Below are 144,179 nucleotides of genomic sequence, written 5' to 3' on the forward strand. Positions count from 1 at the left end.
GTATTCAACCCTCCAGTGTGGATTAATGCAAAAGGACCTTTGTTCTGTATTTCTTCATGCCTTAGATCGTTAACCACTACGGATTTCTTAGATGTCATAGTTCAGGTGAGTAAAGACTAGTAATGAGTTCACCTAGTACTGGGAGAATGAGGAACTGTTGAGAAACCATCAAGGATTGAGTGTCTCAAGATTTTGGAGATATGCATCCTGAAACATGGATATTCTTAAAAGCTGTTTTATTTTCCAAGAAATATTTTGTCTTTATTAGTTCATTTATTAAGGGTAGTATCTATAAGGAAGATTCTGCCTTTCATTATTTGTGTAACCAGACAGGTGTCCAGATCATTTTCATACAGAAGTAGATGAACACAACTTTATATTAAAGGAAAAAGAAAATGTATCATCAATATATGGCCCCTGCTAAGTGACACTATGCATTATATGCATTTTAAAACATATTAATAGATAAACAGCAGTATATATCTAAACTTATATCAAGAGTTTAGGATCAGTGGCAACCTTTTTCTTTTAAAGGAAAGTTTTCATAGATATACTGCCAGCAGTATCAAAATAATTTTAAGCATATCTTTATAAATACAGGTTATTAAGGGGTAAGAAAGAGTTAAGGGAAAAAAAATAGTTGCTTTCAGTAACTCATCAAAATCATTTCTTTCTGAAAGAACTAGTTTGACTTGTGTTGACCAAAGCTCTTTTCTTGTTTCTCTATGTAAAGGAGAAATTCACTAAGATTCATTTTCTTTATTTCTAGTTCTATTTGTAAAAGTATGAATTAAACCGGGAAGGCATGAAGGCAGGTAGTCAAGCTGGCAACTTTACAGAAGTCTTGCTTATATGTTACTATTTAATATGGACTGGTTGCTGGAGGCAATTAGGTGGCATTCACTGTTAATAGTTTTATCTGGCAGAGCTAGCTGAAAGTCTGCCTGTGGAAAGAAAAATAAAGAAAACAATAATCAGTAGAACAGCCCATCACCCTGCTAAAAGCCATTAAGGTTTGCAGCTTTAATAAAAGGGCATTGTGCATTTACAACATGAGATATTATTGTAATTAAGGACTGCAATAGGTCATTAGAATTATGTTAACAATCAGTTGACAGACTCACAACTCTTCCTAAGTCTACTTTTATTGATTTAATAGCACAGAGCTTTTCCCTTTCTTATAAAAAGGTTCTTGTAAAGCACCTATATTACTGCAATTTACCCTTGAATTGACTCTAGATTTTAGTATCCAATGAGGATCAGAGGGTTGGGAGCATGCTGACTTGGCCACTGTTCAGCCTTCCTTGGTTAAAAAAATCAAACCACTGTCTCTTCTTAGGCATGATTTCTTTGCCAGTCTCCCCATTATTCAGCATTTTGGGCTTTTAATGGCAAATCTGCTATAAACTTCTCAGAATGCATTCAGATATAAAGAAGTGAATACATCTTTGTGTTGAGTTAAAGACTTTATCAAACCTTTTGGAAATTCTTTATAAAGTACTAAGCTCATAAATTGTTCAGTGTTGTGAATATTTATTGCTGAATGATTCCTATCTTCCTGAATTTTGCAATGTTCTATACTTCTTGCTTTAACAGCTTATATCACATCATAGTTCTCTTATCAGAAAAAAAATGTTTTTACTTGATTTGAAGGCTTAAAAGGCTTAGCTTAATTTGGGAGTTTCAGAAACTTCGAAATGACTAGCTTGCATTAGTTAATTGAAGAGGGACTGTGGTGAAAGCTTTTCTTCGTTGGATGAAGGAATCAGATCTCTCTTCATGGGATGTTAAAGGGGAGCTAAGGACAAGGAAAGAAGACATGTGACCAGATAGTCCTGTGTGTGACCATCTCCCAGCCTCTGACAAGCAAACAGATTTAGCTATAACCAGCAATACACGAGTGCCTCCTCTGGGAATTTGCTGGTTCTGCAGAAAGATACCCCTGCAAACACTTCCCCTCATCATTCTGCAAACCTCCTCTCTGATAAAATTACCAGTGCAAATGAATATGCAGACATCTGTCCATACATTCATTTCAGATAATAGTATAGATTTTCATTCTGGTAGAATTTATTTTCTGCTATTTTGCATAGTGTTTATTGAAACATGATGCCTTTTATTGACTCACATAAATCACACCTGACACAAAGTAAATATGAGGGCAAATTAAAATTTAAAATGGATACAGCTAAGATTTCTTGAAAGAGCAAAGTATACAGAAAAAGCCCTTTAAATACAATTTTGCCATTTTGCTGTTATATGAATAATTTAGTATTGCTCTTTGTCACTTTGTTTACTTCACAATTTACATTTAATGGTAAAACAATGTTCCCTTCCTCTTTTGTTTTTTCTCTACTGTCTTCACTCATGGCAGAGGTTGCTTGTGCTTGGTTGGTATTGATCTGTGATCCAGGTAGAGAAGTTTTCTTTCCATGTTTGTAACCAGATGCACACAACAGGCTATGTGGTTCATTTCCAGGGCCCCTGCCTGCATGTTTAGGCCAGTTAACTATGGGAGGTTGTGGTCTGTGGTTGTAATGTTATCTGGCCCAGGGAGCTAATGATTTTGATCACAGTTTCTTTACATGAGAAGTCACACATCACAGAGAGTCCCAAGTCTCACTAATTAAAATGTAAAAAATTAAACATTTTAAGTACAAAGGAGAGGGCTTTTCATCAGCATTAAAATTATTAAATATTTGCCCAGCATGTGTGAGGCCTTGGGTTCTATCCTCAGTGCCACAAAAAGAACAAAAACAATAAAAACAACTGAAGTAATGAAATCTTTAAATGTTATGCAGATGCCATAGATTAAATAGTAGTATATTGCTATGCTAGAAACTGAAGGTGGCAAAATTAAATCTAGAATAATTATAATGACAATATTAGGTAGAGGCAATCATCTCAAAAGTTAGGATTTATAGTACCAACCCAAATAGCACAAATGGTATGATAGTTACTATTTGGTTGAACAAAATGGCCCTAGAAATCCACTGTATATTCTAAGATATTTTCTTTAGTTGACCTATTTCTGAAACATTCACTGGGATATTGTTTAACTTTCAGTGGAAATAGTTAACTTCTTGGGGTCATATGTAGTTGCAAGTTATTTTTCAATTGACAGTGTAAATCAGAATGGAGTAGGCAATTTTAAATTTGGATACTGCTCATTCTCCAATTTTTGTAATAAAAGGAAAAATAAGTCCCCAGATAGTAGATCTTTCCACTCTATATTTTTACTCTGAACTCCTTGTCCTCTTGAGTAGAATCATGATGAGCTCCTACTTTGAAAATTAAAACTCATGGTCTTCTAAAAATTCAAATATCACATCTACTTTTCTTGGTTTGGGGAAAAGATGATACAATCTAAACCTCACACATTGTAAAGCGATCCATTACCAGAATAAGTAACTTTTAACACTTCACTTATTGCATCCAACAATTGATCAACTGCATCAGTAACTCACTGTGTGACCTTGGACATACCATTAGAATTCTGCAGATTTCTTTTTTTTTTTTTCTTTTAAAGAAGGAAGGGGACAGATTAGGTTTTTAATAAAGTCTTTCTCCACTTAAATGTTTTATTCATCTTTTGATTCGCTTCAGAAATGTTCAAACATAGCAGCAGAAGTGAGCAGTTCTTTGTGTGTTTTCTCTAACATGAACATTTATGGGAACTAAACTATTTCATTCTTCAGAGTTCTCTTTACCTATTTCATAGACAATATCTTTAATAGCTTGGCTTGTAATGTCATAGTTGGAAATAAAGTGTGGGTACAGTTCTTAAAAGTCTCCTTGTTCTGGTCCAGTCTTCTCCAGAATTGAAATATGACATATCCTGTCATGCATAGAAGGAGATTAGAATATATCATTTTGGTGTTTCCAAAATTTTTAAGTAGTTCTAGTAGAGTATGTGAAAGCAAGATCAATTGAGGAACATCAATTCTTCAAAGCACCCTACTCTGCTTTTTCAAGAGATTATTCACAGTGAGGACCTCAATGGTCACAGTTTGCTGCTGCCCAGGGGAAACAAAGGCAAAAGAAGTTCTTTAAAGAAGACATTAGATGAACTAGGAGACAATCTCTTTGCTGAATTTAGGTAGAGGCACTGAATACCCAAGGAATATTGAAAAAGGTAAAGACTTTTCTTAGACCATACCAAAAACTAGTGAGAAGGTTACTCTCAGGTAATGACAACATTTTGCAAAGTGCCCTCTAAACTCTACTGAGGAATAGGTCACTTCCATCTTTACACAAATGTGTTGTTCACCCTTCACACAGATTCGTTAATACCATGCTGCTTGTTGAAATGTTGTTTAACCTTAATGCAGTCTTGGAAATGACAGTTTCTTCCCAATAGGCCAACAATGAGAGTTTTTTCCCCCATTTTGTGGTTATTTTTATGACCATGGTTTCTTGTACTATTGTATCTCATAACTGAGCCAACAAAATATCTCTGAGAGTATCAGTTAGGTTCTGCAAGTGTTCAGCAGTCAGCTACTATGGATTTTTCTGATTCTCATGGCTTCTTCTATTAAATACACTGACAGCCCTCAAATGTCATTCCTGTAATTGCTTTCCTAGAAAATGCAGATTGTTAAATTTGTTTTAGGACATTCCAACTAATCGTGAACTGTAAGCACTTTTAAAAGGAAGATATGACTTCTTTAAATCAATATTACCAATGGAAACTAAGCTATGTGTTAGTGTGGTATACTCTAAGTGTATCTTAAGCAGGTTTATATCTACATCTGATGCAATATTCAGGCAGCTTCTTGTCTAGAATTTAGAGAAACTTGGAGGGTATAAGATTTTCAATTGTGATAAGGTATTACATATTTAGAGTGAATTGAAATAAAAATATCCCAACTATAGTGTCACAAAATCAAAAATAGTAATATACCACCCTTTTAACATAATTAGTAGTTATATATTATAACACAGATTATGTCTAGATAGCATATACCACTGTGTGCCTTTTTAAAAAGCAGTCTAGCATATGAAAATTAATTGTCAATTAGGCATGTTTTAAAAACTACTCCTTTGGCTATGTGTTAATATGTAGTGGCTGAATGTGATACATTTATACTATTGTCATTTTTTTATCATGCTGACTTTAATTTAGATAGAACAGGTTCTGGAAGATTTGTACTTCAGCTGATTAACAGTTGATATGCTGATGCATAAAAATTTCTTTTTGTAACTAAGAAACTTTCAGTCATTCCTTTTAAATTTGAAAAAGCACTTAATTAAGAGAATGATGATGACTTGATATGATTTTTAAAAGAGGTTTCATAGACATGTTTAGGGAACTAGAAAATTCAGAAAAATTCTCTAAAACTGATTTTATTTTGATAAATAATATTACCTATTAAGGTTAAATGAATAATAAATAATCTAAAATTACTCTTTGCTACTTTGCTGAACAAAAATAATCGAAACAAAGTGGTAGTATGATAAGTGATTTTATCTCAGATAAATGATGTTGATTTAGCAAATAATGCCTAATTCTTACTACTTTCTGGTTTCCTTTTTACTTCAATTCACTTAAAATCTCCTGTTTAAGGTTCTGTTTTGTATGCTGCTAGATTAAGGTGTGTTTTGCTGTTCACAGGATTACTTGCCCCGGTTTTCATTTAATTTTAATTTGGAAAAAATCTGGAAGATATTATAAATTTAAAAAGTACAAGTCTTAGCCTTATAATGTCACAGCAAAAAAAAAAAATCATTTTAAATCTTCCTTTGATCATTTTTTATGTTAGGTTAGTCTTTAGTCCAGTAGCCCTCACCAGTACTCTTGCAAACATCTTTGGTTGACCCCTATTCAGTTCTCTGTTTAGATATAACCAATTCTTCTTCTCTGTCTTCCCAGGGTTCTAATGCTCACCATTTGTAACTGTCCAGAGGTTGACAGAGATCAGTGGGAGTTACCTCAGCTGTATACCAACACATACTTTTGCAAATTTTTTCTGAACTAGCCATGGTGAGGAGGTTAGCATCCATGTCTCCTGCAGGTCATTCCGCTAAGCCTTCCTATAGTGATGGCAAACACAACACAGCACAGCACAGGGGACTCTGCCATTTCTGATGTGTCTCCTATTATTAACTCCTCTATGTGAAGCTCAGGCACAGAAGAAAGGGAGGAGATGAGCTCCTGTTGAAGTCCAAGGCCAGGTGCAGGGCTTTGTCTTTATAATATGGATTTGTGAGGGAATATTTAACCCATTGTGCAATACTGCTGATTGTGACTGGCTCTGTGGCCACAATTCATTTACAAGTAAAACAATGTTTTTATGGTCTCTTATGTATGTTGGCATCTATAAAGGGATAGGAAACCTGTTTGGAAAGGTTATGCAACACATGAGGAAAATTCAAGTTCAAGTTTTAGCTACTTCTGGTTAACAACCACACACAAAGAATGTGAAGGTTTTAATAATTCTTCAGGGCTTTCCTTATGTGATAACCCAGCTCAGTGAAGGATGAGTTGGTTTGACCTGTTCTACTGGCCTTTACCTTGAGAATCAGAGGTTATTTAAAAGGAATCAGGGGTTTGAGGAAGAGTGAAGAAAGAGGACAGCCCTCCTGAGGCCAGACAATTGTTACCATACTGAGTGGGGTGTACATTCTAGGCAGAGTTGGTAACTACCACAAATATTGGTGAACATGTTATCAGATGCACTCACTGCGTATCACAATTGTACAGATACATTTTCTAGTTCCCCAAAGCAAAGGGTATCACAGAGGTATTTATCTGCCTCATGAGAGAAGTGGGGTTTTTTTTTTTTTTTGGTTTGTTTGTTTTTTAATCATGTACACAGAGTTATTTAAAATTTCCTGATACAATCTTGTAGAACTTGAAGCAAAATGAAGAAACTTTGGCTCATAAACCTGGCAAATACTTCCTTCAAATGCTACAGAGAAGTTCAATAGGACTATTTTCAAATTATTTGTGAGTCATAAGCGTGGTAGAGTTTCAAAGGAATTAATACATTGATTTATGATGTGGCTAATTTTCCATTTAAGTGTAGTAGATCATAATGAATACAAATATATTTCAAATATTTCCTAAATGTCAATTAAGAGCCTACCTTTTTCCTAGGTGCTATAGATACAAAGGTAGAGTTGGTGCATCTGTTCATGGAGGTTCATGTTCATCCTAGTTGAAGGATTTAAATGGCATAATACAGGATTCTCAGTTATCTCCCCTTCAAAATTATCATCTCAAAAGATGTCACCCATGGCACTTTCTGCAACTCCTTTCATTTTATACATCCTAATTAATTTGACGTATCTACAGTCCTGTTATATGGAAGAGAAATAATCTTCATGAGGCAAGAAAAGTAAATTAAACATCTCTTAATAAAAAGTCTGCTACATTTCACAGGCAGGCCAAACTCCTCTTTTACATTCCTATCGCATTCTTGAACTTCTCTACCCTTAATTATTAGCAATACGCACTTCATCACAGCTTTAAGAGAGCCAACAAAGTCGGTTTTATATAATTGTAAAAATCCCAGAAGTATGTCATGGAAAAAATCCAGAATTCATAAGATGATTTTTTACAGCTCTGTGGTTTTGTAAATGTGGAAAATGAAATCCCAGAGGGTTCCAAGGTCATGGTTAGCTAGTGATCAAGGTTATAGGATGAAGACCCCTATGGTCTTATCCCCTGCCCCAAGTTTTTCTTTGGTTTCCCATCAGTGGATGTGATAAGGGAACTCAAATAAACTTTTCCAATTCAGATACTTTGTGTACCAAAAATAAATTACACAGGACATGCCTCTAAGGAAGAGTCATACTGTTTTTAAAAATATTTTGGTGCCCCGCTGTATATCCATGTGGGTCTTTAAATTCATAAACATATAATTCTCTGGCATCAAGTAGATCTATCTTTCAAGAATGTTTTCATTTACAATAAGAATTTTCTAAAATATTTTATTGATAACATTAGCACAAAGCCCAACTTCACTTAACAAACCAACTTTAATTTTATCCTAACCAGATAGAAGTTCAGAAATATGATGAGAGTAATAATCTCAACAACTCTGTTCAACTGCCTTGGGATATGCCAAGCCCTGTGTGGTGTTCCAGGCATTCTTGTTTAATCCTGTGAGGTAGACATCATCATTTTATTTCCAAGGGGACAGGCTTGAGGTTTCATCCTGGAATTTCACTTCTTGGAACTTTTCTTATCCAAGATTGTAGCACAGTTGAGACATTACAGACTCAGAAATTGAATCTCCACCTGGTGCAAATAAAAAGTCTGCATCAATACGTGATCATACGACCTTCCCCAATTTTGAATTCCAAAAGCTTATTTGCTGTTTAGTTGTTTTATTAGATACATGTACACAATGAGAAATGGTACGAAGTCTATTGATCCATACAGTAGCCTAGGTCATATAGTTTGGCATATTGCATTTTTACAAATCTTAGGAACCAAAGCATTTATGTCATTATTTTTAACTGAAATGAAAGTGGTAAAACTGGAACTATATGTGGCTGTCATTTTTTTTGAGCTCATCCCAGTCCTCTAATCACAATTCTGAACACCCCGTCCTCATCCCCAAGAGCCTGGCTTGCCATATGGTGAAAGGAGCTACATAAACTTACCCTGCCCATGCTGACAGCCACACCACCTCATGGCATGAGAGACTCCTCAGGACTCCTGTCCCATCACTGGACTAATCCATATGCTAATGTACAGGTTCCTAGCTTAATTGCCTGCTTGTCTTCTGTAATAGGCCCAGCCTATTTCTCAGACTTCCCCATTATTAGCTTCCAACTTAATTAAGGGCCTGTGAAGCACCCTTAAGGCATGACCCCAAGTTACTTGTTCTTTATAATTCTAATTCTAGAACAGCCAGCACTTTTAGAATCATTTCTATAAAGAACAACTTCTTTTTATTCTCTCTTAAAATTTTTTACCTGATGCATAATAACTGTACATATTCATGAAGTACAGCCAGATATTTGCATGCACGTATACATTGTGTAATGATGGAATTACCATGATTAACATATTATCACCTTAAATTTTTATCATTCCTTTGTATTTAGAATACTCAAAACCTTCTCTTCCAGCTATTTTGCAGTATACAATAAATTATTAAGTAGAGTCATTCTACTGTGGTTGAGTGCCAGAATATAATCTTCCCTGACTGCATTTTGTACCTATTATTCAATCCTCTCTGTCCGCTTCTCCCCTTCACTTTACATACCTGTAAATGTATGTGTTCATTTTCATGGAGTGCAAAGCCAATGCAGTCTGTTTCTTCCACTTGTGTGGACTATTTAACATATTTAATAAATGTGTATATATATATATTTTTTTTCTTTCACATTTCTTCTATATGCAGGATTTTATTAAGCAGACTACCAGAATTATTTGTTCACTGAGTAACAGTGAAGTTACAAGGAAGTGAGGTTGAGATGTGGAAAACTTACAGTGTTAGGGTAGGCTGTTTTCTGCTGTAAGAGGAAGATACCTTTTGGCTTCATATTCATTTTTTTTTAATGGGGAAGAAGGGCTACTGGGGATTGAACCCAATGGTGGTTTACCATTGAGCTACATCTCCATCCCTTTTGATTGTTTTAAGACAGTGTCTCACTAATCTGATGAGAGCCTTGCTAAATTATTGAGGCTGGCCTCGAATTTGCAGTCCTCTTGCCTCAGCCTTCCTATTTTATGGGATTGTAGGTATGTGCCACTGCACCCTGTTGGCTTCATTTTCTTAAGACTGTATTTTCTCTCTCAAACCATGCATGCCTATGTGTGTGCACATGCACACGCACACACACACACACACACACACACACACACGATATTCCTTTGCTTTAATCACCTCACTGTGGACTTATTTTTAGAAAGTAAAATGAGTTCACAAACCAAGGTGAAACATAATGATTTAATTTGTGTAATGATGGAATTATCATGATTAACATAGTACCAACTTAAACTTTTATCATTCCTTTGTATTTAGAATATTCAAAACCCTCTCTTCCAGCTATTTTGCAGTATACAATAAATAAATAAAGTGTGTTTTATTTTGAGGGAATGTATGGAAGTTTATAAGTGATTTTGTGTCCCTTATATAATCAGAATTCTGTGACTGTAACTCATACACATCAGAATAAACAGACTTTTCCAGGCCCACTGTGGAACCTTCTGGGTGCAAGGCAGTGATGGATGGGTCTCACAGTACAGTTGGGTTTTCTAAAACATCCATTGATGAATACAATAAGATCCATAAATGATTATGGAGAAGGCCCTACTGTGCACATAGCATGCTGCCCAATGTTCAATAAATATGTGTATAATTGCAGATGACTACAGCGAGGCCGCCTCACTTCATATGCTCTGCAGCATACAGGACAATGGGTCTGAGGGTGGAAAATGGAAACTGCTGAGTTTTTCAGCTGATCACAATCAAATCAGAACACATCAAAACAGCTGGTGTTCTGTGACTCAGAATCAATCAACCAGTTTCGAATCACCTCATCTTCCTTTATTTCTCTTTACAGTTTCACTGAGAGGTTTAAACCAGCATATGTCCTTCCCATTTGGTTAGATCCCTGCTCTGAGCCTCTTTGCTTTCACATTCTAATACTGAAACTGACTGCAGTACTAGAAAAAAAAGAAGAAAAAGAAGAAAAGGCTAATATTAAAATGATTTCTAAAATGCTGCTGCTACTACATTTGTGTAAATTAAACCATATGCTCAAGTAAAATGCCCTAGAATAAACATGAAATTTTAAGGTCGTGTTTTGGAATGAAGATAATTCTGCATCAGCAATATTTATGTGACAGATATGGCAAGAGTTATAATAATTTTCTAAGCATCCAGTTAATATTTTAATATTCTACACATGATAATATCATGGGACTTCAATATTGAGTTAGTGAATGAAAGTTCAATGTTTCTTGGTTTTGACACAGACTCTTCTCTTTGTCCCGACAGGTACCTATTACACCATTCCTTGGCAAAGACTTTTCAGCAGTGGTGACCTCTTCCAATCCAACACTCTACAAATTATTATCTCTGGACTCCCAGCTGACACCCTGCCGGAGGCAAGAGCTCCTAAGCCAACTGGAACTGTGCCTCTTCTCTTGTCAAGGTTTTTTTCTTACACAGGAAAAAGAAAGAAAAAAAAAAAGATGAAGTTGGGTAAAGTGGAGTTCTGCCATTTCCTGCAGCTCATAGCTCTTTTCCTGTGTTTTTCTGGGATGAGTCAAGCAGAACTCTCAAGGTCAAGATCCAAACCCTACTTCCAATCAGGGCGCTCCAGGACCAAGCGCAGCTGGGTGTGGAATCAGTTCTTTGTGCTGGAAGAGTATATGGGTTCGGACCCTCTCTATGTAGGAAAGGTAGGGTATCTAACTTTCAAAATTTTAAAGGATTATTGTCAATGGCTATGGTTTGAGTAATAACTCCTAGTTTTTTGATTTTGGAAAGGTCAACACAAATCATTACTTTTATGAGACAGTTTATGAAGTTTTGTTATTAGCAACTATGAGGTGTAATCAGGGTTATTAAGTTCAGTGAAGCCATAATTTAAGGATTGATGCTCTGTTCCTAAATACAGATGAGGAGTGCCAGAGGCCTGGTTTACCCTGATGCTAAACTCGCTGCCAATGTCAGAACAAGAACGTTCAGTATTCAATGAAGAGCACTGTGTTCTTTTGCCAAGTGATTTTCTAGCTGCTTCTTTTGGGATACTGTGTAAATATTGCACATACTTGCATTAATGCTTCTATCGAATTCCTGGTACCTGCAGTTCAGAAACTGAAAAGTACCATTATCAAACCTAGTTACTCCAGGGCTGGGGATGTGGCTCAAGCGGTAGCGCGCTCGCCTGGCATGCGTGCGGCCCGGGTTCGAGCCTCAGCACCACATACCAACAAAGATGTTGTGTCCGCCGAGAACTAAAAAATAAACATTAAAAATTCTCTCTCTCTCCTCTCTCACTCTCTCTTTAAAAAAAAAATAAATAAAATAAAGGTTCATTGACAACTAAAAAAAATATTTAAAAAAAAAAAAAAAAAACCTAGTTACTCCAAATTATGAGCAACTCAAGGCCATTTTCATTAACAATCTTGTCTTCGTGGTTCTAGGATTTTTTCCCCCACAACTTCCTTCCATCTTAATTTTAGGTAGGAGACTTTTCTTTGGGGACCTACTGAACTGGAAAGCCCTTCAAGAGAGCATGGCCTTTCCCTAAGCATCCTCAGATCATAGTTTCCAGTCTTTTTAAGTTTGTCAAGATTTCTGAGTTTGATGTTTAGCACTGATGAAAGGCTTCTAAGTAGGGCATATCAGCAAGAAATCTATACCTCTGTGTTTCTACTCTTCACTTTGTCAGTTAAATGATTCTGTTCCTCATAAAAGGAAGCACAGATGATAGATGAACTTTTCTATAAATCAATTTCTCAACTTTAAAAGATTGAGGAGGAATCTTGGTTATTTATTTTGTGGGTTATTTTCCATTTGTGTATACCTTAAGAAAGGGTTAAAATATTTTTATTGATGGCCATCCACAAAATTAAAGGTATTCCTTATTTTATGCATGCACGCACACACACACACACACACACACACACACACACACACAATTTTTTCTTGCAGTGCCTTTGTATTACCAATACTGACTGGTACACATTGTAAGCAGAAGGATTTAAATAGATTAATGGTTTCTAGGTTTGTGGATTAGGATTATTGAGGATCAGAAGTAACGTTTTCCTATGCTATGAAAGCGTGTGTAAATGCACTTATCTTTTTTTTTTGTATCCATTCTCCTTTATCAATGGCACTGTCATCTATATTGTATATGTGCTAAGTTTCCTCACTCTATTATCTTTTAACTCGTTTTATTATTTAAAATGAGAGAGAAGTTATAATGCCATGTGACTGACAAAGAATCCAGATCTTAATCTCATTCCCTTTAATGGAATTTAACCAATTCATCAAGCTTTCGTCAATGGATAGATCTGAAATATTTAGCTCATTTATAAAGTGTCAGTAGCTATTAGGTGAATGAAGCCATGTTTTGTGACAATGTAAAAATTTTAAAACAGAAAAAGTATGTCCATTAATTTGGTTTAAATGGAGTTGTTTGGGCTAGGCCAACATTTAAAACTCAACACAATTTTTAAAATTTTAAAGTGTCTTTTTAAATTTTGCATTTATGCATAATAATTCAGAGTGTTTATGTCCAAATAATATCTAGAAGCCAATTTAATAAACATCTTGGTTTAAGTTCCAAATGTACATGAAGTTATGGAGCAATTCATTTGTTATTTTTTAAAAAGAAATTGTATGATTCTTTAGTTAGGTAATCAGAGAAGATGCCTTAACAGATTTTTTTTTTTTATAAAGAGAGAGAGAGAGAGTGAGAATTTTTTTTAATATTTATATTTATTTTTTCAGTTTTCGGTGGACACAACATCTTTATTTTATTTTATGTGGTGCTGAGGATCGAACCCAGCGCCCCTCGCATGCCAGGCGAGTGTGTTACCACTTGAGACACATCCCAGCCCAACCTTAACAGATTTTATCTGACAGAAAATTAAGATTGTGTTTATGCTTTGTATGAGGAGTTCAGTACCGCCATTCACAGTGAAATGTTTAGGATGGAAATGGGCAAAATAAAAACAACTTTCTTCATTGACTAAAATGCAGAAAAAGGGAAACAGAATAATTGGGGATGGAGAGAGGTTTTATAGACCAGTGAGACGAATACAGGGCCTTACAGTGACAGTTTCTATTTTCTTATAAAATGGTGACATAGAACTTGAGTACTTTAGAAGCATTAACGCAAGTATGAGCAATACTTACACAGTATCCCAAAAGAAGAAGCTAAGAAAATAAAGGAGTTCTTTTGAGGTTGGTGGTCTGAATCATCAGAGGGACAGCTCTGATCACTTGTTTATATAAAATGGGTATGTTTCTGTTGTTTGTTTGGCTGAGGGAGGTGATGGCTATGACCACAAGTGTTTATAGGACAGAAAACTAAGTATTGTAGATCAAGATGTGGAGCAGGAGCCAGGCAGAGCATCATGGAAACTAAAGAAAAAACCTAAGTGGTACTTTCCACTGATCTACATTTAACCTAAGCTAATTAGATGGCCGCCCACTTGGTCATCCAGACAAGATCTATCTATTTAGGTGCTTTGGATGATGTTAGTACCAACTTTAATAAGACATATGTCTTATAGTTCAATTTGATGACATTACATATATTTACAATGTAAATTGAATTGATAAAGTGTTATTGCTGGCTCTGCCACTTCCTACTATTGTATAACTTTGCTTAAGTTGCCTAATGTTACTGAATTTTAATTTCCTCAGTTCTAAAGTGAGGATGTTCATATCTACTATTCAGTTGTTACTTAATAACTGAAGTAAAATATGTGAAATATGCATCCAACTAATCTAGATATTATATTTTCTACTTTACTAAATATTGATTATAAATTAACAGTTATGTATAATTAAGTCTGTCATGTGTCAGTTGTTAAATGTGTGATCCCTTCAGTGAATGCAGGCATGATTTGAGGTATTATTCCAGCTAATTAGAAGAATGGTCTGTTTTGGTTGTGCTAAGGAATGCAGTAATCAAGTGTTTATTTATTTGTGTATTTTTAGATCTTCAAATTTGGAGACAATATTAATAGCTGTGGCAAACAAGATCAGATAAATGACTGTACAGTTAATAAAGCTGGGTCATTAAGGTATTGAGGTCAATGAGATCACAATATGTATTTTGAGTTTATTATTTTATCTAATGTCCTGGGTTGGCATGACACGTGATAACCCAAGCCCAAAGGAGAACAATCCATTGAATGGGGCCAGAAATACAAAGTGAGAACCAGCCTTGGCAGAGACTTATGGACTGAGTTAGACTCTATGATGTGATCTTTCCTTTAGCCTTCCACCCTTTCTTTCGCTATAGACTGGTAAACTGTTGACCCTAACTGTACAGACTAAAGGAAAGCGTTTTACAAGTTCCCATGATTGAGTTCTGTTTGAATGATCAGTAGAGCCCCATTTGCTCAATTCTTAATGACTGTCTTGCTTGTTCTCCTGTTTTTACCTGGGGATAGGGAACCAAGGTGCCTCTTATCTGGCTGGGAGTGTGTCCATTGTCTCTGATCTGCTATTTGCAGTCCAAGAGGCCACAGTTTCCACCCACCTCATTGCATGAATGTGCCCTTTCCCATCTCAGTCTTTCCCTCATCTTGGCATGTCTCACTTAGCGTCCCCTAACCATCTGACACAACTATCTATCTCCAAAACCACCCAGCCTCTGTCCCAGGTATGAAGTAGTTTTCGTCTTTGTTCACCGTAATGGGCTTCTAGCCATGGCTGCGCCCGAGGCCATTACTTTCACTGAGATGTGTGCTCTGTGCGTCTTCCGCAGTCTGCTTTCCTCGCCATTAATATCATTCTTGCCTTTTTTTTTTCTATTTCCCTTTCTTCCCTACTCATTCAAGGAGAATTTATATCTATTACTACAGCAGAAATCAAATACATAGAAATGCAATGTTCAGGGTTTACTTTCTTTTAAATCGAAGCTTGCCTGAAAACGTTGGTGAGCGTTTTCAATGCATTTTATTACAAACCAGCAGTATCTGTCACCAAGAGGTTCTCTATCTCCTGATATCTGAAGCTGTGTTCAGTGTTCCGGAAAAGAAATCTTCATCATGAAAATAGGCTGTGTTAAAAAATTGAATTACAGATTAGATTCCTTAGCTGGCAAATGTTATATTAGATGCACAAAAAGAAAATAATAAATCCCAAGTATTAATTACTTAGGGAAAAACAAATTTGTCACAATAAAATCTACATTTTATGCATTCTGTTGGAAAACAAAAAAACAAAATGAAACAAGTGTCCTGCAAATATGTGTATTGCCTACAGTCAGATCAGATCTGAAGAGGAGACAAAGCCAGGCTGTGTGTGCATGTGTGTTTAAGGAAAGTCTAGAAAACCCACACCCATAATATCTTTATAACTTGAGTTAATTTGCCAAGGTCCTTGTTCTTACCTTCTTGTTAGCTTGCTGATAGAAGTGTGGAACTCCTGGTGGTTTCAAAAGGAATTTGGACATGGATCAGCTCTGTGGGATGCAAATAAGTTCAGCTTTTTAGACATACTTTCTGGCAGTTATTTTTAGCTCTTAGAATAGTCCAGTGTAACTGTAAGGTATTAAATGCATTTTCTCCAGCAAATAATTCAAGATTTTTGTTTTGTTTCCTTTTTTCCCATATAGAAGATAGAATATGTCACATAGTACCTCTAAAATGAAAGAACCCATACTCATTTCAAGTTTACTATAGCTAAAAACATTCAGTGTTATCTTAAATTACAAATAAAAATTATAATTCCCAAAGACTTGATCAGAATGAGCCACATAGAGAATTTGGAGGAAGTGGGGAACTTAGAGTTACATGCCTAATTGTAGCCAAGCTAGATAGTTTAGACTAGGCTCTAAATTTCCAGTTGTATTTGTGTTGATAAAAGTCACTTAAAAACTACCCTTTTTCAGGTCGATGCTAATATATATGCTCCAAAAATAGAGAATAAATTCCAGTATGTACCAATTATATTTGTACATTATATTGATGTTAAATGTTTAGCTATAAAACCAAGACATAAACTGTACTGGTGACTTAGGATTTGCCCTAGGAAGTGAAGTAGAATTGCTTTGACAAGTTTTATGTGCAGGGCCCAATGATACAGAGCCTGAGAACCTGGTGCAGTCTCTGTGACTCCCCAAGGAAAATGACAGAATTAGATAACAGCTGGACAGTTGCCCAGTCTTTGCTGGCTTAAGCACATGTAGGCAAGAAATATATTGAGAGAGAATTTTTGTCTTCATCACTTTGCATGATTTATATTATTTATTCATCTTAGGATCATTACCAGGGAGAAATACTAGTTTGCATAAATATGCTTAACATTTCATAAAAAAAAAAATTCTTGGCATGCTGTTAAACCTGCCTTTTTCTTTCTTCTACTTTCCCTCATTCCTTTCTTCTTCAAATAATTGTGAAATAGCTACTTTATGGATATTTTGTGCTAGAGTGAAAAGTTAGAAATAAAGATACTTTTTATAGAATTTGTAGTCCAGTTGATAAGTCAAGCAGGCAACCAGAGGGCAAAGAGGAGCAGTAAATTTTGATGCTAAACTACAACTGTGAGGTGGGTAAAAACAGAGGGATCCACTCATGGGTCTCTGAGCAAATGTGAGCCTGAGGGTGTCTACCTCTGTGATTCCTTTTTATCTCTTATATACAGTCTTTGAATAAAAGCAAAGGAAAAGTGGGGAGGGAGAGGAAGAGAGGGGAAGGGAGGGAGATTATCTTCTTAGAAAAGTAGGGCAGAGTCTTCTAAAACTTCTCTCAGGAAAGCTTCATATTGCAGGGTGGTCAGTTAACAGAAACCCTTCAATTACAGTTACAGTTTTCTCATTATTTTGAGCAGAGCTCTGGGAGGGTGAGTCTTGATTTTCTTATCTGTCAAATGAAGATCAAATATGTAAAACTCTAAAACATTTCATTTTAGTGACTTCAGACTTACAAAATGGAAAGTACTATTCCTAAATTTATGTTCCTCAAATGTTGACAATCATATGTGACAATGGCAATAATTGAAACTAGAAAATTGACATTGGTATAATGCTATTTACTTCTCAGTAGGTTGTATTCAAATTTTCCAGTTGTCCCAGTATTATACTTTTCCTGCTGGGAGCCATACCAACATCACAGCTTTTCGTTGTCTTTTCTCCTTAGTCTTTTCGAAATTAGAAGAGTTCTTTTGTCTTTTCTTGTAGTTCTTGGTGAGTAATTTGTTAGAATACCTCACAGTGTGGATCTGTCTTATGTCTCCTTAATGAATTACATTTTACCTGTATTCCTGGTAAGACTATTGCAGAAGTGCTGCTCTTCCCTTCTCACCCTGGGGTTTGGAGAGATGCTGGATATTGACGCACTTGTAACAATGTTGACTTGGATCACTTGGATAAGGTGATGTCTGCCAATTTTCTCCACTGAAAAAAGCATAATCTAGAGGTTTTGAAATATTGAAAAGGGTATAAAATCACCCAAGTTGTCCTTACATATGGGAATAAACACTACCATTTAACCTGATGGAAGTACAGGATGGTTCAAAACTGTCTCTTGTCCAGGTTTAGGATGGGAAATGGGTTCATCTGAAACATGGGCCAAATTTAAATCTAAAATGTTGTTAGGAATGTCCATGAATTTCTGTATAAATTGATATCTTTTCTCTAAAGCACATCAATGTAGGATATCTCAGGGAAATTGATTTGTTTTTTGATTTTTTTCTGAACTGTACAGTAATATTCTTTACAGTACAGGATTCCAAGAACATTTTCTACTGATCTAGAGTTTAAAAGAAGAACTTTCCCCCAATTATTTATAACATATAAAAACTGCAGTGCATTGTAATGTTGGGTCCCAAATACGTAACCATTACAATTATAAATAAAGCATTATTAAATAATAGGCATTTTATTTATTTATTTTACTTTATTTATTTTATTAAATAATAGGCATTTAGGATTCTATAAGTTAGAGGAAGTAACAGAAGAAAATACAACCTAATGTCTCAAACTTAGTATATTCACAGAGTTGAATCTGAACAGCGAATACAATTACATTTCATGTTGAAAAGATTTAGTAATGACAGTTTCTTCTAGTGATTCTTTTTCAGAGTCTATGATATTTCTGTTTCATTGTCAATATTAAATAGATCTTCAGAAAGCTTTATGAGTTAAGAAAAAAGGTGTTTTTATTAGAGATGAAGTAATAGATACTTTTTAAATAAGATAAATAGGTAATAGATACATGTGGAAGTAAGATGAGTAGGAACGATCATTAAAACTATCACTGAGAAGAGCTAGTGAGCCTATCAGGATGTTTATACCAAATAATTACCTTATCTTCAAATACTATAATTTTCTAACAATTCAAATTAAAATTAACTCTAATTTGTCTAAAAACCAACCATATTTTGAAGAAAGCTGAAAGAATTTCGGTGCTACCTTGGTTTCTTCAGCCTGTTGTGAAAAAAAATGGCATAAATCACAGTGATTCATTTCTTCCATTTCTGGGCGGTGGGGAGGCCAAGGGCGGGTGCCAGAAGGGTCAGACTCTGGGGAGGGCTCTTTGCCTGGCTTCCAGGCAGCACCCTTTCTCCACGTGTCCTCACATGGCATGGGAGAGGTCTCTTCCTCTTCCAAAAAGGCTGCCAGAGCTATGAGATTAGGGCCTGGATGTCAGGACCTCCTTCAAGCTTGATCACCTCCTAGAGTCCTTGTTCACAGATTGAGTGACTTTAGCAGTTTGGCCTTCAACATGTGAATAGTGAGGAGAGTCACAAGTCTGTCCAAGTTATACAAACTTATTTCATTTCACACACACACACAAAAAAATAGAGAAATGAAGAGAAAGTCACATTTGACAATAGTTAATTTATTTGGCCCTCTGTATCTGTGGGTTGGACATCTGCAGAGCTAACCAACCACGAATCAAAGCTATTAACTACATCTATACTGAACAAATACAGACCTTTTTGACATCATTATTCCCTAAGCAATATAGTCTAACCCTGTCTTATATAACATTTCCATGTTATTAGGTATTATAAGTCATGTAGAGATGATTTAAAGTATTTGGAGGTTTGTTTATATGTAAAAACCTTGTCACTTTTGATAAGGAATTTGAGGATCCACTGATTTTGGTGTCTATAGGATTCCTACGATCAAATTTCCCTTGAATACAATTTAACCAGAATACTATTATTTTACATATTACAGGGATAACTACCTATTCCATTGTTCAGTTGTAGTAAATAGATGTTCACACCACATTTTCAAAATAGATGTTAGAAAATGTCTTCACTGGGGGTTTGAAAATTTTGTTCAAGCTTGCTTCACCCAGTTGTAGGTATCAGGCCAAGAGCCAGAGAATTATCTCCTGCCCTGTCACCACATGAAGGAAAGGGAAAGCCAAGCATATGGAAGATTAAAACACACAAGTGCTGAGGCCATTTATGTTGCCAGTTAGGTTGGAATCCTTGCCTTCTGTGAGATAAATGCACAAGGGTAATTTCTCAAGATGGGGCTGCATTATAGGAATGGTAATTATAGCACCAAAACCAAAATGATGAGAATCATTGCAGCAAGTTGTGTGTGTAAACAGTGCACAATTATCTGATAAGAATGCTTCCCTTAGAATGTTTACTTATCTCCTTAGTTAAAATGCTGACATATTTTAAGGTATTTAGCTGAAAACACACAAACAAAATTTGGCCAACACATACATAATGTTCAACAGATGTGAGTTTGAAAGATTTGTGATGATCACTAGTGAAATTAGTCAAACCATGCTTAAATTAGATTTTTTCTGATTTGTGAGTCATTTAAGGGTCCATGTTGGAGCCGAATATGTATGGAAAGGGAAAGATTACACATTCTGCACTTGGTTCTTTGGAATGAAGAAGAAATAAGATAAAAACTGGCATTTTCTTTCTCATAACATATCTAAGAAACTATGTTCTGTATCTCACATCTACTCTATTACCAACATAGTTTACATAATTTTGTCGACTGAATCATAACAGAGCTGATTTTAGATATTTAACTCCTATATCTTACTTGTTCAGGAGAAGCAGATACTGGTGAGCTCTAGTCTTTGGGATTCAATTTATGGAATTCACTTTCATATACCTAAGAAAGTGAAGCCCATAAAAATTTGCAATTTGTATCAGTTACTTAAAAATGATTATTAAAGAAATGAGAATTATCACATTGCTACAGCAGGCAGCATGAGCTTATTTGTACAGAGTGAGTCTTGCACAGAGTCTATAAAGAAATAGAGAGCCATGTCTTCAATAAAAAGTAAGACTCCATTGCAGGCCACAGGTACAATGCGGGGGAAGTAGTTTTATGAGGTTGGTATTGGAAGGATGGAATACAGTTTCAGCTTGACAATGAAATTAAAAACAAACTTTATTAGAGAGGAGAAGTGATCTCTCTCTCATCATGATAACTCCGGAAAACAGATTTTTACCTGTGGCAGACCAGCTCTGTTCAATTACTATGGTACAACAGTTGTGGGATGTAATGACCTGAAACAAGACTGTTTTCCCCATTGATTAGACCATTTGTGTGAAACCTGAGCACAATTTATGATGAAAAATTGTCACGTGTGAATCGGATTGTAGGCCAGGGTCAGAGGAAGGAGTGCATTCCATTCTGTTTCAGATCGAATGTAAATGTCCCCGTGGATAGTTATGATGAAAACAAATATTTGAATAATTACTGTGTTGTTGTTATTATTGTGTGTGTGTGTGTATGTGTGTCTACATATGTATAAATTATATATTATATATTTTCTGAGTGCTGCTTTCTTCACACTCTCTTTGGATTTTGATTGAAGTTGAACTTTGGTTTCCTTGTAAACTCTGAGCACATTAATAGCATCAGTACTTCTAAGAAGAAGGAGTAACTTTTAAGGAGTCAAGCATCTTAACTTCTTCAAAGATTTCAATCACTGTTCAGTTCCTTTTCATATTATTTTTCCAAGCAATGTGCTGTCTTAGAATTTAGCAGAAGACACGATGCCTATCATATTATTTTTTTCATAAAATGCTCATAAATAACATAATGATTTTATAAAAATTACAGAAGCACCTCTAATATTGAATCTGAATGTTATACTATTATCAAGTTTAAGATAATATAATCTCATTATTTTATTTTTATATTAGAATCTCTTTGGCTTTAAATCTCATTTGCTCTAGTTTCTTGAAATCAATAATATTTTGCACAATATTCTGGGTGGGTGATAAGGCAGCCTCAGGTCCAGGTCTTAGTGGGGCAGGAGTTCATCTCACAGTTACATGATCTGGGTTTCCATGCTGATTCCACTACTTACAAATGGTGGGATTTCAAATAAATAAGCTCACAAGGTTGGTGTAAACACAAAGGAAAGAATGAATGAGCATGAAAACCTAAAATGAAGTGTAAAGGGGCGGGAATGTATTTCTGAAAGGCAGGGGGTCCCATGTGGACAGGAATGATGTTCACTCAAGTGCCTGTGTGGACTCTGTGGTGGGGACTAAATGCACCAGGAGCTCATAGAGCTTTGAGCACCATGAATGGTCTTGTGAGGGCATATGAAGCTTTAGGACAACTCCCTCCCATTTTGAGGAATTTGAGTTATACGTATTTGTAAAAATGCTAGAAGGCAACAATTTTGCACCCCTGCAATTTTAAATGATTCCTTGTAAAGTGGAAGCAATTCATGATCTCAAGCATTTTATATAGGACATGATTTCCAGAAGTGTCCACATATGCTTGTTTCTCAATGTCCTAAGATATGACAATCAGGATTAAATTTCCAAAATTGTAATCTATAGATAAATAATAAAATAAATAAATAATCTAATATTTTTTTGTTTCTCTTGATATTTGATGTAAATTCGATATTCCTATTCACACCACAAGCCATGATTGCATAACTAAAATTGTTATCATGTCTAAAGAAAAACAACACAGCCAATGAAAAATTAGGGTGTGAGTCTAATTATACAGAATCATAAGTAAAAGGAAGCTATAGTGAAATTAAGTATTAATTATGAAAGTCAAAATCAATTTCTCCAAAAATTATTTTCTCCAGAAAAATATTAAACATAGAGTCTAGAGTGTCTTCTTTCATAGCACACTTTGAAAACTTCTCTATACTAGCTACTGTTTGCATTTGTTGAGTTTCTCCTCAGGTCTTTGAGCTTCTCCCTTTTGTTTTGCAAGTTAAAAAATGTATGAATAAAAAAAAACACTGAAAATGGTAAAAATAAAGGTCCCTATAAAAGATAAAAAAAAAAGTCTTTTTTTCATGAATGGTCTTCTCCCCCCTACAGGAGAGAGGGCCCATTGTACTGCTGACACCTTGGACCTCTGCCGGGCCAGGAAGGACATTTCCCATGTTACGGCATCTCACCTGAGCCTGATGGGTCAGGGCTGTCACTAGGGTTCCAGCAGCTGTTCCACGTCTCCAGTCATGTTGGGTCTGTAGGTCCAGGACAGTGCAGTCTAATTGAAACATGTGAGTTCAAGAGCCAGAGGGGTCTTGACTAAAGGGTGACACCACCCAGACAATGCAGGGAAACAACATTAGCTTCCCGATAATTCCTGTGATGTTTCTGGCCATGTTTTAAAGTCATCCCTATGAAAGCACAGGGAAATAAAAGGAAAAGAGATGGGGAAAAGATTAGTGGGTTCTGTTGTGCTTCATGGGAAAGTCAATGTATTAACCACCCACTTCCCTCAGAGCAAAAGATAGTGAGAAGACTTCAGCTGGCTGGTTGATAAATATCAAAAGTTACGAGGAAATAGAGGTTGGCCCTAAGGAAGTAAGAGCTTTAGAAAAGTAAAATGAAAGCTTAGTTTTATTTTCTCATAGGGACTTGGAAACAATGTAGCAATTTCCATGTCACTTGACTGACTTTGGATGGTTACCTAATTCAGAGGCTATAGATAGCAATGAGTTAATAGGTTATGCAGTGAATTAAGAAGAATTTTAGCTTCATTGTTAATTTCCAAGTCAAGTTTTTAAATCAGGGAGACCATTGTGAATCTCAGCATGATCACTTACTTCAAAATGACTTAAATTTTAGTTTAATCTCTGTAAAATGGGTTGAAAAACAAGTCTTATACAACAGAGTTCTTATTAGGATAAATATGATAGTATGTGCAAAGCCTCTCATGTTTGATTGATAGAAAGCATATATTAAAAATTTACTGTTATCATTAATAATAGTGGTCTATATTTTTGCACTGTCTTCACGGCCAGTTTCCATAACTGAACTGATTTAGGTGTTTTCTTTTTAAAGCATATTTTAAAAACAACCTAAAGTCTAAGGAGAACCCAAGCAAGATTCATCCCATTGGCACACTTCCTGAGCACAGACAAGTTCTTTACCTTACCTTTCCTTGTTCACTCCTTTATCACAAAGGGGCAAAACACCACGTCTCCCTCATCCACAAAGTTAGAGTCAAACCACAATCAGATAATATTTGCCGAAGTGCTTTGCAATGTATAAGTGTTAAATAGGTTGTTATTCATGGGAAGATCAGATAATAGTTATATTTGTAAAATATTAGGCTAGAAAGAGATTTTGCCTTATATAATTCTCTTTGTAATTATTGATGAAGAATACTGCCGCATGCTGGCTGGGCACAAAATCACGAGCCACTCACAGCCTTGTAGATTCAAACAGCAATTCTTTATTCCCGAACTCACACCTGCACTCTACACACGTTCTGGGGAAATTCACCTTCTCTGCCAGGCTCTAATCAGCAGGATACGCCCTATTCCCCCTGACAGGGTACACCTTAAACCTGGAACCGCCCTAAACCCAAGGAGCAGGATACTCCCTAAAACCTGATCCGCCCTAAACCCGGATCCGCCCTGGTCCTTGAGCAAGGTCACCTTACTCAAGCATACATGCAATGTCACTGCAAATGACCTGAGTCTAAGACAAGCCCATTTCCACAATGGAGAGTCCTTCCTCTAAGCAACATGGGGTAAGCTGACAAGAAAATTTCGATGCGTCATTCCTACTTGGCAATGGCTCTCAGCAGAATACTTGTACAATATACTTTGGTAATTATTGATGAGTAACATGTATGTATATATATCACAACTGATATATATTTGCATGTACATCAGAAACATTTCCAGGATTTACCTGCCATGTATCAGCTCATATATTCAGATTTATCAGATTTAAAATCCACCCAGGACAGTTTTTCAAACCACAACATTTGAAGAAAGGACCACACACACACATACAAATAAAACAAACAAACAAAAAAAAAAAACAACATACAAGACTGTTCCATTTTCAGATTTTCAGATACTTTTCAAATCTGAAAAGAGTGAACTATTTGAGAGCTCCCCAGGAGGCACCAGATGCCTGTGCCATTAGGAATCCACTGAATAAATGTGATGCTGAATGAAACTAGATAAATGGGCTTGCTTTATAATCTCTCAGTTTCTCAGGTAATTTTCTTTCTACTTTTTTTAAGACTATGCCTTAGGTCATAACTTATTTAGTCTGAAGTTTGACTCAAATGTATTGGTCTGCTTGGCTGATCCTGTACTTCATTAAATTCTGAACTCAGAACTGAGTGTGACCTATTCATATTTGAGTTTCACAAATGATAGGTAGCATTTAAACCTCTTCAGCATAAGTATTCAAAGTCAATACTGATAGCATTTTAGAATAATGAAATTCAGACTTTTTGAGGGGAAGAAGGTACAAAATATCTTGATAAAATTTAAGTATTTGAATAAGTAGGATTTGTTTTCTGTGTTTTCAAAAAGTTAAATAGAAACCAAATATTTTAAAATTTCAATAGCCACATCAACATATCGAAAGAGAGGCAGGGGGTCTTCAAAAGGGGAAATATTGACAGGTTTCTAAGAATTGCCATTGCAAAGGCCAGTTTGCATGAGCAGGTTTTCTACAATATAATCAGCAACAAACAGGGAGAATGAAAATCAGAAGTAATTTTTCTCATTTTCTTAAAATTTAAGTAAAATGAAAGACATGACACTAAAATTAATTATCTGGATATGGAGTGGGTGAGGACTCCTTGAAATGCAATTCTATAGGATTAAAAATGAAGGTAATGCTGAGTATTTGTTTATATATATATATATATATATATATATATATATACATACACATACATACAATAAAATATATATTATATATAAACATATATTCCCACTTTACTATATATATATATATATATCACAACATATATTATATATATATATATATATATATATATATAAACGTATATATTCCCACATTACTATATATATAATATATATATATATATATATATATATATATATATATATATATATGTTGTAGATGGATACTATACCTTTATTTTATTTTTATGTGGGGTTGAGGATCAAACCCAGTGCCTTGCACATGCAAGACAAGTATTCTACCACTGTGCTACAAGCCCAGGCTCTTTGTTTATGTAGGAAAATCATCATGTTAACAGATTGTATCCATATGGAAACCTCATGAGTTTAGGGCAAGTTCTTTTTATTTATTTATTTTATTTATTTTTCATGAAAATCTTCAAGGTTGTTTGAAGAAAGGAATGTTAGTCCCACCCAAAGTTTAGAAAACTTGTTATATGATCTCTGTAGTAGGGACATCCTACAAGAACCAAGCAGAGTTCTTTGTCTTTGCAGCCATTATTGCCATCCAAATGATGCATTTGTGTTTTAGTATCTAAATAGAAATATTGGGTTGAATGGAGAAAATGTATATTCCCACATTACAAGACATTCACCACCAACTCATGTGATTCCTTTTTCCCATACATTCTGCTAACTCTAGAGTGAGAATGCTAGTGAGTGTGTGGTTCTCTCCTACATCACTAGTATTTACCAAAGTGTAACTAAAGCATATATTACAATATAGTCATTGCAACTGTCACCTTGGCTGGCCTTTGTGACAAAGTCTACTTAGAGAAGCTAAATTCTGGCCTCACACTTGTCTCAGTCCTGATTATTCCTTACTGAGTGGCATAATGAACCACTGAGTAATGCTAATGTGCATTTTTCAAGAACTCAATGGGTTTTGCTTTGTTTTACTTTATTCTAATCTACAAAAAAATGACAATTGTACCTAAGTGTCTTTTTCATAATTTTTTATGAAGAACTAGGGCCACAATAGTTCTCAAAAGCATGTGACCCTGAATTGACAGAGAATTATATGAAATGATGGGCTAACTTGCAAAACCAAAACATGAAAAACCGCACAGATGAAACTGAATTTATTATTTCCTCAGGGATAAACACAATTGTTCTTTTTTTTTTCCATCAAAACTGGTATGAATCTGAGAATGAGACCCTAGAGTTTTATACCCTAGGAAGCTCATTCTTAAGAAGCTCTCTCTTTCAGGGAGGCACAAGCACAGGACTGACACTGAGTTATTGAGTTTCTCCTCATATTCTGCCCCCTAAACTGCCTTATTTGCCCCACTCTCACCCTGGCTTTTTGGCAGAGGAGTGGTAAGAGGATTTTCCTTCCCAGCCCCTGAATCAGATTCCCTTTAAATTTTATATTTTAAAGAGCACAAATATAGGGGCTGTAGCTCAGCGGCAGAGCGCTTACCTAGCACGTATAAGGCGATGGATTCGATCCTCAGCAACACATAAAAATAAACAGATAAAATAAAGGTATACTGGCCATCTAGAACTAAAAAAAAAATTTAAAAAGAGCACAAATATAATATGACCACATAACACAGATATATTATATACAAATATGTGAAAATGTATAAAACTCTTTTTATTCTAAACATTTTATGTACTTAAATGTGGCTTTTTAGTGCGAACTGGGGGCCATTTTACCTGAGGAAAGAAATGATGTTGTGCTTCTAAGTCAACATTTTAGACAATTTTAAAAGATGATGTTATCAGAAAGCAAGAAACAAAGCAGAATATATTCAATTCAAACTCATTTTCAATTGCCCTTCCACACTTCATTTTTCTTCCATCTATCTTTTTTTTTTTTTTTCCTGGCTGTTCTATCATCACACCAAAGTAGTTATCTAACAAATAGTGCAAATGGGTTTGCTGTCTTTTACCCTGTGGGTTGATTTTTTACTTTTAGCAGAGGGGAACAGGGGTAACCCTAGTATTAAATTTGATCTGAATTTTCTGTTGGGTGAGGGAGTGGTAATGTGGTGTTGACTGCCATTGTATATGGAATTATTCTGTGAAGACACTGTGCACCTTGAAGTGGGTCATATTAAATCTGAAATTCCAGGAAAGTACAGGGTTAGATTCCCATGAGCCTCAGTCCCAAGGTTTCAGTGAACTCACTAACCCTTAGCCTCTTCTATTCTCATTGCTGCTTAAAGACGGCTGATTTAGTACAGATTGTTCCTTCATCAATATTGAAGTCACAAAGCTGATTTAGCACTGTGTTTTCTCCCCAAGGTGTATCACAGCCTTTTTGTGCTGAAGTGTAATCGACAGAATTTTGGGGTACACCTGGGGGCCATTTAACACAGCAAAACCAAGAGCAAAAAGCAAATAAAAAGAAAAAGGTGTCACTGAGACTTCAAAAAGGATAATTGTTTATGGTGTGAGAGCTGAAACAAGAGCCTTGCTCACCTTACCTGGGAATTTGTGAAGCAGGATGCTCATTTCCAACTCCGTGGAAGTTCTCAAATGGCCATGGACACATGCATTTTATTGAACAGGTGATTCCTCAAATAGAGAATCCCAGAGTAATGAAGATTAACTGTAACTGTCTAGCAAACAGAGTAGTCATGAGTCACATTTGGACCATGAGCACTTTAACATCCAGGTATTAGGAAATCAATCCCCCAAATTAAAAATTAAAAGATAAAAACAAACAAGATAAAAGAAAACTCAAAATGATGAAAATGAATTATCAGGAAGATAATTTTGAGCCAATTATACTGATAGCTGAAAATTCTGCAGAATTCTAAAACATCACTGATAATCCAGCACGTTTGCTAAAAACAAATCAAGGTTTTCAACTTATTGCAGGTACAATATGAAACACAGTTGCGCGGTAACCATGTTTCTCGTAGAAGTTGAGTTAGACTTTGTCATTGGTCATTATGACAAAGTTAAGCTAATATTCCAAATTCAGTCAGGTACTTTCAGTAACAAATCCCCAAGTGCCACCAATCTTTTCTGTGGAAAATTCAGTGATGCAAGAATGTCTTTGGAAATTGTGAGGACCTTGATGGGACTGGAGAAGCACTTTGAGGAGCACTGATTTTGCAGTGTTCACAAGTGCCTGATGCCATATATTGACAGTCTGGCTTTACTGATGGACACCCTGACTAGGGCCAGTTAAGGATCAGCCATCATAGTTGAAACCGATGATGAATAGGGACTCTAAGGATGCAAAGAATTTGACATTTAGTGGGGGACACGGGTGAAAACAAATAAAAATCAAGGGAGTAATAAATACTTGTATATCTTGTAATTAACAGTACGCAAAAGCCTAGTGAACTCACTTCAAATGGTATTTTTAAAAAGTCTAGAGGGAGGTGCAGACCTGAAAAAATTTGGCACAGGGAAATGGGAATTCTAGGCAGAGGTAATGGAGACTCTAAGGCAGGAATTGCCTATTATGTTTGAGGAAATCAAAGATCAATGAGTCTGGTTTGAAGTGAGGAGTGGTCGAGAGTTGGGAGGCAAAGATCAATAAGCAGGTGAATTTTATGACCCATTATAATTCCCATTAATGAAGTGGCATTCAAATATGCTATAAGTGCTATCAAAATATGCTATAAGAAAATGAAGTATATAACATACATTTATGTGTGTGCTGTAGAGGTGTTACCAATAGCCTCGTCAATTCCATTCCACAGTATTATTTTATGAGTTTGTTCGTAAAAGTAATTAGGCAATCAATTTCAGGAATTATTGTTTTAAATCTTAATGGTTAGTCTTTATATCTTCAAAATTCTGTTGTTATTCTTGTTTTTAACCAGAATGCTTAGAACTTAATGTATTGTACTACATCAACAACATGTGTAAAGAAGTCCTGTGTAGCATCTTTTGACTTCTTATTACTAAATTCTGTCTGGATTTGCTTTTCTAATGTGCCCTTGCTGCACTGTCTTGTTTTGAGTAATATCCTTATAAGCCATCATTACTCCCCTCTGGAAAAAAGTACTCAGTAGATAGGGGAAAACTGTGCAACAACTGCAAGTTTGATCAGTGGTTTGGGATTATTTAATTATACAACATGCATTTAGAAATTCATAGGTGTAAGAAGGATTATTAAACTGTGATGGAAGCAGGTTATCAGTTAACTAGACCTTGGTTAATTTATTGTAACAGCCCACTTGGAAAGCAATACATTTAATTAAGATTCGGTTGAATCCAGTATGTGGCTTCCCATGTAATTTTTATGAAACTGATTGTTAGAGAACCATGCTGTATGTGAAGCAAGCATATGTAACGTGGCATGTAAAATATGCATTTTATGATTAACTGCTCACATAAATAAATATAGTCTTCTATAAAAGAAAGAATGAAACCTAGGTCATCTCCTTAGAATATACTGATAATATGATGGAGAAGATAATGTTTTGTGTAAAAGTATGTCTTTTTTAAATGGAAGCATGGAATTAATTGGGCCATAGTTGAGGCAAAATCTTTTCATTCAACAATCATATTCTCTAACTCAGCTCATTCATTGGTAGAGGTATATTAGGGATGAATTCTTAGCCAGCCATATAAAACAACTTTATGCAAGATAGCAGACAATCCAAAATTCTTGGGGAGAAAAAGAACCGAAATGACAAAGTCAATGGAAAAAAACTATCTAATGATGTTTAGGAACCAACATTAGATACTTTTTTTCCCAAACTATTATGTGTTATTTTTCTAGTGGCATTAAAATTTTATACCTCATTGAATACATTGTGTTGAAAGTACATATTAACTATATTCTGGTTTTGATGTTGTTTAAGAAAAAAGTGTGAATATTTTGTAAAATACTTTCATTTAGAAGGAGTTTCTTTCTATACAAGAGAATAAAACAAAATTACTACAAAATTAAACTTTTCAATACAGGAAATAAATTTTGTAATCATAAGTATAGTGACACAATTTTTAAGAAATATGTTATCCTAATAGACTAAATCTTAAATTATATTAAGTATATTATATTAAGTATATTATAAACGCCTGTAGTGTTCACTGCACCATTGTGTTTCTTCTATGTTGATTGGTATGTAGCGTCCCTGCCATGGCTCTGAGATGTCACTTAAGTAGGGGTCATGGTGGCAGTTCAGCAGAGTTAAAGCTGTCTATTAGTGTAGGTATAACACAAATTGGTAATGTGCAGTTTCCACTGTAACATTAACACATATTCAGCTACTGTTTCTACAGTGAATTGCCTGATTTTTTAATGGAAAATAAGGAAATACTTTAAGCCAGTCTGTTTGACATATGAAATCAGAAGCATACCTAACATAGAAAGTGATAATCAGAGACAGAGATGCGTTTGTGAGGTCTCTGACTGATGTAAAATGTGTGGTTTCTATAGCTTTGAATATATAAAAATTCTTTTGAATATCTTATAAAATCATGATTATACTGCTTAAGCCTACCACCTCCCCCTTAGTTTCTGGGTCTTAGAAATGACCCATTAAAGTATGAGGCTCTACATCATAAACTGCATTAGCTTCAGAATAAATCCATCTCTGCCTAGAAAGTCATAAATCTACCCTGAAAATGTTTAATTGAATATATTAATATAAGGTCCGTGATGGGATTGGGTTCTTGTTCAAATGATCTTGTAAAATGAGAGTTTTAAGGGTGATAACTCTCTGGGTCAGATGATTTCTTTGGTTTCATGACCATCGATGAAAACTCATTATTTCTGACAAAGATTGTCACATTTTTATGTGTTTGAACCAAAATGAATTAAGGATCATAATAATTAGCAACATTTACTGACACATTCAGGCTGAAAGTCAGGCATAAAGCACTTGCAAAATATAAAAATTGTGTATTTTAAAAATTTTAGTAGAGATTTTACATATGTATAAAGAGCTTTTTTCTGGTAAAATATTTTATCTAATGTCTTAAATTTATTTAATTATACAACATGCATTTAGAAATTCATAGGTGTAAGAAGGATTATTAAACTGTGATGGAAGCAGGTTATCAGCTGCTTTAAATTGTTGCTTCTATTGCTCCTACAGCTGCTGCTGCGGGCCATACAGGTGACTAGGGCATCAGTTCAATGGAGAAAACGGGAAGAATGAGGTTTGTGTGGAAGGAAGGGGAAAGGAGGAGAGAAGGGGAATGGAGGAAAGAAGGAAAGCTGATAATGCCAAGGTCACGGGTTTGTTCCCCGTAGGGGCCACCAATTGCCGCAGTCTGGCTGGGCACAAAATCACGAGCCACTCAAACAGGAACACACTTTATTTTTGACACTGCTGCCAATGTCCCGTATGCTCCCGGGAAATATGCCGGACCCCCAACAGGAAATCCCTCCTCCGGAATTCCCTCCTACTGCACTTCCTCAACCAGTGGGAACTCTCCAGGAGTCCTGTAGCAGGCCAGGTGGACAGCAGGGGTCTAATATCCATTTGAATGCAGATCTTAACATAATCATATCATCTCAATGGCTTGCTAGCGTCACCATTCAACCCAAAATGCCATGCATCATACTACTTGGCTATGGCTCTTAGCAGAAAGCCTAACTGTCAGGTTATGTGTAATGTTCGTGATGGTAGCTGAAGCAGGCTGGGTAGTGTGAGCAGGTATGTTTTGGGTAACATTTGCAGCTTAGAGGTTATGGGGACCATCTGCTGCTTTATTTCAACTAATAAACAAAGCTCCAGTCAGTGGTTACTCGTAGCCTTCTGAAGCCACCACGTCAAGAGCCAGATAGACCTTTTGTGCCACTGCCCAGACAACCCAGAGCATAGAATCCTGAATGCTACTTCTCTGTGTCCTCGATGGGCAGAAAGGGGAGTGGAGATGTCCCTACTTTCACAAGTTGGAAGCCCCCAGATTTTTAGCCAGTTAGTGAGAGTCCAAGTTCTCACTAATGATATGCGCTGGATAGTTCTTCCCTATTCATGTTTAGATTTGACCTGTACCTAACTCAGTTTGCCTGGTTGAATCAAACATAGGATAAAGGAAGTACAAGAAAGACAACAATTAGTATCTGTAGTGGTATGAAAGTATGGTATTATGATGCCATAATTTATGATGACATATCATGAATTCTATGCAAAGAGATGTTCTTGTTCTTCCAAAACAATGAGAAAACACAAATAATCCTCACATTGCCTGATAGTGGATTTTATAAATGTGCAGTGTGTGATTAAGAAAAGAGCATCAAGACGGGTTTGGGAACATGAGGGGATACTTTAAAGAAAAGATAATATTTCAGTGAGCCTTGAAGGATGAACCAAGTGTCCCCTCAACACATAGGACAGGAGGTAGGAGTATTCTTATCCCAGAAAGAAGCTCATGTAAAGCCATGGAGACATAGAAATATAATTTGTTTAGTGGTCTGTAAGGATTCAGGTAACAAAGAATATACAAAAGAGGATCAGGAGGAGCCATGAGGCAAGGCCCTGCCCTGTCATGAGAGTTCAGGGTGCTTGCCAGGTTTCACGTGACTTCTGGTATTGAAGGCGTATGACTAGGTGCTGAAACCCAGTTCTCCATGAAATACGGTAATGGGATGAGGATAAAAGGATAAGAAGAATTAAAGTTATTTGAAAAAATGGAGTAGTTGTGAGATGTTTAACAATTAAATGTGGATGTGAGTATGTTGGGAGAGATTGTGGAGGGGGGAAGAGATTGTCTCTTGTTCTTTGTTGTGATCACAGGGTCAGCCAAGGTAGCCTCCACACAGCTAATGATAAAGCCAATGTTTGTGGCTCTGGAGAGGAGACATTGTTTGACTGGCGATTTGATCCTGTTGAATTTGAAGTGTCCTGAGGGATATCCATACAGAGATGTACATCCATGGACTATTCAAACCTCTAAATATGGGAGGAGGTGGGAAAACAAGTAATCGAACCTGGTTGGTGGTGAGCATGTAATATTTGACGCCTCTCCATGGAGAACTGGCATCTTAGGTGTGGGAGTGAAAAATAAGAGCAAATTCCCTACCATATACTGGTTTGTATGTTCTCTCTCTTTTCTTTCTTCTCTTTTCCTGTCCACTCAAGCAGTCAGAAATGCCGTTTTAGAAACTTGCATTAAATAGTCTTATTGATATGGGCTGTTTCTGAGAGGGCATCGGTGAGTTGAACAGGCACCATGAGGTATGGAGTATGGACTGTCAGTCACTGTGCATGTAATAGTATATTATTTAGACATAAGGACATAAGAAATTCCAATTATTTGACTAAAGGACTTTCATTTATGGTCTCATGAAATGACTTTTCTATACATTTTTAATATTTTAAAAAGGATTTAATCTGAATACTATGAATGACACTTGTACATATTTGAAACATGAAACACTTAAGTGTGCATGCATGGGTGTTTGTATATGTGTCTGTATATATGTACATATGCATATTTGTATATATATTTCAATATTATGAATCTAAAGAGCTACATCTTTTCATGTGTTTCTATGTACAAATTAGTAAAATAGTTTGATCTGGAAGCACTCCTTTTTATATGATGTTCTTCATCTAATAGAACCAACATTATGAAAATCACCTCTTATTTACTATTATGTGGTTTGCAAGCCATGTTCTCTTAAAGTCTCTTAATCTTTGAAGTTGAAGGGACCTTATTATCATGAGTTTGCTCTACATATGAAAAAGTAAGCTGAGAGAAAGCTTAGCTAACTACCAGGAGCACCCCACCTTAGACCCCAAGCACCCTGGCTCCAGACCATGTTCTCCACTCCCTGGGCCACTCTCTGTTCAGTCTGGTGACAAACATCCTGTGCCTTCACTGTTTGAATCACCCCGGTAACATGGCAGTGCAGTAGGGCTATGTAAAGAACTGCTTTCTGTTCTACACAAATGTGGAAAATGTCTTAAAGAATTCTTAACAGCCATGTTACATGATAGGATGTATATAGTAGTTTGATGTTTGTTCTAGAATCTGCTCAATAAGTCACATCTCTAGTTTCCTAATGTATTTGTAATATGACTGAATGATTAGAGAATCATCGCAACTAGTTCAGCTCCCTTCCACCCTCGTAGTTATATTCTCCAATCCTCCTAGTCCTTCATCTATTTCTCTTCGAGTTTTTGTTTTAAAATGTTGCTCTGCCTTTTAATCATGACATTTGACTGAATAAGTTTATCCTTCCAAGCACGCTAATTTGTTTAAACTCCATTTAGATATTAAACTTTGAAAACTATTCCACCTGCACCACAACTCACCCCCTGGATTTCCATAAGAAAACCCGATCACATCAAGCATTTTGCAATATTTTAAAAAGCATTATTAAATATAAGGACAGCATCTGAGAATGCAATATACTGTTTCCCTTAGCAAAAGCCTATTTTGTCCTTGGCCATTCCACCTCTGATATGCTACCTTGAAGATTTAAAGGTTGCTTTTCCTTTACCCTTCCTCTAGAGCACCCGTTTCATGTCTGTCTTGCCTGTCTCTCTCTCTCTCTCTCTCTCTCTCTCTCTCACTGGTATGAGATCATTGGCTGTAATGTGCACCATATTATTACATACTATAGTAAAAGAAAGAACACAGCCCTTTACTTGTGCTAAAGGATTTTTTAACAATTTTTTAAACTTTATTTTTAATTTATTTTTATGATTTGTATGTGATGCTGAGGATCGAACTCAGGGCCTTGCGCATGTGAGGTGAACACTCTACCGCTGAACCACAACCCCAGCCTCTGCTGAAGGATTTAACAATAATCTTCTATGAGCTGAGTATTCATTTGACATGTGTGGGTGTCTCACTCTCCATTCCACAAACATTTCTTCTACAGAAATAGACCTATAAAGAATATCAAGGAATACACTTATTTACATTTCATTAAAAACAGAAATATTTCTCATTGCACAAAAAGCCTGTAAACTACAGTGTTGCAACCCAGGCTATAAGTAGCCAAGGTTTTTTGTTTTTGTTCACGGTGATAATGATAAATGGCTTACAACTCATCACATTATACTTACAACCAAAGTAGTTATGACTCAGTGTGATTGCAATGGAGATAAGATTTTGTAAAGGAAATAAGAATAACATAATCTGGAAAGATGTTCTGAAGAAAACACATGCAGTCATGGTGCTAAACAAAATGCTAGTATTTATTGAAACAATTTTCATGTTTCTTTGAGCAACGTGCAATATTTATTGCTCCATATATTCTTTACACTTTTATTTCTTCTTCATTTTTATTTTAGATAAATATGAAGCATGAATAATTACAGTAAGGAATCTGTTAGATGTGATTGTAGGAAAGCCCTGGGCATTGTGTTGTCACTTTGCCATACCTGTTGAATTCTTGGGGCAAAAGGGGGAATGTGGGAGAGTAGAGAAGTACTAGGGACAGAAATAGGAGATAAGAACTAAAAAAAAAATAGCACATTGTATCAGTTATGCATTGCGTCTTTTACCACACTTTACCCTAAGTAAGCAGGATAGCTGTTTGAATGACATTTCAAATTATAATACACAGGACTGTGTTCTTTCTTTCACTGCAGTATATAATAATATGGTGCACATTATAGCCAATGAGCTCATACCATTGGGTGCATGAAATACCAAGCTGCTCTTTAGTATGGAATATAGTAAGGAGCAGTCCATGATTTCAAGCTTTAGAGGGATAGAATTATTGTGGTTGTGTAAGAGAAGTGTATGAAAAGCTTGTGACACTGTGTGTTACAGATGTTCCTGATGAAACACCCGTTAAAGAACTCCAAGTTTCTTGTGAAGCACACATTGCTATGCTGCCAATCTATGTCTGAAATAAATAAATATTGATTCAGGTCAGTGATAGGTGAAGGGGAGACAGAGAGGCATGGAGTTGGTGGACAGTGGAACATTGAGAATTGGCAAATGATTGGGGTGGAGGTCAAAGAAGCATCAGACACAAAACCCTGAAAATTTGGTAGCTCTCAGTTCATGCTTTGCTTTACTAACTGTTGAGTATTTTCATATGGAGGAGCAAGAATGCAAGATCTTCCAGGTTATCTTTTAGGAGACATGGCGGGAGAGGGAATGGGAGCACCCAGGTTAATATGGTGAAAAATACAGCCTTGTTGGCAAGACCTAAATTGAGGTCTTAGAAGTTATTAAGAGATTGGGGAAAAACACAATTCCTCTTAAATCCTAATTTTTCCGTGTACAATATAAGGACAGTAATGCCTACCTCAGAAGTTGATTAGAAGAATAAGAAGCCTCTTCATCACAGTGCCTGACATGTATTTATAGTCAATAATTATTAGATGTTACTATTAACCAGTCACATAAAAGTAATATGAACATTAGATAAGCATTGTCAATATATAGAAAAGAACTATGAAGTTAAAGAAAGGAATAGAGGAACTTCATTTTTTAATCAGTAGGGGTCATATTTCAATTCAGACTTGATCAAGTAGGCAGGGAAATTTTCTGTGATAATTTCATACAGTATTATCCAGGGTTAAACAGCTATAATGATTATTACATTGTATATATGACATATTATAACGCATGCCCATTTAGTAACAGTTTTTTTATGATCATAAGCAATGTAAAAAATAGATGAATCAGTTGACACCTTTTTTGTCCACAGCAAATGATGTTTTATTTAATGGAAGCAACACTTATAACAGCAGTGGAAGCACCTGCCCTTACTCAAGCCCTCCAGGAAAATTTCTCTGTATTAATAGCCCTCTATGGCAGGACTCTACCAGGAAACCATTATCATCCCTACACTACTAAAAAGGAGTTTGGGGTAGTTCAAGTTGAAATAGAATAGTATATCTAAACCACCTATCCATAAAGTGATAGGATGAAGTAGAGAGAAAATGTATGTTATTGTAAATTTCAGAGAAAGAATATGGGTTTTCTTAGTGTGTACTTTTGTAAGTGGTCCTAATTAGATTTCCGTGTAAGATATGAGCTAAATTATAAGTAAGTACCTTTCATAATATGGCCTTTTCAGTAGGTGTACTTGTCCTGACTCTTGTGTGTTTAGGTAACATATTATATTGACATGCCCTTTAAAGATATTTTGTTCTTGACCTAGATTTTTAAATCAGAAGCTAATTTCTTCTGTTGAATTATGTTAACCAAATTGCAAACACAGATCCTCATTTCCAAAGGCCCAGAAATAAATGCCTTTCTTTCCCAAGTCATTATGAAGCCGACATTTTGAAATCAAGAAAGGAATCTCACAACATGCATCTTTAGGATTTCCTGAGGATAGAACATTCTGAACATTTTCTAAGTCACTCATGATTTTCAAAAGCTGTCATGACTATGCAAATCCTGTACTATAATTTTAGAAGTTATTTTATACTAAATCAATACCATAAACTGGAACTTAGCACCCCACACACGGCCTGTGTCCTATGCAGTTCCTCTAACCCACAGTATGTGTGAGGATCTGAGCATGTGTTTATCAACTGAGTGGATAATACCATTCACCTGTGTTTGTGGGTGACAGCCTCAGGCTGTCCATCACTGGATAGCACGGGGCACAAGACCCTAGTTGTTTGACTCTCATGGTGTGTCACATTATATAATATAGACATGATGCTTTCATGATTATTCTGTCTCCTAAGTGACCGTTATTATGTTTGTTTTACTCACCTTGAATCCCAGTATTGTGGATTAAAGGAAAGCAGATTAGAGCTGCTTTGGTACTCATTTGGAAAGAAGGGGTAAGGGCCTTACAGTTAAATAAATATGGCTATTAAGAAAATAATCAAAAACTCTATTACATTTTCAGAATCTGACAGAACTTCATCAGTTGAAAAGTTAAATGCAAATTTGCAAAAATCAATCTTAATCAACAACAATGTTTTTCATTCTCCCTCAACCTGTTCCTCTGTACTGTGATGCAGCCACTTCTCTAGTGGGTACTAGTGGACTTCTGTTAATATCCAGAAGTATGTATGCAAAGGCAGAAATCCCATAGCCAGTTTCTCCCAGGAAACCCAATGGTATCATCCCATGTCTATTATAACATTTTTTTTTTTTACAATATCCATGCTTGCATTGGCTTAATTGTTGACTTTGTTCCATGGTGGTTATTGCCTATCCATCCCACCCCACTATCTTTCTCCTTTTTTCTTCCTGTTGCTTTAGTACATTTATTACATTGGTTTATAGAAAATTCCTTAAGGAATGAAACACCGCTATCAAAATTGTTAATGTGCAAAAAAGCAGGAAATTGAGATCAATATAGTTGTAGAAATTGGGGGCTAAAAGGGTTCAGGAAAGACTGTTGCCATTTATTCTTATGATTTGCTTAGAGGAAAAGCACCTCTCAGGTCTTCCTAGGTCACCTTGGATGACCTAGGAAGTATGGTCTAACTACACCTGCCATCTTTTAGATGAGACCCCCACCAAGGGTCCCTGGCATGTGAACCAGGTTTACATTTCATTTAGGAAGCTTTGATGTTCATTGAAATTATGCCAGAGATTTTCTGAAATATGCTTTTAAAGATTTGCACCTTCTCAGCACATTGTTGCCAGAAGTCAGAAGACATGTACATTTTCTGTCCTTTGTACCGAGTTAATAAACCTACTTCTCTGTTTTTCAAAATGATCTTACCAGTACAGTGGAGGAACATTTCCTGAGATACCCTGTGTTTTCTTTTTCTTCTTTTAGTCCAGAAGTTCTTATCTTGAGTGTATCATGGTTTGACCCAGGGAACTTTTACATATTAAAAATATTCAGAACACATTATTTTCAAAGGCCCAGAAATAATCTGAGCATCATGCCCCGTAACATAAAATGCTCAGCCTGGGGGTACAGATCTGAGGGGGAATTCATGAAGGTGAATCCCTGGGTTCACTGAGCTAAGGCAATTTTGCTTTTTCTTTTTTCTGAATGATAAACACCACAGAGAATCTTCCCCCACTCTTGGGATGGGTTCCTTTACAGGTTGAAGTTTCTCTATAAGAAAACATTCGGGAACATGTGTAAAATTGCAATATATCAGGTGTCTACTGAAAGGAATATCAGCAGTCTGCCTGGGGTAGTGACTGTTATGAGTTTTGCCACCCTGTGGTGCCCATGTTAGCTGCTGCTGCTCTGATCCACACACCTCTAACCAAATTATATAAATGTTGCTCTCAGTCACCATCCTCTGAAAGAGAGAGTTTGGTGTGTGTGAGCACGAGTGTGCCCAGAGAGACTCTGAACTAATCAGTCACTCAGTGTGTGCACATTGCTGGGCAATTTCCACAGGAAACTGACTCTGAGGCAAGGATTTGCCTTTGGGAATTTATTGGAGTGCATTCTGGAACAAGCACTTTTGAGGGAAAAGAGGAGGAGGTAGGAATGGACAGGTGAGGAAGTCCAGCAGGCAGCAGAGGGCATGGCTGATCTTCTGTGGAGCTATAGAGTTGAGAAGGCTCTTCAGGCCCTTTGCCCACATGTTGGCATCAATTAGGTCAGATTGGACCAGTTATCCTTATGGTAGAATTGAAAGTTCCTTGAGAGAATTCTTTCTTTTGATTACCCAAGTGTTTAAGTTTTCTTCCCGAAATGCAGATTCCAAAATTATGTTTCCTTTTGCACTATTACCATTTCTATTTTCTAACGCACAAGAAAATATGATGTAAAAGACAGGAAATATACTACAAGAACATTGTTCCACTGCTCTCTGAAAGATGTGAGTGCCTGTCTTCTCCACAGGGTCAGGTAGGAGACCTCTGTGATGGTCTTACAGATGCCCTCTTGCAGACTGTCTTCTGCTTCCTGTGTCAAGCGTCTTCTAGTTTATTTCTGATGCTATGACAGGAAAAGAGTACTAGAGGATTATTGCCTAGAAGCATTCAAATTAATTTTCAGATAGGGTTTATGCAGTAGCCCAATGCTGCTCATTGATCTGTGAGAAAGGGTCAAATTTTCTGTTGTTGGTAGATTTTTATTTTTTTTTCATGTTTACACTTTTTTTTTTTTTTTAGAATACAGAGGACACTTCATTGTGACCTTCTAATAATGTAAAATGCAATGAAGATGAATTGCTAAGATAAAAAAAAAATCAATCCCTGTGATTTTCATTATTGGTTTGGGGGTTTGGCAGACCTTGAGTTCTTTGAAATTGCTGTAACAGGTGCTAAGCTACTGCCTTCAATTTCTGATCATTTCCACTTGGGCAAATGATGCTGTCCTCAGACAGCACTTTCAGTGGTGCTGCATAGCCTTTCAATGAAGGTTTTCTGTTTCACCTGCCTGTTTTCAACGATAAAATTAACAGTTATTCCCTTGGGCGGGGGTGGGGGTGGGGTGACTTAGCTGTTCTAGGGACTTGATTTGGGTGCATTACTTGGAATTTATCACTAAGGTCAGGTGCTGCCCAGAAGCTCTGAAGTAGCAAGGTAGAGTTTCCCAATCACATGGTGTGAGCAGGAGGCCTAGGCTCTATTTTATCCTTTGGGATTTGACTCCAGGCAGACTTTTGAGGCCAGGTGGACATGCTGCATATGTCTTGTAGACAGGAGGCAGAGATTGGGTGAGATCAGTGCTATCTCAGGGAGGTAAATGTTTTTCTGAATTTCTGTCTCTTGGTCTGAATGTGCCGCCTTGAGCTAGCCTGCCAAGGGCACAGATGTGCAACCTTTTCAGACAAAAGTAAGATCGTTTTCTGTAAGGAATCCAGATAAATCTATTGTACCACTATGTGTAAGCTTATAAATATGGATAGAAAGTTTCATTTCACAAAAGTACTTCCAAAGGCATTATTTCATTTTATCCTCACTTCAGTATTCAAGCTCAAGTGTACATTTACAGATATGGATCTATAACAGGTGAATAAATTGGGATTTGAGGGTGATCAAGACAGCACAGGAAGGAGCAGAGTGTGGTGTCAAGTTATACCTGCCGCTCCTTGGTAAGTGACCTTGAAGTTGCACTGTTCTGCTACATGAATGACTGCTACCCCAGTCTGAATACCTACCACAAGTGAATTACTATGAACTTTTTTCTGAGAATGAGAACAATTTGAATAGTTCTTCCTTTTTATTTGTTGTTGGTTTTTGAAAAAAGAAGGGGTGAATGAGATTTTCTTGACAATTTTTAATTACCAATGCATTTCCTCAATCATACTTCTGTTCTTTTTTTATGCTATATAATAATTAATATCTAAGCTTCTGAAACCATACATCTTCATCAAAGATGCTTCACAAGTAAATGGTGTTCCATTATCCTGGACCACAATGATGATTATAAATTAGGAACACTTCAGCCGGAAACAAATGCTTCCTACACTTGTTTTCATCTGCATTATTTCCTCAGCAGCTTGATAATTACAAGGCATCCAGTGGCATGTGGAAAATATTTATTAAAGGCATAATGAGAAAAGAAAACTGGTATGTGTATATTTAAGCAATTTCATTTCTGCCAATTACTCTTTAAATCCACCTTCTTTGCTTGTGATGATAATCTTGTAAAAGTTTGAAAAAAGTGAGTTAAACAGGTTTTAACATGTGGAATACAATTTTAAACTTTAAGGATCAATAACCTGTAATCATCGAACCTATGGCAGAACTTTCAATTTAGATGCCTTGGCTGATATGTTTAATATAAACCTTTCTCAGAATGATCAAGTTATTGCTCAGTGGACTAATTTTTGGTCTGACATTATTACTCAATTTTTGTCCACAAATACACCAGAAGTGCAAAGCTTTATTTATATAACATGTATTTTTCTTATTCCAATGCTCACTTAAAGAAAAAATGAATGCAAAACTAATTATTGCCACCCTTGTCATCCATAGGTCATAGAGGAGAATGACAGAGGCTACAGTCTAATGTAGTTTTATTTTTAGTGTCAAAAATTTTATAAGTATGATCCTTTTCCAATACTTTCATCTTATGACCAGGATTGTTCTTTGTGACATGAAAATTTAGAATGTTTTAAAAAGGCAAAAATATTTTTAAAATTTTAAAATTTCAATATTATAATAATTTATTTTTATGAATTACATTTTCTCATACTATCTTAAGTAGTAGTCACAATTGTTTAGTGAAGTCCAACGGTAAATGTATTTACCTCTTTTTTTGAAGAGAAGGAGGCTAAGAGTAAAGACTCAAATAATTGCTGGAAACCTTGGTGCGCATGTGGAATCCCAGTAACTTAGGAGCCTAAAGCAGGAGGATGGCAGTTTTGAGGCTAGCTTTTGCAAGTTCCAGGCCAGTCTGGGCAAGTTAGCAAGACACTGTATTAATTTATCCAATTGATGTTTTACCTCAGTCTGGTAGACTGAGGAATATTTCCCATTTTCAGATTTTCTTTAGGCAAATGGACTAAAAAGTGCTACGCCAGGTCATTTATATCAGCCTATATTTGATTAAAGAGATATAAGAAAATAATGAGAGCAGCAGTGCAGTGCTGTATTCTTTGGTGTTGGTTTTATAATCATAAATTACAAAATAAACGTTGGGTAAAATTGTAATGAAGGGCATGGGGAATCTGGCATCCAAGGACATACATATATCTTTCAATGTCTTTGTATGTAGGGTGTGTGTGTGTGTGTGTGTGTGTGTGTGTGTGTGTTGTATAAGAGCTGGACAAACAGAGGAATGAGAACACAAGTCTTTCTCCATGAGGGCTCTGCCTCCTGGGGAATGTAGCCTTGTAAATGTGAAACACAGCACACAAGTGTGACTATGAGCATACAGCACCAGGTCTCTGAGCTCCATCTAGGCAATTTAGAGGATTAAGGGGAACAATTTAGAGATATAGGATGTTTTGATTTTATTTATTTATTTTTGCTTTGTTTTACCTAGCAGTATTAAAACACTAAATGTTAGAAATTGAAATAAATCAACAATTACCATCTTACAAAGTGGATTATAGACTTACCAGATTTAATACCAGCACACTGTTTATGGAGAAGGTGGAATATGATGACAAAAAGGATAATTCTTAAGGAGTTTATAAATTATGGAAGGAATTTGCTATGAAAACAACTAAAGTTAAGACTTTCTATATGAAGCATAATTAAATGAATTCTGTCACAGAAATTCAAACGAGATGCTATAAAAAGATTGGATTGTAAAGCTTCAGTGAGAAGGAACTTGCATTTGGCTGAATTGGATATCAGTGAGTGGGCCAGACGACGAGGGGCATGTGTTGGAAAGGATGCACATGGTTGATACGCTCAGGCCACAGGGACTAGTCCAAGACGCTTGGAGCAAAGAATGTACTGTGAGATGTGGTGGACAAGCCGGGTTAGAGAGATGGTGTCCAGGAGGTTGGGTTCCATGCTTAGAAACCCATTGACCACGGGAGCAGTTAAGCATATTTGATGAGTATGCTCAAAATCCAAAAGAATGAAGATCAAGAGATCAGATGGTCCCGTTACTTTGTAATAACCCCCAAACAACTAGTTTCTCAGCAAAGATTTGCTTCCCACAAGTTCTAAAACGATCTTAAACACTGCAACAGATGCTCCCTGAAATGGGCAGGACCACTGGGCAGCGCCCCTGTAAGGCCCATGTTCTGGTCCACCCCTAAAGTCCTCTTGAGCCAACCTCAGGAGCAACTGTGAGTTGCTGTCATCCTCAGTATCATGTTTTGTTCCTCATCAGTGAAGATACTATTGATATTTTTAAAAAGCATATTCAGTGAGGGACATTATAGAATATTGTTATATTTAAAGAAAATATTTTCTTACAAGTGTTATGACAGCCTAGACAATGTGAGTCATTAAGAGTAGAGGATAATTGATAACTTTTCCAATAGGCCAAGTGTCAGTTTTCAAAATATTGAACTAGGACCTTAGCTCAGAGAGAATGAATAAAGGACCAAATATAGTGGAGAAAATGGGGAGGAGTTCTCTGTCAAGTAGGAGGAGATGTAACCTTTGTGGGTTATTAGGAAAGACATTTGAAGCCACATATAAAGGTTCCTCTGCATTCCTTCCTATATAGATTGGGAGAGTCCAACCCAGTTTGGTATTCCTGCATTTCACTGTTCACAGTACTTATAGTGACATGTCGGATTCACACACCAGTTGTGTCTCCACCTCTGCTTGTCTTCTGCCTTATCATGAGGTCGACTAAACTAAGTGGTTCTGTGGTCCTCAATTGTTGACTCATTTGGTAAAAAAATGTTACTATATCATAAAAATATTTATTTTGGAGTCACGACAAATATTTTTCAGAGAATTTAGAAAAGCTGAGTTTTGTCTGATGATTAATGAGTAGAGTAGTGGAGTTTTTTGTTTTTTGTTTGTTTGTTTGGTTTTTGGTTTTTGGTTATTTTGTAGACTAAGTTCAGGATAACATTTACAAAAACTATCTGCATCTGAAAAAGGTATAATATTGTGGGTCTCACTCTGCACCAAATAGAGTTCAAATATTTTTTGGGGGTTGTGCTTTCCATTGGTTTATTCATGCATTTACATATTATGGGACTATAGATTTTTGTTTTCCTGTTCATAAGTTTTTACCACGTGGAGTTACACATTTCAGTTTTGTTTGTAAGAGCTGATATTGACAAAGATGGGTAAGGTGTGTGGTGTTTGTGTGCGTGTGTGGGTGTGTGTATGTATGTGCCTCTATGGGGACACCTGAGTTAGCTTAAAAATCTCATTGCTATTTCTAAGTTACTACACTTTTCTTCTTTGGTAAGCATTCTTCTTCATCAAGGGGAGAGAGCAGCTTTTCACTAGCAGCATGGATTTGATTCCACCTATTAAGAGTAATCGGATGGTCATAGTCCCACAGATGAACTGTCTGAGTATATCCGGTAACTGTGCATCCATTTGAACATTCCAAAGTTGGTCATCACTTGTAACCACAGATGCTTGCATTCACCTTGCAAGGACACAGTTTAGACTCCAAGAAATTTTCTGCTTGTGAATTTTGGCAGTGATTACTAGCCTGGTGATTGAACCAGCTGGGAAAAAATTGTCAGTGATGGGGAATAGGTAAAGTTGAGGGCACCTGGAAAAGGATTTGTGGGGTGTGTGTGTGTATGTGTGTGTGTGTGTGTGTGTGTGTGTGTGTGTGTGTTAGAGCAGGGTAAGTAATAGAAAAGTTATGTGATCCTTGAATGATAGGTGAAATAAACAGTATGAAGCTTCTACTTTTAAACTCTTCTGTGTCAGTAATGGAGATCAACCAATACCACCATCATCCAAAAATGCCACCTGAGAGTCTGGGGTAAACCTTATATGCAGGATTAAGGTGTGCTTTATATTGAAAGTAATTTCTGGGGGGGTGTCCCATACCTGGAAAACCACAGGGGCATTATATCACCCTGCTATGAAGACAGCAGTCATTTGACAGGAATTATTTAATGAATCTTAAAGACTGGTTCTATGAGTGGGATTCCTGAAGGTGAGATAGAGATGTAGAGAAACTTTGAATGAAGATGTATTACTAATATTCCTACAGTCATCTGGATGTCCCCTGAGGTTTCACACTGCCATTATCAGTAGCTGCTGGAGAGTCACCAGCGATGCAGGAGCCGAGATGAGGGCAGTGTTAGGAGAATGGTGTGGAGACTGAGTTGTGGAACACGTTCATATCAACTTAAAAATAATTTGTCTGTCTTCACACTTGTCTGAGGACTCACTCAGGCTGCTGTGGGTTGTTTCATTTACTGTTGTTTACGTAGTGCAAGAAAGGACTCCTCTGGTAAGTCAAAAAGTGCGTTGATGGAAACCAGTGTGAGAGTGATGAGGTGAGAGCTGGCTGCAGGATCCCTGTCCTTAAGTTCCTCTTTGCAGAGTCTTGATGTCCTTGCCACCCAGGGCAACAGTCTACCTCTCAGACAGAAGCTTATTGTGGCGAGGGGCAACTTGGACCTTGTATGAGCCTGCCCGTTTTCATAATCCCGGTGCTGGGAGAAAGCAGGCTAGATGAGCCCAGGCAACGTCCTTAGCTTTTCCAAATCTATAAGTAGCATCGTGTGGGTAGTTTTGAATATTAAATGAAATGCTGTGCTGTCCACAGTGGCTCTTGGGCTGGCTGTGGGATATGTTGCTGAGAGATCGAAGACAGTACCCCGAGATGGCACGGGGAACACAGGGTTTATTGACACCTACTAACAGGCTACCAGCTACGGCTGCCTGTAACCACCAGCTACATGGGTAGTGCTCTGACTCCTGTCACTACTACGGAGGGAGGACCTTTACAGTCTAATGTATGTATGAATTGATGACATGGTTAGTTTTGTTTACTTGACCCGCATTCCAAGGAGCAATTGCGTTTAGGATAACTTCAGAAAAGAACACTTCTCACAGATGATATCTGCTTCCAGATTCCCAGTACACATTCCTTAGTATCCCTTAGATAATACTAACAGGACATTCCATCCTGGGTCCACATTCACTGTCCTCTTGACTTGATTAGAGTTTTGGGAATGGAATAGGACATGTCAGGGACATGGTATTTGTTCTAGTGAGCTTTTTCACTGCTATGACTAAAAGACCTAGCCAGAATAATTGTAGAGGAGGAAAAGCTTATTTGAGGGCTTATAATCTCAGAGTTTTCAGTCCATAGACAGCTAGCTGCATTTCTTGGGGCTCAAGATGAGGCAGAACATCATGGCAGAAGAGTGTAGAGAAGGGAAGGAGCTCACATGCTGATCAGAAAGCACAGTGAGACTCCACTTGCCAGATACAAAATATATACCCCAAAGGGCACATCCTTAAGGATCTACCTCCTCCAGCCACATCCTACCCAGTGACTACTCAGTTAATCCCACAGGGGATTAATTCACTGATTGAGTTAAGGCTCTCATAGCCCAATCATTTTTCCTCTAAACCTTCTTACATTGTCTCATGCATGAGCTTTGGGGGGACATCTATCTCACATCCAAACCATAACCAAATTTGATGTCCCTCTCTTTTCCAAGGATCATGTTATACTATACAAAGAATAGTAAGAACAGAGCCTGACACCTAGTTAAGTTCTCATGACCCAATCTATAACAATTCTCATGTTTCTTTCTTCTTAAATTGGGGAAAGACACATTTATAATAGTAATCCTGAGAAAGACTTAAGGAAATTAATTCACAGCACTTCAAGAATATGACTACCCTCTATGTCAAGCAGATACTTTGCAAGACAATCCACCAGATGACTCCACCCTGAGAAGTTTATAACTCTTGACAGAAACTTATTATTTTATTATTTAGTTCTGACTCAAAGTCACAGACACCAAGGGATAAATTGGGTATTTAAGTATCCTGAAGCAGAGTATAAATACAACAGTTACAGTGGAGTGGGAAAGTCACAGAGATCCATGGTGCCAAAATCTGTGTCTTCCATGGATACCAGGGAAGAAAATGTGCCCACACTTGCCTAAGTGGTTTTCCATATTTTATATTTTTAGAACCTCATCTTTTGAAAAATGCAAATGGAGTCTGTAGGGCACTGAAAAGCCTTGTTATTTGGTAAATCGGGTTTTTATATTCATATTAACAAAAGTCCTGGATGATGGCAGTTATAGGAGATGAAAGATTGTTGAAATGACAGATTGAGTAGTGTGTTTCTCAGGTTATGGAGTTCAGGAAAATGTGTAATTATTTCTGAGTTTCCTAAGGTTCCTCTGTTCAACATAATGTTCCGACATACAGCAGGGACAGTTTCAGATAGAAAATGCAAATCAGTAGGTGCTGCCCCTGCTGCCAAGGCTGGGGTTAATCATGCAAATCTAATGCAGTTCTTGGTATTTCAAGAAAGGTTTTAGTTGAAGTCCCATGCACGTATTGATTTAAAATTCCTACTTTAGAGAGCAGTGTAATTTTTTTTTTTTTAGCTTCAAATTCTAAAATACAGAACAGGATTTGGAGACAGATTTAGTAACTGGACATCCATCCACATTGGTTAATCATAGAAAGGGGTGTGTGTGGGTGTGGGGTTGGGAAGGGAGACAGGGACCCATAAAGAATGTGGGGTTCTCTAAAAAGCATATTAAATGATGCGTTAGAATTGAATTGACCAATGTTCTCTAGAAAAATCCCTTTGCTTGGAATAGGGATCAACCAGTTATACATGTTTACTGAATGTCTGCTGTGTTCAAAGAAGATGGCTAAAACTGGCAAGGACAGATCAAATAAAAAATAACACTACAACGAGTTCTGTGGGAATGCTATAAAATACCTTTGGAAATGAGACTGTTTACAGGAAGAAATGAAATTGTCTTGCTCTCAAGTGCAAGATGACACATTCTAATAGCCTTTCTGCTGTGCACAATAAGCGTTCAGCTTATCTTTCCAAGAACAATAAAATTTCATGTACAGCTGCCTGACACAAGAATTATTTTTACATATCTCCATATCGCTGACTCTCTTGTAAGTTAATCTCATCTCACATGAATTTTTCACCAGCTTCACTCTGATGTTGATAAAGGAGATGGTTCCATCAAATACATCTTGTCAGGCGAAGGGGCAAGTTCCATTTTCATTATTGATGAGAACACTGGGGATATTCATGCTACCAAGAGACTCGATCGCGAGGAGCAGGCCTACTACACTCTCCGAGCTCAAGCGCTGGACAGGCTCACCAACAAACCCGTGGAGCCCGAATCAGAGTTTGTCATCAAAATCCAGGATATCAATGACAATGAACCCAAGTTTTTGGATGGGCCTTACACAGCAGGAGTTCCTGAAATGTCTCCTGTAGGTAAGTGAAGACTATACTGTTTTGCTGTGTGGTGTTAGGAAGTTTGTCTTTAAAACTAAGTTGTTATTAGGTGCAGAGAAAAAAGCACATTAGTGTATGTAGGACAATCATCAGTTGCAATGAAGGGAAAAATTGAGTCATGCCAGTAACCAGAAATTCATCATTCTATACATTATTTTATTTGTATGGAATATTAGGAAGTACTGTTTACACTTTTGAATTTTACATATTTCATTTTACATAGCCATCTCTGTGTCTTTAAGAACTACTTAGGGGTTATAGTTCCTTTTTCATTTAATGTTAATTTATTTTTAAAATGCAATTAAAATTATGATTGAGAAGTTAAAAACAAAATCCTTGCCGACACAGCACCATAACACTTGTATGGTGATAGGACAGGGTTCATTGACCAGACTGTGACTCCCTCAGGGGCTGCCCAGGCTCACACTTGGATCAGCTGTCTGTAGTGCCTGTGTGTGGTGCCTGTGGTTGGACCCTCTTATACCATCGTGTGACACCACTAACTCTTCTTAGTTTCTCCAAGTGAAAATTGAATAGTGAGTATATAATAATGATAAAATGATCTTCAGCTAGAGATACATAGAAGAACAATGAAGGCTGTGGCAAAGGCCTTTTGGAAGTTCTTCCTTACTGGAAAAGTAGCAAGTAAAGGGCTTCCAGCATGTACTCTATAGCAAATAGTATAAATTCTGGCTTAAATTCCCATTATTCAGCTACTCGTGGAATTGGTTTCAGCAAGGTGTCATTTAAGTGTGGACAATCTTACAAAAAAAAAAAAAAAAGTGAAACTGGACAAAAGGCCAGTAGAGTTATATCTGTCCTCTTGTTTGGGGTATTTAAAGAGGATGTTTATTTAATATGTTACAGGAGCTTGTAACACATTTTAGCCAATATGATCTGTTTCGTTCTTTACAGAGCTCATTTCATTCACTCACTCATTCAGAGGACGCATCAACTATACAATGGGGACAGAGATTGCATAGATGTTCTGTGTTTTCTTCGAGGGTCATGATTTAGTGATTCTAAATTTCTATTCTTGTCAGAAAGGGAAGATTTTTTGAGGCACCCCAGCTCCAGCTGCTAGAGGAATGAGAAAGAAGAATCGTCCTGAGAAATTCTGAACCACAGAGGCAGAATCTCACCAGAGCTAGCACATGTAGAAGCATTCCAGTGCCCAAACCATACTTTAAAAGAGATTCCTGCCCAGTGTTTCTTTACAGCAGCAGCAGCAGGAGTGGCAGTAGGATTCCAGGGGTTTTGGAGTAAAGAGAACCACATTTTCTCAGATTAGTAATGTCTAGGAAGATAGAAAAGTTTGAGAGTTTGAGGGATGTGACTCAGCTTAGCAGTTCTAGTTCTTTGGGGCATTTTTGGTGTTAGTGGCGTACTGAGATTTTCTTCTCCTTATAGAATATAGCTGCGTACATTCAGGGTATGTGAACTTCTGTGTTAGAAGCTGCCTTCTGGTTTTGATTATGATGGCCTATTTTAATATCAAATGGCATGTTTATTACACACAGAGACAAGTTATTTTATTTACTTGCTTGAGTCAAAGAAGTTCCACCCTTTGTAGAAGATTATTTTCAAACATCTTTAGAATTCACTTGAAAACCAATTTAAATTACTGGATTAATATGAAAATTCAAACACAGAATAATAGATACCAACATTAAATATGTTTTATAAATGTATAACAAGTCATAGTTTAATGCAGTTTCTAATTCTCACTAAGCATTTATAGCAGCCACTAAGTGGTATGGTTTGTACAATATAAACTTTTAGAGCTTAATCAGAAATATATTAATTAGATATTAACTAATTATATATTTTTAAAAAACACTAATAAGCCCCTAGCACAGTTCGGTCTTTTCCAGAAGAGCTTATATAAATATGGAAAGTATAGTTGTTTGCAAATATTTGTGAATGTGTATGTTTGCTTGTGTTTATTAAATATAATCTATCATGTATTATGTATCAAATTAATTAAAATTTCAGAAATAAATGTATTATTATTCCAAGCACAGTTTACTGAAGTTCAGGTTTTCATTACTTTGTTTAAAATTGTTTATTGAATTTTTAAAAATGCTGCCATACACATAACTAAATAGATTCTATACAATTTGAAACAAAATAGATAAGGTAAATTATAATATGAAAAAATGGAGTGTATTTGTAAAAATGAGCATTAATGACTTTTATAAAGCATTTTAAAAGACAACTGTGAGAAACACATTTAAAGAAGATGAAACATTTAAATTATGTATTTTAGAAATTATCAGCAACAAAACCCTTAAAGAATACATAAAGGACCTTTTCCTTCTCTGTCATGTATAGATTATATAACAATCTATACATAAAGATATAAACTAAGTAAGTGTGTCTCTCTCTAAAATTTTGAAAGTTGCTTTCCAAGTGGGAAAAAAGGAACAGTTCAGAATAAATGCTCTTCATATTGCATTAGTTACAGCATGAAAAAATGAAGAAACTTGACATGCAATATGGAAAAACAACTAGTAATGCCACTTTCAAGTTACCATGCATTTCCTTTTTGGAAGAGTTCTGGTAGTATTTAAGTTGAATGTTTTGTTTTAAAATCTCTTAGTAAAAACAATTTAAAATAAAACAATTATCAAGGAGATAAGGTAGCCATATAATATCCAATTAAATCTATCAAACATTCTTTGTGTAATTAATGAAAGTGTGGTTTCTGCTGACTCTACCCACTTACATTGTTAAGGTATCTACAAAGATTCCAGCATCTATCAATATCTCAGACTGCCTTTTGGCAGCAATTGAAACTAGTAGAGTTTGTTCTGGATGGAAACTTGCTACCTGCCCTTAATGGATAAGATGCGTACAATTACAGCCCCATTTGTTCTTGCTATCCCATGGTAACATGCATCCTCAATGGTATTTTTATGCCAGACTATTTTCATATCCCTTCATGATTTCAAAGTTTTTATTAGAATTTATTATCTCTCTAGGTTTATATTAATAAAAAAATCAATGTTTCACATGACTTGAAAGAGGATGAATTAAAAATTACAAATAAATCTCTACACCATTTGACCCAGCAATCCCTCTCCTGGGTCTATACCCAAAGGACTTAAAAACAGCACACTACAGGGACACAGGGACATCAATGTTTATAGCAGCACAATTCACAATAGCTAAATGGTGGAGCCAACTTAGATGCCCTTCAATAGATGAATAGATTTAAAAAATGCGGCATATATACACAATGGAATATACTCAGCAGTAAAAGAGAATAAAATCATGGCATTTGCAGGTCAGTGGATGGAGTTAGAGAAGATAATGCTAAGTTAGAGAAGATAATCCCAAAAACCCAAATGCTGAATGTTTTCTTTGGTATAAGGAGGCTGGTTCATAGTGGGTTAGGGACGGGGAGCATGGGAGGAATAGACAAATTCCAGATAAGGCAGAGAGGTGGGAGGGGAAGGGAGGGGCATGGGGTTATAAATGATGGTGGAATGTGAGGATCATTATTATCCAAAGTACAGGTATGAAGACACAAATTGGGTGAATATACTATGTATACAACCAGAGATATGAGAAATTGTGCTCTATATGTGTAATAAGAATTGTAATGCATTCTGCTGTCAAAAATAAATAAAAATTTTTAAATAGAAAAAAATACAAATAAACAACGTAGAATCTGCAATATTTTGTGAGTTTTTCTGTGTTGCTGCATATGACAGTTTTTAATTTGAGGGTTTCTGGATTGTCACTTAGGGACTTCAGTGGTACAAGTGACAGCAACGGATGCTGATGACCCTACATATGGGAACAGCGCCCGAGTGGTCTACAGTATTCTGCAGGGGCAGCCGTACTTTTCCGTTGAGCCCAAGACAGGTAAAAACTGAAACTTAGCACAATTTTTGGTTATCATTTATATCATGGCTTAGAATTAACATAAGCTGTTTTTATTAAATAGGGTTGATTATAGACACTATATTATGTTTTTCCAAATATATTGACTTTGATTTAAAAAGTAGAATATTATTCATAAAGGAGTTATAGCCTTTTCAAGAATAGTTTGTGACCTTTATCTGAATTCCCTGAAAAATAAAACAAATGCTATTTATTCAAAAGTATTTCAACTGCTATCTGCTGTCTATAAGAAAATTTTGATTATTTAAATTTAAGTGTATTCTTGTTTGTTTCCTTTGGTTAATTCACATTGGGTTATTATATGCAGTAAAATTAAAAACTCAAGCAGAAAGATCTCTGCCCAGCAATTGAACAGATAGTAAGTAAGTTCAGTTTGTCATTCTAGAGGCTGGTTTTCTCCAGGAAATTAGTTGAAATAATTAGTTGATCTGATAAATGAAATTAATTTTTCTTTTTAGCTTTAGAGAAACTTTTTTGATGAGGTGCAAAATTGCATGACTAGAACATTTATGTGACTGGTTTATTATGTTTTGCTTTAAGCTGAAATAATTTTTATTAAATAAGACTATAACAAGAGGGGTTGTTATCTCAGTTATAAAATTATTATTTAGTGTGTTAGGATATCTGATTCTGTGGAAAGATAGCTGTCCATATTGTTGGTTTGTGCCATTGATTATTTTTATAACCATGAAAATGTGGAAATTCTCTACTTTTAGAAAAAAAAATGTAGTTGTGGATGGGCAGAATGACTTTATTTTATCTATTTATTTTTATGTGGTGCTGAGGATGGAACCCAGTGCCTCACACATTGATAGGCAAGCACTCTGCCACTGAGCTACAGCCCCAGCCCTAGGAATTCACTGTTATAAACAATTCCGCCTTTACAATGGAGTAGAATTCTTTACATATCTAAATTTATGGTAATAAATATTAATAGTACCTATGATCCTAAATGAATATTTTAATGGAACTGATCCTATCTTGTATATTTACAAAAATAGCAATATTAATTCATTCTCAAATCTCTACATAGGGAAATAATTTAAACATCTTTTGGAAATAACATGAACAGAGAGGTAAATTTATTTCTGGCCCATTCATTGGAGTTTTTATAAAGACTACAATGCATGTTTTATACCAGTATAATGGCATAGTTTGGGAATCTCCTGGAAAGTCTAAGAGGGGAGAAACATTCATAGTTAAGCAAGTATTCTAGGAAAAGTAATGAAAGTACTGAATTCATGATAGGAATTCGGTGAATGTAGAAAGTGTACTGATGTTTGACTCAATGATGGATCTTAGAAACCTCAATTTGAACACCTACCCATCCTTCCCTTATATATCTGCTTTTTTTTTTCCAATCTAGAAAGACATTGACAAGTTTCTGACAATTTTCTCACAAATTATATACTCTTTCATTATGTAAACTTCCCCAAAATAGCATGTACTAATCCCAAGGGTTAAATATTTTCCTGCTACTAATGAATGGCTTGGGATTTTTAGTTCTGCTGCAAGATGACAGAATTTTCCAGTAGTCCTATGAGATAAATACCTCACCAATTAATCAACAGAACAATATCACATGCCATGATATCAGTCCTTAAGTAAGTAAACTCAATTTTAGTTTCAGAATCCAAAGAAATCCCATTTACAGAAGAAGAAGAAAGTCTATTTTTAATGTAGCAATCATGGTAATCATTGGGATTTCTCTTTTTATGGTATTGTGAGCACTTTTGCCCTCTCAGCTAATTCATGCTACACAGAAGGCACTTTTTTTGGGGAAAAAAAGTTGCATCTTTTTTATGACAAAAATGGAAATTTTTCAGTCCTTTAGGGCATGGAGAGCTATAAATCAAATTTTAGTTAGCCTTCCGTATGGGGTGTCAATCTGCTTCTTATCTATGTGAGAAATAACATTATTTTCCACTTCTCAAAACCTAAGGGTTTTGGAAAAGAAAGTTAATTTTTGACAGGAAAAATGTTGAATATATGCTAAATAAAGATTGTCAAAAATAGGCCCAGGCAATACCTTCCCATAAGTTTGTTTAACTGTTAAGAAGAAAGTAGCAAGTACTTAAGACCTCAGTGCATTATTCCACCCGAAGCTGTGCTCACTGGCCCTGTGACTAGGAGTCAATTGTATTTTTCACTTTAATTTTTTCCTTTGCAAAACCAGAATTTAAGTAGCTGCAAAATTGTTAACAGTATTGACAACTTACTTTTATAAGCCAATAAAATGGTACCAGAAACAAGATACTGCAGTACTTCAAAGATCACGATTCTTATCCTTGTCTGCATGATGTTCACTAAGTGATTGGGAGACAGCACTGTTGCAAGGTCCATTTATTCTGCGACCTGTGAAACAATAGATCCCACACGTGGTTCTGTTTGATCATGTGGCGGGACTGGTGAAATAATCTTCAGCCAACAATGAAAAGCAGACACCTTGCTTTAAACATTTTAAGGATTGAAATGTCCTCAGCAGAACTTTAAACCAAGCTTGGGGTGAGTCTGACAGATCAGACCCTAGAGTCCTGAAGCCAGCTCTGGAAGAAGGATGGACTGTTGAACATCACTCGTTATTTAGAAGTTCTTTCTTAAACATGTGATTGGGGACTGTGTGGTTCCCCAGTTATCCCTTGCATATCACTTGCTTTATCATAGTTTTATGTGAGTAGTATCATCACCAAAAATCAACCCCCCCCTCCGTTTCCAAATATGTCATTCACTCATATCCCATGCTGTGGGGTATCTTGATATGGATGGGCCTCAGCTTGTATCAAAGTTTGCCGAGGTCACCCCTCATGATTGTGAGAGAAGGCCCTCCTCGGTGACTCATCATTTGGTTCCAGTTCTGCAATTCTGTTGACTGTTCTCTTGTCTTTTTATGACTTTGTTATATGCTACACTAACTTATGTGCAAAGCAGATAATACAAAGGGTAATACAAAAAATTTAGAAAGAAATCAAACTTTTTAGGAAGAGATTCACCATCATCAATCAAGTTTCAGATGATATATAATCAACCCAGGTGAACATACTCATTTACAAATATTTGCAAATAAATGTACTTTCCACATTTATATATGTTCTTCTGGCAAAGATTAAACTGTCCTAGGGGCTTATTAGTGTTTTTTAAAACATATGATTAGTTAATATCTAATTTAAATATTTCTGAATATTATGCACTGAAAGTTTGTATTGTACAAACCATACTATATCATAGCTGAGGCTGTGTATTACACTTCATATTTGATAAAGTCTACGGATAACTATCAGTCATAAAAGTAGCATACTTATTTTATTGCCTAATTTAGTAAATTCATTTATAATTAGTGCTCTACTATTTACAATTTTTCATCGAAGGAGTATTTTTAAAAACAGAAAGCAGATCTTAAACATCTAAGTTCATTCTACTTTCTAAGTTCCTGTGAAAATTAATTTTCAAGATTCTTAAATGTTTATTTTTTTCAAAAGTTGACATTGCTTTGTCCAGGATCTATTTCATCATGCCTCAGTTTATACATTTGTAAGAAAAAATGTTGCTTGACCCCAGTCCATATTCATTTTTGTAAATCTACATATATGTAACAAGTTATTCTGAAGGTATTATTATGAGCATACATGTATTTATATATCTATATATAGATACACACACACACACACACACACACACACACACACACACATATATATATATATATATATATGTAGGTATATTTATTTTTCCAATGCAAATGAAGTGTAAAAGATCTACCCAACAAGAATATTTGTCCTTCACATTCTCTAGATATCCTTTCTACTCTAAGGTTTTAGCTTTTATAATTTTTAAACATTCAGTGCTTATCAATAGGTCATATCACAGAATGAGTTGTTGGGTTTACTATGCTTAATGAAGTGTTCAAACAGGTGCTTTCCTCATGAAAGAAAGTAGCATATAGGACTCTGAATGGATTTTTTTAAATGACTGTTGTTACCCAATCAGAATGTGCATAGAGTAATGCTTCTCACCTATAATAGAACAATTGATCGTTTTGTATTAAAATTTGTAGATGTGTCTTTAATAGCAAATTGTTGTATTGCAGTACTCTCCTGGATATGTGCTATGTTTGTTAATGTCATGTAACGTAACTCTTATTGACATAACATAAGGCCAAAGAGGCTAATGTTTGTAATGACCATCACTGGGCTATTTTAAAACCTCAATAATGAATGCTGAAAGAAATTGCATATAGTTAATAGATATACCTTCACCTTAATACCAGTTACATTTATTATCATTCACAGGTGCTCAGCCATACAAAAACTATCATCTTAAAAGTAGTTACCAAGAAAACTGACATGATATCCAATAATTCCTGTTAAAAGCAAACAGTCAAATAGCAAGTGATGTGGATTTTTCACAATCTTTTTTTTTTTTTTTTTTTTTTTTTTGGTACCGGGGATTGAACTCAGGGTCACTCAACCACTGAGTCATACCCCAGCCTGATTTTGTATTTATTTAGAGCCAGGGTCTCATGAGTTGCTCAGTACCTCAAGAGGCTGGCTTTGAACTCTGGGTACTCCTGCCTCAGACTCCCTAGCCAATGGGATTACAAGCGTGCACCACGGCTCCTGGCAGTTTTTCACAATTTGATGTTTGTGCATGGCCTCTTGTCCGTCTTGGTGGTGCTCTTGCAGGGGTTGACTCTTCACTTTTGACCAAGGCTGCACCAAATAGCTTCAGCTCATTCCTAGTGCCGACCTCTTGACATTCAACACCTGCAGGACAGAAGCATAAGGAAGCTGATGCCTCTGTTAATGCTACAGTTCTAGAACTCTTGGCATGAGTATAGAGAATGAAGGTTATATTGAAGAGAGTGGGGAACACAGATGGTTCTGGGAGTTGTGAGTACAGATGGCCTAGGTTCTAGTTATAGTAAGGAAGTCTTCCTTGGTTAATTAGATCCCTGAGAAAGTTGAGTTTTCAATACTAAGATTCTTTTTGAAATATTAATTCACTCAGGGTGGTATCCAAAAATGATGACTTAGCTCTAGTGAGGAAATTCCAATGGTTGAATCCCTACAGTTTGAGAACCCCTAGTCTTTGTTTGCTAGGCTCATTAGAAATCTGAGGCTAATGTCCTTGCCTGTGTATGCAGCATCTGGGCTCTGATGAGTGTTTTTCTAAACTGTGGCAGATTGCAGAAGTGGCTCTTGTCTATGTCTCACTGTACACACACTGAAAATTTCAGAAGATGCCATGGTAACAGAATAGGCCTTGAAAACCCATGAATGACTTATAGAACATTAGAGAACAATCAGAAATTTTCCTAGACTAAGAGAAAAAAAAATCCAGACAATTATCAAACACTGTAAGTCTGTTTATGTTTTATATGCACTAACCTGGATCACAAGTAAGTGGAAATTTCCAAATTACTGAGTCAGATGATAAATCTATAGAAAACTTATTATTCAGAAAGCCTAAAATCAGAGCCAGTCTCTCCAGAAGAGCTAATGGATAGCTTTTTTTTCTCATTAAAAAGAGTTTAAATTTACTGAAAATATTATTATTTGATTTTTAATGTAATATTTATTAATGACATATTACAATATTTTTAACTTTCTTGAAAATCTCACAGATTATAGACATCCAGTTAGTCAAAACTCACATTTACCAGTTCAGAGACATTGTAATAATAATTTTCTCTGTGTATGTGTATGTCTGCGTGTGTGTGTGTATCCATGTAATATATTACAAATGAAAATAAAATCTAATGTATAATTTTTTTTCTGAATGTAGAAAGCTTGCACTTAATAGTAAAAGACAGAAAAATTCATGTAACTAGAAATATAGAATTATTAAATGCCTTTATTTAAATTTGTTTTTTCTCCATTGTTTTATTATTGTTCAAACTATGTTTAGTAGCCAAGACATTTGGAAATTGTCTTTGCCACATGAATTAATCTGAAAACTTTAAAATGATTTTAGCTTTTGAAAATGTTATTTTTAGGGTCTCTTATAAAGATAAAATTAAAGGTGTGAAAAATAAGCAAATAACTTGGACTACCAGACTCCTATTCTAATGATGCTTTTTTTCTTTAAAAAAAATAGTGTCACCAAACAAAACTAAAAGAGGCTGAGTCTGTAGTGTTTGCTTCACTAGTTAGTTGAGATGCATAGATTTCTCTTCATCCTATGAAATTTTCAAAATAATAATTCACTGGCACATAGTAGTATTGAAAGGAAAAATTGGGGATGAAGAGAAATTTTAAAAAAACACTAAAATGATGAGTAGTACATGTTCAAAAATAATTCATCCTAGTATTTTTTCACAAAGATGTGGCAAGTACATTTATTGGTCAAGTAATAAAGATTATCAGTGTTTAATAGAAAACATTGTCTACACAAAGAACATGATTAACAGCATTAATTAATTAATTAATTAATTGATTAAAAGAAGATAAAAGTTAAAGATAGAGATCTGTAAGTGTTAGAGTCTGTAAACAAGTCAAGATGGCGCCTGGCATTTTGCCAGAGGGAGTAGTTTGTGAAGTAACCCCAGCGAGCTATTAAGTGTGGAGATTCCTTATTGGTTGACTGCTGTATCTAGTTTATGTTAATTAAGATAAGCTGTGTGGAATGTATATATACCCCTCCTGTCCTACAATAAATGGCTCCCACTCCTGCTGTATCAATGTACACAGTTGCTTATCACCTCCCGGTTGTTTTGCTGCAGCCGGACTGCGGCAGTAAGTTCTAGAATTACAGAACTTCTAGGTAAAGACTGTGTGTTTGGAGATATTGGAGTTTTGTTTTGCCATAGAGTTAGAAATATTGAAGAAGGAACAGGAAATATTCCCAGGATTATTAGCATACAGATAAGAATATTTATGAACTAAACACTTGTCCCTGGGACTTAGAGATTATACATCTATGTTGTTTTCATTTTAATTGTGATATTTCAAAGATTAATTATAAGTAGTGGGCTGGGGATGTGGCTCAAGTGGTAGTGCGCTCGCCTGGCATGCGTGCGGCCCGAGTTCGATCCTCAGCACCACATACCAACAAAGATGTTGTGTCTGCCGAGAACTAAAAAAAAATAAATATTAAAAAAAATTCTCTCTCTCTCTCTCTCTCTCTCTCTTTCTCTCTCTCTCTCTCTCTCTCCCCCCTCTCACTCTCTCTTAAAAAAAAAAAATTATAAGTAGTGCATAGATTGTCACAAGATTCAAAGGAGGTAGCTAAAGTCATTGTGTATTGCTGTGTTTGCAGCAACAGACCCAAAATATACTTGTGTATTTGAGTAAGTAACTGTCCAAAAACTTCAACTTGCTCAAATAAGTGTAACTTAAATGCTTAAAATATCAATGTGTTGCTGGTGTGTGTGTGTGTGTGTTTGATAGTGCTCAGACCTAAATAAGATATGGTTGCTTAAGATAAGAACGTTATTTAACTTGGAATCTTGGTAATTGATAATAATTTTTTTGTAAATTATTCTAAGTTTTCACAAGGGATAAAATAGAAGGATAGGATAAGTTCACTGCTATGTACTTGAATAGATAACTTCTCATTATTCTACATAGAGACCCATTTTGTATATTTTAATTGTTATTTTCTTAACTATTTTCATGAAAATTAGATAATTCTCTGCATCTGATATTGAAAAGACTGCATTTTTTCTTTTTTTATATTGTATGTATCTGAAATATTTCTTTGGTATTTAGTGTACATTAAAATGGTTAAAGTAAACAGAATGGAAAAGGAACTAGCTCCTTGTGTCATTGCTCGTTGTTGTTAGTATACGTGTGGTACAATTCATCATGCATTTTACTGGGATTTGAAATCTTACAGGAGTCATCAAGACTGCCCTTCCAAACATGGATAGAGAGGCTAAAGACCAGTATTTGCTTGTCATTCAGGCAAAGGATATGGTTGGTCAAAATGGCGGACTGTCTGGAACTACATCAGTCACCGTGACCCTGACTGATGTCAATGATAATCCACCTCGTTTTCCTCGAAGTAAGCCACTGTTTTTTGACTAAATTTCCTTGTAAGTCGCTCTTGCTCTCTCGCACTCTCTCTTTCTCTCTCTATCTCTTTATTGCATCCTCCTCACATTTTCTTTTACCAGGAACACAATTTTAACCCAGTAAAATGGAATTATAAGGAGTCCAGAAGACAAATCATGTCTTTGTATCAATGCTATCATAAATACAAGTTTTCTTTCACTCACATTTGAAATTCCAGACAAATGTTGTGTTTTAGTCTTTTTTTCTAAAACTATTCTTTTTAAACATTTTGTAAGTTATGGGATTGTTGCCAATTAGTAATATACTTCATCAATTCTACACATAAAAATACTGCTTTATTTTTAAGATCAAGAAAAGGCAATAAGAATTTTTTTTTTTATTTCGTTAGTTTTAAGCAGTTCATGCATACTAAACACTCCTTTGGCGGTTCTACCATATCTGTCTTGTGCAAACATTCAGTGTTTCAGAATAAATCAGTCAAAAGGAATAGAACCACATGCCCTCAATTCAGCTTTTTTGACCAATGCAGCTTTTGACTTATCCAGTAGAAAATGGAGGGAAAAAAAAGAATGTTCTCCAGGTAGAAGTATTGTGTATGTGAAAAGCATTTCATCTTGACTCTTTTTAGTTTCCTATTTTTCTTGTTCACATGTGGGATTTCTTTAGAATGATAAAGAAAAAAAAAAAGATATGCAGGCTACAACATCTATGCAGTATCTCTAAAATGCAGAACTAGATTGCCAACCAACAGTGGAAGCAAATAATATTAAACAAGGAAGCTTTAGGAGCAACTATAAAAACCAGGGTTTTTTTTCTTTAAATAACACTTCTTAGCTAATACAATTTCAGTGTTCATATTTTTATGTTTATATTATTGTGCAAGAAACATTGTAATACCACCTGGTAATTTAAAAAGTGATCCCAGATTTATATATATATATATGTGTGTGTGTGTGTATATATATATATTTTGTTTGTTTGTTTGTTTGTTTTTTAAATGAGCCTGTCTTTAATTGTGGTCTTGACAGCTTATCATGGGGGAGAAGGAAGGAGTTTTAGAAAATGAAAGTAATAATGTAGTTATCTTGGGCTCAAAATAAAATTAACTGCTACTCTTTCCTTTAAACCCGGGATGAGAAGCATTGATACCTGGACTTTTAGTAGCATTAGTTGTCATGCTTTGCCAAGAACAAGCACGGGTTCTACAGCTTATTAGATGCTCTGCTACTTATTAGAGTCAGGAAAGCCCAGGATATGCCAGTGAGATTTTCATTTTTTGCTGGGATCTTTTCTACAGTTTAATTACTATTCTAACCTTGAAATTCTTGAATTTTACTAAGGACATTGCTAGATGTGTGAAATAAGTCACTCTCAAAAATCATAAGCATATATTGAAGTCTCTTAAAAAAAATGATAACTGTCACAATCTTTTGAAAACTCCAAACAAGTCTCAGCCAGAAATAGAATGTAGTCTCTTCATGTGGACAAGTCTTCCTTTCTAAAGTCCTCTCCAAGGGAATTCGTCCTCTTCTCTTCATTTAAGTACAAATGCACTACAATTTAACAACCCAAGGGGAATGGAACAAGGGGCCGGAGGCAAGAGAAGTCAATGTTTCCAGAGAAATGGTGAAGAAACATCTGGTTCTGAGCAGTTTCCTTTCTTCCTCTATTAATTTTTTTTTTTTTAGTTGTAGGATGTTTAAAATAATTTATTATAAACACTAAACACTTTTTTAAGTTATTCTTTCTTTTTTACTTCTTATAACTGTATGAATAATATTGGTTTTTTATCTTGTAATACTAATCCCCAAATCAGTTGCACATAAACCCTACAAAAATAATTCTTATCCTCAGTAAATTTACAAGCTACGATAAAAATGATCACACACTTCCTTGTCCACTTTTCTTAAAAAAAACTTTTTCAGGAAAAGATATTAAATAAATTCCAATCTTCAGGTGGTAGAAATAGTGAGTCCTGTATTTGCCTATTAGAAACCAAAGCTATTCGGTTTTTATTTATAAATGTTTATATTAGTTATGATAATTATTATGTTCAATTGCTTAAATGCAACAGTTATGCATGAATCATGTTTTAATTATTTGAAACTTATTTTTATTAACAATAACATATTTCTTCTGCCTTTCCTTAGACCATCTGTGTCTGTTCTCACATGGTTGTCTTGATCGACTCATGACTATAAGTTTCTTGAGGCTATATGAAAACTCATTTATTTCATACTGTCTTAACATATTTATTGAAAAGCAAAAACAAATGAAGTAAAGTTTATGCAAAAACAAACCAAACATAGGTGTTATTATTATTTTGGTTAGCTTTGTGTTAGGTTTTATTCATTTCTTGTTTTGACTTTCACAGGATCTTATCAATACAATGTCCCAGAATCATTGCCTGTAGCCTCAGTTGTGGCCAGAATCAAAGCTGCTGATGCAGACATAGGCGTTAATGCAGAAATGGAATACAAAATTGTGGATGGTGATGGACTGGGGATTTTCAAGATATCTGTTGACAAAGATACACAGGAAGGCATCATTACAATACAGAAGGTAATGTTTTCTTTATTTTTATTTTCTATGAGGGAAATGTCACACAGACTACTGAGAAGTCATGTCTGCCTCCCTGCAAGGATAGACAAACTGTATAGCCACGTGGAAGTAATGCCATTTTCATTTATCCTAAGAAAAGTTATGCACTTACTTGCAGGTGGCAGAATCTTCAGGAAACTTGAATGGTGTTTGTAATAATGCCTGTCAATTCTGTTGTCTGTGTAAAACCATAGTACTTTGTATACCACTGCTGACAATTAAGCACACTGACAAATGTGCTGCATGTTTCTTTGACTATTCCACTAAAAATCCCCAACCTTAACATAAAGCCTTTTATGTACACTAAATAAAGGCTATTGTTTTCTGTACGCATGAAAATATTATTGAAAAAATGGAAGTAGAGAGCAAAATAATAAAGACTTGCTATATTAGCAATTATTTTCTTTTAAAATTTACAGCAATTATTCTTTTTAAATTTTTAGAATAATTGCTATACTCCTTTATTAAAGATACAGTAGTTTTATCTATCTATCTATCTATTCATTTATTTATTTGGTACAGAAATTGAACCCAGGGTGCTTAACCACTGAGCCACATTCCCAGCCTTTTTTACATTTTTTATTTTGAGACAGGGTCTCGCTAAGTTTCTTAGGGGCTTGCTAAGTTGCTGAGACTGGTTTTGAACTTGTAAACCTCCTACCTCAGCCTCCCAAGTCATTTGGATTTACACACATGCATAGTGTACTTGGAAAATTTATAATAATTTAAAAATTTACATAACTAGAACAATTTGTATTAGAAGAGCATGGATAGCTCTGGAACCTATTATAATCCTTTAAATAAAGACAAGGGAAACAAAAACATGAACTCTTCAGCTCCTCTTCAATACATGTGCACAATCTTTGACAAATATTCAATTAAGAAAAAAAGGCCAAAAGATATTATGTGGGAATATGGGCTTTTTATATTAAATATTAGAAAAAAATTTAAAAACATAAATTCAGATCGCTTCCCAAACTGAGATGTTTTGCCAGCCTGACAATCCAGGTGCATAACTCTGTAATTAACAATCCTCAATAACTATCAAATCGGTAAAGAAAGTTAAATTTTAGTTTTGTAGTAAGACATATGTTTGATTTCAGGCCAATGGGCAAAATATTTCTGCAATTATTTCCAGTGGACAGCTGCTGTTTTAGCTCAGCTGGTAACAATCTTTGTACAAGTTTTAATAAGTAGAACAGGCCAACTGTTGTTAAAAAACAAATGTTTTGTTTTGTTGTCTAAAATAAAAGGAATGCAATCAGGTACACTGTTGCTCAAAGATTTCAAAGGTGCATGTGAAATCAATCTGCTCATATTTAAGGATTTTTAGTACATATTGGAATTATTTTTACTGCATGCAGACATATTTTATATATTTTGATGAAGATGTTATGAATCATCGAAAAGTATATATTTGGAATGAGATATTCAGTAATAGAAAAATAAAAATATATTCTCATTCCTTATTATCATTTAAATTTTAGAAAACTGTTAAAAAGCAAACCAGAAAAAAGAAGACAAAAAATCATTAAACCTTAAAGCATAAAATTCGTGAAAAATTATAAGATGAAATTTGATTCTAACTTATAATAACATCAAATAACACAAGTAATTATTATTATAAGTGATGATTAATATCAGGCAGATATCTGAATTATTTAAATGCCTTATCATATATAATTTTTTTTTGATCTCAGAGAGGTTTCGGGAGTACAGTAAAAATATGGACTTGTAAAATATCTGACATAAAATAAATTGTTACATGACTTATGATATTAAGGAATTTTTGCACTTCACCAAAGTGATGTGATGTTGTTAGCATATTCAGTCAATGGGAAATGTTTATATAAATCATGTAAAAATAGCAGATTTAAAATTTTACAAACCTATGTTTAAATTTTTTAAAAATGTTATTCCTTCAGAATAAAGGATCACAATATAAACATTAAAATGTTAATACTATGATTTCTGGAACTTAGCTTTATTATTTTTCAATAACATATAATATGCATTACATTTTGTTATAATGAAAATTTATTAAGTATATAAAATGTTTCTAAATGGCCAAACCTAAATATATAACATTAGCAGTTTATCACTTTGACTACCATTGAGCATAGAACTTCTTTGCAAATGCACAAATAAGGGGTAGAGATGTTGATCAGGGTTTCCACGTTAGTGTATACTGGGAGTTCTCTTGAGTATTGAAAAGGACATCTTTCTGTGTCTCAAAAACACTCCACATTCTATAAACATTTATGTTAATAAAATTCTTATACTTGATACTAGAAATTCCCCACTCATATATACCAATCAAATGGTGCTTTACAAAATAAGACTGAATAATTGTTTATTGAAGACACATTGCCATTATTTGTTTTGATAATTTATTTTTCTGAATACAATATAAGATTCTTCACAATTAAAAATAACTTATTTTCTCCAGTGTTTCCTAACAGATGAATTACCTCTAATTGTTCTTTCTTGTTTATATAATGTCAATGATTTTTTTTTGGAATAATTAAGTACACCAGTGTATAGAATCTTAAGTAGCTATGAATGCCTAACATGTGTAAGACCCTAGGACTTGTCCCCAGTACACAGAAAAGAAAAGAAAGGAAGGAAGGAAGGAAGGAAAGAAAGAAGAAAGAAAAATTTTCATAATTTTACTATTATAGCATAAATAGCCAATAAAAATGTTAATTATTAATGCAACAAATATAGTAACTTAGACTAAGAAATTAGCAATGATTAATTTCTTTCAAATACAGTTCCTCAAAGTTGCTTTAACTTTGCTCTGGTGAAAGATTGATCTGGTTTCTGTTTTATCTTAAAACTAGAGATACATTTACTATATTGGGGCAAAACCTTTAGATTCTGAAAGTTAAGCCATCTGCTGCTACGGATAGCATGAGCCTGAGACTTGCAGCCTGCCAGGTTTGATGATCATCATCTTCTGAGTGCAGGGTGCAGCATATTGAGCCAGGTGTCGGAATCTTTACTGTTAGAAATGGGGGAAACTGCTACCACCAGCACAACAGAGACCCGCACGGTCTGTTGGAAGTGCACATTATTTCAGCATGGGAACGAATGGGAACAGAATCTCAGGGATGTTATTTTTTGCATGCTAAAACTCTTTGGTCTTAGCATTGTTAACTTTACACATTCCTTCTTCCCTTCACGTTTTCATGTGATTCTGAGTAAATAACAGTACTAGGGCTATTACTTGGCATACATCAGCCTGACTTGTTTCCAAAGCCCACTCTGACTCGAAACTCATTTATAAAAATTATAATTTTTTTTTATTTTCTGCCAATGCTTATATCTTGTAATGCCTAAGCTAAACTATTTAAATAAGAACTCTCACCTATACTGAAATAAACATAAGTAAGTAGTTCCTAGAAGAAGGGTTTAAAATAGTAGAAATCACAAATATACTTTTGCTATAGTTGGAAATTTTTTACTTGGAAAAAATCATTCATGCTAAGTTTATGTTCTATGTCTAGCACTGTACTTAGTCCACAATAATCCAGGGTTCATCCTGTTTATAAACCTGAAGCAAGATTCATATTCCAACTCCTTTACCTGGACTTCGCAGATCCACTTGACTCCTAGGAAAATTCAGAATGGTATTTACCAGGTACATATCCCACTGTTCTCCGTTACATTCAAACACCTAGAGTGATGAACACTAAACTATTTAGATTCCTGGAAGTAATAGCGATGTTTTTCTATCTCTTCAGACATTTGCTTTTCCCATACATGTGTGCCCCTTCCATCATGGGAATTGCTCTAATAATGTGATGTTAATATCCCACCTTCTACAGATACCATGATTTAGTTTTTTACAGATTTAGCTGTGACTGTAAGGATTTGGGTCAATGTCTAGGGCTTTGTAGAAGTGTCCAAGAGAGCTCAGGCTCCAGGTGCCAGTCAAGGGGTCAGTCCCACCCAGGCTCTAGAAATGTGGAGATGTCCTGGAGATGGGGTTGACAAGGGGATGCACAGCAGGGTTCCTCAGGTGGACAAGGAAAGGAGCATTGCTCCCAGAGGTAGTCAGAGTGCAGATTCACTATATGAGTTAGCATGCGGCATACAGAGAACCAAAACCAGGACATTGTAACTGGAGAAAATGTGAAAGGAAACGTCGACTCCAGGCGAGGCAGGGCAAGCTACCAGGCTCCTCATGCCTCTGTCTCCAGGCTGCTGCTTGCTAGCAGAGGGGCAGGCACCATGCTCTGCAAGACCATTGATAATAAAGATGATAAGGAACTTTAGGAGCAGTGTCAATATATTACATGATGAGTAGACGATTAGTACATCTGCTAATTTCTCTTCACCTTTATTCTTGGAACTGTTTGTGATAACCCTTATTCATTTCAAATATTTCACTTCATTTCAAAGGACTGCATTATAATAAGCGTCAGTGTCTCTGTAAAATGTCACTTCCCTGGTCCCAGACAAATAGCATACTCCTTCTCTCTCCTGCTGCCTTATTCTCTCTTGCATTTCTCTCACATTGAAAACCTAAGTCATTTTTGTTTCTGTCTTTGCCCTTCCTGATCCATAGCATCTGATACTTGTATGTTTTCTTTCTTTCTGACATTATCTTAAGCTTGGTTATCATTGCTCCACTTCTAAATAACGTCCACAGATCCTTAGCTCACGACCTGCTTCCAGCTTCTCAAGCCCTAAATCCCTCCTTTGGTGGGGGTGGGGGGGCTGTTCAAAACTCAACATTATTTATTTTTATGATTTCATCTAGTTGTAAAATAATCTACTTACACTGTAGAAATAAAAGTGATACAACCAAGAAACAGGAAGACAGTTATTATAGAAAATGAGATCATACTTTCAAGATCCTGGGATAATTTATTAAAATTTGTTCAAATTAAAGAGAGTTTTCATTAATAACAGCTATAAAGTAAGTTAGAATCAATTTCTTCGCTGTACTCACTTTATGACACCGGGAGCTGTGTAAAGAACACCCCTCCCTGTTTCACATCCCTGAATCCTGGATCCTAAAGAAAGGTGCCTGCATTTCTAACCAAGGCGAGTTTCCTCCTTCAACCCAGTGCACGGACCCAATGGTGTATCTATTCTCTGCTTAAAATTCTGTCATTAAGCTTTCTTTGGAGTGATCTTTTTAGAATTAGAGAAGTCTGTCCTTGAGATCTTCTGTCTGAAGTAACAACTCTTTGTGGCTCTAAAATATCAGGACTTTAATTTTCAATTCTTTTCATCAAGATTTTGATAAACTTTGGATCTACAATATACCCTAGCAATAGGATAGTGTGGGCGGCCCACCAAGATACACCCTTCAGGGTGTAGGCAGACGTTTATGACTAGGCTGAGAGGATGTTGACAAGATTTTTGTAAAAGACTCTCATTTGTCTGTTAGGATGGTTCTGACAGTGTAAGTATTACTTCACATTTGTATTAGAGAGTTTCGATGTCCATTTGGATACAGTAAATTTTAATGGGATTGTGGTTTTACCTGTGGTACATGCTTGATAACCACTTGGACTTATTTTTCTACATAGTATAATAAAAATCTTTAGTCCAAATTTTTCATTAGCAATATGTCACCATAGGTATAATGAAATCATTCTAGTTTGAGCAAATTATTATCAGATTTTGAAACATTTATGCATACTACCTTGAAATATAGGATGAACTCAGGAGAGTAGGGAAGAACAACAGAGAAGCAATCTTTTTTTTAAAAGATGTTCAAACAAACAAACAAACAAAAATAGATGATTGTGAATGATTACCTTTAAATATGCTTTACTATGTTTTCTGGAAAAGCTTTCCTAAGATCAAATGTGCAGAAATCAGAAAGATAAAGATTTGTACACATAGTCCTATAAATAAGTTTTTCATGATCTAATCACCACACTATTCATTAAGAATAAATGACTATGTAGTATAAATGTGAAAAATGATAATTAAACTGCAGTATTCAACAGTATGTTATAACTTGGCAATTTATGAATGTGTCTATGATAAAATTTACAACCAGTAACATAGGGACTCAAAATTCACAAAGTGTAAACATAAATATTATCCCTCCTGAGTGAAAACAATGTTTTCCATTCCACCTAGAATTCTTTCATTTTATATTTCTGTGTCATAATTTACAACTTAGGAACTTTAGTCTTTCATGTTTTTCCTTTGAGATGTAGCAATTCTTCCTTTAATGTACTTCAGTTTTCAATATAAAACCTCAGTTGGGATTAAATATGGAATTATTCTCCTACAAAATGCATTACTATAGAGCTAGGGTACAGTAAAAAATGAGCATTTTTAAATTGTATTTCCTATGAAGGATAACCACTAACCAGTCTCTAGCTCATGATAGCCTGGTTTGAGCCTTGTATAGTCACACTATCAAGATAACATGCTTAAGTTTCCTTAAGATAATTCTTCTCTGCTGTCTTTGTAATCTCTTCACATCCATACCCTAAAGAGGAATGAATGGAGTCAAAATAAGGAAACACTCTTATTGACGTATTGATAATGCTAGCAACTCCCACTGTTGTGGGTGAAGAAAAGTCTTGAATTGCAATGTCCCTTCACCCTCAGCTGAGCTGCAGGGATCTCTAATACTTGGGGTTGACTTGCCCGTATTGAAATTTGTCTTTTTCATGCTACTTGCAATAATGAGGGGCTGCTTTTCAAAGTCAGGTGTATGTTTCACTATTTTCAAAACTGCTTCTGATGTGTGGTGGAGGAAAATCAAACCGCTGACATCTCCAGTGTACTTTTCTTCCTCTCATTAAATTTTTTTCTTTCAAAGCTTTTATTCAATTAATTCAGTTGCTGAAGATGCATATTTCTCAAAGTGGATCAAAATATTGCTCCCTTCTGACAGTGGAAAAAGCATAAATTTTGGATTATTTAAAGGCTGAAATATAAGATTAGTACACTTATTCTAACTTGGTGGACTGCTGAATTTTTGACTGTGTTTTCCATCTTATGCAGATCACTTTTACTATATATATGTAGGTACAACCCCACATTCACATCATCATTATGCATGTATGCTCATGTGCACAGGCTTATATTCTGCTTATTACAATGTAAACTTAACTATGCTAGAATATTCAAGTTTAGAGATACAATTCAGCTTTTGTAAAAAAAAAAAGAATGAACATTCTTTGAAGTAAGTTGACATTAATCTAAATTTCAACACTTGATAGACATGATCAAAAGACACAAAGACTTTGCTCACTTAGAAGTATTTTCTACTTTCTTCGATTTTGACAGTTATCATAGCAGTGTTCTCACAGTATGCGTGTGTCAAAGACATTTCCAGTGAGCCCATTATGAAATTTATTTGACTTAATGCAAGGCACAGATAACATAAAATTGTCCTTACTTCTGTCTCTTGCCATGGCATATTGATTCCTAGATCAGTTTCAATGGGTTAAAATCCCAAGAAAGAGATATTTAAGAAATAGATTTGAAAGGATTAGTGACAACATAAGGAAGGTCAAAGGGAGAATTTAATGGCAAAACCAATGTTCGAGTTTAAGTAACTAGACCAATGTTTTTTCCCTTAAATATGAAAATCATCAGCATGGCTCGCAACATGTTACCTTTGACATACCTGCCATATGTAGGAGATCATGAAGAAATGTGAGAAGCTCAAGGATGAGTCCAAAGTACAACTCATGCCTAGGAGTCATTTGCACATGCAAGGCATCAACACTGCAGGAACAACCTAGAATATCAGCGGAACAAATGCATACAGTGAGGAAAAGAAGGCTATAGATTTCTTGGTCAAAGCAAAAAATTTAAGTTGCAGAGCAGAAAAAGCCTCGAAGAAGGCAATTTTTTTTCATTTTTCCAGGATTAAGGTTTTTTAAGAGAAGTTAAATATAACTGATAACAAAGCTAACAAATAATAAAGATGAGAAATAACTTTAAGGAAAAACAATTAGAAGAATTCAGTGATTCAAGCTCTTGGCAAATTCAAAGCCATGTGCAGATCCGACCTCTCCTCTTAGCCATTTCAAGAATATTTAATGTATTTCCTTTGGGTATATTATCGTCCATGCCAAATGCAGAAGTTACCAATACTCCATATCAGTTATGTGTTGCTCCTTAATAAATTATGCTGAAAACCAGTGTGTTAACCTGACAACCTTTCTTTAGTTCATGATTTTGTGAGTCAACAATTTGCTTCGCTCAGTAGAGTGATTTTTCTGTTGGTCTTGGGTGGGCTCCCCAACTACTGGTCAGCTTGTTGGCTCTGCCTCTGTATAGGTGGTGGTCTACCTGGAAGAGCATCAAGGGGTGCTGGACATCTTCCTCTCATCAGGCAGTGGCTAACCTGGGTTTGTTCCATGAATGGCAAGAACAGAAGGCACATGGTGTCTTGAACCTGATATCCAAAATCCATACATCATTATTTCTGCCACTTTACCTCATTCAAAGCTAGAACAGGGACATCCCAGATTCAAAGAGGGTACTAGATGCAAAAGAAGCTACAAACTATGTGGACACAGGAATGCTAATAAATGGGTTTCATTGTGGCATCTTCATGCATAAGTATGACATATTTGATCAAATTAATTCCCCCTTACCTCCCATTGTCTTCTCTGCCCTCTTCCTCTGATCCTCTGTCTCTATACTAGAAGTCTCATTTCAGAAAAAAAAAAAAAAAAACGTTTTGAGTCTCAGCTATGCTCCAGAGAGATGAAATGACATTCATGTTACACTTATGGAATGGCAAAGGGAAGGCTGCGTTTCAGGTCTGCAAATTTCCACAATTGTCCTTCCTCCTCTGTCATCCTAACTTAAGGGGTAATTGTTTAGATCAAGATCAATTAATCTCTGTCACTGTTGATGAAAATTCCCAGGAAAGCATATGGTAAGCTTTAGGTCATAATCTGAATTCAGCTTCCCTGAAGTGAGCCCTTGTGTGTAAGGCCCTGGGCACAGTCAATAGGGCATGCTAGGAAATGCAGACCTCAGCTTAATAAGGAATTGCCAATCAGGTTTTCAATTTGGGGTGGAAATATATGGTGATTTTCAAGGCTTGCTTTCTATTTTGTGTTACAGAATCAAAACAGACTAGCTAAATTCACTTTAGGAGGTTAAGGTAAATAAAATACTGACCTCCCTAGAACACACAGGGAACCTGTAAATATTTCACTTCACAAGGCAAAAGGAAATCTTCAGGTGTGATTAAGTTAAGGATCTCCAGATACGGATATTATCCTGGATCCTGTGATTTGCCTCAATATTTAATCACAAAGGTCCTCATAAGAGGGATGCGGGATGGATCTGAGTCAGAAAAAGAAGGCATGGTGCCAGATCCAGGGGCTGAAGTGCTGAACTTTGAAGATGCAGGAAGGGGCCATGAGTCACAAATCCTTGCTGCCTCTGGATGTTGGAGGATTCTCCCTGGTTCTAGAGGAAAACAATCCCATCAATGCTTTCATCTTCAATTTTCACCCTCCAAAACTTTAAAACGACACATTTATCATTGTTGAGACACTAAGTTTGTGGCAATTTGTCACCATGGCCATAGGAACTTGGTACAGAAGACAAACTGGGACATTTCCGTCGGGGTGGAAGCTTATCCAGACAACAGGACATAAAAGAGATTGAGAGACGTCCATTTCACTAAATATGGGAAAGAATCTGGACGGGCCGAGCCCAGCATCCTGTACTCATTTGATAATAGTGAATTATGACAGGAGACACCTCGGTAATCACAGCCCAGCATTTCCCTCTTGGGCTCACCGTTCGCAAGAGCCGGCTGGTTTCTACCTGGGGTCTACATTGCTGTTTCCACCTTGTTCCTCTGTTGACCTCCTGTATCCCCTTCTGCTCGACGGACCTTCGATGACCTGCTTCACGCTCCCCATTTGTTCTGTTCTGATTGCTCTAACTGATCTGGGGAAACACCTGCTGAAACTCACTGCCAAGGTTACTGGCTGCCTGACTATGAGTAAGAAATTCAAACTCCCCCTGACTCTGTTGCCAGATCTGTCCAAAAGGTCTGTCCAAACCTGTATCAACATATAGGATTTTATAAGTTGTCATGAGTCAGTGAGTCATGAGTAGTTAATGGGCTAATACTGTAAAAACCCCTACAACAAAGTCTGCAAATGGTAAGAACTATGAAAATATGTGTGATTAATGAAAAATATATTTAGCAGTTTGGATGCAACCTCTTTGAAATAAGTCCAAATAAAAATATGAAACATGCTTAGCATTTAAGTTGGTATACATAGACTTGGGAAAAAATACATTGGCAAATGGGATATCATGTTTTGATATCAACTTGAATGCTTTTAAAAATATTTGGGGCTGATATGAAGGAAACCAACATCAAGAAAAGAAAAGAAAATTAAGCAATGAGGAAAACTGCAAGGTATACCACAGACCCCCAGAGAATCTCAATATCCCTGGTATAGTACAATTCAGTACAATTACGCAGCAGAAGTTTTAAATGACATACAGCTTATCAATTATTTCTTTCATGGATCATGTTTTTGGTGTTATATCTAAAATGTCATTGCCATAACCAAGGTCATTTTCTTTTCTTTTCTTGATGTTGGTTTCCTTCATATCATCTCAAAGTTTAGACTTGTGAGGGAACAAGAATGAGGAGTATAAGAGTCTTGAAAGGAGACATGTTGTGTGAAGGAGAAGGAAAGACACACTTGTCCACTTGGATGCTTTGCTGTAGGCGGCCAGTTTTGTTTCTCAAAGAGAAATCTGAACCACCTGCCACATAGGCTCCTAAGAAACTGCTGTTGTAAGTGGCTCTTCAAAAGTTAAACTCATATAGCCTTGTTTGGGAATATGGAAAAGGAAGAAAGCCACAGGACTGCCCATTCAACCTTGGGACCATCTGGATGATTCTGTACAAACAAAAATGACTTGAAATTCATTTACAGACACACCTCTACCAATCCATCCTCAGCTGACTCAATGTTGTATTGTAGCCCTTTTCCAAAGCAGGGGTGGCATGTTCCAATTTCACCAGATTTTATAAACCCATTTCATTTTTGGAATCAGCTTGTAGATCCCGGGTCCTTTTTTGTATAAATAAACTGTATTCTTTTTCTTTTAAAAAAATATTTGGGGCTCAAATATCTAGGTTAAAATGCTAATTTGAATACCCATGGAATATTTGTGATGGATACTAGCTCTAGGTAATGAAAAGAATAATTACTAATATTTATACACTTGTTTTATTTGTAAAACCTTGAGATAATTTAATGCTTTAGAATAAAAAGAAAAAAAAAAACTCTGCAGTTGTTCAAAATGCTTTTGTACCAATTTACTAATAGCACCAGGCACTCTTTAAGTACTAGCAGTAGTTTGTTTGCAAAATGTGTGTTTGTTTATATATTGTCCTGATAATCAGTTGTGTTAAAGTATAGTTTTTAAAAATGTTAAAATAATGATTTTCTTATAAATGTAAAATAGACATGGAGACAATTAGTAACATATTTTGCTCAGTATAAATTTTCTTATATTTTATTTTAATTTTTTTTCTAGATAATTCTTTTGGCCTCAGACTTTTTGGTTGTTGTATTGAGCAATCTGTGTATCTATTTATATTCAAGACACTTTTCACCTACTACAGATATGTGAGAATAATAATTTTGGGGTCCTGTCTTAAGAATCTGTCCAGTGAGATTGGGACAGATATGAAAGGATCAGTCCCCCCTGAAATGGACAACACAGAGCTGGCCAGACCTCCAAAATAGTGTTGTAGGATTTCTTCTTTAGATATTATCCTTCCCTTCTCTATAAAAACAATTCTCATACTCATCTGGATGTAAGTCTCATGATATACAAAAATTGCAGGACAAACCCTCTAGTTATTTAAATCACTTCAAGATGTCAAAGCATAGCAGGAACTGGATAAAATTACAAAGATAAGGAAGACTTCATTCAAGGCTATGGCAATGGAGAGACAGACAGACTCAGTCCAAATTCAACTCCGCAAGACAAAGAACTGGAGAGTTTTAAAGAGTTGGAATTGGAAAGGAGGATCAAAGGACATTTTGTGTTTTGGGCTTCACCCAAATTGAAAGTAAATTTTGCATCTTTACACAAGAAGTAATTTTATAAGATAACAGGAACCCTTTTTTTAGGCACCCACCCTTCCATGGAAACGGGGTGCCAGGGTTCGGCTTTCCTTGATGATTATATTTGAAGGTGGTTGCTTCTGGGTCCCTGAAGGCGACGCTCCTGGGTTATGAAAATGGCAAGTCAATTCTTTTAAAATTTACAGAGAAAGAATTTAGAGTGACAAGTTTTCTCAAGTAAATTCTCTATAAAAAGGGAGGTCAGAAGAAGTCTGTTTAAACTTACCAAACTAGGGGAACATAAGGCATTATCTGTCATAGCTGAGGGAAGGAAGAACACAAGAGCAGTAGTGCAGTTGTGCATAATAAAGAGGGTGTGCTTTGCTTTTGGAATGTCCTTGGGGATAAATGTGGAGCTGTTATCTTAGCATGTAAATGTACAGAATTATCCTTGCTGAGATATCTTATCCAAGGTTGTAGATCACTTTTAGGATTCTGAAGAGTCAATATATTTAGACCAAAATTATCATAAAACGAGTTATAATACAAGGTCATTTTTTTCTATAAGTATGGTCTCATTTATGACCATTTACCTAGGAAAAAAAACAATATTTATATTTATAATCATTTTATCTAGAAGTCAGGAGGATATTGAAAGCTACAGAATGTGCTTAATCTAAAAGATAGCTGAAATCTCCAGTGGGGAAAATAATACTTTTAAAGATGATAGACCTTGAGTGTTTGTACGAATTTGGCAACAAACTTAAGGCATGTAGATATGTGCACGCACACTAACCAGCCCTGATGGTACCAATCTAGGGGTTAGAGAGAACAAAATGAAGAATTTCCATGGGATTTAACTTGGGCCAATTCCTAAAATATCGACAGCAGCATTGCCCAAAGGTACCAGATCTAAAAGGAGGTCATATAGCTTAATGGGAGTTTATTTGACTATAGACCAGAAGCCAAGCTATATGAAAAAAGAAAATGCAGTACAATGATTTTACTCAACAATTTCAAGTTTATGTAGGATTGCAAAAGCTAAAAATGGCAAGGGGAACTTTGGGGACTCCGCAGTTTCTGGTAGGGTTTTTTTTTTTCCCCCCACCAATTAATATTATAAACTGACTTTGCTAAACATCGATCTGGGTTGTCAGAAAGGAAATAAAGATGAAAAAGATATAGTATTTTATTTTAAAAAACCCTTTTTGTTTTCTAGCTTTTAAAATTCTCTCTATTGCTGTGGATTCACAAGATACTGCATAGGAACAGGGGGAACCTTCTTCATCTGAGAATTTGTCTTTATTTTCTATTTACTCAAATTCAGCAGAAATTATAATAATAATAACAATTATAACACCATAATAAATATGTAACAGCAAATATGTATGCAGTCATCACTCTGTCCGCCACTGTGCTAGCTGTTACACATTTCCAAACAATTTGCAGACCTCTGAGGCTGGTGAGCTAGTCAAGTACATAGACATGATGAGGTATAGTCTGAGGCCCTAACTGCTCTCGGAGATTCAAGAACACCTGCTTGATAGAGCAGGAAGGAAATGGGTGCTGCATATACATGGCCATGAGTTCATTTAGTGTCTCTGCCCCTAAACATGGACTTCTTGAGGTTTCTCTAGAACTGTTGGCTGTCTTATTTTCATATCAATTGAAATCAACCTATTAGTCCATTCAAGCTGCTATAACAAAAACACCATAGTCTAGACATTTAAAGAATAGAACTGATTCTCACAACTCTGAAAGCTGGGAAGTCCAAAATCAAGTTAGATTCAGGGTCTTGTGAGATCTTCCTGAATCATAGATGGCTATCTTCTTTATTTTTTTAATTTTAATTTTTTAATTTGTTCTTATTAGTTATACATGACCGTAGAAAGTACTTTGGCATACTATACATATATGGAGTATAACTCTACATTCTTCTAGTTATACAAGACGTGGAATTACATGGATCGTGTGTTCATATATGCATACACGAAATTAATGTCTGATTCATTCTAGTATCTTTCCTATTTCCATTTCCCCTCCCTACCCTTCATTCCTCTTTGTCTTATCCAAAGTACTGCTATTTTTCCCTAGCCTCATTCCCTTATTGTGAGTTAGCATTCACATATCAGAGAGAATATTTGGCCTTTCGTTTTTAGGGATTGACTTATTTCACTTGGCATGGTATTCTCCAGTTCCATCATTGACAGGCAAATGCCATAATTTCATTCTTCTTTATGGCTGAGTAATATCCCATTGTGAATATGCATCACATTTTCCTTATACATTCATCTGTTGAAGAGCACCTATGCTGATTCCATAGTTTAGCTATTGTGAATTGAGCTGCTATAAACATTGATTATGCTGAGTCACTGTACTATACAGATTTTAAGTCCTTTGGGTATAAACCAAGCAATGGAATAACTGGGTCAAATGGTGATTCTATTCCAAGTTTTCTGAGGAATCTCCACACTGCTTTCCAGAATGGTTGCATCAATTCATAGTCCCACCAGCAATGTGTAAGTCTTCCTTTTTCCTCACATCCTTGCTAACATTTATTGTTACTTGTATTCTAGATGGCCATCACCTTCTTAACCACATCCTTCCATGGTAGAAAGAGTCAGAATTCTCTTTGGTCTAACTTATTAGGTTAATGTTACCTTTTGTGAGCTCTCCATCCTCAAAACCTAATCACATCTCTACCATCCCCTTAGGGGCTAATGTTTCGGCATAAGAATTTGGGAGAGACATAAATATTAAACAATCCCAAAGTACTAATTTGCATTTCTGAAATTCATGTTAAACAGTTGTGCAAAGTGACTTGTTCATATGTAGCTCTTATTACAGTGTTCTGCTATTACTGAGATAAGTACATGATGGGCATATTCATAAAGAAGGTGATATTCTCTAAAAGAGTCCACTAAGAGGAATGGGAAAGTTATATGAGAAAGAGGGAACAATGGGTGTAATGTGCAGAAACAGACAACATGTACTTCTTATAGTGAATAGATCATTCCAGTTATATCATAAAGCATAGAAGGAAGAGGTGGCCAATCAAGGAGGCCTTGAATGTCAGCCTCACTCAGGTGGTCTCCTTCAACCAGGGGTTGGCAGAACTATGCCTGCCTGCTTCTGTTTGAACCATTAGCTAAGGATGGTTTTCTATTTTTAAATAACTGAAAAAAAAATAAATAAATCTAAGAATGAATGTCTTGGGACTATGTGAAAGTCATGGAGAATTTAGGTGTCAGGGTTTACACATGAAGTATCACTGTCAACCACTGAGCTCATTCCTTTGCATGTGACTGATAGCATATGGCCTGCAGGGCCCAATGTGTATAATCCAGCCCTCTACAGAAAATGTTGCACACCCTAGCCTTAGATATAATCTTATTTTAATACTAAATTTCATCATCTTTGGTGACTACAAGTTCAGAGAATGTTATTTTTTAGTTTGGGTTAACAATATGGCGGACATACTGCTTCTTATCTTCATGTCTCTGACATCGATTTCCTGACAGATGAGAAAGGGATACCCACAGGTCCCACAGTAACTCTGTGGCTTCACTATCTGTACCTTTGGGACTCGTGTTTGATTTCCAGGGCTTATTAATCCTAGTCATTGTTTGCTATTGTGGACTGCAAAGCAATGAACTTTGGTTGAGTTTCCAAATACATACATATGTAGTCTCCAACTCCATGTAGTTTGAAGCAATAAAGAGATCTGTTGAGACCTCACCTTTCTTTCTCCTTCCTCTTTCTCCTCAAGTGTCTTTTCTTCTTGATGTTGATGTTGTTTTTGCATAAGCCTGCTAATTAAATCTGATAGTTGTAGAATGTATTACTCACATGGAAATCAATAATGATAAAGATACACAAATTAAAATTTTATTACTAAAAATATTTTCTTCAATTTGTTTAACAATCCTATCCATCACAGTACTCCCCTTTCTGAAAACTCCATCTCTGTTTTATTCTGATATGCTTTGAAAATACTTTTATGTAGCAATTCCTTTTGTCTGCAATCTTGATTCATAGCCTTTCATATGAATTCTTTTATTGCTCTATTTTCATAATAGCTTTTAGGCAACCAATCATTGTGCAAAACACTGTGTTTCTACATGAGCTTGTGGCATCCAGATGTCTATGCCTCATATTGCTGCCTTTCAGACAGGTTTAAAAAAAATTAGTTGCTATAAAATAATCGCATTCTCTTCTGTAGTAAATTTTAAATTATTCTTTCATAAATGAGACAAACTTTTGCTTAAGTATAGAAAGACTTGTTGTCCTTTTTCAAACTGCTGAAAACCTGAAAGAATGTCTTCAAGGTTGTTCTGCATTTCATATTGATTTAAAAGAGATGGCAAATGGGATTTTTAGACACTTCTTATTATATATATACACATAATGTTTGAATATGAAATTTTTCTTCAATTAGTAATTTTATAAGGAATAATAAAAGAACAAACTGAGGTTGTTATACAAACTACCAACAAGAATTTTTAGATTTCTCAGTAAATCCTTCCAAGTAAGAATGCTTTACTTTAGCACTGTGGATGTAGCTCAATAGTAGCACAAGGCCCTGGGTTCAATCCCTATTACTAGGAGTGCTTTTCTTTCTCCACAGTAGTTTCCAAAATAAATGTTGAATTTATGTATAGACCCCAGAAAATTTCACTGACCGGGTTCAGTTTATCAAAAGAAGATTTGCCTCAGAATTATCTGATGAACATTATAATGCATACTTGTGACTCATCCTAGTTCTGGAATAAAACCCTCTTGGAAGGGGCTAGGCATGTTAGGAATAAAAGTCCTCTGGATAGAAACAGGTTCAGACAATAAACAAACAAACAAAGGGTGTTTCATGAAGATCATGGCATTTGCTTTATGACCCTGTTTACCATGTGCCCTAGCATTTCTATATGAAACCTCAGATGAGAATTTAAACATTTTTATTTTTGTCTTTGTTTTCATTCTGGAGAAATTCTATAATTTTTTTGGGGGGGGTCAAGAATTAAAATACATTTGATTTTGTTTCATCTCCCATCTCCCACTTGACTATTAGGTTCTCTGGGCAAAAGGTATAGTTCAATTTTAAGGCTTTTGTGGGCTGAATGCTGCATTCTGTTCTTACCCCCCCGACCCCCCGGCAATTCAACAAGAATTTATTGAGCCTCCTCTGTTCACCAAAGCATAACAGGTGCTTGGGGTAATAGGGATGAACAAAACCAGCCAGGTTGACAATGTAGTGAAAGAGAGATAAATACACATTTTAGCAAGTGCTCTCTGGTCTGTATATTGTAAACTTTTTGTGTATTGATTTATGTGTTTTCCCTTTATATTAATGAGAGATGAGCCATGGAATCTCTTTATATAATATTTGTGATATCATTTGTATGCCCATGTATAATGTGTATCGATACATAAATGCATCACTATATGTAAAAGGAGTATATAGTTTATATACTATAGTATCTCTTATATACATAATATAATTTATATATCCCATTTTTATTTCTTTAGGTACATTTTAAAATATATTTTGCTTGAGATCATATGTTTCAGGGCTAAGTTGGAATATGCATGCCCACCTATGTGCCCACACATGGTGGGTAAATTTGGATTACGAATCTCAGCATTGCACATTGGCTCATTTTTTTCAATGATTTCTATCCAGTGACTATAATTAAATATCATTTAACCGTATTTCTTTCAATTCCTTTATTATTATTAATTATTTTTGTTTTACCTCATCAAATATATTTTGGAACAGTCTTTCAGTGGTGAGATTGAGAATGTCATAAAATGCTGCTGTTTTCTGGGTCCATTGGAGAAAGACAAGGTTATTGTCACATATTATATATAGAATTATTATTTTAGTCACAGATGATGCTTCACTTACTAGTCCTTGCCGTCCTTTTAAGCTCCTAATGTTTTGTCCCGTTCACCATCTTTAAGAAACATTTTAGCATGCTAATCCTCTTATAAATTTAAATACAGAGTTAAGATTCTGGAATGTAACTGTCAATCATCTAAAAAAAAATAAAATGAGAGTGTATGTTAATAGAGAAATAATGAAGGTAGACATGACAGTTGCTTCCTGGAGAAGAATCAAATCAGCAGTGTTTGCAACCTGGTCAGCCTCACTAAATCCCACCTGCTGCTGAGGCTGCACACTTGGTCCAGCCTAGCTCAGGATCCTAATGTAGTCACCCTGAGTCACTGACCTTATGAACAATGAGAAATTGAAAGGAAAGCTGTTTTTCTTCCTTTTTAACACGTACCTTGAGTTGTGCCAATGAATTACATGGTCGAAGAACATGTTTGTATTGATGTCCTATTGGAAAATAGTTTAGAATCTGGTGGGTTGTCTTACAAATAACGTTCTGAAGTCATGAGTCTGTCCCTGAGACGCACGGCAGCAGAGTGATTAAGTTAGCTCAAAAGCACTTACCATTGTCTGGGAGCCAGGAGAGCACGAGGACTGATTGGCATTATGACTTATTATTTGTGAATGCTGATGGTGCATATTCATGGCAGAGTCCTTTCGATGCTTATTGACATTCATAAATGAAAAGGCTCTGCTTTGCTGACTCTCTAATTGGTAATTTAATTTCTCTAATACCTTTCTTTACAGGAACTGGATTTTGAAGCCAAAACAAGTTACACACTACGAATAGAAGCTGCAAATAAAGATGCCGACCCCCGGTTTCTAAGCTTGGGGCCATTCAGTGACACAACCACCGTGAAGATAATTGTAGAAGACGTGGATGAGCCTCCCGTGTTTTCTTCGCCCTTGTACCCCATGGAGGTCTCAGAAGCTACCCAAGTTGGCAATATCATTGGCACTGTAGCCGCTCATGACCCAGATTCTTCCAACAGCCCTGTGAGGTAAAAGCTCATTTTCTACTATTTTCCATCAATGTCCCTGTATTCATGACACATGTTCTCATGTTATGATTCTTTTTTCTTCACAGTAAATAAAAACTAAGTATTTAAATGTAGGGATCTGTTCTGATCCTGGTTCAGTTCCATAGCAGCAGAAGTGAACCAGGATCAGAACAATCCAATATTTTACCAATTCCAAAATGTCACCTGACTACCCAGGGCCATTGTTCAGCAGCAGTATTTTTAGGCACCCATTGTTACCCACAAATCATAGCCAATGTTTTTACTCAAATATCCTGAACCTCTTTCAAAACAAACTGTGTGTGGCTGTGACAAGCATGTCCTAGTTGTAGGGTGGATATGAAAAGGTACAGTGGAAACTATTTAAACTAGGGATTGAGTTTTGAACAAGTCTTTTTCATATTGGTCTATTTGAATATTATTTTATTGTTTATAATTATAAAATAAGATGATACCTTTTCTATGCATAAAGACTATTTTAAATACCCTTCCAATTCTCTTTTATGTAGAATAGGCACATGGTCACAATCCAATAATCTCTTCAGGCATTTCAAAATATCTTAATATTCCTTTTTGCCCTTTTTACCTACAGTTTACAATCTAAGATCTGTCTCTGTGTTTCTGTGTTTGTATGTGTGCATGTGATAAATGATTCTTATTTTGGGGGGTGGTGAATATTATAAACAACACATTTGAAAAGAGACAGGTACTGTAATTAATTACCTTGAGTTTGTAAGACACTTAACTTTTCAATATGAAAATGTAATTTTTTCAAGACAAAAACCAAATTTAGATTTTGTTGATATTCAACAATGGTTAGTGCTTTAGAGCTAAATCTGGACATTACTGAAAGTCAGCATGATATATAATTTACATCACTCTCATCTCCCTTGTGAGATCACTTTATGTATGTCACAGATTAGTTTTCTCCTTTTCTTCTCTTTCCTTCACATTAATAGAGCCAAGTACTGAATGCCATGAAGTCAGAGTGTCCCTATCTGTACTGTAAATTGGAGGCAAAGGGATGCCAGTGCTCCTTCATGTGTTAATCTTTAACCAATCTAAGAATGTAGTCTGTCCCTGATACAACTGTGAGTCACAAATGCACCACACAGCTCCAGAGGATTGTGTGACTTCTGTTCAAATCACTTAACATAATGGAGAGAAAGACAGATAGGCATTTCTAAAGTTTTTTGAGAGTCTGATAAAAGAGGCACACTAATGTATGGATTGATTACACTGATATTTCTCATCTTGTTTCTTAATTTTTCTTTACTCACTCCCTTGTGTAGGAGCTCCCTGTCGTATCTCTTCCAAGAAATTCTTCTTTTATTATATTTTGTTTGGGAAAAATTCACAGTAATATTGCACATTAAATTGAGGAAAATAAGGAAGAATAGGCCCAACTGTATAGTTACTTATGTTTGAGATGAAGTGAGCTCCAGGACTATTCTTTGTAGCACAGAAAAAGCCAGACTGTTGGTTTTGGAGGCCAAGATCTTCATGCCTTTTATCAGTGAAAGAGTATCTGACTGGCCCTGTCTTTTATCTTGTTTTTATTGCATTTTTTTAAGTAATAAAAGTGACATGAAATTTCAGGTTAGTACTAGCTTACAGCATTATCTCCCAGATAGAGTGATAGACTTTTTTCTCATATGAATTAGAATTGGGTGTGTGTGTGTGGGGGCTTAGTAGGGGGTTGTATATTTCCTTGTTTTTTTGTGGAATTAATTTCTAGACATATATGTTCAATACCAATATACTTGAAATACTTGTTTATTTTACCCTACTTCCATAAGGTCAGCATAGCAGGCATTCATAGCTAATATTTCTTGTTTTGGATTTGTATCTCAAGTATTTCTCCTCCCTTATCCCATTATGAACACTTTAAGAAGCCCATCCCATCATTTTATAGTTTATGAAGATGTGCTTAACACTTGTGCAGTCTCTGAAAACTGGTTATCTTTCCTACACTGGTATTTTTTGAGTGGCCAAGAAATATCATTTAGTTTCCCCAGTTTCTCTATAAGCCAGCAAAAAGGCAAAGTAACTTTGATGTGTGCATAATCCCGGGTTTTTGAGATGATCAAATAATAAAGAGGAAGTTAATGATGCTTCTAAATTGTGAATCATGACAAACATTATCAAGTATTATAATTATATATTACTAGTATTATACTGTGTTTTCATGCCATTTTACTTTAAGGTCAATAAAGTCGAAGAAAGGAGACATATTTCATATGCAACTGTGTTGGGCATTTATATTGAAGATTGTTTGTATTCACATATATTCCACTATGCAGACAATATTGCATAGTTTGATGAGTGTAATCATGTACAGCACAATCTTCTGAGGTGCAAGAAAAGCTATTTACAGATTGAGATGGAACATGGGTCTTAGCAATTGTGCACTCTGTGCTCCCTACACCTGCAGAATTAGTGTAGTACTTTGACAAATGGAAAACAATGTTTGTTTTACTGTAATTAATTAAAATTAGCCTAATAGTGTTTGAAGTATAAAACAGTCTGGGTTTTTGGATGATTAGTTTTGAAATTATTGGCATTCTTTGTAGAATAACACAGATTCAGCTTATGTCACTTAAGTCTGGAATATGTACTGTTTCATGGGGCAAAAGACTTGAATTGCAGGTAGAAACATATTTACTTGCCTCCATCAAGGCAAAATTGACATACTCTTCATACATGATCCCTGCTTGCACAGAACTTAAAAATCTATTTGCTTTACTAGGAATCAGCCAAAAGCTTTATATGACTCTTCCATCTGCACCTCTTGTTTCTGAGAAAGAACCCTACGCCAGTTACACCATAACCTTGTCACACTTTACCACTGTGACCTTGTCATTTTGACTGTTCGCAAGTACAATAGTCATAGGTGGAAAGATTAAATAAACCTGGAGCTTGCTGTTGGCCAGAACATAACACCACTGAAAATTATGATACCGTCATTTTTATAAATATAGTTTTTTCACCATCTACATAGTTTTTCTAGACCCCTATTTCATGTACACTTTGCTTTCCATTTTTCCCAAACGGCAACTAAAACTAAGTCAAATCCAAAGGTGAAAATTATATGAAATTTGAAATTACTTTATTAAAAGCAAAAGTAGATATTTAAGTTGTGACTCTGCACCATGTATTGCCAGGAGAATAAGAAATTTGCTCCATTTGTGCAAGATGTGTCAAAAAGCATTCCAATGTCATTTAAAACTGATTAGAGCAAATTTTAAAAAATTTATATATATGTATGTATATACATACATGTGTATGTATATATATGTGTATATACATGTATCTGTGTGTATATATATATATATATATATATATATAGACATATTTATATGTCTATATATATCCTATATACTGAAAAAAAAAAGTTGATGTTTGAGGGCAAGCATGTTTCTGGCTTAGTTTTTAAGTAGTTATCTACCAGTTCAGGTAAATTTTGGCCCTGAATACTAAAATTAAGCTATACCTATCCAGCTTGCATACAGATTTTGGTTTGTTTATTCTGATCTTTTTGAATGATAGAAACTTTACTCCTATTTCTCATCTAACATGGTAGGAACTCTAAGAGCAGCCTGGAGACCAGAGACTCTAGACTCATTCTTTATGTCTACACTGGCCAACTGATCAATGGCTTGGCATATATTCATTAATAACAGCTGTGTGAGACACTAGGGAAAATGCTGATAGGAAACAAAAATAAATTAAACATTCCCTCCAACCTCTAGGAACTTACAATCTGGATGAACTAACAAGATCCCATAAAAGTTGAACAATCTTAGGAGGAAAAAAAATACCAGTGCTATAGCATAGCAAATTGTGAGATGAATCCTAATTACCTGGTTTGTGTTCACTGGACACAAAATATCATGAGCAAGGCATTATGGGATGGCAGGGTTTGGACAAGCTTAGAGGAAAGTATGTTTATGTTTTATTTAGCTATATCCTAAGAGCCCAGTGCTCAATTATGAAACCAGCAGAATAATTTCAATAGGCTACAGAGAAAACCCAGAGAACTGATGATAAAAATACCCAAGAATTTGAAATTCATATTACAAAAAAACAGATGCAAAAAAGGGCAAGTGAAAAGTAACAGTCATCATTTCAGCATTTCTAACAATTTAAATATCCAAAATATAGTTAGGTAATATTTACCAATAGGTGCCTACTGTCTGTCCTCAGAGAAAGTCTGTCCACAGACAAAGTCATGTTGTCTTTTCTGCACCAGAAAAGACAACATGAAGTACGGATAGTATGAACACATTTGGGGCACTGAATAATTCAGTGTGTATTTTTTAAGTAGCCTGTATGAATGCACATGTTCATTATTCTAAATAATTTATGAATATTTGGTTTTTTATAAGATATACAGAGAGCTAATAATATATAGAAAAATAGGGTTAACAAAAAATAGCTAATTTAAAAAATAGCAGAAATCAATTCTGTGAGATAATATAAGTTGTGCCCTATTTCAAAATGTTACTCATTTTAACACAATTACCACTCACTACAAATGTAAAATGAGAGTATATGTTCAGGCATAGTGAAAAAATATATATATATGCTTTTGTTAGATGAGTGCACTTATTATGCAGAGATAATTTTCAAAATGTGTTAAGTAGGGAATGTTTAATTTATTTGGGCCATTTGTCCTTTTTTTCATTATTTTGTTCAGAATCAAAGTAGTGCTCTCAGCAAAGACTTTGGAGTAAGCTTTTGAGAAGACTCCACATAAATGAATTTATTGAAAATTGGGTGTTTCCTGATTTGTCCTGAAAGGTATTTTCAGTTCTAAAATACCTATTGAAACATCAGGTTAGTAAAAGGACAGAGAAATCCATAATTGTTTTCATGTAAATCAAGAATTATATATGAGGTTGAAAGAAGGGTGCTCATACTTATTTATTTTCTATTGTTCTGTTAGCATTGTTTAATTGCAATCAACAAAAACTGTTCATGAGGAACTTTAAAAAAATTGGAATATATTGAAATAATTGGGTAAAAATCATAAAATCAAAGGACAAGGTCCATGTTTGGAGAATTGAGTAGAAAGATTGCTCTATAAATATAAGTAGCAAGAATGAGCAGCATCTGGGTGCAAGGCGCAATAACTGGAGGAATTACCCTAATATTTTCTGGTGGCCCTGTGTTTGAGAGTCACAATTCTTGAATAAGAGCTTTTTGGCCTATCAGGATATATGTGGCCAACTTTAACACAGAATCTTCTGGATACCTTGATTGTTGTATCAAGACTGTATGAGAATGAGGTTTATATCCTCAATGAAAAATTGGGTTGCTGTGGTCAAAAGAAGGGGCGAGAATGCCAACAGGATATCTGCTAGTATTATGTACAGACATTCAGTTTATTTTGAAGTAATTTGCTTCTCATTAAATCACTTTAAGGCAAACATTATTAGTTTTTCACTACAAATAAACATGCTTGTGGTCACAGTTAACAAACATGGTTCCAGTACTTTAGTGAGACCTATACGAAACCTGGACAGAACTTATTGTATTACACCCAAATGCATGCCCACACACACCAGCCTCAAAATAGATTAAGGTTTTCATTTAAATGAATCAGCTGTTTCTCATGTTCATATTTGGCCACACTTATTATATTTTTCTTTCTCATTTTTGGTGTATGGAGGAGGCATTTGTGCTAACATAACCCACTCACCAAATTAATTGCTGGTGATTAGAGTGTTACTTGTGAATATAAATATCATTTTAATTGATTTGATGACTTATCAAATAGCTTCAACAATAGTATAAGGCATTTACTTAGAATTCATTTTGTAACAGATGTGCGGAACACTTAAGGTACACGGAGTCATAAAGTACTTTCCTGTCCCTTCTGATATTTAGCTGTAGAAGAGACCTTGTATGAAAACTCATAAACTATATAGTTTTAAATCTGGAAATATGAAATGATTGCCACCCTTCCTCATTTTACAGATGAAGAATCCCAAACTACAAATGGTGAATAAAAGCCCCCAAAAGGTAGAATAGTTTCCTGGTATGGGTGAAGATACTGACCTTGAATTCCAGGAGGTGTACCTTAGAAGTATTTGGTAAAGCCCATGGATCTTGCATTCTGCAGGGTTCCTGAAAAAACATGGCTTCCAGTGTCATTGGAAGGCTGTTCTATAATGCTAGTGGCTGGTCATCAAGCAATAATACAGTGAAAATAATTGGGAGGAAGGAAACCCAGTACAGGATGGCAACATGAGGAAAGGCACAGGCCTTGGGATAGGCACAGTTTCATTCATGGATCATCACAATTTCGGTTCATTAGGAATTTAGATAGCAGAACAGAGTGGAGAAAGAAATGATTGTAGGTGGGAGGGATTAAAGGCTCATTTCCTGGGAATGGATACTGGAAACATGGCCCAGATAGACATGTCTCTGAATCTTAGCTCTGCCAACTACCCCTGGAGAGACACCAGAGTCCCCTACTGAAGTACAACAATAAGAGTTCCAGCTTGTGTTAGTTAGAAACTGTGTTTGGCAAGGAGCAATGAAGCTTAATACTAATGGCATACTGAGAAGTCTGGAGCTGTGCTCTCCAGGATTGAAAATTGGCCAGAAAATGTCAATAAGGGCCTTGGCTTCTTTTGTCAAACACTTTTTTTTGTTGTTTTGTTGTTTACCTTGCACTTACCAGATGGCTTCCAGATCTCATGCCACTATATTTATGTCTGAGGTGAGAGAAGTGGGAATGGACAAAATTCAAATACCATGAAAACTATTAACTGTCTTCCATTCTTATTTTTCATTGAGGTTCTACCTAACCACTTATTTCACATTTTATTTTATAAAATCTTAGGGAGAAGACACTGTATCTACAAGGGAGATTAGTAAATGTAGCTTTTTGGCTAGTCACATGACTGACTCCAACAGAGGTGTGGTCTTTTAACAAGAATTAAGGAAGATAAGGTATTAGTCATACACATAGAAGTCTCTCCACTCATGACCATGTATATGTATGTTGGAAACAAGGAAAATGGTGAACTATGTTCCACATACTCAATATATTCTGCTAATGTGAACTCTTAGAAGGTAGAATAGTTTAGGGGAAAGACTGATGATCTGCTTTGACATATATTGAGCATGCACATGATAAGGTGCAGGCTTATAGAGCCGTTTACAAAATTTCAGGAACAGATTTGAGGGTAGTTATCCAGATACAGAGCTGTCTAATAATGAGTTGATAGGACAGTTTAACTGCTATTGCTGCAAAATTAGGACAGTATTATCTCTAATTGGCCACTCCAATGCACACTAAAGGGGGCTGAGTATTTTAGGATGTTAATCTGTAGAAGCTAGAGGCATCATTGTGAGTCCACACACCATTATAACACCAGAATTTGCATTGAAGTTAGGTTTCTGACTAGGAAAGCACCTGTCTTCCCACATTCAGCTCAGCCTCCAATTAACTAGGCAACAGCATTTCTCAGTGTCCAGGCCAGTGGTTGCAGAATTGCAAATAGTGTGGTCCTACAAATTTTTTGAGGGCCTGTCTTCTGGTTTGGTTCAGCCTGTTCTTTCAGATTCTAAGGCAAAGATAAATTTATCGTTCTGAAAAGGGCCTATGATTTCTCTTAACAAAGGGATTGTTTTCTCAGGCATCTTCCTATGTCAGATAATGCCTCATCCCTCAGTTGTAATTTTTTACATCTATAGATGGATTGGTAGAAATACCTAGCCCTGTCATTGCCTAAGGAGCACCAGGACTGTTCTGGAGTCTTTCCAAAGTCTCCCATCTCTCCCCAAGTCAGTACCTCATTCTTTCCCTCACACCTGCACCTTATTCATTCCATTATACTTTACCACAGCAACTCTATGGATGCATCCAAAATAGGTATCACTTATTACTATTTTAAAAAATTACTTGTTTATGCAGTGATTTCCTGAAATAGTGTCATTGCAGGTGCTTAAAAATGGTTGAATATATGAATGAATGAAAGGAAGACATAAAAATTATAATATGTCACAAATTGCCAAATATATACACATACATGTAAATCACACACACACACACACACACACAGCTGTCTTATTCAGTGAGCTGTAAATGAGGATTAGAGCTATTAACAGCTAATATAATTTATAACTGGAAGTTTCAGAGTTTATAATTCGGAAATGATAATGATAAACATTTGGATGATAGAAACTTTGGTTTCCCACACTTTTTAAAATATATAGAGGTCTGGGTTATTTCTATATCCCTAAATGAATAGTGATTTTTCTGTGAGTTGAATAGTGATTTGAGTCTTTTAAGATATTAAATGAATTTTCAACTTAAAATGTCTGCTATTCTAATGTGAGAATTTTGGAGATGATGGATAATTGAGGCTGTATTAATGGCTTTGGTCCCTATGAAGAATCACAGGAACTCATTTAAATAGACATATGTCAGATTCAAAGTCTTCTGCCTTTAAGAATAAAAAAGCTCACTTTTATTTTTTATTTATTTATTTATTTATTTATTTATTTATTTTTGCCAGGCACAGTGGCACATAGCTGTAATCCCAGCAGCTTCAGCTTGGAAGGCTGAGTGAGACAGGAGGATTTCAAGTTCAAAGCCAGCCTCACAATAGTGAGGTGCTAAACAACTCAGTGAGCCCTGTCTCCAAACAAAATACAAAATGGGGTTGGGAATATGTCTCAGTGGTCGAATGCCCTTCAGTTCAATCCCCAGTACCCCCAAAAAAAGTCTTATTTTTTTTCATGAAGGCACAAGTACTAGTGATCAATGTCATAATTTAACAGAATCCACAACCTAAGATTTTAGTATTGCCTCAATCAATGCTTAATTTCATAGGTATGAAGTTAGTAGACTCCTCTTATCAAACACCAGTATTAATCCTACTGTTATTGCTGGACAAAATGTACATGAAAGCATATATATGTGTATATTGGTTTCACGTTTATCTATATGTAGTATATGTTTGTGTGTTTGTGTGTATATATATATATATATATATATATGTGTGTGTGTGTGTGTATGTACATATATATATACACACACACACACATACACACACACAAATAATCCTACTCTAGTCATTCTCAGGGATGAAATGATTAGATTATGATACCTGCAACATAATCACTGGATTGATAACGTGAGTGGACTAAGTCGGTGGTAACTGTAGGCAGATGAATTGTGGCTAGAGGAAAGGGTCACTGATTGCATGTCTTAAGAATTATATGTCTTGCCCCTTCTCTCATTCTGCTTGCCTACCACCATGAGCTGATTGGCTTTCCTTCACCTGAACCCTTATGCCATGATGTTCCACCTCACCTGAGCTCAGAGTCATGGAAGTGGCCAAATCATGGACAAAAATAAACTTTTGCCCCTCTAAGCTCTTCTTGCAGGGTATTGTAGTTACAGCAACAGAAAGCTGACTAACAAAAATGATATTATTACACACCCTGAAAACATAAAAAGAGGATATGAGAACACTATGAGCAACTTCACTCCCATAAATCTTACAATGTAGAGAAAATATGACAGTTCGGTTTAAACCAACCGATTTATCAAATAGGGTAAATTTTCAAAATCCACCCAACTTGAAATAGCATTTGTATTTAAACACTTTCTTAAAAAAAAATCCAACCCAGCTGGTTTCACTGTCAAATTCTACTAAGCATTTAATGAATAATTAATATCTAGTCTACACAATATTTTCTACAAAATAGAAGAGGAGATGCATCCCAACTTTTTCATGAGTCCAGCATTATGCTCAATAATCACATGATCATATCATTTGATGCCAAAAGTATTTAGTGAAATTCAACAATCATTTCTGGTTAAAAACAATGTTAGTAGTCATACAGGGTTGCACACGCCTATAATCCCAGCAGCTCAGGAGGCTGAGGCAGAAGGATCGTGAGTTTAAAGCCAGCCTCAGCAAAAGCCAGGCACTAAGTAACTCAGTGAGACCCTGTCTCAAAATAAAATGCAAAATAGGGCTGGGGATGTGGCTCTGTGGTCAAGTGCCCTTGAGTTTAATGCTCATTAACCCCCCCCATCTCTCCCCCAAAATATGTTAGTTACTAGGAATATAATACAATGTCTTTATCACAATAAAAACCATCCAAATAAATTATGCCTAATATTAGAATCAACTCTTAACAAAGCGATATTTCCCCCACAATTCAAAAACAAGAATGCCTACTCAACCTTATAGTCATCATATGGGAAGTGCTTTCCTGAACAATAAGGCAAGGACACGAATTAAATGTCATAACAACAGAAGGAAGAAGTAAAACTACATTTATTCACAAAGATATTATTCTACAAAAAACAATCCAAAGAAAAATTTTAAAAATCTCCCGATACAGGAAGGGATTTACTGACATTACAGGATGCAAAGTTGACATGAAAAATTAATTATATTTGATATATTCAAATTGTACAATTAGAAATGAATGACATAAAGAAACCTAGAATTTACAACTGCAAAAATAAAATACACAGGTACAAATTTAACATAACCTATTTAGGATCTGTATCATGAAAAACAGACAAAGGAAAGCCTAGCAGACAGACACATGCTCTTCATGGTGTGGAAGACTCAATACAAGAAAATTGTCAGTTATTCCAAAATTAATTCATGGAATAAAGTAAATGTTGATCAAAATTCCAGAAGTTATTTATATAACTGTAGACAAACTGAACCTAAAGTTTACAGAAAATTCAAAGAATCTGGAATATTCAGATAATTCTAGAAATCACGCATAATGGCAGGAAAATCAGTGTATCAGATTTCAAGATTCATTCTAGCTCCAATAACCAAAAAACCGTGGTATCTGCAAATTGAGGTGGTGCACATATCAATCAATGGGAAAAAATAGATACTCTAGAAAGTAACGCACATAAATATGATCAGTTGGATTTTTGACAAATGTGCAGAGAAATTTAGGGGAAGATGATGGAGTTTGAGGATATGACATGACAACTGGGTAAGCATATGTGCATTTGGCCTAACTTTACATCTTACACAAAACTTAACTCACAATGGGTTGTATTTCTAATGTAAACTGAAAAATAATTCAAATATTGAAAGAAAAAAATATATTCATAACACAGGGGTAGACATAAAGCTCTTAAACATAGCAACCAGAGCACCATCCTTGGAAGGAAGAGGAATAAGAAAAGGGAAAAGGGGAATGAGGAGGAAAAGTGATATAGACATAATACATGTAATAATGTATGTAATATGCATATTGTATGATTATACATATTGTTATATATGTAATATATAATAAATATCAATACACATTATATAAATAAATTAATATATATATATGACTTTATCAGGATTAAAGTATTTCTAAGAAAATGAAAAGCAATTTATTGGGGAAAGTATATCACATTGCTAGCGAAGGTCTTGTATTAATTAAGTATGCATAAAGAGCTCTCAAAACTTTGTACAATAGAAAAAAATAACCCAGTTAATAATGGGCAACCTATTTGAACATACATTTCCCCAAAGAGGGCTTGCATATGGCAGATAATCACAAGAAAATGTGGTCAATGTAATTTATCATTAAGAAATTGTAAATTACAAAGCACCGTGTGGTGAGATGAATAACTAGAACTCTCGTCTGTTTCTGATGGATGAATGCAGATTAGAGAGGTATGTTGGAAAACATTTTGGCAGTTACCTATAAACATAGGACCCAGTGATCCTATGCCTAGGGAAAAGAAAATGTGTTGAAACAAAACTTGCACATGAATGCTTACAGTAGCTGTGTTTGCACATTGATACCAACTCAAATATATTTCAGTATATGAGTGGGTAAACATGCTGGCATGCATTCATTTGATGGACTACTGCCCAGCGTTAAAAATGCATGGACATTTAAATAAATAACACAAACCATGGGCACAACGTTCATGAACCTCAGTCTTTACACTGATAAGTCAGTCCTAAAAGGTTGCTTTCTATGATTGCATTATACAATATTCTCAAAAGGATGAGATTATAGTGATGGGTGTTCTCCATGGAATACCAATGGGATGGTATGTACCTACAAAGAGACAACACAAGGGAGCCTTGTGGTGATTGACACCACACTGTGGTGATGATGCAAGATAAGTGGTGACTGCATGATCCATGCATGTGGTAAAATTCTCAGAACTGTACACCCCTCTCAAATTTTTTTCTTGTTACTTTAATATTAATGATAAAGTCATAATGTAGCTTGTGCTATTCGTTTTCCAAATTGTTTGAAGTGATGTAGGAATCTATAACTCTAGGTATCCTAGCTTCAAAAAAGCATGAATCAGTAATGAACTTTGGAAAGATTCCTTAGTGCATGTGTCCTCCCTACTATTCACATTGCATCCAGGTGAATGAGACACTTTGGAATGAATCTTCCAGGCATAGTCAGGCATTGGATGGCTGCAGCCCCGCCAACATTTGACTGCAACCTCCTGAGAAACCAAGAGCTAAAAGTGGCCCTACCAACACACTCCCAAATTCCTGACTCTACAAAAAAGAAAAAAAAAGATGTTAAATAGCCTTTCCTGTTTTAATCCAGCAATTTTGACTGCAGGAAGTACATACACATACATGGGAGTGATAGTGATGAGGACCAGGGATATGTGACCTAATGAGAAAGAAGTGAGGGATTGAAGGAAAAGTGATGGTATTAAAAATATGTCGTCTCTATCAGGATGCAGGAGGCAGGGTACTGGAGTGGCAGGAGCAGGAATAGGGAGCCACATGCTTGAGTTTCAGCTTCAATAGTACTGCATGGTAAAAGCTATCAAGCTATGGGTATGCTCTTAAGAATCTATGCCTGAATTGTGGTAGAGGAACATGTCATAGGAGTCAAGGAGACCCAGACAATGACAGCTCAGGGTGTAGTTGCATCAGTTGTTAATCATCATGCCTACACTATGTGTGTTTTTCTGGGTTTTTTTTCTTAGTTTGTTTATATAATTAATTGTCTTGAAATGAGAACTTTTGTCTTTCCCAACTAGAAAGACTGTTGGGGGACTGTGAAAATGATTATTATATTTTTTAAATTTTTTATTTGTTTTAATTAGTTATACATTACAGTATAATGCATTTATGCATTTGATATATCATACATAGATATATTATATAGAGATATAATTTGTCATTTTTCTGAGTGTACGTGTTGCAAATCATATTGGTCATGCAGTCACATATATACATACAGCAATGTGTCTGTTCATTCTACTATCCTGCCTATCCCCACATCACCTCCCCTCCCCTCCCTTCACTTCCCTCTACCTAATCTAAGGTAACACTTTTATTCTCTAGTGCTCCCTGCCTTATTGTGAATTAGCATCCAGATATTAGAGAAAACATTTGGCCTTTGTTTTTGGGGGATTGGCTTATTTCACTGGCATGATGTTCTCCAACTCCATCCATTTATGGGCAAATGCCATAATTTAATTCTTCTTTAAAGCTGAGTAATACTCCATTGAATATATATACCACATTTTATTTATCCTTTCATCTATTGAAGGACATCTAGGTTGGTTCCATAGTTTAGCTATTGTGAACTGAGCTGCTATAAATATTGATGTGGCTGTGTCACTGTAGTATGCTGATTTTAAGTCCTTTGGGTATAAACCAAGGAGTGGGATAGCTGAGTCAAATGGTGGTTCCATTCTAAGTTTTCTGAGGAATCTCCATACTGCTTTCCATAGTGGTTGTTCCAATTTGCAGTCTCACCGGCAATGTATGAGTGTACCTTTTTCCCCACATCCTCACCAACATTTATTGTTGCCTGTATTCTTGATGATTGCCATTCTGAAAGGAGTGAGATGAAAGCTTACTGGTGTTTTGACTTACATTTGTTTAACTGCTAGAGATGATGAACACTTTTTTTCATATATTTGTTGATTGATTATATTTCTTCTTCTGTGAAGTGTCTGTTCATTTTCTTAGCCCGTTCATTGATAGGGTTATTTGTCTTTTTGGTTTTAAATTGTTTGAGTTCTTTATATATCCTAGAGATTAATGCTTTATTGGAGGTGCACATGGTAAAGATTTTCTCCCAAAATCATTAGGCTCTTTTCTCACATTATTGATTGCTTCCTTTGCTGAGAAGAAGCTTTTTAATTTGAATTCATCACATTTATTGATTCCTGATTTTACTTCTTGCGCATTAGGAGTCATGTTAAGGAAGTCAGATCCTAGGTGGACATGGTGAAGATTTGGGCCTACTTTTACTTCTATTAGGTGCAGGGTCTCTGTTCTAGTGCCTAAGTCTTTGATCCATTTAGAGTTGATTTTTGTGCAGGGTGAGAGGTAGAGGTTTAATTTCATTTTGCTAAATATGGATTTCTAGTTCTTCCAGCACCATTTGTTGAACAGGCCATCTTTTCTCCAGTGAATGTTTTTGGCACCTTTGTCTAGTGTGACATAACCATATTTATGTGGGTTTGTCTCTGTGTCCTCTATTCTTTACTGTTGGTCTACAAGTCTATTTTGGTGCCAATACCATGGTGTTTTTCTTACTATACCTCTGTAGTTTAAGATATGCTATTGTGATGCCTCCTGCTTCACTTTTCTTGCTACGGATTTCTTTGGCTATTCTGAGTTTCTTCTTTTTTTAAAATACATTTTATGATTGCTTTTTCTATTTCTATAAAGAATGTCTTCAATATTTTAATAGGAATTGCACTAAATCTGTAAAACACTTTTGGTAGTATGGCTATTTTGAAAATATTAATTCCGCCTATCCACGAACATGGGAGATCTTTCCATCTTCTGAGGTTTTCTTCAATTTCTTTCTTTAGTGTTCTGTAGTTTTTATTGCAGAGGTCTTTCACCTCTTTTATTAGATTGATTCCCAGATATTATATTTATATTTTTTGAGGCTCTTGTGAATGGGGTAGTTTTCCTAATTTCTCTTGCAGTGGATTCATCACTGATGTATAGGAATGCATTTAACTTATAGGTGTTGATTTTATATCCTACTACTTTGCTGAATTTGTTTATTGATTCTAGAAGTTTTCTGGTGGAATTTTTTGGATCCTCTTGATATAGATTTATGTCATCAGCAAATTGTGATAGTTTGAGTTCTTCTTTATCTATTTGTATCCCTTTAATTTCTTTCTTCTAATTGCTCTTTCTAGATTATCAAGAATGATGTTGAATAGAGACAACCATTATTTTTTAGGGAAAAAATAACATGGGAAAAGAATACAAGTGAAACAGTGGGTTTCACTAATACTTAGGTTGCAGATGCAATTTTAGGAGTTCTACTTAGAAATGCCTTTGGCACCCTGATCAAGATCCCTGGCGAGAGATATAAAATAAATTATGATCAGGTTGTTGTTATAAAAAAAATACGTTAATAAGTATATGCAAATGGAAAGTTGTCTATATATGTTGTATTCCAGAGAGACCTATTGCCATGGCTAGTGCTACTATCTCTTTTCAATATTTTTCAAGAGCATAGTAATAGAAATGATGAATTCAAAGTTATAACCATATACCCAAAGCCACTGTGAAAATAATTATATTGTGGTATGTATTTTTTTCAACTTTTGTATTTGTTATTTTTATATATACATGACATTAGAGTGTATTTTGACATATTATACATATCTGGAGTATGAATTATTCTAATTAGGATCCCAATCTTGTGATTGTACATGAAGTTGTGGTGTGTGTTTTAAACTCTGTGCTAGAAAAGCGAAAATATTACAGACACACAAGACATGAGCCAAGGGCTATGTGAGAGAAATTTTAAAGATGACATAGATTTATGTTACTAACATGAAGTAACATGATCATGGAGTCAGCAGGATTTAGTGATCAGTTATGAAATTAATGAAATAATTTTAGCAAAGTATCATCAAACATAAATGTTATTTATTTACTTATTTGCTTTTAATTTCCAATTAGGTATTCAATTGACAGAAACACAGATTTGGAGAGATACTTTAATATTGATGCCAATAGTGGAGTTATTACTACTGCCAAATCTTTGGATCGAGAGACAAATGCAATTCATAACATCACAGTTCTTGCAATGGAGAGCCGTAAGTTGTAACGTCTAAGATTAACTGAGGATAGAGGAGAATGAGGGTGGAGGACAGGTTGCTGAAGACTACATCACAAGCTTGAATCATCATAGTTACTTAAGCAAGTTGACCAAAAATGAGAAAATTCAAAACTTTCAAGCTGTAAAACATTTGTGTTCACTAGGGACATTTGCTAATACTTACAAATATGTAAAATATTAATGAGATATATTTTCTAATATTTAAAAATTTAGTGAAAAGACAGCACCATAAGATAGTGGGCCTGAATGAACTTTAAAGGTCCTCTTGCTTTGGGGTCACAGTTCATACATTTCATTCATGCTGGTAGGGAATTGGAGAAGTAACTTACCATAATAGTAAATTGATCTGTACACCAAGAGACCTACATTTGAATATTTTGACAACTAACTAATTTTAGTTCCTGATCAGAAAAAAAAATTAAAAACTATATCCATATTATATATATTAGCTAATGCATATGCACATTTTGTAGTATGTATGTGATATAAATTTATAGTCAATTGAAGATAATCTCTAAGTTCAAAGAAGATCAAATTTCATGGTTTGCTATTCATTCTTCTTACATTTTCCTTTTTGGTGACTACACACACACACACACACATACACACACAAGCATATATATATATATATATATATATATATATATATATATACACACACCCCATATAAATATACATTGTGTACATACATAGATTACCACATACATATATGCACACACCCATTTGCATGTATTCATATATGCATGTATGCCTGAAGGTATATATATACATATACATAAATTAACACATACATATTTGGATCAGATTATCTGTGGCTCCCTTTAAAGAATGTAGAATCACAAGTATAAATTTCATATGAGTCTTATGCTTCAGAGATGCAAATATTTTTGCCTGATTTTTAATGTTAAGTGTTTTTGCTAGTTTTCTGTGGACATTCCCTGAGAAAATTAGCAGGGGAATAGCAGCTTTTCTTTTAGAGTAAATGGTGACACATCTTCTCATTTGCTAGAGAATCCATCCCAGGTAGGAAGAGGCTACGTGGCCATCACTATACTAGACATTAATGACAACGCTCCCGAATTCGCCACGGACTACGAGACCACCGTCTGTGAAAATGCCCAGCCGGGGCAGGTAAGAGGCTCGAGGACCGTGCTTCTGGTTTGTGGTTTCTGTAGGAACACCCAGCAGCAGTGCCTTTGAAATCTCCCAGCTTTAAGATAACATATCATCCGCATGTTTCAGCAAAACCAATGCTTTGATGTGCAGCATAAACTAACATGAAAGGAACATTCAAATTCTGGTTTAATTGGGTGACCACAGTTCCTCAGGAAGAAAAGGTAAACTTTATAAAAAGCCCCGCTCAACAGTTAAGGGCTTCAGCTCCTTTAAGCAGAAATATCGCATATTAAGCTGGATTGGGCTGTCCCCCACATCACACGGCAGAGTTTAAGAACCTTGAAGTTCTGAGAATGGAGTGCAGTTCAGTCACAGTCAATGTTCTGTGTCCACATCGTTGTGATGTTTACTGGGATGTCTAATCAATGGGTGCGGCTCATGGCTGAGGTTTAGGAAAAGAAGTTCAAACACGCACTCGGCAAAGGCTGCGGTTTGTTTTTCAGGGCCCTTTATAGATTGGGTTCACACAGGTGCATCTGCTGGTTCCCCCAGCTCATTCGGGAAGATGGCATTTATTAGGATCTGCAAAACTGCTCTGTCCTGCTTCAAGAAATGCAGCAGAGCTCACCAGTGTGCTGCCCTGCCTTCCGTTTTCTATTTCTAGGTTATCCAGAAGATCAGTGCCGTGGACAAGGACGAGCCATCTAATGGACACCAGTTTTACTTCAGCTTAACAACGGATGCCACAAATAACCACAACTTTTCGTTGAAGGATAACAAAGGTAAGATGTCATTGTTGCTAGCAGAGGTAGTGGCAGACTCACTAAGCAAGTGATTTTTTCTCCCGCAGGAATGCAGTCATGGATTTTTTTTTTTTTAACAGCAAGGACATTAATTAAAGGGCAATGAGCTCCTCCAGTAATTTTTATCTATAGATCTGCTGCCACAAGGGAGAAGCTGCTATTTAAATCATTTTAGTCCTAAAGCCAAGGGGAAAAAGTGAGATCTATTTTTCTTTCTTTTCTTGTAGACATGTGCTTCCTTATTTGTATATCACGCTTTTATCCAAATGATCTAATATACTGAGGGCCAGCTAACTGCCTTAACAAGGACTACGCAGCATAGATACAAATTGAGTCGGGGGAAAATAATCAGACCTTGCACATTTCCACCCAAATCAATTTTGACTTAATGCTTTCTTCAAGAACATCTGTTATTCTTTTGCTTTTACATAAATTTAAAGATGTTCCATGAAAATAATAATAATATGTTCATTATGCTAGTCACATAAAGCATAAAAAAATTAAAGAACTTACCATGGCAAATCATGCTTCCTTGCTTCAGAGGTAACCACTCTTAGCCATTTCATAAGTATTATTTTTTAAAATATTTTACAAATACCTGACTTTGCTTAATAATATATTTTGACAACTATAGGAACTTTTAAAGGAAGCATGTGATTATGCTTATCTGGTATCTAATTACAGATTTATATCTTGGGTTTCTGAGGGAAAAAATGAGAAACAGGTTTGCTAGTCAAGTACAGGCTTAACTGGAAGGACTTGCTTCCAGAAGATGGATATTATGAGAACTTTTGCAGCAAGCCACAACCTTTTCTGCAGAAAATCCAAACTTAGCCTCAAAAATTCAATCTGAAAATAATAATTTTCCAGATACCAATCTCAATTTAATGAGAACACCCCATTTCCCTTTAGTCATAAAGAAAAGAGCATTCTCTGTCTGTAATCCCAAACTCTCTGACTTAATCATCATTGGAAAGCCTCATTCTCGGGTTTGGAGGCTTCCAGTACAAAGGCAGACGGGGAAAAACACGGCCTCCACAAGGAGAATGTGAACACGTCCCCCACGTGTCACCATCCAGTGCCACCACGATTCTGTGGAGCTCAAGCACAAACATAACTGGATTTATGGGACATCATGCCACACAGTTGAAAGTGTCCCCACATTAACTACATCAAGCCCAGAATCCCCCAGCCTGTATCACAAAGAAAGACATCCAAGTGGAAAGGAAATCAGCCCTTAAGTTCTTTTCCGTCTTGGGGAGCATGCTGAACATAGGGTTCTCTTCTCCCATGGTAGAAATTTCAGCTTGTGCTTCTTAATCAATTGTGTATGTGTGTGCATGTGTGCATCTGCATGTGTGCCTGTGTGATTTTGATGTGTCAGATTACAAATCAACAACTTTGTAAAACTTTTCTGTATCAAATGCTAAACACAAATACCATCTGAGTCAAATTTATAATAAGACCTGTGTGTTAATATGTTAAGTGTATAAGGACATGTGCAATATAAATCCCTCAGCTTTTCAGAGAGTACCATATCAATTTTTTTGTTATTTGTTTGTTTGTTTGTTTCCTAATACTGGAGATTTAACACCCAGGGACAAGCTATACCCACGGCCCTTTTAATTTTTGTTTCTATTTTGAGACATTCATTTAAAAAAAAATATGGTCTCAAAATTATGGCCATATCTTTTAAAATAATAGATTTGTTTATATAAAAAACCATCAGAGGGAATATAATAATCAAATATTTTTATTTCTTTATCATCTATAATTGTAGTCAATGTCTTTTATGAAATTTAAGGTGAGCCTATTGTTTTGTGCTGTTTGAGACAGAAAGGACATCACCTTGCTCTTTCACTTGAGTATTATTAATGTGTGTGTGTGTGTGTGTGTGTGTGTGTGTGTGTGTGTGTGTGTTTGCACCTACTCATGCAGTACTAAGGGTTCATCCCAGGCACTTTACCACTGAGTTACAACCCTAAGTCCTTTTTATTTATTTATGTATGTGTGCATTTTTGATTCAGGGTCTTGCTAAGTTATACAGGCTAGCCTCAAGCTTGCAATCCTCCTTTCTTACCCTCTTAAGTAGCTGGGATTATAGATGACTGCCACTTTACCTAACCCAACTATTGTTAATTGGTTTCTGTTAGCATTGGATAAACATATATTTAACTTTTTGGAAGAATATATATATATAGACACTCAGATAAACACATAACACTGTATATGTACATCCTTTTACATGTTTCTCTATATATTCTTTATATACATAGTCTATATACTTTCATACATATGTGAATATATATTTATGTGTGTGTATATATATGTATACACGCACGCACACACACACACACACACACATACACACACACACACACATATATACACACTGGATAAAACTATGGTCCTGATTTCCCTTCTTTTGCTTGAAATTTTTATTAGTTACTATGAATTCTGTGAATCCCATAAATTCTATAATTAGTTAATTAAGACAATTTATCTGGAAAAATTGCTAACAAATTAAAAAATCCATTTCTGATATAGAAATCACAGCATGTCATATAAACATATTGATGACTTTTTAAATATTTATAATTACTATAATGTTTAGATGAAATAGAATACTGAATATAAATTAAACAAAAATGACTAAAGTTATCACTGACAACATATTTTATTACATGCAGTTTAAGGAGGTAGAAGTATCTATGAATATTTTAAAAAGAAAACAGTATAATAATTTCCCTACTGAATATCCACGCATAGTCCTGTGCTGTATGCTGACACTTTAGTTGGTGGTGGGCCATATCCATGATGACTATGTGACAGTGGTCCCATCATATAATATCCCCTAGTGATGTTGCAGCTTTCTCAGTTTGGGTGAGCATGCCATGATGCTCCCCTAAGGATAAAATGACCTGATGTATTTCCCAGAATACATTCTGTGTTAAGCAAAGAACTATTCTATATTGAATTTTAATAAAGCCACAGTAGCTTATTTTACTTTTTTCTATATTGAGCTTGGAACTTGTGAAGAAAGGATGGATTAGAAATTTCAGTCATTTTTTAGTTTTCAGCAGACACAACATCTTTCTTTGTACGTGGTGCTGAGGATCGAACCTGGGCCGCACGCATGCCAGGCGAGCGCGCTACTGCTTGAGCCACATCCCCAGCCCAAGTTGGCTCCGATCTACATACTGTGGGGTCAGGCTCCAAATTCCTTAAGAGGACACCCATAGCACAAGAGTTAATAACTAGAATCAACAATGGGACTTACTCAAACTAAAAAGTTTTTTCTCAACAAAAGAAACAATAAGAGAGGTAAATAGGGAGCCTACATCATGGGAACAAATTTTTACTCCTCACACTTCAGATAGAGCCCTAATATCCAGAGTATACAAAGAACTCAAAAAATTAGACAATAAGATAACAAATAACCCAATCAACAAATGGGCCAAGGACCTGAACAGACACTTCTCAGAGGAGGACATACAGTCAATCAACAAGTACATGAAAAAATGCTCACCATCTCTAGCAGTCAGAGAAATGCAAATCAAAACCATCCTAAGATACTATCTCACTCCAGTAAGATTGGCAGCCATTATGAAGTCAAACAACAAGTGCTGGCGAGGATGTGGGGAAAAGGGTACTCTTGTACATTGCTGGTGGGATTGCAAATTGGTGTGGCCAATTTGGAAAGCAGTATGGAGATTCCTGGGAAAGCTGGGAATGGAACCACCATTCGACCCAGCTATTGCCCTTCTTGGACTATTCCCTGAAGACCTTAAAAGAGCATGCTACAGGGATACTGCCACATCAATGTTCATAGCAGCACAATTCACAATAGCTAGACTGTGGAACCAACCCAGATGCCCTTCAATAGATGAATGGATAAAAAAAAATGTGGCATTTATACACCATGGAGTATTACGCAGCACTAAAAAATGACAAAATCATGGAATTTGCAGGGAAATGGATGGCACTAGAGCAGATTATGCTTAGTGAAGCTAGCCAATCCCTAAAAAACAAATACCAAATGTCTTCTTTGATATAATGAGAGAAACTATGAACAGAGCAGGGGGGAAGAGCAGGAAGAAAAGATTAACATTAAACAGAGACATGAGATGGGAGGGAAAGGGAGAGAAAAGGGAAATTGCATGGAAATTAAGGGAGACCCTCATTGCTATACAAAATTACATTTAAGAGGTTGTGAGGGGAATGGGAAAATAAACAAGGAGAGAAAAGAATTACAGTAGATGGGGTTGAGAGAGAAGATGTGAGGGAAGGGGAGGGGGGATAGTAGAGGATAGGAAAGGTATCAGAATACAACAGTTACTAATATGGCATTATGTAAAAATGTGGATGTGTAACCGACGTGATTCTGCAATCTGTATTTGGGGTAAAAATGGGAGTTCATAACCCAATTAAATCTAATGTATGAAATATGAGATGTCAAGAGCTTTGTAATGTTGTGAACAACCAATAAAAAAAAAAAAACTCAGTCATGCCTCATGATGTTGCTGCAGAAAAATACTTAACCTGTTAAGGTTTCCACCTTGACTCTAAAAATACCTGGTTTGAGATGTTGCACAATTATATGTAGATTTTTATTGTGTAGAATAACAGAATATGTGTGGGAGAACATAAATGTCTTAAAAGTGTTATACTGGAAGGATGTCTCTCTGTCCAAACGAATTCAGAGAGTCTTTGAGCAATGGTCTGAAATCAGGAGCTTGCCCTACTTGAGGACTGACAGAGGGACCCAAGGTTAGGGAAGAAGGAGTCCACTGGGAGCCTCTGTCTCACCTGCAACCTGACCTCTGTCTGACCTTGTCTACCCTAGACAACACGGCCTCCATACTCACCAGAAGGAACGGCTTCCGGAGACAAGAGCAGTCGGTGTACTACCTGCCCATCTTCATCGTGGACAGTGGGTCCCCGTCTCTCAGCAGCACCAACACGCTCACCATCCGCGTCTGTGACTGCGACTCCGACGGCGTAGCCCAGACCTGCAACGCCGAGGCCTACGTCCTGCCTGCTGGCCTCAGCACAGGGGCCCTGGTGGCCATCCTGGCCTGCGTCCTGACCTTGCTAGGTGGGTGCTCTGAGCGGTGCCTGCTCCACAACAGCAGTGACACGGCTCCAGGGCTTTGCTCTGCTCCTTTCTGTCCCTTCAGAGTGTCCACTCAAGCACATATTCTAACACTCTACCAGATGGGTTTCACTCACTCAATGAAACTCCCTAGCTGGCCGCACTGACATTGTGTATTTAAAGCATAATGCAGGGAAAAAATCAATTGCATTTTCAAAACAACAGTGGAGATATATGCCTCATGCTTGAAAGGGATATTTTTCAAGATTTTTGTTTTAAATTCACCTTATCCCACTTACATACTTTAGAATACTCCACAAAAGAAACACGCTAGACCAAGAGGAACATTTCTATATTGTTTTTATAATATGCTTATTTTAGAAATTATGTCCTTATAGGCTACTTTTTTAAAGGTATTTCAAGAGGCTTTGTTAAATTGTTTGCAAATTTTAAAAAGATTGATATTTCAGCAATTCAAATATTATAAGAATTATTAGCATATTTAATTGTACTTTTTCATGAATATTTTATTATTGGTTTTAATTAGATTTATAACTCACATTAAAATTTCAGTCACATAAAAGATTGTGCAGCATCCTTTTAAAAATTGGGAGACTTCCAACATGGCCATTGTATAATGGGTTCATTCCAATACAGCTCTTCTTTACAACATCACTTCGTACAACAAAGATAACAAACATTTAACATTGCACCCGAAATTGTGCTTTGTGTTTTCTTGGGTTTAATACAATTACTAAATCCATTTATAGCATGTTTTTTCAAAAGCGTCATTTATAATGGAAGTCAGTATTGTGTAATGCAAAAAAAAAAAAAACTGTATTTGTGGAGTTAGGCAAAACCAGTTTCTATTTTTTCCTCCATCATATGGGATTTCTCCATGTTAGTTCCCCTGTAGCAAGGTTCCTATTCAAAAAGCAGGACATAATAGAACTAGTCTCACAAGGTTGTTGTGGAGACTAAATGAGATGATTCATGTAAAGAATAGAGTGTCTACAGCACAGTGAATGTTCAATCTATTTTAAGTATTATTGATGAAGCAAACATCCTCACTCTATTAACCGAACTAAGACCTAGTTACTAATACATTGCAAACAGTCTCACAAAAATGGCAGTTATTATCTTTAATAACTTCAGCTAAACAAATAAATCTGGAAGAAAATAATTAAACTAGTTTTTTTTTTTTCACAGAGTTTCACACAGGTGGCAAAAACTTTTAGAAATTCATTAGAAATGGCAAGTAATTCCCAGTTAAAGTTGATCAGAATATAAGTCATTGAAGTAAATTTGAAAACAACAGCAAAAAAAAAAAAAAGAAGCCATTGCAGACTATTTTTTATTGCTCTACTGGGTTCTAAAATGTAATAATAAAGATGTAAATTGCATATTTACTTATAGTAGCTGAATAACTGCATAAGAATATTTTTTAAATCCCTGTCATAGTTAAAATGGCAATGTGTTTATCTTTAAGTGCAGTCAGGAAAAAAAAAAAAAAAAAAAAGAGGATAGTACATGGTGCATGGAGTGCTGTTTAAACTGAACCAGTTTGTTAGAAACAGCATACGATACACTGCACTTTAAAGGAATAAGATAAATCTGCGTGCCCCCAAATTAATTTTCACCAGTAGAGAATTGACTTTTGATTTTTTTCCTTTTAGTTATAATAAATGGATACAATACCTTTATTTTATTTGTTTACTTTTATGTGGTGCCAAGGATCGAACCCAGTGCCTCACGCATGCTAAGCTAGTGCTCTGCCACTGAGCCATAACCCCAGCCCAACTTTTGATTTTTTAAAAGGCTGTCTCTCTGATGAAGCTTGCTGCACTTTCAGTAAATATTTTCACATAAGACTTTGTGGTTTCTTGCAATTGAGGTTGCTTGAAAATTCTATTTAGTTGAGAATCATCGAGCTATTACTAAAAATATCTAAAATAGAATTTTATTATATTTTAGTCCTACATATATTGTATATGTGTTAGTGTCTATAGGCATACACATAGGATTGGGAGATTTCTTCAAAATGTAGGCAAGTGTGGCTCAGCTTTCTGTTAAATTTGAGCATATTACTTAAGTGTTAGGCAATTAGAAAGCCCTCTTCTACTTTTAAGGATCAAACTTTAAATTTTGGCTTTTTTTTTTCTTTTCTACAAGTCTATGAAATGTAAGTTAAAGCAGAGCCTTACTGTGCTGAAAAGCAGTTTTGAAATAGGGGCTTCCATTTCTGTAGTAATGCAGTACAGTGAGCAGTCTCTTCAAATGCCAGCTCAGAATCATAATCACTTTATACTCATAACTTGGTGAGAACAAATAATCATGGCTTGTGCACTCTTTTGACTCTGTCTTCACTATTATGGTCTGGATTTTGATATAACAGACTCTGAAGCCAGTGAAATTGTGTATCCTGGGGGCGGGGGGTATAGATAGAGTACACAGCCTGGCAGCCACTTGATTTCTAGGGTACAAATGGCTCATTCTTTACAACACTTGAAAAGGTGGTGTGAATCTTATTTCTAGACACTAGGTATCAGGATTGGTAACTCAAATTTCTGAACAAATGTTCCAAGAAAAAAATGAAGGGGAGGAATTGGGAATGGTGAGGAAGAATTAGATCATCAAGTTCAATTAAGGATGAAAGTATAAAAGCCATTTTTGGAGACTTTAAAAAACACACTTTACTACATGTCAGGTTTGGATTCAGTTATGTGACAAATTAACGTGACTGTAGCCTGACACAGGGTGATATAATGAATGTTAGCACTAGAAAGAATCCTTGAAATTGATTCCAGCCCAAACTTCTTCATTTTACATAGGGGGCAATTGAAGGATAATGAGGATGAGAATTTGCAAGATTTCATATAACAATGTCAGGGCTATGATGGGATAAGATGCTAGGTCTCCTTATTCTCAACCACTGCTTTTGGATTAAACGACCAAGGAGACAAACCCTGAAAATACAAAAATTGTTACTCAAATATAGACTTTTCTTTCTTGAGATTTGAAATGCATGTTATTTGAAGTTAGACTTGTCAGTCTTCATGTCCATCTCTATTTTTCTAACTTTGTGGTTGGATTTTTCTCTGACTTCTCTTCTTTCCTTCCTTCCTTCCTTCCTTCTGTCCTTCCTTCCTTCCTTTCTTATTTATTTATTTATGTATTGGACAGTAGGTTTATTTAAGCTTCAGCAGTCCCAGGACTCTAACACAGAAAACTCTCTGGAACTTGGGTCTGGAAATTCTTTGAGATTTATACTCAGTGTGTGATTATAACAGTTACTTTTTGTCCACATACTGAGGTTGGACAGAGTTTACACCAAGAAAATAAAGATAGTATCTTTCTTTAGAGCAAGCTTTCTAATTAGGTATATATGACAGCAGAATGCATATAGATTCATTGTACACAAATGGAGCACAACTTTTCATTTCTCTGGTTGTACACAGTGTAGAGTCACACCATATGCACAGTTATACATGTACCTAGGGTAATGATGTCCATCTCATTCCACCATCTTTCCTGCCCCAATACTCCATTACTCTGACCTCTCTCTAATTTATTAGCTCTTCAGTTCTCTAAATGAAAGAGATGATCCAAAAAAAAAAAAAATAGAATGTGGGTTTCCTTTGTCTATAGTGAGTATAACTTCAATGTGGGACAAAATCACCAGATTCAAATTTCATGATGAAGTCATCAAATGTTCTTAATGCAAAAAATTATCATCAATATCTGACAAGATGCTCTGATATTCTAAAGCTTGAATAAAAAGCATGCCACATGAGTAACAACAATTCCGATTTATTTATGTATTTTTATCATAGTTAAATTTTTATTTGTTGACATATACAATTATTTTTCCACAAGGCTAAAAGCGCTTTAAAGAATTTTCTATGAATGACTGACACATAAAATTATTAACTTGGTAACTTTTTAAGAAATTAAGAGAAAGAATTTCAACTGCTTCAGATTAAAACAGGTTTCAGTGTTAAATATCACACATCTATTTGGAGAATATTACAGCTAGTTTCTTACTGTGCACAAAGAAGCCTCTTTGTGCCACTGAATTTACTAAATGAAATTTGGGATTTTCCCCTATTTGGAGCTTAAGTTCCAGGTAATTGAAGTCTTGGAGCATTTCTTGAAGCTCTTTGCTCATCAGACGCTTTGGGATTAGTTAAACCAGCCTGGCTTCATAAACTCAGGCTTAATGAGGAGTTTGTAAAAATCACAGTTCGCTGGATGGAGTTCAAGCTCCTCCAGTGTGTCTTCTGTGGGTACCTTTACATTTAGCTTTCAAGCCTCTTGTCAGTTTTCTTCCCTCACCCACTGAATGCTAAACTATATTTGTCCTCTGGTTATTGCTTTTGTTTGTGATTTTGTTCAACAGTGAAGTATTTTCCTTATTTTGTCAGTGGTCAACATTACTAATATAAAATTATATTACTGAGAAAAACAGTGGCAGCTCTATGCAAAATATTGATCTACATCATAATTGATAATGAGAGAATATAATGCACACAGTCATTCTTGAGATAATAATGGGCACCGAATGTGTTCCTCATTCCAACAAATGTGAGAGAGAATGAATGAAAAATGAAAGACATTTCACAAGCTTAATCCTATGAGCTAGGCATTAACCTAAGTACTTTATAAGCAGTATCTAATTTAATTCTCATAAAATGTTACTAGGCAATGATTATTATTATACACAGTTTTTCAATGGGAAAAGTATAGCTTAGAGGAAATGTATACAGAGTTACAGGGTCAATGAGTGTCAGAGTCAGAACCCCAAACCAGGCAAGACTACCTTCTAAATGTTCTTGATTAGGGACTTTTTAAAAATGTTTTCATATATGAAAGATCTGTGTATCTCTGGAAGATACTTACAGGTCTCCAGGTATCACAAGCCTGGACACTGCCAAATTAGAGGCAATAATATCTTTGATATGTTTCACATAGGGATCCCTGGTTAATTCTGGGTACCTAATTTATAGTATCTTCCAATGATTTCTGCCCTTGAGAAAATACTCTTAGAAATTTCCATGTAAAATCTGAGGTTATATTTTAACCCAACCTAAATGCAACATGCATCACCTTGTGCATAAAATAGTCCTCATCCTTAGAACATTTTTATTTCTCTTAACTTAAGCCCAAATGAACTCATTCTCTCACATTTAAAGAAGAAAAACTTTGTGATACTTGTTTATGGGAAATAAAATATTATTTCAGTTTAATTAATCGTTACCCTGTCTTGAGACACAGGCAGAATGGACTCCTTTACACAGATCTTTTTGCAATGGCTCTATCTATGCATAGGCATGTTCTTTGGGGTAGCTGAAAATAGAAATCTCAATAGAAATATCAAATCCTGAATAATCTCCCTACATTCCTGCTTCTTTTCCCTAGTTGGTACCTATTTTTGTGTTTTTCTGAGTGGACTTTGTCTGCATTCCCTCTTCTCTCTGCCCCATCTCCATAGTTAATCAGTCCTTGATTTTACTTTGTTAGTTTTTGAGTCAGTTCATTTCTTTCCTCTGATGATGCACCTGATTTTGTCTAGGTTCCATCTTTTCCCTCCTGAATTATGGTGACCTCCCCACCCTCAGTCAGATGTAGTCCATCAGAACTGAAGACAAAGCTTCCTAAAAGCAAATGTGATTGTGACACATCCCAGCTTGAAGAGAATACTTCCATGACTCCTCATCATCTAAGTGCTGAAATCACAGACCCTTGGAAAGCAAACTGCTCCCTCTCAGCTCAAACTTATTTCTCTCCACTCCCAGTGTACTTTAGACAAACTGAATGTACATTGTGTTTTCTCAAACTCACTCTGCTGTGCTCCTTCTGTCTCTCCTGCCTGTCTCCAGCATCCATACAGAATCCATAGTGGGTTTTTTTTTTTCTTTGTATTCAAACTCACTTTCATGGCTTCTGAGTTCAGGTTGGGTGCCTCTCTAGAGAGCCCCATTGCACTGGCGTTTGGCCGTCTTTGAGAATCCATCATAGCCAAGCGGCATCCATCAAGCCATGATTTAACTGCTTTATTGGCTTGCCACCTCTTCTGCCCTCTCCACTGGGCTCCTGCTTTTGAAGGCAAGGGTTGAGCATTATTTTATCATTACACATGGCATTTCATAAATTGCAGATCTGACATATACAAGGTATTCCACACATGCTTGCTGGATAAACCATAAGTGATTTGAAGGTACTCAGTAATGGGAAAGAACTTTGATTTCATTTTCATCACTATTCATAGGTACATTTCCAATGGATCTGGATTTTCTTTTCCTAATAGTCTACATATTTATGAAATTTTCCTGAGATTCAGTCTATCTCTTTAACATTTTTGGAAAATAGCTATTTTATAGGTTAAACATATTTAAATTATATTTTCAGCTAATAGCCAGGGGAATGTATGTGTGCTTGAGAAAAAAAAAATCAGAAACTTATAACTAAAAATAGTGGAAATATTTCAGTGGAGATATCAAGGATTCTTTCTTATTAGTTTAAAATGCTATAGTTGAGATATTTAATTTGCCTCAATCACTCATTTGAACTATTTTAGTTACACATTTTTATTTATTCTTTGTGAATGGAAGTGGTAGTATGGGTTCAAAAGTGCAAGTTAAAATGTTGGCCTCTTGTTCTTGAGATTCTGCATGAATCTCTGCTTCTACAGTGTATAGATGGACTACTCCTCCTTCAAAACTTGCTTCAGATGTCACTTCTGATGACATATTTTCCTTATAATAACCAATGCCATATCATTTCACTTTTTTGGGGGTGGGGTGGAGGTACCAGAGATTGAACTCAGGGACACTTGACCACTGAGCCACATCCTCAGCCATATTTTGTATTTTATTTACAGACGGTGTCACATTGAGTTGCTTAGCACCTCATGTTTGTTAAGACTGGCTTTGAGTTCTAGATCCTCCTGCCTCAGCCTCCTGAGCTACTGAGATTATAGGCATGCACCATCACACCTGGCTCATTTCACTTTTTAAAACAAAGTGGTTTATTTCTTTGCCTGAAACACTTCCAAATCACCAAGTATGCTTAAATACAACCCCACTGTTTCTCATGGTCCACAAAGCAGGGCATCATCTACCACCTGCTTGCTACTCTGAGCATCAGACTCTGGTCATTCACTTGCTCAGTAAGAAGAGCTGCACAGCCTTTATTTCCATTATTTTCAAACAAAACATCCTTTTCCTGAAACTTTCTTCCCGCATCCCTTCATCCTCAAGCCCTTGCATCACTGTGTTCTGAAGAGTAATGTCCTCACCACCTGATTAAATTAGGCAATCTTCACACTCACAGTTCTCTGTCCTAACACCTGTTTCTTTTGTGGTACTTACCACAGTTTGTAAATATATGTGTTTACAAATTAAAATGCACCTTGGGAGTAGTGATTCCCACCCGGCTTCCCCTTTCTCTCAACAGTGTATTCTCCAAGCAGGAACATAGGGCACTTAGGAGGCAACATAGCTTTTAATGAGCTCATGGGTATCACTTATCATAATTGTTATTTTACAGCCTCTGATTTACATGTTAAGACCCTCAAGAGAAGACCCAGTATCTCTATTATTCATTATTCTACTACCTAGTAGATAGAACAGAGTAATATCTGATTAAGTAGGGTCATTGCAGTTATGTGTAAGTTGATAGTACAGTCTGTGTTTATTTCTGAGCACCCATTTACAAGGTCCAAATGGACAGAAACTATATTGTACAAGTTCGCATTATATGAATAATTATTTATTTAATAAAAAATAGTACTTACCATATGTTTAAGCACTATAAATACAACACACAATCAATGGAATATCAGGAATTGAAAGCTCTTAAGTGATAGGCAAAGGCAGTGGCTTCGAGAAGGGATTCCAGTCATATTTCATGGGCCACAATATGTAAGCGCTGGAGACTGGAATATGAAATGAGCAAGTGTTGAAAATAAGGAGGAAATGAAGTTAAGGATGAATTGGCAATTTCTGTTTTGTTATTCCCTTGTTTGATAAAAGAATACAAGATATGAAGCAAATTAGAGGTAGCTTAATGAGTTTCAACCTAGAAGCTTTGAAAAATGTGAGAGCAATTTGGGCAGAAAATTTCATTAATTAAAGAGGTGATAGTAACAAATAATAAAAAACAATACTAATCACAATATTTTAAAATTTATTACATTTTGTAAGTTCCTATATATTCACTATAAATAAAAATTGTGAGTAGTTGATTTTAAATATGGCTATCCAGAAAGATGGGAGTGAGATATCAGAGACATGGTAGGGTCTTAGGTTTCATTGGGCTCATAGAGGAAGAAAGCAAGTATAGAATTTAAGGATATTCCTCCAATTCAACTGTGGTTGAGGAGGAGAGAATAAAACCTCTCTTTGTTTTTTCTTTTATACAGTGTGTAAGGAGCCCTCTTATATTCTATTGAATGAGTCCAAGTTGGGTGACACCCTTTGGACTTGGTAAAATCGGAAAGGCAGGGGTCACCAGAATCTCCAGGAAAAAGCAAGGAAAACCCAAATTGTTCTGGCTTAAGAGCAATCAGGATAGAAGAAAGTAGGGCTATGGAAGACGCTAACATTGAAACTAATAAAAATGAATACAACTGAATATAGAGGAAATACAATTATTGGTTTGAATATGTCAGGAAAATTGTCACCAGTCAGTGGTCTCTGTTTTTGTTGAGGATGCAGAGTATAAGTGGGAGAACAGAGAAGATTTGAATTGATAAAGAAGAGAGTGGCAGTGTGTCCTTTCTTCCTCATGGTGGTTTCTGATCTGCTACCAATAAAATTCACTTCATAAAGAGGTTAATCAAATTATTAAAATTTAATTAACGCCCAATGACAAAATTATGACAGATTTTTAGTAAGTTGTATATAAATTAACAGAATCAAAGGAGAATGGAGAATTAAAAAAGAATAGAGGCTAGGCATGGTGGCACACGCCTGTAATTCCAGCAGCCTGGGAGGTGGAGGCAGGAGGGTCTTAAGTTCAAAGCCAGCCTCAGCAATTTAGCAAAGCACTAAGCAACTCAGTGAGGCCCTGTCTCTAATAAAATACAAAATAGGGCTGGGGATGTGGCTCAGTGGAGGAGTGCCCCTGAGTTCAATTCCTGGTACCCAAAAAAGAAAAAGAATAGAAAGTTATCAAAAGGCTAAACTCTCCTTGCACATTGATGTGGATGATTTTTTACGATAAATTATTGAACCTGTTCACAAACTATGCAGATTTTTCATTTAAATTAGGTTAATTTTTCAAGTATATGTTTTAGGTGAAGTAATAACTACAGTGATAATAGTCATTTTCCTGAATTTTTAAAATTTTCAATTGGCAACAAAAATTTAGAGAATACCTTAGGACCATAAGCAATTAATATTTTTTTCCAGTATTTCTGAATCATTTTGTTTAGATTAGCCATCTAAATTAAATTTATTGTGAGTCATCAATATGAACAACATGTCTAATTTTAAATTTTCAAATAAGTTCTTTAGTAAAAGTAAAAGAAAACAGTTGAAATAAATGCTGTCAATATATATTTTTAAAAATTTATTTATTTAATTAGGTATGTATGACAGCAGAATGCATTTTGATTCATTGTACACAATTGCAGCACAACTTTACATTTCTATTAGCATCACACCATATGGGCAGTCATACATGTACCTACGGTAATGATGTCCATCTCATTCCACCATCATTCCCCACCCCATGCACTCTCCCTACCCTCCCTCCCTTTTGCCCAGTCAAAATTCCTCCATTTGTCCCATGCCTCCCTGCTCCCTATTATGAGTCAACATCCACTTATCAGAGAGAACATTCAGCCTTTGGTGTTTTTTTTTTTTTTTAATATAGTATCTCCCAACTACTGTCACTTAACATAAATCCATGAAAATTATCAATATTTTACTTTGTAAAAAACTCAAGTCTTCAACCTGCATGTATATTTTATACCTACTAAACATCTCACATCAGAACAGTCACACCTCAAGTGGTGACTAGCCACATGTTATTGGTGACTACCATGTCTACCAGTGATCATTTAGATAACTCTTTTATGGCTAATAAGAAAGTATGATTGTTACTGAGACCAAAGGGAAAAAAGTACATATAGTTCCAGTGCCATTCCTTCCATGAGACTTTTTCTGAGCATCCTGGACAGAAATAAACACTTTCTTATACATATCATCCTAGTGTATTTTAAATTGCCATATAAATTAAAGGATTATTTTTTAAGATTACTATTTATTTATTTATTTATACCAGGGATTGAACTCAGGGGTACTTAACCTCAGACCTTTTTTTTTTTTAATTTTATATTTTGAGTCAGGGTTATTTAAGGTCTTGCTATGCTGCTGAGGCTGTCTTTGAACTTGGGATCCTCCTTCCTCAGCCTCCTGAGATGCTGTTATTATAGGCATGCATTACCACACCTGGGTTAAAATATATTTTTTAGCACATAAAATATTCAACTTAATGTCAGGAGCCTTCTGTATATCTGTAAAAACAGTGCCTTGTTTGTATTTTATTTATTTATTTATTCATTTACTATAAGATCATATTTTCTTGTTTTCAAATAATTATCATAGTTCTAAAGTTTATTCTTATTATTTGATTACTGTTTAACCAATTGAACTGTAAAGGTCACTAGGAGATGTATTACATCTGATTTTGCATGCAACATTATGTCATTATTTTTAGTGATTATTATAAGTGGTTTAATACAGTTCATTTAAATGGAAGTATCAATTCATCAACATCCAACACAATATGTTTCACATGGCTAGATTTAAGCTAGACCTAAATCTTTTCTTCTGTCTCCACTCAGAAATGTGGTCCATAACATAAAAAAAAAAAAAAGATTACTGATAAAACTCTTAACATGTATAATCTTGTGCTTACATAGGCAGAAAATATTCTTCTTAATACAGGGATTATCTCCATAGTCCCTGAAAAGCAGTTAATACTTGTTCTTTATAAAAGTTAAATTTTATTTTTATATGTGCTCAAGTAGTTAGAAATTAATATTCTCCAAAGTCATTGACATGTTTAATTATCTAACCTTCCCAAATGGTTCACATTTGTTCTTAGCTTCCCAGTCAGATGGGGAATAAGGAAAATGTTGAAAAATATTAACATCTTGGGGCATCCTGCACAATGGCTGATGCCCCCATGGCTGATCTTGGGCTTCTCTCCAGCTACAGTCTTGAGTGGCAGTGGGCAAGTTTATTAGTATAGACAAGACGTGAATAATTGATGAATACATATGATGACAAGAGTAACTGTAACAATATTAAAGGACAGAGAATTTTGGAATTTCTGCCTGTTTGGATGTGGATCTACATTTAAAGAGCATCCCTTGTCCCAGGACTCTTATCCTCTCTGTGCACTGCCTCGGGCTTAGGCTCAGCCACTCTTTCACCCTTTAGCTACCACATTCACCCACAGTTTTGCTGTCTGGTTGTGCAGCAGGGTTCTCATTCTCACCTGCCTCCCCTCTCCACTCAGCTCCGCCTCTGCTGACACTCCCCTCTCGCTCCCCTGCTTCACTCTGGTTTCTCACCAGAAATTCTCACGGAGTCTTACTTTCTTTCGATTGTAATTACATCTATTCTGAGGGGACCATGTGAAAAGTTTCAGAAACTAAAGTGGCATATAAATCTCAAACAATAATTTTGCTCATGTATCGGTGTTAACGCTTACTGACCTGTTTTTCTTTGAGTGACAATTTCCATTTGTGCTCTGGTTGTGGTCATTGGGGGCTTTGTCTGTCAATTATCATCTATGAAATTACTAACACTTTCTATAGTGTTATAGGAATTACAGACCAACATGACTACAGACAGGTTGTTTCCTGTGTCTAAGAAAACAAGCAAGTGGGAAAATACCCCAGAGAATTGTAGCAAGGACGAATGGCATGTCCTGCATGCCCACCTTCCTTTCCCACCTCACCAGCTTTTCTGTCTCCCACTGTCCTTTAGTACACATGCCTACCCACAGGATTGTTATACCTCCTACTTTGCCTATTATCTAAGCTTGTTCTTTGTTTTTCCTTCAATGAAAACACAGTATTTTCACCTGCCATTTTCCTGGAAGTTTAAATTAATGCTCCTGACAGGCCAGATGATGAGAATGAGAACTGTCGTGTTGCACACTTGGAAAGTACTTGGAACTCTGCTTCCTCTGCTAATATTATTTCAAAGTCTTCTTCTCTCCCTCATCCACCCCATAAAAATTGAAGTTAGCCATGACAGATTGCTAAGATCAGTTAGTTACTTGCCCCAGCTGACATGTGCAAAGCTCAGCTTTTACCCAAGGCCTGCATGACACCAAGGCCAAAGCTCCTTGTGCCCCAGGATTCTGGTACAGACCTTGGGAACCACAGGGCCCTGGAGTGGTAAAAATGCTAATTCTCAGTAGACAAAAAGGGCCAATGCACACAGTAGGAATGTAGGTGAGAGCCAGGCATCTTTTGGGAACAGTAAGATAATCAAGCAGTAGCTTTTGAACTGTATATCTACCCTTTTGTGAAGCCCACTGAGAGGCTTCAAATGTGGTAAATAGAACCCAGAAGAGAACAAACACACATGTGTCATAAGAGGCGGGCCATAAAAGCTCAAGCTCAGAAATGCTTTTCAATTGCTGAATTGTATGCTGCTGTCTACAAAGTGCAAAATTTATGAACAGTAGTCCAAGGTCAAATGGGAAAGGAAAGGAAAGTGGTACCTGAAAAAATGGTAGTTGTTTACAAGTATTTCCAAAGAACTCCAATAAAAATTTCATCAGTCACATTGCTGTTGCTGGAAAAGCAAGTAGCAAATAAACACTTAGGAAAATACGTGATTTTAGTTGATGTGAATGATTTTACTGAAAATTTAGAAAGTACTTAGCTTTTTCACTTGTGCATGTAGACTGTACTAGAGGATGAGGTGGGGGCTAAAGTGTGCTTCCTACCTGGTTACGGTATATAGCTTTACTGGATTGCATGCATGTCTTTCTTGGTTTTATATTTTTATTTTCAAATGCATTTTTAATGCTAAAGTGTAAATTTTATAAACTACTTTAAGCACAAATGTTCCAAGCACCCTTTTTATTAGTTTTTATATTTAGTACACTTGGGATTTGAACCCAGAGCCTTGCACATGCGAGAGGCAAGTTCTATGCCATTGAGCCACACCCCTAGATCTTCAAGCCCCCTTTTAAAAATGTACTCCAAATAATAATCTACTTAGTGTAGATTTTGGGCTTTCTAGACCTTGCAAATAATTCTTAGACTGATGCAACAAAAATTGTTATAAAATATTTTATTTTTAGATAATTAAACATAATTCAATACTTTTTTAAAGTAATTTTTGAATTCACAAGTTCAAGAACATGTTTTCACACCTAATTCTAAATTAATTCAAAGAGGCATAAAACCTAACATATTCTTAGTTCAAGAAGCATTTAATCAATTGTAGCCAGAGAATGCTTCTCATGATTATTTTATGCCCATGAAAAATATGGTCCATATTCAGTTTGTTTAAGGTAAAAAAAACATCCAGTGGAGTTATTTTCTTTGCTTTCCAGCACAACCACATGCTTCATGATTTAATATAATATGAATTTTTACACAAGAACAAAACTGTTCAACATCTAAGGGACAATTTATTTCCTAAACCCATGTTTGGCTGATGCTGAAAATCTACAACCTCTATTCTGTCTCTAGGTATAATGCACAAAGTAAGTCCAACTTCAGAATTTCATACATGAAAGTGGAATTCAATTTATTATAGGGAAGCTTTTAATCTTTGTATATGGCCTGACATGCTAGATTTTATTTAATAGCTGAATTTCATAGACAAGGACTAGGCATGTCTTCAAAGAACCTGACCAAATACTATAATCCATTTCCTCCTGAAATTACAGTTGTTAAATTAGACACAAAACATTTATGAATGTCACTGTGCCTTTCCAGCAATTAACAAGTTCAGAAAAAAAATCCCTTCATGTTGCATGGCTTTGAAATTATTGTATTTATCCTGAGCTGGCCCTTCAATTTGTTCTATCAAACACTTTAGAGGCTGGAGCAAGACATCAATCCTGAACAGGTGTGCAAAAGGGCTACTTGATGTCTGAAAGTGTTCTATTTTAAAGCCATTTTAGCAATTTTAGCACATCAGCCACTGTGAATTCCCAGGTAAGTAAGAGGCCAATTCATTTCCCCGTGAAGGCAAGCAATCTGTGTCACCATCACGGCCCGATGTCACCCTGATGAGGGACAGTCGTGCAGTTGGCTGAAATTCTCACTTTGCTGTCTCCTCCTTGCAGTGCTGATCCTTCTTATCGTAACCATGAGAAGGCGGAAAAAAGAGCCCCTGATTTTTGACGAAGAGAGAGATATTAGAGAAAACATCGTCAGGTACGATGACGAGGGCGGGGGAGAGGAAGACACAGAGGCTTTTGACATGGCTGCACTGAGGAACCTCAACGTCATCCGTGACACCAAGACCCGTAGGGATGTAACTCCAGAAATCCAGTTCTTGAGTCGACCAACTTTTAAGAGCATCCCAGATAACGTTATTTTTCGGGAATTTATTTGGGAGAGACTGAAAGAAGCTGATGTTGACCCGGGGGCTCCCCCCTATGATTCTCTGCAGACATATGCCTTCGAAGGGAATGGCTCCGTCGCTGAGTCACTCAGCTCTTTGGATTCCATCAGCTCAAACTCTGATCAGAATTATGACTACCTAAGTGACTGGGGACCTCGCTTTAAACGCCTCGCGGACATGTATGGAACTGGCCAAGAGAGTTTGTACTCATAGCCTTGGAACCTTTACTTGAAATGTACTGAAGAAAAAGAACAAAACCACTACATTCAGAAAGCAAGAACTCCACTAGCTGGAGAAAAAATGGTTGTAAATATTTCTCCATTTTTAACTGCTTAGATTTCCGCCTTGGTGAAGCATATCTTCCTTAGACTTATCCAAGGGACTGCACTGACCACAGACTCTGAGCATTTGAAGGTTTTCTTTTCTTTTTTTTTTTTTCTTTTCTTTTTTGATAAAAAGAAATGCTCAGTGGTTTGTGAAATAGATAGCAACTCTCATATACCTGCAGAGGCACCTAACCTCTATGAGTAAGTGGTGGCCCGTGTTGTCAGTGAGCCAGCAATGTCCTGCGTGTACCTTCATGGTACTGCCAGTGAGAGGAGTAGATGGTGACGTGCCATTGAGAAATCCTGGAACTCCTTGCTTATCAAAACCTGGGACAAATTTAATTCACAGCGATGATTTCTAGCTTGCTATAAGATAGAATTCAAGATAATTTTATTGCTGTTGGTTAGCAAAAAAATATTTTATTTAGCAATATACAAATTCTCAGAATATCCTTATCAAATGAAAACCCTCAAATAATAGCCACTAAAATTTGACATAAGGCAACATAAACCATGGTCGAGTCAATAAATTGTGAAGTGTTTCAGATAAGAATAAGGTAGATAATTCTTCAAGTTTGCAATTGTTTTGAGATGCTTATGTAGGTATGATTTTTTAAAAAGTTGCTGTCTATTCGTTGATTTTTATTATCTCTTCTGATTTGTACAGGAGAATACCTTTTGTTTTTTATTTGACACATGGTGTTATGTTTATTTTGGAGCACCAATCTCCACTAAATTCAGGTTCATCTTTACTGCCTCGTAGTATTAAACTCATCAGAACATACTGGTTTTTCTCCAGTCTGAGCTACAAGAGATGAAGCATAGAAATGGAGAATTAATAGTATAGCAATTGAGCCCTGTTCCAGTTCACATCTCAAAGAGGAGCACAGCAAAAGGACATACAAATTGTTCTTCTGAGCCATTAGAATGTACAAAACAAAACAACAAAACAACATATTGCATTTTAGACAGACTTCAGAGAGAATGAAGATTTTCTTTGATGCAAGATTTATTTTCCAAGGTCATGAGTTCTATATGCTCCAAAGACTTTCAAGAATCAGTTTCTCAACCTGTATTGCTGTAACATTTTGAGTAAAAGACTGAATTTTTAAATATATTTTAAACAATATAGTGTTATCAATTTCAAGTCCATCTTTAAATTATGATGCAAATGTGTCCCTTAAGAACTAAATGATATATCATTTCTCTGGTGGTTTAGATGTGCCAAAGTGAAGAGGGCAATTGCAAGTAACCACATGTGTTTAAGTTTGAGATAAGTGTCTCAAAATAAGAAGAATTTTTTAACCAAAATAATATTTCTACTTATTTTTCCTAGATTAATACTAGTTTAATGTGCATATAACCAAGTGAGAATGGATTTATTTTTTTTTCTTACCTTCTCATTTGAAAAATAATCCATTGTCCACTTCCTAATAAATCTACAGGTAGTGAACACTGTGTAGGAAATTGTGTTCTAAAAGTGCTTCTTTCTGAAAAGCAGACACTGGAACCCTGAATATTACTATGTTGATTACACAAAAAGAAACAATGTAGGATTCTGTAAACTTGCAGTCCACATTTAGAAATGACGTTTGTGAAAGTGGCCTTCAGCTTCATAAAAATAAATTATTCAATAAATTTGATTATATGTAAACAGTCCTTTAATTTGAGTAAAAGTTTTTAGATATTCTTTATTCACTAGATAGATAAGCTTCTTGCTGTATTAATATGCATATATATATATATATATATATATATATATATATATATATATAAAACAGATCCATAACAGAGTTAAAGACACTGCTGATAACCTTTATTTACATGTGTGAAGTTTTCAAATTAAAAAAGTGGTACATTTATCCAATCCAATAAAATCAGAGTGTGGTCCAGGAATTATACATATGTTAAATCAGCAAAGTGATGAGAAAAGAGTTTTGTAACAATCCCCTTGTTGTTTGCAAGAAGAAAAAAATAATTTATTGTACATTTGAGTTATGATGTCAAAACTGCTGCTTGTTCCACTTATCACTAAATGAAGGTTTGTATATATTTTAGAAGAGGAATATAACATCATGCACCATGCCTTCTCTCCTTTTAAAATATACATATTTTACCTTTTTTTTTTGCATTTACCAGTTACAGATTGGGAAAAGTTCAAATGGAAATGATGGTTGAAAACTATTACATATATGCAAATATATATATATATATATATATATATATATATATATATATAGTATTAATACAGTATTGAAGTTAGTTTAATATTATTTTTAGGGATTGCTCTTGAGGTAGCTGAAAGAAAAGTCCTTCATATAGGTAAATTTATATGAAGAACTCTAAGGTTAATTGGAGTGGTGTGGTGCATTTGTTTAGCTTTCTTTTTTCTTCTGAAATATAACACTACATATGATTATCTAACATAATATTTGAAAGACAAGCTTTGTGTTAAAAGCAAAGACTGGATCACTTGATTGATGACATCAATCATAAAAGTAATTAAGAGATTTTCCAATAATCTTTTCAGTAAACATCCATTATTTAGTCATTTAAATTCAGCATTGTACTGGAAATAGTGAAAACCAACTCCAAAGACAGAATTATGTGCATCTGTCTCCAAGTCCACTTCCAGTGGTATTATTTTGGTAGGCTGATGTCAGCCAAGCTGGGAATGTTTAGACAACTATGGCAGGGAGCAAGCCATTTCTCTTTTTCTGGATCTCCAGTTGTTAAATATTTACCAAGCTGCTTATTAAATTATTTCATATAAAGAAACATCATGAATATAGATACAGTGTGAATGAACAGAACATGAAATCATGACATGAAAAGAATTTATGCTACAACCTGTTACTAAATATAGATGCAAGAAGTGATTTCCTCATATCAAAACCTTAGGAAGCAATGGCTTAATAACATCAAATTCAGACAATAGTGCAGGGAGTAAAAAAAATAATAATAATGTTTTCCAATTAGCCATACCCTGGCACCAAAAAAAAAAAAAAGAAGAAGAAATTCATAGTGTGCAATGTAATATGTAATGTGAATTTTGAACAATTTAACTTCCTTAAAAATTAATCAAATTATATTTTTTACTGTCCATTTCAAGAAAATACACCAAGGTGCCTATTCTAAATTACTTTTTTGCATAATTTTAAAGTATGGAAATTAAATCTTTTTAAGAAAGCAGAGTTGCACAGGTCAAGCCTAAATTATGATACTGATTCACAGTTTCTCCTTTAAAGCAGTATTCCAAGATCAGTTAACCCTAACTATAGACCAAAATCAGGGAGGAAATGTTAAGGAATAAAAATAGGCTTGTGAAGGCAATGAGCAGATTATTATATCAGCAATTGCCAGATGGACCTGGCAATCTTTCTTCTTTGCCATGAAGCTGCTGCAAGGCAGTTGAGGTCAGATGAATATAAATTACAGGAAGAAATGACATTCACGTGATGACCCCTGTCTTCTCACTTTGCCCTCTGAAAATGTTTTAAATTATTTTAAGTTCATGCACAATTACATTTACTATATGGGACATGAGCAGGCCAAGGTAATTATTCTCATGGAAAAAGGATACTTATACAGGAGATGAGAAGTATTTGTGATATGACCTACAAGCTCCCAGAAATGCAAATATTGATGGGGTATTAGCATTTATATTTAAATACAAAATCTAAAGGACATTAAAAGGAGTTAAATAATCTTCAAGAGGCCAAACAATTTCAAAATTTAAAAAAATTGTAACTATTATTTATAAATATTAACCTTCAAATTTTCAATGTTAAGTTCCTATCTATTGACTTACAAACTGTTTTAATTACCTTAATTGTTTTTTAACACAATTTGAAGGTTTATTTACAATCAATCTAATTTAATTAAAGTTGATTAAAGCCTCCACTGACTCTTAATTCTTTCTGGTCAGAGATGGCTGGAAACAGGTTGAATTTTTATGATAATTAATATATGAGCCAATTTATTTTATTAGTCTGTGTTTATTTGATCTTACATATACTGCCAGTTTTTTTAAGTTATTAATACTACATATTGTCTATATATGTGATGATGTATACAAAATTAGCAAAGAAAACTAATACAAAAATGTTAGCCAACTTGATATAATAAAGGGTAGCATTTGTAATTTGAATGTAATTGATTTTTTTTTTCACATAAGTGGCCTAAGCTCTTGAGAAAAATGTGAGGGATCTAAGGCTGAGGTTGGGCAAGCATAGTAAAGCCAAATCAGGGGAGGATTTTTAAGGCAAAGGACAGGACTCAATGTGGGTGACATTCTAATGATTTGTCATAGTTATGCTATCTTCTATGCTCAGAATTTATGTTTAAAAAAAGCAGTGCCACAGTGTGTGTGTGTGTGTGTGTGTGTGTGTGTGTGTGCTTGTGAGAGAGAGAGATAGACATTGAGAAGTACAAAGTAACTCTAAACAAATGAGTCTAACATCACCTGCCTAATGCTATTATGTTATTGTCATTTGCCAAATGACTCTTAAGCAATAAGACAAGAAAATCTATACTGACAAAAAAACTAATTTTTTAAACAATCTAATTTGATTTATATTAAAAGAAAGATTTTTGTGGCTAGGGGATGAACATTTAGCTAAACCATCTGTATAATTGCCACATTTTATTTCTTTTGTATAGCTGTGAGTTCACTGTTAACACAGAATGTGGAATGTAAATTATTTATTGTGGAATGTCACTGGCCTTCAGCTTCTGGGGTATCAGTGTGGCATGTAAGGAATTACCCCTGGTATGTGGTTGTAACATCAGTCAGAGGTTCAATTGGAGCTTGATTTTACTGAGTCCTAGATTCCATTCTAACTCTCTACATTTTATGTTCATGATTGCAATTGAGTTAATGATAATCTTGTGTACTTCAGATGCTTTTGAAATGATTAACAAAACATACTGTATAATCTGTGAATTACTGAAAAAATGTAAAGTTTTAATATGGGGAATTATGGAAATTATGTGAAAAGGTTGATTATATTTACTGTTATATGATGAACACAGATAATTTCTGTTTGTTGAAATGTGCACTAAGGGAAAAATACATTCAATAAGAACCCTAAATTGCAAAAATATTTTTAAAAAGAAAGTAATAATTAAGTCGTAAGTAATTTTAATAGTCTCAAAAAGCTGTTACAAGTCTTTAAGATTAGTGACTAAATCAAACTAATTCAATGATTTATAAGATTTAGGATGTCAATAGAGACAAGCAGTGATAAAGAGAATCTTTCCCAGTCATGGTGACCACTAATGGGAGTTAAAGGGATTCAGAGGAGCCGAGCCTTGTGGCAGAACACTAGCACATCCAAATAAAGAAGATCATCAAAAGGCAGTCACACACAGAAAGTAGGAACCTTCCAGGCATCTGAGGTAGATAAAGTGAGATTCTAGAGTGCTCATCATTTTTTCCAGGTATAGTGGTATATGTATAATTAATTTATACACTTCTAAGTAATAAAATACAGTAGTTTTGACTTCACATAATAAATACACTAAATGCACTTGTTTTGACCACTCTTGTTTTGACCACTCAGAGTCACTTTCAATATCTTGCAAGATCTAATACATCTTAGCCTTTTATAATGAAGAAACTCTGGGGAACAAATTAATAATATTTACTAGAGATTACTGTTTGTCAGTGATGTTCTGCTCACTAGAATATTATTAGCTAATAAATTCTCTTCTCAACTAATAGTTATTGGCTATTTGTTGTTCAGATGATCAGACATAAACACATACATTAATAACTATATAACTTAATGAGAAGGTTAAGAAAGACTACATACACTCATTCAAATCCATTGATTGATGAATTTGAATTTCATCATTTAATGTAATTATGCTAAAGGCCTACTTATATTTTTATAAGCACAAATTATATGATTTACAGCCCTACTGCTTCATGCTGTATTTTTGTGAGTATAAACATAGTTTTTATATGTCAAGATGAGGAATATACTATAAGTGGTATATTACCAGTATTTTAAGTTATCAGATTTTTTAAAAACATCATATATATGATGAGAATCCTAAATTATACAAATTATAATTATAGACACACATATGTCTGTATCTGAGTGTGTACACACACATGGAGAGAGAGAAAAAGAGAGCACATGCATATATACATGCACATAATTTGAGGCTAAATGTTTAGTTGTAAATTAAATTGTTTTTAGCATTTTAGCTTTATTTAGTTAGTTTTCAAGGTAATTATGGCTTTCAGATCCAATCACTACAATGAGATTACCTGGATTCATTGGAAAAAAATACATTTCACATTAGTAAAGCTTCTCTTAACTCAGACTTCAGAATTTCTTTCTCAGTATGTAAAGAAATCTACAATTCATATAGGTAAAACATACAGAATAGCTTTCAGTGAAATTATTATTACATATTTATGAGATTGCACCATAATTATATTAAGAATTTAAAAAGAATTTAACCCATATTTTTCAATGATTCTGCTTGCTTAAGAGGCTCTTAAATAAATTGACACAAAAGAGCCTCAAAAATACTAATTTAATTGACCACTGAATGGATCCTGAAAATCTAGTTCTACTTAGCATTGGAAATGAGACAGGAATTTCTAGGCTAAGTTGGAATGTATGTCAGAATAGAAAGAGATCATTGTTGTTCAGGTCAAGCATTATGTTCCAATCGAATAAAAATTTGAGATTTTTGAAGCAGCCACAGGAAATGAAGTGCAGGTTCAGAACCACAGAGACGTAGAGGTGTGTACATGGTGAACATCAACCCAGATGTGTGTTTTGTAGAGTTTTTTTTTTTTTAACTGAGAAAGACATCAATGAACATCAACCAGGATGTGTGTTTTATTGATTTTTTTTTAATTGAGAAAAACATTGTCTTAGTTCAAGATTTTATAGAAGAAAATAATTTCCCAAGTTTCTGATAACTCCAGACATGGGGAGAGCAGTGTTGACCTCTGTTGTAGCCATTCTCAATTCTGAGGTGATTCCTACCTGACTTCCCATTTAAACATCTTGACAACGTCAAGCAGAAAATGAGAATTGTTGTAATGAAAGTTTTGTGTTTTATTCTAAGTACTTTGTTTTTATAAAAATTAACGTAATAAAATTTTCCATATACATGCAACTTGAAGTTCCAGGCATTCCTGTTGTAATATGTGATATCAATTTTCTTATGGACTTGTGACTTGCACCAGTTAGTCACTGTATCTGCAAAAGTGGCACCGTTTTTTTTTTTTTTTTTTTTTTTAGTGGAGAAAAATTGAAACCTAGAGTAATGGTGACTAATCCAAGGAAATTTGTGATGTAAATGGTAGAAATGAAAAAAAGAAAAAATATTTAGACATTTCCTGCTATATTTCTGCTATCATAGGCCTTCAGGAAACAGTGTTCTGGTTTGGGTAGATAAGAAAGGAAATGAAATCCATTACAAAAGTATATTCATCAATTTAATAAGGATTTAGTTTCTTTATAAAGACTGTTTTCCTGTTCTTCATTTAAAAAATCCCAATTGGGAAAATAACATTAAATTTTTTGTTTCAAAATAATAACCTGGCATTTTATCCATATGTTCCATTTCCTGTTGTCTATTTGGGGTGGTGCATTATCCTAAGAATGGACAATATGGCAGCAATGTGGCAGGCCAGATATCGAGGGTCACACATTGGGCATGTTCATAGACTTCTCCTAAATTCTTGACTTAAAAGAATGTAAAAAATTAAAAGGAAGAACCAAAAATCAATTTCAGATTGTAAAAAAGAAAAAAGAATTATAGAAATGATTGATCCAACAGCAACAAACACCAAAGGTAAACCATCATGAAGGAGGCAGTCTACAGAATCACCAAGAACAAAAAACATGGTAATTATCAGAACTATAAAGCAATATATATAATATTCAAAGAAATAAAAATAAATTAAAATATGAGTAATGAAAAGAAGATTATCAATGATAAAATATTTTGCAAAACAACCAAACTGTATATTTAGTAAAGAAAATTTTAATTTTTGAAGCTAAAAATCTAATAGAAAGAACATCCATATATTACATTACACATAGGACAAGAAAGTCTTGGTGGGCTGAAAGACAGATTGGTTGAAATTATATATGATGCCACATAGAGAGAAAACATACATAATTTACATGAACACAGAGAACAAGGAGGAGTATGGCAGCCCCACACTGTAGCCCTGTGCAGTGCCTTGTTTGACTACCATCTCTAAAGGGTGGTTTCCATTGACTGGAGGCCTACTATGATCCTCCTTTACATCAAGCTATTCCCACTATGCACCACACAGTTTGATTTATTAAGTTTAGTGATCCATCTGACAAATATTGTTAAAAGTGCATTATTTTCATTCCAGCAAAAATAAACTATGTACATTCATCAAAACTTGTGGCATTATTAAAAGTGGACAGGATGTCCCGGCAATTTAAATTAAAGCAAGATAGCTAAATACAGGCTCTGTGTTATATTATTTCTTGTAAGTATGTTTTGACTAATTTCATCTTTGGATATTGAAGATCAAAGTGAATCCCTGTTTTGTTTTGTTTTGTCTTTTCTCTTACAGAAGAGAGGTTAATTTAGATTGGGCAGAAGGAATAAAATAAAAGAAGGACATTATGTAGCAAAAATCATAATAGTTTTTTTTTTCTCTTCCAAGTAGTCTCTTCCCACATCCCGAGCCCCTTAATATTACTGTGTGGATACGTTCTGTAGCCAGAAAGTATAGTCAGCTTAGAATCAAGTCAATCAGCTTTCAGGTGACCCATCAGTCACCAGAGAGGACCTAAAGCATCTGGAGGTGATCTGAGATGTCCTGTTTTATAAATTTCATAAAGGTGGATGAGTTGTGTTTTGCTATCTCATAGTTTAGTAGTAGAGGGATTCTCTCATTTCTTGTTCAAAGTAAAGATTATTGTACTTCTTCTTAATTATCAAAATAGGGTTTCTGTTGAGTGTGGGTCCTTCTAACTTTTCTTAAAGATTGTTAACATGGCCAGCATTTTATGATGGGCACACATCTTTTCCACCTCAAGGCATTCCCTAATTCTAAGTAATAAACAGATAAATAGGACACAGTCTCCTAGTTTGTGGTAGCACAGTAAAGTGTGCCCCTGCCTATGAGTATGTTTAAGGGGTCAAAGAAAAAGTATGCTCATATAAGCCTGAAAACTTCATATTCTAATTTCCTTAGTCTGAAAACTTAGACACATATCTAGCCAACAAAATGAAGATAATAAGTGAAATAGTGTGCACACTTTTTAAATGATAGGATTTCTTATTCTGAAAATGCAAGACGCTTTGGTACTTTTGTTATGTATAATTAGGTCACAATAGGCTTAAATTTCATAATCACTCCTTAACTGAAATATAAGAATCCTAATTAGATGAATCATGTTTCGCTTTTATTACAAATATTTTCTAAGAACACATGTTATTATCAGTATTTCATCCAAGAGGACACTGAACCTCAAAGAGATTTGATGTACTGGTCACTGGTCCACAAGCACTAAGTGACAGGATCTTGAATCTGGCAAAGTCCAATTTTCTAAACATTATTATGAACACTCATAATTTGAAGCTTACTGTCATGATACTATAATTTTACCTACTAATGAGCATAAATTGGCCATCGTATATGTAGGCTGCATAAGGAATTGAGTCTCATTGTTTTTCCCAATGTCAATATGTGGTGAGAGAAGAGAATATCCTTAAAAAGATGGTCCTTCCAGCTTTAGTGTGTCCAGATGAGAAAATTTGTAAAGTGGACTTATAGTCACATTTTTTTTTCTTTTATAAAAGTCTTATTTCATTGCTAATTAACTCATACTAATTTTACAAATTTATTTGCATACTTTGAATACTTAGTATTTTGAGCTATTCACCACTAAGTAAGGATAAATATTTGAAGTGACGAACACACAAATCACCCTGATTCAATCATTGCACAGTGTGTACTTGCATAGAAACATATTGTACCACTATGGTCATGTTTATGTATGCAAACATTTGTTAACTTCTAAGTATTAGTTCACCATCATAACAGAACAAATATCTGTACTATATTTATAACATACTATATATTTGTATATACAAATCTGACAAGAACTTCTGATACAAAATTTGGCCAATTATAAAGCTTAAGAATGGAAGAATGAAGTGACTGGTGAGTGCTAGAATTAGAAGGTATGATTTTAAATGAACACTCAGTGTTGAACACACTGACTTAAAAACCAATACACCTTCCAGAAAGAGTTAAGAGATAGTTTCCTTATGATAATTGTTATGTCTTGAGGTTGCAATTGAACAATGACAGCCTCCTGGCTGTCATGTCCTGAGCTACTTCCTTCTACCACATCTTTCTACCATGATTTTCTGCATTATCTCGGGCCCCGAGCTATGGAATCTGTCCACAGGCTAAACCTCTGAAACCATGAGCCAGAATAAACTTTGCCCCCTCTAAGTTGTTCTTGCCAGATATCCTGGTCATGCAAACTGTGTTAGGCAGACATTCTTACTCCACACCTGCTTGACATGCTTCTTTATACATGGTTCCTGTATCACCAAACCACAGTAGTCCCTGTAATAACATTATTGTTAAGAAAGTTTATTCTCACAGACTTCATTCTGTATGCTGGTATTAGAATGTCCTTGAGGGGGAGACCCTGTATTTTATGGGATATTTTATGGCATTTCCTTCCTCCTGATCACCAGCAGTTTCCTTTGCTGATATGCCAGCAGGTGCCTCTGTCCAATTTTTCTACCATGGAGATGAACAAGTGAAATCCTTCATACATTAATACTAAAACTATCCAGGGATCAACCTGTCACAGCACTCCATAAGGAAAATCATTTATTTATCAGAAATTCTGAAATACTTAAAGTTGTCTTCTGCAATTTGACTCCCCAAATAAGTATGAATAGTATGAATTATAAAATATTAAGTAAAAAAAATCCATGTCTACCCCATTATAAATGAATGAAAAACTAAAAGAATGGATTCATAAAAATACTACCTTTTATTAGTATGCCAGTGTGCCATCCTGTAAATACTAAAGAGATAGTGAAGCTGAGAAGACATAAAGGGATATTAAAAAATGTGTGCAGTGTTTGGTGATGAACAAATTATTTACATACATTCAAGATTTCTTTCCACAAGCAATTTTTTGGCAGGGGATACTAGGTCTTGAAGTCACTGAGCTACATCCTCAGCCCTTTTAGATTTTGGAAAAAAGTCTGAGTTGCCCAGGCTGGCTTGAACTTGCAATCCTCCTGTCTCAATCTCCCAAGTAGCTGGGGTTATAGGTTTGCATCATTCGTTCTCAAAAGATATTTATTAATTACAAAGAGAAAATTACCTGTACAGTGGAGAAATCTGAAAGTCACTATCTTGATCAATTAATGAGCCAGTCTCTAGGAAATCTATTGCCAAATGGCCCCTGATTAGATGGACTGAGAAACATACCACATCACACTTGTGCTATGCCTGACAAGTTAGGGTGGCCTGTTTATCATCAGGGGGATACATAGGATAAACCCAAATTGAGGAATGTTACACAGAACAATGAGCCTGCATTTGAAAAAATAAAAATGTCAAGATCAAGAAGCAGAAGGAAAAGCTAAGGAATGTTCCAGATGCAAAGAAACTAAAATGAGAAATAAATCCAGTGAACCTATTGTGCATAGAGAAGGCAGTTCTAAAAAAAAAAAATGTTTTTATGAAATTTCAACCTGAAGGCCAACATAGTTTTTGCTGAGAAGAAATCCCTTTTTCTTGTATTTAATGATTCACTAATGGAATCTTTAATTACAATGGAAATAGAATATTAGAGTCAGTATTATCTTAGTTCCCAAGATAAATCAAAATAGGTAATTAAATAAAACCCAGTAAAAGACTTGCACATGGCAGAGAGGATGCATACAATGCTGACTTGGAAGCAGTTTCTATGGTGATTTCCAAAGAGCTGTTAATCACTATTTCTTTTTTTTTTTTTTTTTTTTTTTTAAAGAGAGAGTGAGAGAGGAGAGAGAGAGAGAGAGAGAGAGAGAATTTTTAATATTTATTTTATTTTTTAATTCTCGGCGGACAAAACATCTTTGTTGGTATGTGGTGCTGAGGATCGAACCCGGGCCGCACGCATGCCAGGCGAGCGCGCTACCGCTTGAGCCACATCCCCAGCCCAATCACTATTTCTTTTTTCCATAAGACAGTGGACTTTTTGTTGTAAAATTCTAAGACTTTATTTTTTTAGGTATAGACAAATTCACTGATGAAATATGAATTGACAATAATCAATTTTCTTATAAACCAAGTAGTTTTCAAAATAAAGCTTAGTAAAGAACATAATAAATATTAGTACTTTTTTTCTTTGATCTGAGTGACAGAATATTTAATTGATTTGGTAGCACATTCACTTAGTAAAAATTCATATATTGCTTTAAAATGAAAAATTTTCTTTAGATACTGTGGCACTATGGCTGCTCTATCAGTCATCATAAAGTATTCTTAAGTGGTCTATTTATTTTTCATGTACTCATTAAGAAAACAATATGAGCCTTAATGGTTTAAGTTATTGATAAGTAAGCATTCAGTTATTTGCTGTGGAAACTCTTATAATAGAGTCAATTAGAGAAGAATTTTTATATTAAAACATTTTAAAGAAATTTAAATCATCATATATAAGCAAAAGTTCAAAATGATCAAGTAGGCTTTTAACAATAAAATGAGAGAGGGGCTTATTTTATCTGTTTCAAAAGATAAGATGTAATTACAATTTTGTATGTAATTAATGCTGTTAATATCTTTACATATCTTTCACTGGAAAGCTTACATTATCTCTTAACACTTATTTAAATGATCAATGCATATAATGTACTCAGTGGCTTTATCTTCCTGTCATTCTGCCTTATAGAAAAGATTTAAGATACTCAATGAGCAAATTATCCTCACTTCCTGACAGCATCTAATTCAAATCAAAACCCTGCTCTCTCGAATCCTTCCCCAAGTCACTAACACAAGTTCCAATAATATCAGTCTTTCTAATACCATTTTACTAAGAAGCAGAAGCATTCTGCTTTGTGTGTCCTCCTTTGCTGGAATGAGCAAGTAACCCCAGCCTTGTTGAAATACAGATATATTATTGTGCCTTCTGACTACATATGTCGACAGTATTTGTATTGCATAGGATGATGTACAGATGAGGAAGTTTCTGGAAGAGAATATAGGGCCAAGGAAGGGCAATTCAAAGATGAGAGAGAATTTTAGTTCCAGTTAATTATTTAAAAAATCAGTTATGAACACTGAATTTGGCTAATTCGAGGATGAAAATGCTGACTTCTATAAATTTTTTTCTTATTTTTATTTTATTTATCAGAGAGAGAGATCCAAAGACAACATTTTCTGATAACCTGCTATACTACTACTGATCCTCAAAAGCCCCTTTAAAAACAGAGCATCTTATTCTGAATGTGTCCTTTTAACTGATTTGATCCTAAGAATTGTTGTGAGGTATCCAGACAGCCTCATTAGTAAAGCTTATATCGATACTCATCATTATTCGACTGTTCCATGCTTAAGAGTACATTTTAAGTTCTGGTATATCTGTGCAATGCCTTTTATGCTTAAATGCTTGTTTTTATATAATCTGAATATTTGCAAACTCTCTATGTTCAGAGATTCTATGAAAATTTGAAAACATCAGTTCTATTAAATTAAAATTCTTCCTCAAATCTACAGAAGTTCAATATGTGAGACTTCTAAGAAAAATATGGCCTCTCAGGAATTTCAGTGGCTGACGTTCTAAATATCCATAATTTCTTGAGAGAAGTAAAGCGTTGCGTGACAACTATGTTAATAAAGTAAGTTTTGGAGGAGAGTGATATAAAGTCATCAGAGCCCACCTGTTGCATAGGCAGAGCACTGAGACAAAGAACAGGAAACTGCCTAGAAGCTTCACAAGAGGAGACCAGATCCACCCAGGAGAAATACATTTCTACTAAAATAACAGGGCATTTCACTGCACCGATCCTCAACTCTCTTTGGAGATGCGTTTGACAGGAACTATCCTTGATGAAGTCCTTTTCACTTTTAAAAAAAAAAAAAAGCTGTACACAGCTTTTCTCTTCCTTCTCAAAGAATTTTGCCTAGATTTACAGACAATACCCACAGAGAAACTGAAGTTACATTGTGTGATGTTACATTACACTTTACATTCAAGGACATGGTAAGAATTTGTGAATTATATAAGAAGTAAAACTTTCTCTTTTTTAATCTTCTAACATAAGCTTGATTCCTGTTAAGGTTTCTCGTACATATTTCCTGCCAAGGCTAGGGATGATGATAAAGGGATAAAAAAAAGATATTATTTTAAACTTCTAGTACTTGTACATTTATTTGTTTTTATATTGCAAACTATAGATTCATTAGATAAGTAAATTGAAATATGGAAATAAAATATTGAATAGCTTGAAACCATTTGAGAATATGTGAGGTGGGATATTGTCTATAAGAAAAAATATTTTGTAAACTACAGAAAATACCTTTCTGAAAGACAATGATTATATTAAAATAAGAAATAACACATGCACAAAGAAATAGAAATTAAGCTAAAATATTTTTTAGTATTTAGTATTAAGAATCAGCTTTATTTCTGCAGCCTGTGATACTGAATGTCAATGCATTATTTTACATGTTCTAATAAAGTTATCCACTAAGATTTATAAAATTTCTTAACATATTAAGGATCACCAGAATTACTAATAAGCGAAAAGAAGTTGGATGTCAAATATCATCTCATTTAAGTGCATGAGTGAATGTAGCTACCAGCATATCACACCTGTGTGCATAAGTATGACTTCATTTTGCCATGACACTGAAGGTGAATGGCAAGAGTCAGTCCTGACTCAGGCAGCTTGTGTTGTATTTGTTAAAACACTGAAGAAGTACAGAACATCCATGGGAAATTAACTTCTCATTTCTATCTCACTGACAAAATATACCCATGGATACTTGTGGATGGGTTTTCCCCAGAATGTAATCAAGCTAAAATAGCAAGTAATGAAATATTTTGCAAAATGAAGGATTTTTACCTTTTTAAAGTTTGTAGGTAATTTATTTTCTTGTAGTTCAGGAAAAAATAAACACCCTTTTAGACTGAAACTGGTCACTGAGGGTCAGTGTCTTTATGTACACAGTGATTTTTTGAAAGATCCCTAAAGAGAACAGCATTTTTAGTCCTAGAAAAATGTTAAATCTAGTGGAATCCATGAAATTTACTTGATTTTATTAAGTATTTTTGATAACTATACAGATAAAGCTTTGCATTATGTTCGAAAGACCTTACACGAACATGTTTCTCTGGGTGCTTCATAACTTGAATATGAAATTTCCCTATTTTTATTTGTCAAGCTTGCTTTAAAGCTGTATTTCTCACTTTTTAAGATCCCTGCTCTTTATAAAGTACATGCTGTTTTGTGTAGTATTACTTTCATGTGGAACAACAGGATATAATGCAGGCATTCATACAACAGAGCTATATAAGATTTATTCATATATTTCTTTGAGTATTTTTGCAGGTATCCTTAATATTGAACCTTCAATTTCAAAATGTTTTTTGTGTTTTGCAAACTTTTATACTTAAAGGTAAAGTAAAATTATTTCATTCTTTGATTGGACATCATTTAGAAATAACAGAAGCACATTCTGAGTAACATAGCCACTGGGTCGTGATTCTACAGTATGCGCTACAACCTCTGAGCATCTCAGAAAAGTGTTGGGTTGACAATTGTCTGCATTCAATTGAGAACTGCTAACTTAAATGTGTTAAATTTAATGCCTGATGGAAAATGTAAAGTTGAGCAAAGGAAACTAAAATATGCATTGTATTCAGCAAGCAAATAAATCCAGCTCTTTTGAACTATAAAATAAGCATAAAATATAAACATTTTTTAGAAAAACAACTTAGAGGGCAATACTAAGCAGTTCCTGAGCATTTTACAAGGCTGCCTGCCCGTTTAAGCAACATGGGATATAATAATCTTTGTGTGTCTACTGATATTTTTGCTCTCTGTGTTATTTGACATTTTATATGGGATTTTCTTCCTTTGACCTCAGCAATGAGCTAAGATCATCTGAGAGAAGTTGAGTATACCTGTTAAACATTGTATTAGAGAAAAACTGGGTTTGATGCATCCTGTAAATCATATCCTGAAACCACACTTGCAATATTATGGTGTAATGGTATACAGAAATCCAGTAGTAGGAGAAACCTATGTTAACCTGAACCTAATGAACATGGTGAAATGAACAATTCAGAAGAATCCAGACAGTTCACTCTTTAAGAGCAAGAACTGAGATTTTTACATTAGAGCTGTATATTTCAACTCTGGATGAACTATTTTAAATTTTATTTGTCCATGTAAATGCTTTAACTTTCTGAAAATAGGCATGGAATAACGTTTGACTATCCATGTATGGTGCAAAAGATCTATACATTGTAAATGTACAGAGAACTTTTCTTATTTTTTTTAATCAAGATTAATCTGCCAGACAATAATCATTAACTACATGCAACAGAAAAACAGAGAATGATACTCTGTGTCCCAGTCTACAAAAACACACCAATGTGTATATATCAAGATCACATATGATAAAGAAAAGGAGAAGCAGCATGCCTAACAGTGTGAACCTCTTATTCAGTGATTCCTGTGGAAGAGTTGCCATCCCTATTTCAACTTAAAAAGAATATTGATTGATTGATTGATGATTGATTTGTACCAGGGATTAAACCCAGAGATGCTTAATCACTGAGTCACCTCCCCAGATATTTTACTATTTTTATATCGAGGTAGAGTCATACTAAGTTGCTTAGGGCCTTAGTGGTTATGAAAAGTTATAGCTTTAAAAACCTAATTTAGGATAAGAGAATATAGAATAATACATTCAAAATACAAATTATTCCCCTTCCTTAACTTTATCACCAATAAATTTATATTCTCATTATACACTTTACTGCAAGGTTAAAAAATCTGAATTTAGTTTAACATGTTGGTGGTATTTAATTACATAAGGAACTTCTTGAGAAAACAGAAAATGTCTTCTCTTAATATGCCTTCCACACAAAAAATATGAAGACTTACTTCTGACTTGCATCTAGCATAGACCTAAAATACAGGTTTTTGAACAATAAAGCCAAAAGAAAAAGAGGTGAAGTCCTGAAAATAATTTGAATACACATTCTGAGCAATTGATAATAATCCTTTCAATTCTAAGCATTGAAGCAGTGAGACCTAAATCCAGCATAAACATCATGATGAAAATTAAACAAACAAATCTCTGCAAATCATTCTTAATATCAGGCTATAGATATTTGATACCATTGTGTTATTTATTCCAAAGTTTCTAACCCATGATACCTATGTACAAAATGAAATTAAGAATTCCATTTCTTGTAAAAGTGAAGTAGACTATATCAGAAAAAAACTTGCTGCAGATAATGATACTTGTTAGAGAATGCATCAAATGTCATTTAAATCATTCAAAAGCACTATGAGTTGAAAGCAGTCATGGTTCCACTCTTAAAAGAAAAGGAACACTATGAATAATGTGGGAAATGAAAATCATCTAGGGCCATGTGTAAAGTGTGAAGTGATTAAATTTTGAAAGTGTGTAATCTGATAAGTTAATGTTGAATATAATTAAACTTGCACAAACTTTGACAGTGATAAAGGTAGATGTGACCAAAAATACCAAAGAAGAAAGAAATGAAATTTTAAAAATCCAACTAAAGCATTGGAAAGTAGAAACTGAGCAACAGAAGGAAAAAAAAAGATCAATACATAAAAAATACAAGAATAATTGATGTAAACTGAATTATATCATAATTTCAATAAGGAGAAAAATATTCAAAAAATATATTTTAGCCTTGCTTTTGAAACAGCAAGAATCAACTACATGCTTTGTATAAAAGATACATACTAAGAATAAAAACAGATATAGATCTAATTTAACAATATGGAAAAAGATCTGCAAATGTGCTGCTTTCAAAGCTTGTATAGTCATATTAATATCAAGCACTGCGGACTTTGAAGGAATACAACTTATCAGAGGTAAAATTATGTTTTATGAAGATAAAAGCATTAGTTCATAAATAAAACTTAAAAAAATGCATATTGGTCAGAATTTTAGAATATATGAGATAAACCCCAAAGGTCTGCATTTAGAAAAAGAGAAGTTCATAACAATAGGTAGACATTTTAATAACTAAAAAAACAATAAAGTCCAAAACAACATAAAAGAGATACATAAAAGATTAGACAAAACAACTGAAAAATACGTATGTGTTTTTTCAAGTTCACATATGATAGAGAATATTTGGTCATAAAATAAAGCCCAATGTAATGAGAACATAGAGTGTATCTTCTGACCACAATACTATTAAATTAAGGAATGAAGATAAGATATTCAGAAAAGATCCCCATAATTACAAATACTACTAAGTAAATTATGTATTTAAAGAAAACCATAATAGACATTAGAAGTTGTTTTAATATGAATGATAATGAAACAACAGGATTTCATAATTTATAGGGTAGCTAGAACATAGGTAGGTAGAAATTGATTGCATTAGTGTTCATCTTAACAGAATCCCTCCCTCTTGTCCCCTGTTCATGTCCCGTTCAGGAAGCTACAGAGTTATATAATAGTTTGCATTCTACAATTTTGTGTAAGTAAAATTATATTGTGCATGATCTTTTTTTTTTTTCTTATCTGTTCTTTTCTTTGGGTGGGGGGGCAGTACCAGGAATTGAACTCAGGGGCACCCAACCACTGAGCCACATCCCCAGCCCTATTCTGTATTTTATTAAGAGACAGGGTCTCACTGAGTTTCTTAGTGCCTCTCTTTTGTGGAGACTGGCTTTGAACTTGCAGTCCTCCTGCCTCAGCCTCCTGAACCACTGGGATTACAGGTGTGCACCACTGTGCCTGGCTACTCTGTTTTCTTTTAATCACCATAATAGTTTTGACAGTTATCAATGCTGTTGAGTTAGTAGTCATTCTTTTTATGGCTGACTGTGTGCATAAATATTCTGTTTGTTCATATATTCACTTCTCAAGGGACATTGGGATCATTTCCAGTTTGAATTGCTACCTAAGAAATTACCATAGCCATTTGTATGGATTAACCTCTGGGCTTAGATCTTCTGAGAGGAAATGACCTTTTCTGATTAGTCCAAAATTCACATACTGTTGAGCCAACGGAACAAATTAAGGGCCACCTGATTCATATCTGAGTAATTCTAACGGTCACTGTTCTCTGACTTGAAAGCTGAAATGTATACTTCTTGAAATGACCCATATCCCATCACTTCCTTTCTCATAATCCCTTCCAGCATAGCTTTGACAGTTCTCATTCCAAAGTTCACATGTGATTATGCATTCTAAACTAATCACAACTATGAAAAGATTATCTCCATGAATTTAAATTTAATCAGATTAAAGAACTATCCTAACTCTCAGATAACGCCCTCTCTAATTTAGGACTTTAAAATGTTCTTCCCTTTATGAAGCAAATGGTATAACACTTGTGGTTAGTTGTTTTACAATGTTCTTCCTTGAAAAAAAAAAAAAAAAAGCTTGTAACACTATGTTGATCTATTCCTTTTAAAATTCCTGGCGGGCAAAAAGGAAAGCCCTGGAGAAAATATTCCCCAAACATTTCACAATATGCTCTCTGCTGCTTCTCCAGAGCTGAGATCTGGTTTCCTTAAGGGTACTGATGCTGAAGCAGCTCAATGACTCACGCTCCAGGGAAGTTATATGAGTTAATATGTGCAGGAAGCTTAACATCTCCAGGAATAAAAGTGCAAAGGCTCAGAGAGACATAGTTCCCTTTGTGTTCCTGGTAAGACAAAAATATTTAAAATCAGTTATTAAAAAAAAAACTTTTCCTACCCAATTGCAAGCCATGTGGAAGATGAATTTTAGAGCATTCATAGAGAAGTAATATGGAAAATACAGCTTATATGCAAATTTGTTATTATGAAACACTCTTACAAAGCAAAATTGCATCAGACAGTTAAACAGGCAGGATAGTCTATTCAAGGCTATTGGCAGTAGGGGAGAGAGACCAGAACTCAGCCTGAGCTCAACACCATTGAAATGAAGGGCAACAGAATTGGAACATTTTTAAGAGATGGGGTGGAAGGATCTAGATTTGCAGATTAGCTACACTCAAAAGAAAATAAAACTCTCTTCTATCTTCATGAGAAGTAGTAACTTTTACAATGTGAGAGAAGTTGGGCTCCTGCCTTTCTGCCACAGAGACTAGGGCAGAGAGGCCCCATTTTCCATGGGTTCTATTTCAAGGGTGTTAGAGTCTGTAAACAAGTCAGGATGGCGCCTGGCATTTTGCCAGAGGGAGTGGTTTGTGAAGTCACGCCAGCGAGCCATTAAGTGTGGAGATTCCTTATTGGTTGACTGCTGTATCTAGTTTATGTTAATTAAGATAAGCTGTGTGGAATGTATACATACCCCTCCTGTCCTACAATAAACGGCTCCCACTCCTGCTGTATCAATGTACACAAGTTCCTCGTCAACCCCGGGTTATTTTGCTGCAGCCGGACTGCGGCACAAGGGGATAGCTCCCAGGTGTTTAGGAAGGATCTCTGGGTAATAAAACTGGCAAGATCCCTTTAAAAATGTACATCTCAAAGAGGCAGAAAAATGATCAACCAAGACAAATTTTGTACAGTCAGTATTCTAAGGGAAGGGACGTCACAGGTCTACAGTCAGGCAGGCGCCTGTCTAAAGTGCACCTGTGGAGGAGCCTGAAGGACTTCTGACAACTGGCTGTACCCAAACAGGACCTTCTAAACAACACTTTGTGAGCACAGGGAGAGGCATGTGAAAGGGATACAAAGGGGTTCCTCAAGGGAGTCATAGGATCACATCCAAAAATAGTATTCAAAATCGGTAGTGAATGAAACTTATGAAATAGAAATGTAATATTAACCTGAATTCTGCTGTTCCTGGGTGACTTCTTTATAATACTAAGTCTTCTTTGTATGATATCATATTTTTGGAGTATGATAGATATTATACCGAGTCTTTATAATATGTATAGGATATTACACTGAGTCTTCTTTATAAGATATCTTTTTTACAAAAAAAATAGTTGAAGTGTGACTGAGTGACAGTCACACTAATCAAACAGCAGAAAGAAACTGGAAACAGACTCACTCTCATATACTACTGGATTGATGACATTACTGAAAAAGAAACATTACTCAACTTCACACATAAACACATACACACACACACACACACACACACACACTACCACCAACACCAACAACAAAAACAACAGCAAAGACATTGATTTAAGTGCTAAGGATAAATAATTTTAAAAAATAGAAGAAAACCTGGGCGAATACTTTTATGTTCTTTAGATTGCAAAATTTTCTTAATTGGAATACAGAAAGTACTAACCATAATGGGAAAAATAATGGATACATTCATTAACAATTGGTCACACAACCAAAGTCACCACTGAGTCAAACTGTAAGCCACAATGTGGGAGGAGATATTTTAGAAACAATCAATAAAGAATTTAATGAACAATATTTGACTCTTTAAAATCAGTCAGAAAAAAGTTGAATAGCATAATTTAAATATGATTATAAAACCTTTGCATAGGCACTTCACAAAATGATAGTCCACTTTATGGCTGTTGGTACAATGCAAATTAAAATCACCATGCAGTCAGCATATTACAGTGTGCAGCCACATCAATCTTTACAGTAGCTCAGTTCACAATAACCAAGGTATAGAATATATTTTCATTCCTCAGAATCAATCTCATTTTATCTAAGCTCAACCAGAAGGTGGAGTATAGAATATATATATATATATATATATATATATATATATATATATATATATATGGTAAATCTATCTAGATTATGGTAAGAATTCTTATCATTTTTTCAAGAATAGGATATATATTGCCATTAACTGCTTTCACTGTGTTGTACCATAGATTTCTTGAACCTATTTCTCCTAACTATGTCCTTTGAAGAACATTTCCCTCTCTCTGCTCTCCCCTAGTCACCCCAGATTTATGTATGTAGCTCCTTTATCTTAAATAATGTCCTCCAGTTCATCTATGTTGTCACAAATGACAGGATTTTGTTCTTTTTTAAAGACAAATAGGATCACATTGCATGCATAGACCACATTTTTTATCAGTTCATTCACTGATGAATATGTAAGTTTTTCTTTTTTTTTTTTTAAAAAGAGAGAGTGAGAGAGGAGAGAGAGAGAGAGAGAGAGAGAGAGAGAGAGAGAGAGAGAGAGAGAATTTTTAATATTTATTTTTTAGTTCTCGGCAGACACAAAATCTTTGTTGGTATGTGGTGCTGAGGATCGAACCTGGGCCTCACGCATGCCAGGCGAGCGCGCTACCGCTTGAGCCACATTCCCAGCCCCAAATATGTAAGTTTTTCATGAAAGATACTTGGCTGGTGTAACTAGACCCGCTATAAACATGGGAATCCAGACGTCTCTTCAACATATTGATTTCATTTCATTTTGATATAGACCAAAGAGTGGGACTTCCTGGGTCATGTGGTAGTTCTATTTTAATATGTCAGGGAACCTCCAAACTGAAAGAACGAAGCTGGAATCATCATACTACCTGACTTCAAAATGCACTACAAAGCTATATCAACCAAAATGGCAGGGTACTGTGAAACAGACATACAGAACAGAAATCCAGAAATACGTGCAAGCATTTCCAGCCAGCTGATTGTGAGCCAAGGGGCCAAGTACACACAATGGGAAAAGAAGAGTCTCTTAAATGGCGTTGGGAGAACTGGATATTGACAAGAGGGCTAAAATCAGATACCCATCTCTTAAGACATACACAATTTAACAAAAAAAAAAAAAAAATAGGATTGAAGACTGAAACATAATGCCAGAAAATACTAAAAGAAAACATTGGTCTAAGAAATAATTCTTGGGACGAAAATATTTCCAAACAATACATCTGTTAAGGGCCTAAACTCCTAATTATATAAGGAACTCAACTCAATAGCAACTAAAAACATGACCCAATGTAAAAATACACAAAATACCTGAATGTGGATATTTCTCACCATACAAGTGACCAAAAACTATATGAAAAAAAAATGCTCA

At 35.3% G+C, this 144,179-nt stretch overlaps 1 protein-coding gene across 1 annotated transcript; it reads left to right on the forward strand.

The window, feature by feature from the left end:
- Positions 1-11,158: 11,158 nt before the first annotated feature.
- CDH7 (cadherin 7) lies at positions 11,159-120,848 on the forward strand (the record flags this gene model as incomplete). Its single annotated transcript, XM_081263483.1, has 11 exons — positions 11,159-11,368; positions 49,097-49,391; positions 53,166-53,285; positions 61,158-61,325; positions 63,711-63,898; positions 82,640-82,893; positions 98,847-98,983; positions 100,016-100,137; positions 100,787-100,904; positions 105,772-106,023; positions 120,355-120,848. 11 exons carry the CDS (start codon positions 11,159-11,161, stop codon positions 120,846-120,848), a joined length of 2,358 nt encoding a protein of 785 aa, XP_081119609.1.
- Between the last annotated feature and the right edge of the window lie 23,331 nt (positions 120,849-144,179).

This window comes from Spermophilus citellus (genome assembly GCF_964194105.1).
Source record: "Spermophilus citellus genome assembly, chromosome: 12".
Classification (NCBI taxonomy): domain Eukaryota; kingdom Metazoa; phylum Chordata; class Mammalia; order Rodentia; family Sciuridae; genus Spermophilus; species Spermophilus citellus.